At 45.4% G+C, this 142,601-nt stretch overlaps 8 protein-coding genes across 14 annotated transcripts in view; 2 read left to right on the top strand and 6 right to left on the bottom strand.

The window, feature by feature from the left end:
* Positions 1-23,446, bottom strand: part of LOC146172814 (neuropeptides capa receptor-like) — a 354,353-nt gene extending 330,907 nt beyond the window's left edge. Inside the window, exon 1 of the mRNA XM_084584401.1 lies at positions 23,339-23,446. The gene's annotated coding sequence lies outside the window, so the exon portion shown is untranslated. The remainder of the gene's footprint in view (positions 1-23,338) is intronic.
* LOC146172813 (uncharacterized) overlaps positions 1-25,962 on the top strand; it is a 30,644-nt gene extending 4,682 nt beyond the window's left edge. The window contains exons 2-5 of the mRNA XM_084584400.1: positions 8,881-9,019; positions 9,426-9,682; positions 16,010-16,365; positions 24,895-25,962. Of these exons, the coding sequence (XP_084440526.1) occupies positions 8,881-9,019; positions 9,426-9,682; positions 16,010-16,365; positions 24,895-25,962 (1,820 nt within the window). The remainder of the gene's footprint in view (positions 1-8,880; positions 9,020-9,425; positions 9,683-16,009; positions 16,366-24,894) is intronic.
* A 22,082-nt stretch (positions 25,963-48,044) lies between these two features.
* On the bottom strand, positions 48,045-61,548 carry LOC146172812 (CB1 cannabinoid receptor-interacting protein 1-like). Its single transcript, XM_084583612.1, has 4 exons — positions 61,243-61,548; positions 60,306-60,403; positions 57,583-57,727; positions 48,045-53,763 (listed from the first exon to the last, which is right to left on the bottom strand). The coding sequence occupies exons 1-4, from the start codon at positions 61,465-61,467 to the stop codon at positions 53,599-53,601; spliced, it is 633 nt and encodes a 210-aa protein (XP_084439738.1). The 5' UTR covers positions 61,468-61,548; the 3' UTR covers positions 48,045-53,598.
* A 1,982-nt stretch (positions 61,549-63,530) lies between these two features.
* On the bottom strand, positions 63,531-67,517 carry LOC146172811 (uncharacterized). Its single transcript, XM_084583611.1, has 5 exons — positions 67,129-67,517; positions 66,396-66,560; positions 65,599-65,884; positions 65,330-65,437; positions 63,531-65,134 (listed from the first exon to the last, which is right to left on the bottom strand). The coding sequence occupies exons 1-5, from the start codon at positions 67,308-67,310 to the stop codon at positions 65,111-65,113; spliced, it is 765 nt and encodes a 254-aa protein (XP_084439737.1). The 5' UTR covers positions 67,311-67,517; the 3' UTR covers positions 63,531-65,110.
* Positions 67,518-75,705: 8,188 nt separating this feature from the next.
* Positions 75,706-83,112, bottom strand: LOC146172810 (uncharacterized). The gene is made up of 5 exons (XM_084585040.1): positions 82,838-83,112; positions 80,901-81,053; positions 79,225-79,313; positions 76,135-76,354; positions 75,706-75,888 (listed from the first exon to the last, which is right to left on the bottom strand). The coding sequence occupies exons 2-4, from the start codon at positions 80,944-80,946 to the stop codon at positions 76,187-76,189; spliced, it is 303 nt and encodes a 100-aa protein (XP_084441166.1). The 5' UTR covers positions 80,947-81,053; positions 82,838-83,112; the 3' UTR covers positions 75,706-75,888; positions 76,135-76,186.
* A 2,979-nt stretch (positions 83,113-86,091) lies between these two features.
* On the bottom strand, positions 86,092-93,736 carry LOC146172809 (transmembrane protein 179B-like). The gene is made up of 4 exons (XM_084584399.1): positions 93,243-93,736; positions 90,256-90,396; positions 86,517-86,598; positions 86,092-86,458 (listed from the first exon to the last, which is right to left on the bottom strand). Exons 1-4 carry the CDS (start codon positions 93,734-93,736, stop codon positions 86,333-86,335), a joined length of 843 nt encoding a protein of 280 aa, XP_084440525.1. The 3' UTR covers positions 86,092-86,332.
* A 16,540-nt stretch (positions 93,737-110,276) lies between these two features.
* Positions 110,277-117,866, bottom strand: LOC146172808 (transmembrane protein 179). Of its 2 annotated transcripts, none has more exons than XM_084583465.1 (5): positions 117,524-117,866; positions 116,548-116,863; positions 115,440-115,568; positions 114,094-114,178; positions 110,277-112,139 (listed from the first exon to the last, which is right to left on the bottom strand). In XM_084583465.1, exons 2-5 carry the CDS (start codon positions 116,832-116,834, stop codon positions 111,957-111,959), a joined length of 684 nt encoding a protein of 227 aa, XP_084439591.1. In that variant the 5' UTR covers positions 116,835-116,863; positions 117,524-117,866; the 3' UTR covers positions 110,277-111,956. The 2 variants fall into 2 exon arrangements, with proteins under 2 accessions (XP_084439591.1, XP_084439590.1); XM_084583464.1 differs by lacking the exon at positions 117,524-117,866 and adding an exon at positions 117,160-117,481.
* A 62-nt stretch (positions 117,867-117,928) lies between these two features.
* Prp39 (pre-mRNA processing factor 39) lies at positions 117,929-142,030 on the top strand. Of its 6 annotated transcripts, XM_084583461.1 has the most exons (17): positions 117,996-118,067; positions 120,361-120,436; positions 120,522-120,640; positions 120,793-121,236; positions 124,367-124,492; positions 125,345-125,460; positions 126,491-126,658; positions 128,545-128,797; positions 129,341-129,451; positions 129,658-129,822; positions 130,194-130,320; positions 133,544-133,752; positions 134,328-134,387; positions 135,498-135,682; positions 139,134-139,208; positions 139,507-139,675; positions 141,513-142,030. In XM_084583461.1, the coding sequence occupies exons 5-17, from the start codon at positions 124,454-124,456 to the stop codon at positions 141,573-141,575; spliced, it is 1,740 nt and encodes a 579-aa protein (XP_084439587.1). In that variant the 5' UTR covers positions 117,996-118,067; positions 120,361-120,436; positions 120,522-120,640; positions 120,793-121,236; positions 124,367-124,453; the 3' UTR covers positions 141,576-142,030. The 6 variants fall into 6 exon arrangements, with proteins under 6 accessions (XP_084439589.1, XP_084439584.1, XP_084439586.1 ...); XM_084583458.1 differs by lacking the exon at positions 120,522-120,640 and having other exon boundaries at positions 117,931-118,067; positions 121,109-121,236; XM_084583460.1 differs by having other exon boundaries at positions 117,993-118,067; positions 120,361-120,640.
* Positions 142,031-142,601: the final 571 nt, after the last annotated feature.

Genomic DNA, 142,601 nt, shown 5'->3' with positions numbered 1-142,601 from the left:
AGCTTCTGCTTTGGTGCTTTCATACGAGCATTCAACAAGTACCATGGGCACAGCCATTCCAGAAACCGGGAAAAATCGGGATTTACCCGATATTTTAGGAACATGTTCGGGGTGCGAAAACGGGGTACAATGAGTTTTACCCGAAAACGAACAACCCTATATATTGGTTTTGTTTGTGAGGTTTAACGTCCCAGAGCAACTCAGGCTATGAGAGACGCCGTAGTGGAGGACTCCGGAAATTTCGACCACCTGGGGTTCTTTAACTTGCACTGGCATCGCACAGCACTCGGGCGCCTTGCTTTTCGCCTCCATCAAAAAGCGGCCGCCGAGGCTGCGATTCGATATATATATATATATATATATATATATATATATATATATATATATATATATATATATATATATATATATATATATATATATATATATATATATATATATATATATGGTACCTAAGAGCAGTACCACATTAGCAAAAACTTGTGAAGAGTTTTGCGCGAAAAGTTCCACAAAATTATGGGGTTTGCACTCTGAAACCGAACGTCTCAGTCAAACAAGAATACCATGTTGACAATGTGCAAAATGGGTACCTACTCGAACCATTCCAGAAGCGGCTGCTGAGTCAGTGGTTTGATGACTATGACCTCTTGTATATATATATATATATATATATATATATATATATATATATATATATATATATATATATATATATATATAGGAAGGGGGTTGAAGCTCCAATGGGTCCGGTAGGGCATAGACTTAAGGTAGGTGACACACGGTAGAAAAAACAACACTTTATTCCGACGTTTCGGCCGGGGTCCGGCCTTTGTCAAGGCCTTTGTCCTTGACAAAGGCCGGACCCCGGCCGAAACGTCGGAATAAAGTGTTGTTTTTTCTACCGTGTGTCACCTACCTTAAGTCTATATATATATATATATATATATATATATATATATATATATATATATATATATATATATATATATATATATATATATATATATATATATATATATATATATATATATATATATATATATATATATGAGGGGCTCATTATGAGATATGAAGCAAAAGAAGCCAACAGTCGGCGCTGCCGAGAAAAGCGTAGGGGATTTTTTACTTCTAATTTTTCATTTTGCTATTGACCTGAATTAGTGCTATAATCAATTTAGGAAGAAAGGTAATGAAATCAAAATAGAAGGAAAATATTCGCGTCGATGATGGAAACCGAACCCACAACCTCCGAATATCGAGTCCGGTGCTGAGCTACAACTGAGTAACTCGGTGTTTGACACCACTAGCCTGAACCCGCGGCAGTAGCGACTTCTCGCACCGCGGGCTGAGTGTCACTGCTCTGTATGTTAGCACAAGAATGCTGAATTGGGCGAGTTAGTGCATTTGCATTTTAGAAAACGTAGCGCAAAGAAGACAAGGACAAAATTAGGGATACACACACGAGTGTGTCCATCCCTCATTTTGTCCTTGTCTTCTTTGCGCTATGTTTCCTAAAATGCTGTATGTTAGGTCTGGCACGCCGGGGCTCGAAGGAAACTGTAGCGTCTAGCCTCCCCCTCGCAGTATTTCGAGAAAAACCCCTATAATATATGAATATATACAAAGATCTCTCAAATTTTTTGCCTCGCAAGACGCTTCAATATCAGCGCTCGAATTTCGCGTTAGGGAGTATCGCAACCATCCTCAGAATTTGTCAACTTCCTCACGCATGCTATAAATGTATAAAGCATCTGTTTCTTCCCTGATTAGGACGTATATACAAGGTGACGATGTGATGAAAAATACTACCGCTTCTGCTGTGCTGGCGAGGCCAGGCTAGTGAGGAGACAGGTAGGTTTCTTAAGTCTTGAGTGACTAGCAATATTAAATGAAATGCAACAAAAAATAATTAAGTGCAGCCTCTTATGCTGAGCATCATGGCACAAGGGCATTATTGTTTACCGGGGTATAAAATTTTTGTAGGTTTACTATTTGTGCATAACTGGGAGAAAATCAAAACATACACACTCCCTTCGAAAGGAGTGTGTGCATTTTCGCTTTCTCAGTCTACAGCTGCTGTGGCCTTTCTTAATTGTCGTTTTATTTTTTCAGTTGCCAACAGTTAGATATTTGGCACGAGCCAGAAGAAAAGCAACACAGTATTCTATTTGATTCAGGCGCTGCGCATTTGGTTCATTTCGAAATATAAATTCAAGCCTATACATTTTTATTTTAGAAACATCACAACCGTTCATAGAACCTTAGCTATCATAACAGTTAAAGCATGTGGCGTTTTAGAGAGTATAGACATTTTTTGCTAATTATAATGACTCGTAGGATGTCTTAAACTGGCGTTTTCGTGAATGGACTGCCGAATTCGACACCATCTACGACTATTCGCGTGCCTGTTGTGAGCTTTCCACTCGCTAGCGGTGAAATTCCTTCAGTTTAGGAGCCTTTGAGGTGGTCGAACAGCGCGTCGGGATTGCGCCGACGGCGAGTCCAAACAGCGTGACGCGTCGCAGTTATCCGACTCACTGTAGGGCAGGGCGACTTTTCTCCCCTCCTCTTTCCTCCCGTCTCCTCTCTCAATGCAAGCACGGCCTACCGCTCTATTGTGCCAACTCTTCCCTCCTCCACTGCCGCTCAATAGGGCTATTTGCGTACCGCATCAGGACCCTAGGGTAAACTGGCTCAGTTGCGAAAGAGGCCAGACAACGAGGAGCTTCATTCGAGGAGCTTATCTATCGATTCCTCCGAGAAGAGCACTCTCGTCCAGATGGGTTAAATGGTCGGTGAAAGCATAGACATCGGCGTATCTCTAGACCATGGTGTGCCAGTCTCATCACGTGTGCTTTAATTACCCGGCAACGTGAGAACTATTGTCTAGTCGCGAGAGCAATCAGTGCGGAGGGTAGACGCAATTAGGGTGACTTTTTTCTTTTTTTTTCTGGGATCACAGAAGCTCGGAATTCTCAAACTAATTTGAAATTTGACATGCGCACTGAATCATCAATGCAAAAAATTCGCCGTTGGTATTAGGGCGCTTCTTCGAACACGTCATTACTTTCCGCAAAACTGAGTATCTCACGTCAAGCATCCCACATTTACAAACTTATGTAGTTTGAATGCTTACCGTTTCCCTTACACTGCCTCAGCTGCTCCCCTGTATGGAAAGCCTAATATCCTTCCTTTACTTTGCTCCCCCTAAGATTAGCCACACTCATGCACATAAACAGTAATCCGACTAGATTTTCCCAAAACGGTAATTTGCTACTTCCCAGGGTTAACACTAATTATGACAAGTAAACCCTTTTGCATTGAGCTATATCCTTAAGGAGCTCACTACCCTATAGTTTTTGCCAGCACAACAAACTTGCGTGAATTGACTCATATAAGCGTCTGCATCGGTTGCAATCATGCACTAAAAACAGTTCAATCGTCCACGCATTCCAATAAAAACATCAAAGCATTTTTTATTGCCAAAGCTATAACTGCACTGTTAGGCTTTTCGTTTTTTGTTTTTTTTTTAACGAAGTATCACCTTTGTTGTCGTTCGTAGAATTTAATATATTTAATGTACTATTTGTGCCGTTTTGTGTATTTGTTTTAGGCATTTTCTTATAGGAGGTCCCACTGACAACTCCGCTTTGAGATCTCTATCTCCACCAAATAAACGACACTAACTTTAGCAAAGCATTTCTGTCAGTAAAAACCTAAAAATTTTTGAGAGAAACCTGAGACTACGTCCCACATAAAGAAAAAATAGAGCACTGCAGGACCTTCACTAGTAGTGTGAAAGTCTGAACGTTGCTGCTGCTGAACACTGTTACGTTTTTAACCTTTCCCTATTTTTTTTATTTATCCCTTTTTATTCTTCATTTTCATGTCGTTGTTCTCTATTTCCCTCCACGCCCTCTAGCGTCGTTACGCTATACAAGGAGAATTATGCACACGGTCACCGGAAGTGGAGAATGGTAGCGCTGTGGCGGGCTCGCATTACGCGCTTACGCAGCCAGGTGATGTGACGCATGAGCTATCCGTGTTCTCCTTTTTGAACGTTTTTCCACGCAATTCAGAAAAACAAAAGCCGGCGTAGAGCAGTGAGTGGTTAAAGCGCTGGGCTGGGAAATGGAAGAGTGAGAATTCGAATCCTGGCTTGAACTCGTTTTTTTTTCTTATTAATGACAGCTCACGTGATTTCACGAAACCTTGGAATCTCTTTCCTAACCCACTACCCCTAACCTCAATTTTCCCCAATAAAGTTTATCAATCAAAATCGCACACATCTCGAAGGGGCACGCTCTGTTCACAGGTCCTTACACCTCACGCATTAGGCATGAAAAGTGTTCGACTTAAAAATCATGGGGACATTTAAGTTCCAATTTAAGTGCATGACGCGACAGCCTTATTATAGATATTTAGCTTGCCGGATTAAGTACTAACATAGACGCCTACTGGTTTAACTGATGCTTCCCACGCACGCGTGTTGACAGGGGCAAGAACAATCGAGGCCACTACGGCTGCGTTGGAGGAGGCCAGTAATATAGTATACGTCGGCGCTGGCACAACTCCGATCTGCTAAAAGCCTCCAATAGAGCCTTTCAAACATGCTAAGCCTCGAGGCGCTGCAGATGAAGTTATGTGATGTTAGGAAGATAGTGAGAGACCGGAAAGCGTGGCATGATAAGGTCCATAGGGTCACGAAGAGTCGGACACGACTGAACGACTGAACTGAACTGAACTGAAAAGTAGTAATAAAGGTTTTTAGATGAGCTTACGTAGACATATATCGGTTTACCGGGCTCCACCTACGCAAGCGCAGTGGCCGCAATTGCCTTTGTTAATGCGCGTGCACAGGAGGCGCCCGGTTAAGCGGTATGCGCACACGTTAGTACTTCTATGGAAAATTGGGGCCATTAGAGAGATTTAGCAGAACATAGAAGTACTAACGCGTGCGTATACCGCTTAACCGAGCGCCTCCTGTGCACGCGCATTAACAAAGGCAATTGCGGCCACTGCGCTTCCGTAGGTGGAGCCCGGTAAACCGATATATGTCTACGTAAGCTCATCTAAAAACCTTTATTACTACTTTTCAGTTCAGTTCAGTTCAGTTCAGTTCAGTTCAGTTCAGTCGTTCAGTCGTGTCCGACTCTTCGTGACCCTATGGACCATGTCACGCCACGCTTTCCTGTCTCTCAATACGCACGCGTTAGTACTTCTGCTAAATCTCTCTAATGGCTCCCATTTTCCGGCTTTTTTTTTTTTTTTTTTTGAGGATCCTCGTTTTTGTCCATTCATCTTGCTACTCGTTCAGTGAATATTCTTTTATTCGGCACCTATTACCTCACATATACTTTTTATGATTGAGTCGATGCGTCATTATGTGAAAGATGCTATACCCGGGCCCGCGGAAGATGCCCACGGCGGACGTCAAATGGTGATAGGCCACGCTGCATGAGAGCGCTGCAACGAAAGTGCGCCAAGGACACGCAAACCACATCAACGCCCGGACTCGCCGCCTCGCATGTTGGCAGCTGTGTGAATGTGCACGAGCGGGCAGTTCCGGATAGCGCGTGCACGAGCCCTGCTCTCGACGTAGGGAGTCATAGAGGCCCGTTGGTATTGCCAGAAAAAACAATGCGCAGGCTGTTATGTAATGGCAAGTGACAAATCTGCTTTAACAGAAATCATTTGAACTGTAATTCTGATATACATTTCTACCTATGGGCGCTTCCTCCACCCATCGAAGGGTGGAGGTTAACACGCGCGCGTGCACGCACACTGCACGATGTTTTGAAAAAGTATCCTGCCATTAATTCACTTAAAACAATGCTCTACACAGTTGCTTACCACGCGGAAGAAATATATTTGCATTTTCGAACTTATATTTAGGGTTATGCGCCTGGTGAAAACAGAAAAATGTTTATAATTCGTTCACTTCTTGATTATTGAATTAATTATTCGATAAAAAGATTATCTCGACACATAAAGTACGATTAGCAAACAAGATACGACAAACTTTTTTTATCGGAGTTGAACTATTCATGCCGCTTCAATTGCATAAGATTTCTTATACAACGTAACGTAACGGCAAAGACACGGCACATAAAGATCCATGAAACGAGCAGCTCGCTTCTAAACGTTTATGGCGCCATAAAACGATCAAATGGACGCGTTGGAAGCACCGTTATGTGCCTTGAACGGATTCTCTCCGAAGAACGCTTGAAAGAAGTTAAAGAAAAAGAAGAACCTGACGAGCATCGCGAGATTCTTGCCAGACTATATCGCAGGCTACTACTGATCCAGCGGCATACACAACAAAAGTGCGTTTGTTGTTGTTGCAGAGGCCACTTTTCTAACGCCATTAGGCGACTACGGAACGTTCGTTCCTGAAACCATTCAAAACTTGTGGACGGTTTCTAAATAAATGAGCTTTATGTTCGCCGACGGCCCAGGAAAGGGCGCTTTCAGAATACTATCAACGGTGCATGTACCCTATGGCAGTCTCTGTATCCACTGGCAGTTACCATCGGAGCGAGGACTGCAAGCGGTTCGCCATTTTCTGATCTTCACTTGAAAGGGATTAAAATCCGGTCTGTCCAAAACGCGCACGCACCAGCCTGCATGCATGCATGCGTGCGTGCGTGCGTGTGTGTGTGTGTGTGTGTGTGTGCGTGCGTGTGCGCGTGTGTGTGTGTGTGTGTGTGTGTGTGTGTGTGTGTGTGTGTGTGTGTGTGTGTGTGTGTGTGTGTGTGTGTGTGTGTGTGTGTGTGTGTGTGTGTGTGTGTGTGTGTGTTGATTTCGTTCGTTCGATTGAAAGCGACCCAATCGTGCCGCGCGAATTTATTTTATCTCGCGGTTTTTCTTTGGAGCCCGGGAAAAGAAGACGATCGAGCCTTTCCTTAACGGAAATAATGTACTTGGAGGTGCTCTACAACTTTGCAAATAACGTTTGTTGCTTTATTGTCGAAAGTAGACATTCATTAATTTAGAAAAATTACTTAATTTATACCTGACCTGGGTTCTATGCAGGTAGCATCGGCTGGGAACTGGATAAAGGAAACCTTTTCGCTTTTATCCGGTGGAGCTTGAACGTAGTATGAACAATGCTCATGAGCTGAAGACATGGGCATTCGTTATTTTCACCTGAGACAGCGTACCACTTTTTTTATCTCGATGAGCTTTGCAGTGCTGAGGCAAAAGTTGTTGTTGCGACTGAAGGTAGAAGGAAAAGAAAATACACGGACCTGCTACTGGCTCTGTAGCTGAGCCACCTCCGCTGCCTCGTGCGGACAGAAGACAAAAAATAAAGAAAGAAAAAGAAAGAAGAGGAAGAGAAAGACGCACGTCGCAACAGCCGTCGTCCCCCACCGAATTGGTAGCGGGTGCAATGACGGCCTACGACAGATAAAAATGCGCTGGCAGGCTAGCCCCCGCCGCAAGCGGCAGCGACCTAACAGTCCCAGCCCCGTAGGGCTAGGAGCAGCCACCCTCCGCAAAAGTTGTGGCGGCGAAAATATGTGCAAGAGCTCAAGTGCATCTCTACAATACAAAAACAAACCAACGGAGCTTTTCGGAGAGGCTTCGAGACGGTGCCGTGCTTCATCACTGGGCCTGCACCGACATCTGACCGCGGTTGCCGAACACGCGAAGCCCCACGTCCCCCACGTCGCGAGGAGACGGGGATGAAAAAGGAGGGAAGAGGACAGACGCGTGCGTGTCTCGTAGGCCGGGGAGCTTACAAGCGATCGGGTCACGTCTTGCACGCACAACCCTCCCTCCGCCTCCCACGCTTTGCGCACCTTTCATTCTTGCCACTTGGCTGTGGAGCTCCGCTGGCCGTTACGCGCGCGCACACACGCACATAAATACACGCATGCGCGCACGAAAAAACTGACGTGTGGCGAGGGGTGGCAGAACGCTGAGACCAGCCTTTGCGGGTACCGTATGAGCAGACGTACAACGGACACGCCGAACACCGGCAAAGTTATTGCTACAACTGCTGGCCCCCTCAAAGACAACCCAAGTTTCTCGTAGAGCAGACAGTTAGGGTAGATGGTATGACGTCAGGATGTTTTCCCAGCGTACAAAGAACGAACTTAAGGCACTCTAAGCAATAAAAAAAGCGCTACAGAAACAGTGCTTTGTCGGATCACCCCCTCAATAAACAACAGAAGTACCGCGAAGACCTCTCTCAAAATTTATTTAAATGTCCTTCCACGAAGACAGGATGTAAACTTGATAGAATAGACAATCCCTTCTCTTTAAGCGCAAATCTGGGTGAACCTCATTTTCATATTGCTAACAAAGCACGAGTACGAGATGGGCTGCACACCAACAAGCACTGACTATCAACTTCGGTTTATTGAAGAAACAAAACAAATATATAAACATAGAAAAAGTAATTTCATGAAAGTTACACGTGCAAAGAAAGATACCACAAAAGGGGAATTGGGCTATCTTTCTTCCCACCTGTTGTTTTGATAACTTCCATGAAATGGTGGCTTGTGGAGTTTAACATATATGAAGATTTCGCTATCTATGCACATTGGAATACGTATTTCTAGGCGAAAATCGCCTCGAAATCGGTCGTATCTGCGATGGCCGGGTTGAAGATGCATTCATGTGCCGCCGCCTCTCCAGTCTGGCCGTGTTTCGGCGCTCAGGACGCATTCACGCCAAAAAAACACATTGTCCTGCATGCGAATTGATAAACGGATGAAATGTGCTCACTCAAGCTCTTCGCCTTAGGTAAATTCTGTACTTTGTATAGCGCAAGTGTTTTCAGGCAGCTAAAAGTAACGTATACATATAAGGCCAGCGTGAAGACGAACTCCTTGAGCGCGGCGCGCTCTCCCTGGCCCGGGCTCCATCTAGGTGTGCTTGTGTGCGGCACGCTGTGCCTTGTGCCCTGGACCTTTTGGCTCCGGACCACGCGCAACATCTTTGGTGGAGATGCGAGGTCGATCCTCGCACCACAGAGCTTCACAGTTGACGTCAAGCCGGAGCCACCAAGGTGACTCAACCCGTCAAGTCAGGGAGCAACAATACCGCTCCTTTTGTGGTAATGGCACTGCTTCGCGACCCTGGTACGTTTTCTGGCACTGGCGGCACCGATATCGAGGATTGGCTGAGTCATCAGACTCATCATGCACTTACAACAGGCCGTATCCTACCCTTATGCTGACCAACAAAATCTTTTGAATAAATGGCACGGCAGGATTTTAGTATGAAATCGATGAAGAATAACTAATAAGTTGGAACATCCGCAAAGAGAGGCTGCGAGCACTGTTTAAAAGGCCGAAAGTTTGGCAGCCCACACCGCAAAAAAAAAAAAATAAAAAAAAAGATCAGCTTGCGTGTCGCGCCTAGTATTCGACGAAAAGTTATTTGGCCTACATCCATAACGTCCTGGCACTTAGCCACAAGGTCGACGCCTGCATGACTGAGACCAACCAGGTGAGCCAAGTGCTCAAAGGAGTTGCCATCGACGCTTTTCATTTGCTGGTCTGCAAAGATTCCCCTACTATCCACACCATCCGCAAAGGGTGTCGTAGATTTTGGAAGATAAAAAGCTCCTGCATTTCCCAGCAGTTTTTGCGACTTCCGAACACGGCAGCGACATCTTCCTGGGAGGAACCGCGACCATCACCTCCCCTTCCACTCTTTCTACGTCACGGTAACTAGATAACCCGTCAGGGAATGGAGGCCCTGGAACCTGTGACGCCGCCACCGACCACGTACGACAAACACCATACTGTTATCATGTCACTGATTCAGGCCTTCGTGAGGCAGCAGCTTCTCACCAATTCGATCTCTCTTCCGCAGTATGCGCCGTCAGCAGCCAAGCCATCTGTCTGCCTCCTCTCTGTTTTTCGGACGACCTCCTAATACCCTACATGTCACCGCAATCCGGGGGAATGGCGCACCACAAAGACAACTTATCTGCTTCAACTGTTCCCGGAAAGACGCCGTAGTGGAATGCTCCGGAAATTTAGAACACATAGGGTTCTTTATACGTGCACTGATATCGCACTGCACACGAGAGACTTGCTTTTTAACCTCGTAGAAAAGCGGCCGCACGGCCGAGGTTCGATCTCTCATCCTTGTGCCCACCATTCTAGCGCCCTAACCACTCCCCCACCACGGCAGGGTAACAGCGTCTGAGTGTATGACTCCAGCCTCGAACGAGCTTAGCAAGCCTGCCACCGGCGACAAATGTATTTAAGCGGAGGAACGTCAACTGCTTCTGTTACGTCATTATGCCGAGTATTTCATCTGTTCCAAGGCTGAATGCAAAGTCATGATGAGGAATTTTATTTTATGAGAACGAAAATTTACGCGGTGTAGCCCCTTCAGTAACCACGACAAGTGTATGTGCATCAAGCCTCAGTAACATTACCGCAATTTGAATGTTAACATCGCGCGCTGCAACACTGTCGAGTACTACACGGCACCCAACTCTTGAAGTGACGTTAGCGTCTACGGCAACCGATACGTTTCGTCACGGTCTGGTCCACATTTCACGCGCATAGTTCACGGCAAACGTTTAGGGTACTTGTGAGTTGCTGGGAAGAAAATTCTGATTGTCGTGCTGCCTAGTGGTCCAGTAGCCCAGTGTGAACACTAGCGGGTAGAGAATTCATGCCCCACACACTCGCAGGCATTTCAGCTTGTGAGACGCTTCTATGAAGGCACCAAATAAAGCATTTTGCGCATACCCAGCCCGTAAACTTCCACTGCCAACCATACGTACGTTTATGGCTAACATTAATATTGTTAGGGCGAAAAATGCCAAACTATAGCCAAAATGTAACGGGGGAGTACATTGAGGAAGCCGCAACAGTCCGCCATCAGGAACACACCACCAATACAAACTCAGACTAACTTCAGTGTCGTCGTTGTTCACCACAAAACACCAGCATGTCTTTGTCGTCTCGATACAGCATACCATAACAATAGGTAACATACAGTGAATTCCGTGTCGTTATCTTAATGCTTCAGAAATTAAGATCAAAACACGGAAAACAAACTCAAAATTCATTTTCGTTGGGGCTCTAGTAAATAAAGCACAGCCGTTTCATTCCAAAATTTGCTAATAAAAGTTAACAAAATCGCAAAAATTGGCGACAAACCGACGCTGGATGGAGCAGTGAAAAATATTCTGTGTTTTAACGATGACGACAGAGGTTGTTGCTCCCGGTATCTTTTACCGAAAGCTTTTACGAAGGCTGTAAGAGTCAGATTTTATTTCCGTTACCGCTCGTTCTACCGATGTAAGTGAGGATCGATGGCAGCGCGGCTTCGCTTGGATGTCCGCTTTTCTCTTGTTTGCCAGCTTATGTGGCAAGGGTCAAAGCCAAACGTACCCTGAAATCTGAAGCCAAACGTACCCTGCCTTGTCTTGTTACATCACACTATACCAGCAGTCAGACACGCAGAGAAATGGGAGTGAAGTTTCGGAACCAAGGCACGAACTGTTTCAGGCAAGTTTCACTTACCGCCTGACTCATAAAAAAAAAAAAAAGAAACACTCGCCCACTGTTTCAGATGTGCCAGGTCACGTCGCATCCGAACTCGCCAGAATATCGTGTTACCGGTGAAGAAAAAATTCGAACAAAAAATTACCTGAGTCAAAAATTGATAATTAAAACAAACCACAGACCAAAAAAACAGAGAAGAACAAGTTCAAGCGCAATAAATTTTGTTAGGAGGAACATGTCCAAAGAACGCAGCCAAAATCAGTAAGCAAAAGTGAGGCTTCGGAGTCATAAGCAAGCAATCCACAGGAGACCCATTGGAGGCGCCTATGCCTAACCGGAAGAGATAGAGGTGAGATATGGCAAAAGTCAAGGACCAGGTCGCAGTGAAGGGGGAGCACAGACTCCCTTGACAGAATGGTGGCGCAATGCAGTCGAGGTTTAGAAGTGCGCACTCATGGAGAAAAGATCGCCATTCTGCGCAGACATCACGTACGGCCGAAACCGCTGATCCTGTCTCGTCGGAAGCGTGATCGAATAAGTCCTCGAGAGCTTTACCGAAGCCGTTTGTGAACAACGGCTCCGCTTTTACCGCATCATCGTGCGGGCGCTGGAGTGAGAGACTAGCTATAGGACACCCGATACCAACGTCTGGCGTTGCTTCATTATTGAAAGGTTTCCCAACCAACTCTGGAACTCGGGAATACTCGTACTTCCCTCGACTAACATTTGTTTTTGTTGTTGTTGTCGCTGTTGTTGTTGTTGTTTTGTTTTTTGTTTTTGTTTTTTGACGATTGGAAGCTATATTACTGCGCCCGGCCGAGTGGAATCCCACGCCACTTGAAATAAGGGAAGAGTTCAGCTAGAGTTAATATCGCAAATTTTTTTGCCTTTCACTTCACAACAAACAGCCAGAGTTATGAACACAGCCAGCCGGTGATGAACGTCTAGACTATATTTACTGTTTCAACTCATATGATGCACACGTTTCATTAAAATGCTGTATAGACACGAAGCAAAAGTTTTAATTTGAGGTCTTTTAAACAAGCGGCTAACCTTGTTCAACCATATTTCTTTTCTACCGTGACAATATTCGTCACTTATTGCGCATTTATAACGCAACTACAAACGTTTAATGATATAATGTTAATGATACAACAGTTTTCGTGATTACAACGAATATGATCGGTCACTTTAGCTTCAAAAAAAGTGGAAGCAGCGAGTGACGCATCACCAAAAGCATCGTCGTCAGGCAGAAATTAGTTGGAGCTAGGACGCAGGTACACCCTGAAGATTTCCTTTCGTTCCCACTAAGAGCTACCGCTGTGCTTATGAGTTATGGCTGCGTGCTAACCACTTCCCGCTATCTAAGAGAGCGCCAAGTCACAGGGGTCCAGCTGATTTTCTTGGAACACATGACAGCTGGCAAATTCTCTAGAGCGCCCGTTCACCGACTCATCTGCTTTATTCGAGACATAGTCATCCGTGTACTGTGCTGCATGCATCAGCGTCTGGCACTCTAAATTACACCAAATTCCAAATATTCAAAGCATAAATAGGATAAAGAACAAAAAGTTCCAGGGTGCCGCCAGGAGAAGGTCATTAAGGAGCCATAACTTTATAACCTCTTGAAATCATTGCGATCTCTTGCCGGAGTTAGTTTTATTTTATTTTTTTCGGTTATTGATTTGAGAACAGGAAACTGTGATTCTGTTGGCTGGTGTGATGGTGGCGAAAACATATCCTGATACGCCGAAAAAATTGCCGAAGACGGATGGGGCTTTTAATCTACATCTCCAGTGCCGAGTGCAGTTGTCTTAAATATGATCGATATATCTGATTGACTAGCATCTGCCTCTTCTGCACTGTAAAACAAAGCTTAAAGTGATTGCCATATTCCTCTAGAATGCTGTGCGCGAACCTTTACGGTACATCAGCGACCAGAGCTGTAGCCGCAGGGCCAGCGGTCACGTTTGCTCACGTCCCTGTGGACGAGAACGAGAAACGGGAAGCCGCTCGCAATGGGATGAGGAGGAGGGACTCGGGAGAGTGCCAGAAAACCCGGGCCAAATGAGTCGCTGAAACATAGGGGAATGAGAGTGGAGGCCAGGAATGGCTCGGGGAAAGGGAGGTACAAGAAAGCGGCGACAAACGAGAGTGCAGGGTGCTGGAAAAGAGGGAACGAGATGGGGAAAGGGGAAAGCGGTCTTCCCGTCTGATGACAGCGCGCCCGTCTGATGGAGACAGTTTATGCGCCGCAACGTTCCGGGCGCCTGCCTCCCTCAGCCGGTGCGCTTAAACATGCGCTGGCAACGAACGGCGGCAGGGCAAAAGGGGGTGGCACAGTGGGGCTATAGAGGCTAGTGGGGCCGGATCCATCTCAATCTGCGACACCAGGCGTGAAAACGCATGGGACGTCACATTATCGCGCGCTGAAAGCATCGCCGCTTGGTAAGAATGTCACCGAGGTGAGCGGCTTTCTCGCTGACCGAAGGTTTGATCACCGTCTGATGCGTCTTGCTTTAAATGCGCTGCGCATTTTTTTTTATATTTACTGAAGCAGTTTGTCAGAATGGAGGGTTCTAGACACATGGCCACTGGGGTGCCCAGATTAGTCATCCTGCTTTGGTTTATTAAGTGATTATAGTCCGTTTGGTCGTGTTCGAGCAGCGCGTTCTTTCACGGGCGCCATGAGAGATCTATTCTCAACACCATGCTTCGAACGTTCCAAGGTAGATTTTTTTTAGTAATAACAGGATGACGGAAGGTACCGTGGGCGCAGAGCGTCATAGCTGAGAATCATGGTTCCTGATGTTTGCATCCACCACTGCGATCGAACACTATGTCGGTGTGCTTTTTTAAAAAGTCTTGTAGTCAATACTGCTGACTCCTGATCTGTGCAGCTTAATCCGCGCTGTACTTCGTTGCTGCGTGCCACTAGGCTAGCACAGAGAAGCTGAAAAATTCAGAGCTGTGGTCGAAAAATCCAGGCGCTATATGAATTGGCAAGAGGGAAGTTGGAGAGTCGCAATTACAGATAACTGCGTATAGAACATTCAACATGACGCGTACTTTGGTGTCCGGCCATACACAACTGAGAAAGAGAACACATGTGTGGCATGCCATCGTGGTCCCGCCGCAAAAGAAGACAGTCTCAGCACGCCTGCCAAGCACGCGCAGTTCGTTCTTCGTGGCAGGAGTACTGAATGCCCGCGGTCCGCTGTCCCGTTCCCGCCTGGCTCAGCGGGTGCTGTCAAATATATTTGTGGATACCCGACAACGAGTGTGTCTGTGGATCATCTCCACCAATTTGGTGACCCGAACGTGATGAACACGCAACTTTCTGGTTGATCTCCACACCATTGTTTCCTGCGCCGCAATGTTGATGGAAAAAACTACAGCAGGGACAAAGCGGTCCCAGTTGGTCCGAGGACAGAGCTGCATAGAATGCAAGTATATCCGGTCTGCCAAGCGATGCTGCGAAGAGATGGCGGATACCAGAAAGAAATAACATTTGCCGCAGATTGAACAAGAGGGAAAAGTGCGAGCTGGAAACGGTCAATTACCTGGCGTTGACGGTGGTCTTTTCCTGGCTCTTTGGTGCTGGTTGGATGAGGTTTTCGATCCATTACCAATGTTTCTGTCCATGCTGCTGTAAGGTGGTCCAATATACCCATTCGTTTTGATGTGCCACCGCACATCCAACCTATTGTACTAAAGATGGCATTAGGGACGCAACTGGCATGATCAGCGGATTACTACACGCAATCTTAATCCAGCAAACTATTTTATTGCGTATGCATTTAAGTTTATGTGCTACATTGTATACTTAACAGAACATATGACTTTATTCAATTCCTTTTTGTTGTGTTTATATTTTAGTGACGCACCCGCTGCTGCAGTTTTCGGGGAATGTCAATACGCAGCGCTCGAAACTTCCATGCCTGCGACTTAACTCGCGAAGCGAGAAACTAGAATGCTGATTTCGTTCACTGCTTCGAGTGATTCTTAGAATAATGTGGCCCGCTTCGGGACATATGTTGTAGGCAACCGACGCCATGGGGTAGTTTTATTTATGTTTTATCCCGCTAAAGTAAATGCTGTGTTAAACGATTCCTTTAATAATCTGTAGGTGGCGCTTAATGGGCATTTATGGAGCATGATAGCAACTGCTACCACCCCGTTTCAAAGGGGATGCTCCTACATTCCACCCATCCATCCATCTATGGAAAGGGTAAGCAGTGTATGCGCCGAGCACCTAGAGCTAAGCAAGAGTTCCAGTCAAAGAGCGAGTGTATGGGGAAAACAGGAATGCTGTGCGCCTATACGTACAAGCATCTCACTCTCAAATTATTTGCCTTAGTTTATTTCGAGATGAAAATACCTCAACAACCGTCAGCAAATTTCGCGTTACACGTTGGTAATGGTCCTCCGAATTTGTTTTTTTTTTTTTTTTTTTCACTGAGTCGTACAGAAGGTACTCTTTAGACCAATCATTTCGCATTTTGTCTTTTTCTCGCTCGCAGAAAGTACCAAGATCCCGGAGCACCAGCCAGAGCCACAATGCCGCCTGCTTCCGTTCTCGGGCTACCGGTCCAGGGACGGCACCCTGTACGCCCTAGGCACAACTAAGATCTGGTCGCGGCCGCCATCGCCCAGCAAAGGAGACAAAGGTGGTGGCGGTGGATCAAGAGACGACGAAGGCGGCGCCGTCTGGCGGGACTCGGCTTTACCGCAGAAACTGAGTGGCGACGCGTGGCGTATCGTGTGTGCCAGCGACCGCCATGTGGCGCTGTACGACGGCCTGCACGCACTTCTGCACGCACACCGGTCCTCGGCTTGGAGAAACGTCACTCTGGGACAGACGCGCAGCACCACGCCGGTAACCATGTACATCATCTGCGTGTAAACTCCGCCACGTACTCTCGGCAGCAGGAGTTTAAATCGGCATGCGAGTGCGCATAAAGAAACAAGGTTATTAAGGCGCAGTCACATAATTTAGCCGTCTGAAGTGTGTCAAGGGCAAGGCCCTCGCTGGCGTTCCTTAATTTTCCTCGCACACCTGACAGTGCCCCAGCGAGGACCTTGCCTGTGTCAAGTATGAAAGTATCGATATGCTTAATCTATTGGCAAGAGTACCACGAAAATGGGTCACTGATAGACGTACTTGGTTGGTAGATGCATTTAAGTCGACGTTTCAGCAGGAGCCCTGCTGTGTGTGTGTGTGTGTGTGTGTGTGTGTGTGTGTGTGTGTGTGTGTGTGTGTGTGTGTGTGTGTGTGTGTGTGTGTGTGTGTGTGTGTGTGTGTGTGTGTGTGTGTGTGTGTGTGTGTGTGTGTGTGTGTGTGTGTGTGTGTGTGTGTGTGTGTGTGTGTGTGTGTGTGTGTGTGTGTGTGTGTGTGTGTGTGTGTGTGTGTGTGTGTGTGTGTGTGTGTGTGTGTGTGTGTGTGTGTGTGTGTGTGTGTGTGTGTGTGTGTGTGTGTGTGTGTGTGTGTGTGTGTGTGTGTGTGTGTGTGTGTGTGTGTGTGTGTGTGTGTGTGTGTGTGTGTGTGTGTGTGTGTGTGTGTGTGTGTGTGTGTGTGTGTGTGTGTGTGTGTGTGTGTGTGTGTGTGTGTGTGTGTGTGTGTGTGTGTGTGTGTGTGTGTGTGTGTGTGTGTGTGTGTGTGTGTGTGTGTGTGTGTGTGTGTGTGTGTGTGTGTGTGTGTGTGTGTGTGTGTGTGTGTGTGTGTGTGTGTGTGTGTGTGTGTGTGTGTGTGTGTGTGTGTGTGTGTGTGTGTGTGTGTGTGTGTGCTTCGTATGAGAAATGCAGGGCTGCTGCCGAAACGTCGACCTAAAAGTAAAACCTAGCAGTATGAAGCCTCTTTTACGTGTGCATACATCTAGCAACCAAGTACAGTCTTGGTCAAAAGTCCTTAATCCAAAGGTATTTCGCCGCAGCCGCAAAATTATGCCGCCACGCAACCATTAATTGCCAAAACCCATTCAAACTGCTGTTATAACGAACGGAAACTGTCTCATAGCATTTCACGGCCTTTTAATCTTTAATGGGGCCGTGACGGCTTCACTTTGTGGTTGAGACAAAGGTTCTTTAGCTTCAGGACTTTTGACCAAGACTGTACATATATATATATATATATATATATATATATATATATATATATATATATATATATATATATATATATATATATATATATATATATATTGTAGGGGTGTGTTTATTCGGTGAACCCAGATGATTCCAGCCGCTCAGGGGAGACTCGCAGCGAAGCGTCAGGCGTGGCGAAAGAGCAAGGCAGCGAACAACTTCTTCGTCCTTGAGAGCGGCAGCACGCGACGCATGTCAGTGGTTATATCGATGAAGATTACCACACTACAGTTTCCCCCCGGGCAGAGAAGGAGCCATCCTGGCGACTCATGGTGCCGAAAGGACAGACGGATCGTAGTAGGGCTTGATTCGGTCCACATGAACTATTTCGCGTCCACGGCGACGCAAGTCCGCAGATGGCGTAACGGGCTCAACTACGTAGTTCACAGGAGATGTTTTTTGAAGGACTCGGTATGGACCGTGATACCGAGCAAGAAGCTTCTTTGACAGGCCGGCGGTTGTGGCAGGAACCCAGAGCCACACCAGGGAGTTGGGCGCATATGAAGGCGCCTCACCAGTGTCACGATGGTGTTTTTGTTGCCATTGATTTTCCTTTGTGAGCGAACGAGCGAGCTGACGGCATTCTTCTGCATACTGGGCGGCGTCCGAGAGTGGCGTCGATTCAGAAACATCAGGGCGGTAGGGAAAAAGCGCGTCCATTGTGCAGGTTGGCTCGCGCCCGTAAAGAAGAAAAAAGGGAGAGAATCCAGTGGTGGTCTGTATCGCAGTGTTGTACGCGTAGGTTACGAAAAGAAGAACGTGGTCCCAGTTGGAATGAGCGTCGTTGACGTACATGGCCAGCATGTCACTCAGAGTACGGTTGAAGCGTTCTGTCAGGCCATTCGTCTGAGGGTGGTAAGAAGTAGCGGTGCGATGAATGATGCGACATTCTTTCAGTAGGGCCTCGAGAGCGTCGCACAAGAAAACGCGTCCGCGGTCACTGAGCAGTTCCTTCGGAGTCCCGTGGCGAAGAATCAAGTTGTTGAGAATGAACAAAGCAACGTCTTTTGCAGAGGCAGAGGGTAACGGTGATGTTTCAGTGTAGCGAGTCAGATGGTCTACTGCCACAATAATCCACCGGTTTCCAGCAGGAGTAGTCGGAAGAGGGCCATAGAGATCTATGCCAACGCGGTCAAACGGACGAGCAGGGCAGGGTAACGGCTGCAACGAAACAGAGGACTTCTGAGGAGTTTTTCGGCGTTGACAAGATTCGCAAGCGCGCACGAAATGTCTTACGAAGCGGTACATTCCACGCCAGTAAAATCGCAGACGTAGGCGTGTGTAGGTTTTCAATACGCCACCGTGAGCACATTGTGGGTCACCATGGTACGCAGCACAAATGTCGGCGCGGAGATGACGCGGGATGACTAGAAGCCACTTCGGTCCATCAAGCAAATAATTGCGGCGATAGAGAAGACCGTCACGAATGGAGAAGTGGTGTGCTTGGCGGACGAGCGCTTTGGAGGAATGACCGGGAGTAGGACTTGAGAGAAAATTCAAAAGTGCATTGATCCAGGGGTCATTCCGCTGCTCGGTAGCCATGTCGATAGTTGTAAGAGTCGACATATCGTAGGCACAGACGTGGTCAGACGAATTATCTCTAGGCAATGGCGAGCGGGAAAGAGCATCCGCGTCCGTATGCTTCAGCCCTGATCGATAAATGACATGAATGTCAAACTCCTGGAGACGAAGAGCCCAGCGAGCAAGGCGACCGGATGGGTCTTTCAGAGAGGCAAGCCAGCACAAAGCGTGGTGATCGGTCACAACGTAAAACGGTCGACCATACACATAAAGACGAAATTTTCCGATAGCCCAAATAATGGCCAAACATTCCCTTTCTGTGACTGAATAATTAGATTCTGCCTTTGTCAATGTTCGGCTGGCGTATGCCACAACATACTCGCTGTAACCAGGCTTACGTTGGGTAAGGACGGCACCAAGCCCAATACCGCTGGCATCAGTGTGGATCTCCGTAGGCGCAGCCGGATCAAAGTGGCGTAGAATGGGCGGCGAAACCAAAAGGCGGCGTAAAGTGTCAAAGGCTTTATCGCAGGCTGGAGTCCAGGCGGAAAGGTCGGAGCTGCCGGCAAGGAGCTGGGTCAGAGGAGCGATGATAGAGGCGAAGTTCAAGATGAAACGTCGAAAGTAGGAGCAGAGGCCGATAAAGCTCCGAAGCTGCTTCAGGGAGGTTGGCTTCGGGAACTCTGCAACTGCGCGAAGTTTGGTGGGGTCGGGAAGAATGCCGTCCTTAGAAACTACGTGGCCTAAAATTGTGAGTTTTCGAGCGGCAAAGTGGCACTTCTTCAAATTCAACTGAAGCCCAGCGCCGGCGAGACACGTGAGGACATCCTTTAGGCGGAGAAGGTGAGAAGAAAAGTCGGCAGAAAAAACTACGATGTCGTCCAGATAACAAAGACAGGTCTGCCACTTGAGTCCACGAAGAACAGTGTCCATCAGGCGCTCGAAAGTAGCCGGGGCATTGCAGAGGCCAAAGGGCATAACGTTGAACTCGTATAATCCATCCGGTGTTATAAAGGCAGTTTTCGAGCGGTCATTATCAGCCATCGGTACCTGCCAGTAGCCGGAGCGCAAATCCAAAGAGGAGAAATACTCGGCTCCCTGTAAACAGTCCAAGGCGTCGTCGATTCGCGGCAAAGGATAGACATCTTTGCGCGTGATTTTGTTAAGCCTACGGTAATCGACGCAAAACCGGATGGAACCATCTTTCTTGGTGACCAAAACAACCGGAGAAGCCCATGGACTGTTAGATGGCTGTATGACGCCCCGGCGAAGCATGTCGTCCACGTTGTCAGCAATGACTTGGCGCTCAGAGGCCGACACGCGATAAGGACGCTGTCGTAAAGGTGCGTTTGTACCAGTGTCGATTGCGTGCGTAACGACAGACGTGCGACCCAGAGCAGTGTGAGGAAGGTCGAAGGCAGAAGTGAAGTTCTGTAGAAGAGCAGCGAGTTGATCGCGTTGTGCGGGTGGGAGATCTGCGTCAATAGCTTGTTGAAGAACATCGGGTGGTGTCGAAGCGGTCGCTGTATCGCAAGAGCTGAGCACATTAACGTCTAATGAAGTAGGCGTTGCAGGAAGAGTATTTACAAGCGCGGGATCAAGTTCTTCAATACGACCGAGACACTCGCCGCGTAGCAGGACGGACGGGCACGAAAATGGATTTGAGACGTACATTGCACTAAGGCCATCTTCGAACTTGAGGACCGCAAATGGAAGCAGGAGGCAGGGATGGCGTGAAGCGGCGTCGGAAGGTGTGAAGAAGACAGTCGAACTAATAACGCTTTCACAGGAGAGTGGAACGAGGGCAGCAGAAAATGGAGGAATGTCTGTGTCACTGGCGACGAGGAGTTTTGCAGGCCGGGTAGGGACGTCACACAAGACGGTATCACAAAGAGGTAAAAAGGAAACTTCCGCGCGGGCGCAGTCAATAACGGCATGATGATTGGAAAGGAAATCGTAGCCCAGGATGATGTCGTGTGAGCAGCGAGACAGTACAATAAACTCGATGGTGTATAAGACGTCTTCGATGAGAACACGGGCCGTGCACGCCGCTGAGGGATGAATGCGCTGTGATGAGGCGGTGCGAAGCGAAAAGTCGGAAAGTGCGGTGGTCACCTTACGAAGACGACGGCAAAGAGCTTCACTGATGACTGATACGGCAGCGCCCGTGTCGACTAGAGCGAGTACTGCGACGCCGTCGACAAACACTTGAATTACGTTAGTGGGAGAACACCGAGGACTTGAAGAGTTCGAACCAAGCGCAGTTCTTGCCCCGGGAACTGCGACTGTTAGTTTCCCTCAACGGTGCCGGTAGAACGTCGGAGTGGGGACGGGGAACGGCGACGAGGGGAAGGTGATCGGCGAGCTGTGTACGTTTGATTGTCACGAGATACAAATTCGGAACTGGGCGGATTTCTCGGCGAGGGCTGGTCTGTATTGTAGGAGTAGTTCCATAGTTCAGGTCGAGAAGGTGGAAGGCGTTGGCGGCAAAGGCGTGCGACATGGCCCGGCAGCCCGCAAGAGTAGCAGATTGGTCGGTTGTCCGCGGTACGCCAAGGGTTCGTAGGGCGTTGGCGTACCCTTGGAATAGGGACATGGAATGCAGACCCAGGCAAAGGCGAAGGAAGGTTGGAAGGAGCGGCCTGGTAGGAAAGAGATGCTGATGGCATGAGCGGCCTGGCCGCAACTTGGGCGTAAGTCAGTGGTGCCGTTACTTGCGCTGGCACGGGGCTGGGCGGCAGCACAGGGCTGGGCGGGAGCATGGAGCTGGGAGGAAGAACGTCAGCGATGTGATCTTGAACGGCACGCCGTATGGTAGGGGCCAAAGACGGAGCCATGTCAGGAACAAGGCGGCCACTATCCTGTAACTGAGGGACCAGCGATAGCTGGCGGGCGACCTCTTCTCGAACGAAGGCTTTGATTTGCTGAAGTAAAGGGCTGTCCTCTGATGGGGTAGAACCGCCCAGCGCAAGTGTAGAGATGGCGTCGTCTCTAACACCGGACCGCCGGGTAGAAGCGCGCTTCTTACGAAGCACGTCGTAGCTCTGGCAAAGCTTGATCACGTCACTCACCGTGGCAGGATTTTTTACCCAGAGCATTTGGCACGCGTCGTCAGAGATGCCTTTCATGATGTTCTCGATCTTATCCGCTTCAGTCATTAGCGGATCGACACGCTTGCATAGGTCCACGATGTCCTCTATATAACTAGTGAACGACTCATCGACTTGCTGAGTGCGCTCACGCAAGCGTTGTTCTGCCCGGAGCTTGCGAACTGCAGGGCGGCCGAACACTTCTGCAAAATTCTTTTTAAATGCAGACCAAGATGGCAGGTCTGCCTCATGGTTGCGAAACCAGAGGTTCGCCACGTCAGTCAGATAAAAGATTACATTGCTTAGCTTGATAGCGTCGTCCCATCTGTTGTAGCTACTGACGCGCTCATATGCCGCCAACCAATCGTCGACGTCCTGGTCGGCTGTGCCACTGAAGAAGCACGGATCACGCTGCCGTAGAGCTCCAGAACACAGCACGGTGGTTGGGAGGGGCGACGATGTCGTGGCAGTGTCATCCGGCATGCTGGAAGCAGAGGGTAACGTGCGGCTTCTTAGTTCCAGGGTGGACGGGAACGTACCCAGCAGCACCTGCACCAATTGTAGGGGTGTGTTTATTCGGTGAACCCAGATGATTCCAGCCGCTCAGGGGAGACTCGCAGCGAAGCGTCAGGCGTGGCGAAAGAGCAAGGCAGCGAACAACTTCTTCGTCCTTGAGAGCGGCAGCACGCGACGCATGTCAGTGGTTATATCGATGAAGATTACCACACTACAATATATATATATATATATATATATATATATATATATATATATATATATATATATATATATATATATATATATATATATATATATATATAACGGGTTCGCGAGCCATGGTTTCGCCCGGCGATGGCAAATCCAGTCTCTTATAAACACCGGTTTCGGATAAACATAAAAGCACTTAATAAAAAGAAACATCAGGCGCTACTGCGCTGAGAACATGCTGTTCATGCGCGCGACAACAGAACACCGAAGCGGGAAAAATGTCAAGGCTTTACCGCGGTGGGACAAGCGCACTGCAGAGCAAACAGGGCGAGCAATAGGGACAAAGCGCCAACGGCGGCACAAGAAACATTGCTCCTCGCGTTACAGCACGCGAATACGCCTAGGCCGTTTCTGCAGGCACTTCCCTCCTCATGTCGCCGATCTTCTTTCCGTAGTCCGTGCACACCCCGCTGGCCCATGACGCTCGCTGGCTGCCTCACGCTGGCCTCTCCGCCGGGGCAAAAAGCGCCGCGCCTTGCTTCCGATGCGCTTATCTACCCTCGTCTTTCGCCGCTAACATCATGCCCCCAAGATTCTCTGCTCGCTCATGCGCACTCGCGCTGCCCGCGCAAGCACAATACAAATAGGAAAACGTGCGCGCGGTTTGAAACTACAGGGGCTGCGGAGCCCCACAATATATATATTTCAGCACATGCGTACCTCAAAATCTTGATGACGATGATGATGAGAAGCGCATTAAAGGACGAAATCGAAAGAGTGTCATAGCACACGATGTTCTTTACACTATGTACATGTGGTAGCCAAATACCCATCTTCCTACTCAGCATTCACTCTAAATTGCCTAGCGCCGGACGAGGTAGGCTTATACCCATTGCATCACCCATGGGTACGTGGCGGCACAGGTCTCGACGCCCATCCCTCCTGCATGTGAAAATGACCACAAACGTCTGCTGGTGATAGTGCATAAGTCCATAACAAGTTTAGCGATTTCGCCATTGCCACTTTTTTCCTAGGAAGCAAGCATTTTCAATGGGCTTGGTGTTTGAATATGAGTTCATGTTCTGACACTGCAAAAGGAGGGAAAACATCTCGACCGTGACCCTGATTGAAGTTTTAACTTTGCCTTGATTTTAACTAAAGTTGGCGATTTTTAACTTTTGCGGCGATGAGTCCTGAAACTCGCGGCTTTCTTAACGTCATAATGCTTTACGAGAACGGATCTTGCAAGTGCGGTTGGTTTCACGAATGGCGTCGACTGCACAGACAGCACAACCACTGGACACAGCTCTCGCAAGGTTTGCCTTGCATCACAATGCCTACATGATTCTTGCCAAACGATTACCATTTTTTTATTTCCAAATATGAAAGCATTACTGAAGAAACGATTTAATTAAGCTTGAGTTATATATATATATATATATATATATATATATATATATATATATATATATATATATATATATATATATATATATATATATATATATATATATATATATATATATATATATATATATATATATACTGCTGAAACATAATGTCACGTCTTTCTCCTCGTGATTGCGGCAAGTAGATGACTCAGGTGGCATTCGGAATTCGAACTCACGCATATTCTACTATGTTGACAGCGTATTGTATTATCGCAGAAATAATATTCAAGATTATTCGTGCTTATTATTACTATGCCAGTAGCCGCACTTCACCTATGTTGAATTTTAAGAAAAAAACGTTCACAGTTACGCTTACTTATGAGCCATGCGCTAAGGAACCGATTTGCAACTAAAAGTGGCGAGGCAAAAACAGAGGCATATCACCCTGATTTCAAAGTGCATGTTCCTCATGTTCGTAATAGTGTTCACGTATTGCATGCTAAGTGGCACATTAAACGTGTGTAACCTTACACAGTGGCTCAACGTTTGGTGCAGGTTCCAGCCGCCATATGGTGCACCCCAGACGAAGTTCAGATTCTCAACCTCAAGACTGGCACCCTCACCAGGTTCCTCGGTGACGGCCGCATTAACGTGACCGAGTCATCGAGGCTTCCAGTGCTGCCCACGAAGAAGTCTCACACCCATACCTGGTACCACAGGGACCAAGTGTACGTGATCTCCGACAGGTACCACAACGGCTCCGCGGTGCTTAACAACACCACCGTCCTCTGGAAAGCTTCGGGGCTGACCGCGTTAAAGAACTGGAAGGTGGCGTCGCAGTGGACTCAGGGAGTTGCCGGCTATCCGGCATCATTGGCCAAGTCTTACTCCTGGACAGGCGGCGAGGACCTTTGGCTCTGGAGAGAGCTCGGCACAGAGTGCGAACTATGGAGGTTCAATGTGACTGCGCAGTCCTGGCACAAGCTTAATAACGAACACGTCTCGGGACACGGTCAGCCGCTACTCGCTTGGTCTCGAAAGATCGATGACGTGCCCTGTTTGCTGTTTGCAGACGCTGCTTGCAACCACACGCCTTACACTTACTGTCTGACGCGCCGCGAAGTCGCAGGCCCAACGACTGGGAGCCCTCCAACAGTGACAATGAAGACGACTTCAGGTACTGTCTCGCAGGTGGCAGCGACAGACACTGGTAACTCTACCACGACTCCGCGTGACGTCACTCCTGCTGGAACGAGCACGACGCCGAACGCCACATCATCGACCACATCGTATGTCCTGACGACGCCCATAAGGACAACGGTCGTCTCGACAACCGGTACTTCCTCAAGCACGTCGCCCGTGACTGTGGCGACCATTCCTGCAAGCAAGGCGATCGGCGGGGACTCCACATACACGGTCGTAGACTCCGACCAGTCTAAGTGGCACCAACGCAACTCCGGAATATTTGGGTCAATAATTTTCTTTGGAACCTCGATCACGATATTCACCATCGTAGGAGTCGTCTGGTGCATACGGCACTGCGTGCACTTCCCCAAGGAAGCGCTTTTGCTCAGGGACCCGCCGTCGGTACGATACACCGCTATTCCCGACACGATCGCGTGAATGCGCTTTCTCGGAGTTGTATAACGTCTATAGGCGACTTGGAGAGTCTCGTGAAGCCTGTCGTCAAAGGTCTTTCCTGTACAAAAGTGACTGCCTTTACATTCTTCAATCTCAAGAGAAGGGAAATTTACGAGACGGATAGAAGAGCGCAGGCCAAACTATACTATACTTCCACTATATTGAACCAATCTGTACCCAACTTCAGGAAAGAAGCGACTCCGTGAATGCGCACAATCATTGCATCGTGACAATGGAATGTAAGCGAGAAAACGCTAAGCCTGATGTCGCCTTTCTACGTCCGCCCTCGTCTTCAAACCCATCGAAGTTTCTTTTTTTTATTATTTTTATTAGAGAAATTTATCTTGCCGGAGACGGAGCTAACGCAGACGTGGGCCGCTTTACCGAACGCTTCCTGCGCACGCGCACTGACAGGGGTGAGGGTTATCATGGCCACTGTGCTTGCGCAGGAGAGGTCCGGTAAACCACTATACGTCTAGGTGAGTAGTCTCCTGCAGGCTAAATCTATCTATTATAGACGAGATCTTGCGGTTCAGGTGTTGAGCCCTTAAGTGTCTTGTGCGCACACGTGAAAAATCACCAGCGAAAAAGTCGGCACCTGAAAGTGACACGAAGAACTTCGCGTCCCTTCTATATATCATTGTTTTTCTTTCTGTAGGCGAATCTATTTAGGCGTACGCCAATGGGCCAAGGGAAATCATTTGTTTCATCCTGCAAATGGTCTTGAGAAACCTAGGAATATGTCAAAAGACGTCCTGTGGCAAAAAATTAAGCATTCGATGTTTTCTTCTCTCTCGACCAAACGTGGTCGATCTGAAGGTCGAATGAGCGATCAACAAAAGCCGTCACCGTGCTTTGTATTTTCCTAATCTCTGGAGCCTGTTCTTCGCGCTAACCATTATTCGTTTTCTCTTCTTGTGGCATGCGTTCACTTCGCGCTCATTTTTTCCATATTATTTTGCCCTCTCAGTCGCAGTTATCGATCACAGTAACGTGACTTTAAAAAGTTGTTCGAAATCTATTGTACGGGAATCACTCAAGCCTATAAAGAAAGGTGACAGCTTGGGATATCTTTTTCTTTATTTTCACACACTCCGCAGCTCAGCAATATTTTCAAGTCAAACTGCTCTTAATGACGTTCACGCATCTTGGTCCGGAAAGCCATATTACAAAACCTGTTGAACCGGCCACACACACAAAGAAAAACTTGCGTGTTCCTGAGATGTGAGGTGGCTCTTGAATGATAGCTAATGGCAAAGCCAATATATGAAACCATCAAGTCACCAATATTCTACGAATTATTAGCTGAACCTGTTCTTATAGTCATGGTTCGTGTCTTCAGAAGAGCAGGCGCCAAGGTTGCGAGATACTTGACATATCTCTATACATATTTTTGATGTGCGATATAGGAAGCTCTACAGTACTTCAGCGCCTGCAGTGCTTTCATATCACTTCACGTCGAAGGGGTGATAGTCCACAGCTGAAAGCGCATTTGTTTGGAACTTGCGCCTCACTTCACAGCAGAGGCTTATACGTCACGGCCACTAAGGCACCACTAGGCGTGTGGATGAACTATTTCTTCATCTCTCACGTTCCAGGAGTTTTCAAAAAACAAGAGGTTACAGATAACTGCTTCGTATACTGATTGTTCAAGCCAAGTGCACCAATGTGATGGTTTTTCTGTGATCAGCTCCAAGTGAAACCTTTGCTCATGGCCGTATTTGCACATTTCAGCGGAATGTCTTCAGACGAATCTTAGGTTTTGTGCTTTAGCGTCGTTACATACCGTATGAGTCACAATAACCTCATACAGATTTCTCATACTAAACTCGTACAAATCTCATTATACTCATATATTTCTCATATGATGAATGAGATTTGTATGAGATTATATGAGATTTGTATAAGTTTTGTACGAGTTTAGTGTGAGAATTTGTATGATGTTATTGTGACTCAGAGGGTTTTTTCACTAGGGAAAGGGTCCTCTTTTTTCCCTGTTTTTTTTTTTTCTGTGAATTTAAAAGAAGCAACCATGGCACGCAGGTGCACAAATCTAAAGAGGAGTTTAAGAACAGAGATAGATCATTGTTAAAATATGTGTTCGCCCAGGTCTCGTAAATATCGTTCCAACAGTACGCGTGCCAGGTGCATAACATGCGCAACGCACAGATATAAGTGATACGACGGCGGTCAGATGATTGTGCAATCATGACGAAAGTTGTATAAGGTGCTATCGCCATAATTTACATATGTCTAAACCCCCCCGCCCCCCTCCCTTCTTCACACTCTCAAAGCATATTGCGCAATTTGTAGTCATATGAAAGGTCTATTTACCTATAAAGACGTTCAGGAAGCGCCTATACAAAAGGAAACGGTCAGTTCACACATGAGAACGGATAATCTTATTAATTCTACAAGAATGTTTAGGGTCTTTTTATGGTTAATGTACTTAGAGAGAAAACCTGTTGAGAAAATCAAGAAAATGATTGCTACTCAGTGTACTCATCGAGTGATGATTGGATTAACGCTTACCATGTGTTACCCTTTAACTTTGGAGCTACGTGTACGTACAGTCTTTGTCAAAAGTGTAGAGCCCAGGGGGTCTGCTTCTGAGCCACTTCGTGCGGCTTATAAAGCATTTCCAGTGTTCCAAATTTCTTGATATTAAGAATATTTTTTACCCTACCCTCTCCAATGGGAAGGACCTCCACTAACGCTAAATGAGCACCACTACATGGCTCAGAAGACGACCCCCTGGGCTCTACTTTTGACAAAGGCTGTAGATATTTACCACGTACATCGTGTTCAATATTAAATAGTGTGCCGTTACAAAAGTTTGAATTTTATTTATTTTTCTAATCACATAATTTAACACGCTGAAAGGATTCACAGCGGCCTATGCCACTGAAATGCAGAACGTGAAATCGCCAAAGGACCATCGCCAAATCACATTATCTGGTACCATATCCTCTTCCTGCTATATTTCTTGATGTTATAAACCCTTCCGGAACGATTTGTCCTTGCCCAAGTAGTATATTCTGTAGACAAGTACAGAAAATGTCCTGTACAAACTGAGCGTAAAACTGTACATATCAATGATGAACTTAGCCTTCAATGTATGTATGCGTCAAAGTGTTATGCTACGCTTCCCGACTTGCCGCTCGTAACTTAAGTGATGAGTTTGCTTGTAATTTACTACGCTGCAGCCGAGCTGCTCTCTCAGCCAAGTGTTTTGTGCATCAGTTGCTTTGCCTGTAGTCATTGCTGCTTGTTTGAATTCGGCCATGTAAGCTTCCATAAGAAATGTGCAGAGACATCGAAGAGATCGAACTAGAGGACAGACACATCACAAATATAATCGTCGATAAAACTGCAGACAAAGCTTATCATAGCGTAAGCTTTCAGCGTAAAGGAAGTATGTGCGTGTGCCAGTGCAGTGGCTGGCACATGTTTTCGTTAGGTGAAGGGCTACCATTACTACGGTCTTTCTTTTCCCTTTCGGTCATTGCTCTCTTTGAGCTCTACGCGATCAACGCGTAGCGTTCAGGAGTTTTGTGTAGCGCCTGTGACGCATGACTTGATGTGGTCTTCAAACAGTGCCAATTCTCAACTCAGTGTTCATGTCTCCATGCGTAGTCTGCTGTTGTGTGCCTAAGAGGTCGACACTATGTTTTTGTGTACGTAAAAATATGTACCTGTCCACGTGTCCAGCGTGTCGCAAGTTGCAGTTGTGCGTTGATATTTGACTTAAAATTTCCCGACGATACCAAGAGAGTTCATATGTCTATCCCTCTTCAGATATGAGTTATTATACATGTGTAATAAATGCCCAGATTTGTGCATTTGTTCCAGTGCATAAGCTTTGAAAGCTGTTTGTCCTTGGGAAAAATAGTGCGAAATCGGTCAAGAGAGACAAATGAGCCGTGCACTTCCGGTGATGAGCTGAAGTGAAGATCTGAAAACAAAGAACGGAAAAAGCCTTCCAACCACTTTCTGCCATCAAATCGTTAAAAGGCTAATTTCAGAACTGTTCCGAACAACATTAATCACGTATAAATATTAAAAGCGCGAGAGCTCGCATACCTTCGGCATATCAGAAATAAATATTATCGGTTACGCTTCACGTGAATGATATCATTTTGCAGCATCGGTTGGGACTTCCGGCGTCTTATATGTACTTTTTTTTTTTTTCAGGTTTAGTCATTATATCAAAATATATCTCAAAGTAAAAAGAGCTGACAGGAGGCAGTCAGTTTTGATCCTGTGTAAGCTTCTGTCGTAGTCCGAGATACCAATCAGGCAGCGGTGCAATTCCTCGAAAACTGAACATGACTGTTCGTTAATGAATGCATGAAACGTTGTCTGTTCCCGCCAACGAAAACAGAATATTCCAATGAAATGATGTTCAGACATAGAGTAAGAGGACGATTTTATTTCGGAATACGATTAAAGGGACAGAACACTGGCCAAAATATGTCATGAGATTATGATGGAGATGAAAAGATCTTCCCTCATATAGTACAGATCGAGCACTACAGTATCAAAGAGAAGATGCTTTACAATTTTCATTTACCATTGAAAATCGCATAAAAACAACAGAGGCGCTATGTAGCGGAGAAACCCTAGTACTTTGAGTGTAGCCTCCCACGTGACTACATGTCTGCAAAATATCGCTGATTTTCGTAACTGCACATTTTTCTTTTCTCTTCTGAGGGTGCTTGGCATAATTTAATATATTTTGCGCTCTCTCCAGTGCGTCCTTAAATAAAAACCACTCCTGCTTTCATTCATTCATTCATTCATTCATTCATTCATTCATTCATTCATTCATTCATTCATAAACCTTTACTCATGAGGAGCAACGTGAGAAGTATGCTTTCAGGTTTTGCCACTAGATGGCGCCACAGTGTTTGCAATTTAGTGAATGAAGCAATGACAGTTCCCACTAAAGTTTTCGTCGACGAGGGCGTACGTTATTGTGCCGTAACAGCATTGAGTGTGAAACTGAAAAGGACGTCACACTACGCAAAAAATGTCGATTACTGTCTGGCGAGTGAAAGTTACGATATATTTGTTTTCGGTACGTCTTTTTTGTCGACCACCAGTCATCACGGTCACTGCTCATGGTTTCCAGCATCGGACTACATAAAAACGGGCGCAAACATTGATCGAAAAATTACAGGTAAAAATTTTCTAGCGCGTTTCTAACAAAACCGTTATGGAATCGAACATTTTAGACATCAATCTTTCCACTGCGGCGAAAAAGAAAATCGAGACCTAAATTCCAGTGTTCTGTCCATTTAAGCTCTATATTAAAATAATTATGTCAGAAAACTTCCGCAAGTGTGCTATGCGTTGCGCCCGAGAGATTCCCTATTTAAGATTATGGTGCAAATTCAGTTTACTTCCCTTTATTCACTTTACAAATTCGCTTTACTTGGAAACATGAAAATCGGATTACGCTAAGTATAAGGTCCTTGTGGTGAAGTGTCCTGTTGCTTCATGAGAAAAAAAGAACGAGAAAATCCGCTAAGGAATTTACAACCGTGTCCCTTGAAAGGTTTCATCACTTTGCACCCATCCAAATGCCAAGTACACTTTGTCAAAGCAAACCACAGGAATGTATAAAGCTGGTTTTTAACGACCTCGACGTGCAACGCAGCAGTTAATGAGCGACTATTGACGTTCGCATAGAATCGGCCAACTATCTCCCGTCACACAAACTTCGATCACCAGCTTGGGAGTGCTAAATTTGATCCTTTTATACACATGCAACAATATTGCATGAAGCGTTCTTCACAGAAGCGGCATCCATCTTGGCCGCCTTCCATGTCAAATGCTCGCCTCCAAAAAGAGCGCGTTTGTAATCCTAAATAAAGATTAATTCCGAGTTTCCGTCATTGTGTTCCTGCTTTCTAAAAACGTAAACTCCAGAAAATACACCGGTAATGACCGGAATTATTTACTATCAGCGGTTTACTCCATGCCGATGTATTTCCGAGGCCCAGAATGCAAAAAGTGAAGCTGCGAACCATGATACTGCTTTTGGGGCAAGTCTGCGATCGCGTTAGGATGGATGCGTGCTCGAGAGATTTAACCGAAAGTTCCTAACAAGCTCAAAAGTGCTCGCGGTCCATCAGAGCATGATGTGTAAGATGATCTGCGGCCGGACTATAGTCCATCCTTAGTTTGAGGGGATTTATCTGCTATAGACGAACGTGGCATTCTGACCTCGATTAGATCCTAGAAGGTGTATTAAATTCCCGACGTTCATTGGAATTGACGTTCGCGTTACTGCAACCGTGCATAAGCGCAGCATAGCGCTGAGCAGCCTATGTCGCAGTCACGCTACCCTCGTACGATTTCCATGTGTTCTGTAACATGTGAAGGCATCATATGCGCCGCCCAAAACAAGCTCACGAACCAGAGTGCTCCAAGAGGCATATGCACAGTAGGCCCATTACGCGTGCAGTCTGAACCGATTCATATATACGCACACCGGACAGTGACCGCAAGTTGAACGTGGCGCAAGTACTGCGGGTATTATTATTATTATTATTATTATTATTATTATTATTATTATTATTATTATTATTATTATTATTATTATTATTATTATTATTATTATTATTATTATTATTATTATTATTATTATTATTATTATTATTATTATTAAATAAGAGAAACAGTTCAAGCAAAATGGCTACGCATTCATGTCATGAGCGCAAGTGTTTGCGAAGTGTTAACAATTTGTGCTGTGCACATAACAAGCACCGCATAGTGATAACATTGATTCGTTCAAATGTGCCGTATATAAGAGGAAGAAATTTTATTATCAAACTCCGGTCTTGTGTTGTTATGCGTTCTGTACGCTTGTGTAGCATCATCATACACCAGCACGCTTCGAAGGCATCAGGCGCAACTCTCATGTGTTTTTTTCTTAGGAGAACATTATATGAAAACCGGCAAGTGAATTTAACCTTTTCTTTTGTCCATAACACACATATATATTGCCTCGGTTTGTAGTTAGGTGCTAAAATTATTTCTCTGGTTATGTAATAAAACAACATTTGGGCGATTGTCGATGAAAGCGAATTCAGTAAATGTGGGACAGCATATGCTACGATCGCTCATTAACTACTTCTTACCCATTAGTAGTCTGTGGTCTACCTGCACAATTAAAAGTTTAGAAGTTTCTGACTACCTATTCCTTCCATGCGCCAATAGAACCTCGTGTGAGAACGGGCGCTGGCGTAGTAGTTTCAACCTTGAATATTCGCAAATGGGGGAACAAACCAAACTCCTTATTAGTGCGACAGCACTAATACGCTCACCACCACCGACCAAGAATCTTGTCCTATCTTGTTTGCGCCGTTGATCTGGTTGGCTGAGCTGTTTCGTGAGATCACAACCACGCGGCCTTGCGCAGATAATTCAAACGGAGTCCGATGTTGCGGCTCCAACGCGCGAGTCTTCCAGACGGATCTTTTAAGTTCGCCTGCCAACAGGGCGAGTGACGGAACCTATGACTAACCACTACATCCTGTAGTGCTTTAACGCCTTAAAAAAAAAAAAATCGCAGCCAAATCGAACCGATCGGGTTTAAAACCGGGTGCTTGAGTTCAGTTACCTACCGTGTTAACCGCGGCGGGTTCCTTGCCTCGTTAAAAATCTCCGTCATTTGACGCGGTGGTTCTCACATGGCGCCACAAGTAGGATTAAACCCACGGTCTCCGTGATCAAGCGCAGTGTTGCACCAGAGCTGATTGCGGTGCCGAAGGTTAAACCTTCGTCTTTTGACGCGGTGGCTCTCAGATGGCTTCGCATGTACGTACAGCCAAAACTGAAGCACGCCAGGCCCATATAGCCATAGAAAGTTTGTATCAGGTAAGTGTCGTGTAATAAAATTCCGATGACACCGAGTTAAAGCAAGAAAAAAATAAACATGCCTTCGCACTATAGTCGGTTTAACAAGACAACCCCAGTAATTTTTCTTCCACCCAGTACAAGAAAACATGCTCCACATCAGGAAAATTAAGCATATAAATAAGCGTAAAACAGATAACATCACGATTTAAATAATCTCCCGCCGCGTTGGCACGCAGCCTGCCTACAGTACTTTTCAGAAGCCGCCACTTTTTGTCTGTGCCTTCCTTCCTACCGCAAATTGTGCGAAAAAGCACCAGCATGCTAGAACCATCAAAACTATGGTAGCCTCTGTATAGGAGCTCCGTGCCTAATACAGGTTGATATATTCAAAGGTCGTGGGTTCTGATTCCATTAGCGGTACTTGGGTTTTTAGGTGCGAAAGAACTGATACAGACACCAGAGACGAGTAATGATCTTGTCTACGGTCGTCCTTCCTCCTCCTGATTGGCCCGCCAGATCATGACATCACAGTCCCCGTGGCCTGGCAAGGTTAATTCAAACAGTGCTTTCTCAAGGTACCATCGGTTTATTACCAGGTTAAGCCTGGTTAGATCGGTGATACTGTGATGAAAAAGGAAAGAAATTACTTTCCAACCAATCTCCGTGATTGTATAAGGAGTATATAGACACCAAATTTTGATGGCGTTTTTCTTCTTGTTAATGATGTGCAAGACACTCCTGAATATTGGTCCCCATGTGATTTTCGCCTACGACCACGAAATAATTTATAATCAATTTTTTTTTTTTTGTTAGCAGTTTAGGTTTCAGTTTCAGCAGCCGAGAGATGGATATAGGTCAGAATCAAGTCGTCACGTGTGGCATGAAAAAACAGCGATATAATCGCCGACTGTTCCCTTGTTGTCTGGTTGGTTTTAACGTGGTTAATTCAAATGACAAAGGAACGATCATATCGCTGCTTTTCTTTTCCTCAGCCCTCACGTGACCTAGACTTGACTTTGACGTCACAGCCGTCGCTCGGCTGTTGAAACTTAAACAGGCGAGAAAAGAAATTAGATTATAAATATTTCACCGTTTACAGACGAATACCACATGGCGAACCATGTACAGTAATGTCTTACGCATCACTACAAAGGATAAAACCAATTCCAAATACTCCTTTAATATTTCACATTGATGAACACCACAGCTCCGAACCATAGCATGCAATGATCGCCTTCGAAAGCTCGTGCCGTAACGGGGAAACTGCAAGGCGCACCCCTATCAGCCGACCAAGCAGGTGTTCTTCAGATGCCACAAACAGTCTTTAAACGGAAGTTTGGTTAGCTGGTCCAGATGTACTTCTCCCGCTGCTCTTGAACAAACGATACTAGCCAGAATAGAGGGCGCGGAGGTCGCTAACCGCAAGCTCAGGGAGGAAAACGACAGACTAAAGGGGCTAGCCTTATTAAAAAAAGGCAACATGCATAATAGGCAAACGGCGTGCACATGACCACGCACGAGTCACGGCCACGGACGCCGCCGCTGTATAGTGCAGAGCACTATAACCTGGCTTATTCTAAATATTAAGCGCTCTGTGCAGCAAACAACGTCAGAGGGTGCTCGCTATGTGTTTGCTGTCCACTTACTTTGTTTGCCTTGTATCTTTCATAAATGACGTTTGAGAATGCTTCGAGCACAGCAGCGTGTCCTAACTGAGAGAGTGGAGTATAAAGGAGGCTATGGGTAAACACGTAGCGAATAAAAAATTGTGGCGGTTTAACCATGGCTTGAACCTAGTGATAGAGCGAAAGCTGTGAGCGTTGCAGAAAATTTTTCTGCGGACACTTGGATTTAATGTGGCGCCGTCACAACGTTCGAACGAACCTTCTGTCCGAGCAACTCGCTGTAGTCGTTCACCTCTACCAACTACCTAGTTATTTGTCTTCTTTTTCTTCTTCTACTTCTTTTTTCTCATTTTTTTCTTTTATTTTACTTTCTCCTCTTCTTTTTTCCTTTTTTTTCTTTTCTCCTCCAACGCCTGACCCAGCTCTCGCGGTATACCACGTGACAGTTGCTAGGAAACGGGCAACGTGACACGGTGCCACGCCGACGGCTTGAAAACCTAGCGCAGTGTAGCTTTCGCTACAAAATGTTCAGTTCGCTTGGAGCCATTTTTTATTTCTGGAATGTTTTCGCTTACATGCAGTCCGTAGTTCACGCACAGCTATTGGTGTGGAAGCTGAAACCTATCATGAAATTTGCAAATGCGAGTGCAATGCGGCCCGTTTGCTCAAACGCGCGTGAGACGATATGCCAATCTTTTTGGAGCTTTCGACTTGCATACATGACAGTTCCGTGACGATGCATGGGAGCGCTAGTGGATCTTTGTTACTTACGGCTTATTTTAAATGATTTCATCTTGCAAATGCAAGCTGAAGCGGCGCTCGAAACTGAAATTTTAAACCGAAACTCAAATAGCGTCTGCTCGCGAACATCGTTCACAATCGTCGTTCATCGACTCCTTACGCCGCAAAACAGTGCCTGAAAAATTACTTGAAACTTGAAAAAACGCCTAAAGATTCAGTAAAACTACGATGATCTACCGCAGTTTTTAAAACTCCAGTTCTAACTCTCCTTCTTTTCGATTTGTCGAAAACAAACTATGCTGGCCACAGTGATGAGTTTGATGATGGCTGCGTTACTTGTATTAACTTCTTTTCGGCCTCAGCCAACCTAGTTTAAAACATCGAGAAAGTGGCTGCTTCTGTTATGCTTCTGTCTCTACGAGGCTGGGAATGGTAGGCCCCTGCCGTTTGCCCCGCGGGGAGGGCTCCACCGGCGGTTGCACCTGTTGTAGGCCGTCATTGCACCCGCCACCGCTTCGGTGGCGGACGACGACTGTTGCGAAGCGCGTCTTTCTCTCTTCCTCTTCTTGTGTAGCGAAAGCTACATTGGCCTGCCCCGCCGGGGTGGTGCAGTGGTAAGACGCCTGACTACTGTGCCGGAGTACCCGGGTTCGAACCCGACGTCGGCGGCTGCGTTTCTATGGAGGCGAAACGAAGAGGTGTCCGTGTGCTGTGCGATGTCAGCGCCCGTTAAAGATCCCCAAGTGGTCGAAATTACTCCGTAGCCCTCCACTACGGCTCCTCTTTCTCTCCACTTTCACTCCCACCTTCCTCCCTTCCCTTACGGCGCGGTAGCGGTGTCCACAGAAAACAAAGGAGACAGTTACCGCGCCTTTCCCTTCCTATAAATAAATCAGTTAAATCAGTTATTCCACAAAAAGCAAGTGAGACAGTTACCGCGCCTTTCCCGTCCTATAAAGTGATGTTTTTTTTTTTTGTTTTTTTACATTGACCACGGTGCAGCGATTTCGCCTTGGCACCAATTTCCACCGTGGTGTAACCGCTCTCATCGCCGCTGCCTAGCAACCAATTTCCCACCATCCAGCATGTATACGATTAAAGCATTTTCTTCCCTACTTTCTCCCTTCTGTCCGCACGAGGCAGCGGAGGTGGCTCAGCTACAGAACCAGTAGCAGGCCCGTGCATTTTCTTTTCCTTCTTCCTACTGACAACAGTTCTGCAAGTCAGATTTGATGACATCATTTTCTAGTACGGCATTGTATACCCTTTTTGAAAGTCACCTCGTTCACATTATTTTGATGACGTCATTAATTTCTAGTTACATTCCACACCGCTTTTACATATCACCGTAATCACTTTGATGATATCGTGAAAATGTTACGACACACTACTCGACTTTGTAAGTCATTTGGCCATGTTATTTGGTGACAATATCTAGTTATGACTACCCCACTTGCAAGTCATATATAATCATATGACCAAATGGCATCATCAATTCTTAGTTATGACACACATACACCGCTTTTACAGGTCACCTTGAGCAGATTATATCGATGACTTTATCAGTTTCTAGTTACGACATACACCACTTTTCAAGTCAACTTGGTCATGTTACTTTGCATCAATTTCTAGTTGCGATATGTCTTTACATGTCAGCTCAATCAAGTTAATTTGATCATGTCATCAGCTCAAGCAACGACATATACACCACTTTGTATATGATACTCGTGGCATACGGCGCTGTTCAGGTAATGTCAGGTAAGAACTGTGCGCCTTGTTTTTTTCCTATACACCAACTGCAATTTACGGAGTTTGCGAAGCGACCGTGCGCATTATGAAGAAGCTCAGGTGGTATCTCAGCCCGAGTCACTTTGGAAAGCGCAGTATCTGCCCCGCTCATCGGTGGATACCTACACGAAGCGGACGTACAAAAGTTAGACGATATTGCTAGGCACTGAAACTCCAGATTTGTGATTTCGCAGTAAAACCGCGTACCGCGCTGCGGCAATGCAGTGATTAAGATTTCCGACTACTGTGTAAGGAGGCGAAACGGAGAGGGGTCCGTGTGCTGCGCGATGTCAGTGCACGTTAAAAATCCCCAGGTGGCCTAAATTACTCAGCAGCCCTCTACTACGGCTTGTCTTTCTACTTTGTTGTTGTCGCGACTGTAAGAAGGAAAAGAAAAGGGGCGGGCCTGCTCTGTAGCTGCAGGAGGCAGTAACCTGGAGAAACATACAGGCTAGGACATTCCCAAACCTAGCAAAGTACCACAAAATCTGGCCCGAAAAATTCAAAAACAACACATGCACTGCATGCAGTGAAGTCTCGGACATCCTTCACATGATATGGAACTGCAAAGAGCCATTAGAGAAAGCTCGAACGCTCAGCCAAGCGGAGTGGGAGGCAGAGCTGGCCCACACGGGTCTCTCTGAGCAGCGCAGCCTGCTCACCAGGGCCCGGGAGACAGCCCAGACCAATGGTATCCTGGACTGAGGAAACCACCCACGCTATTCCGTTCAACAATTAAAGTTTACTCTCTCTCTCCGCTGCCTCGTGCGAACAGAGAAAAGAGAGAAGAAAAAAAAGGAGAAAAACGCGCGTCGCAACAGCCGTCGTCCGTCTAAGCGATGACGGGTGCAATGATGGCCTACAACAGGTACAACCGCCGGTGGCAGGCGAGCCCTCGCCGCCTCCCATTCTTACCATTCCCAGCCCCGTAAGAGCAACCACCCTTCTCGTCTCCACCTTCTACTTTCACTCCCGCCATCCTTAATTACGGCGCGGGTCAGGTGTCCACAGGAAAACAAGTGACCGCTGCTGCGCCTTTTCTGAGCTGTAAACAAATTTACCTCTGCGGCAGGTGGTAGCTGGCAGGTGACTCGGCCGGGCACCGAACACTATAGGTGGTTTGTGTGACTTAATTCACGAGGTTACACGACATGGCCGAGTTGACAGGAGTTGCCAACTTGGGATCCTCCTAAATGTTAGGGTGCGACGGAAACCGAACCTTCCTGGATCCTGAAACTGGTCAGTTTCTGCTCGATCCTAAGCCACGCAGGCACATTCGGACGGCTAGATCAAAGGGGGGTTCTTATGTCGGGGGTCTCGCATATAATGCGGTAGCACTAGCTAGGACTGTATGACGTGAAAGATAACGGAGGTACTCATTTAATTAAGGGTTTGTTACGGAGTAGCAAATGTACCTATACGGGATCGAGGACACATAATTAAGGGAAGACGACAGACGAGCCATTAGCAGTGTTTCACATCATACCCACATAGAGTTCATGTATGGACACGCAAGAGCTAAGTGTACGCCGCCTAAGCGCATGTCATTTGAAATTTCCCATTGAAGCTACGCGCATGCGACTCATGCCACGCGTTGTTCCTAGCGCCGACTGCGAAGTTTGTATCTGCGTATTGCTCTGAGCAATGAAGTGAAACGACAACTGACTTAACCGCGGAGGCTTCTTCTGACCCTGTCACCATGCATATTGGGTCCACGCCAGGTCTACCCAGTAAAAAAAAAATCAATGGGTCCAATTGGAAAGACCAGTCAGATTGAATTGGTTCTGCCAATCCCAAATGGTTTGTCCAATGGGTGCTGTCCAACCCAACTGGTTTCTTCACTCCGAATTTGGAAGCCCAGTTGGTTTCTTCACTCCCAATTGGGACGCCCAGTCGGTTTCGTGACTCCCAATTGGGAATGAAGAAAGCGATTTGGGGTCTCAATTGGGACTGAAGAAACAAACGGGGCATCCCAATTAGGATTGAATAAACCTATCAAGCTGATGGGAAGCCCAATGGGCTGCTTCAATCCCAATTGGGATTCCTTCGCTCCCAATTGGGACGCCCATTTGAAACGAATTGGGCTTCCAACTGGGCTTCCCATTGGTTCTAAATGGTCCTAAGCAAACATTCCCAATTGGGAAAGACAAGTTAGTGATATCCTTGACTGAGATGTGCACAAATATACATACCTCTATAAAGAGACAACAGTGAAAATTTTAAGTTTATAAAAAGTATATGCCGCTTAATCTTATTAATTTATTATATCGTGTTCACTGTAAGTGCAGGCATAATTAAATAAGTTAACTCTGAATAACAAAGATGTGTCACTGGTCCCAGCAGCATTGTTCAAAGAATGGAGTATATAAGTCTGCAACCTGTAGATATATACATTGAATCTGTGTAATGCTTGCTGTCTCTCATGATTTCTGTAAAAAATTGTAATTTCATTACACTTGTATAAAAGTCGGCTCCCCTATAACTTCTGGATAGAAAACATTGAAATTGCATCTCTATTCTTTTTTTTTTTTCAGCTATGCGAGTTCAAACCATTTGGGCTCAATGGGTATGCCATTTCAGTTCAATTGGGGAACCATTTGGTATTCATGGGTGACCAATGATTCCCAATTGGGAGCACCAATTCATATGAAATGGTCAGGCCCGATGGGTGGCGAAAACACAATTGATTTTTGACCAATTCATTTCAATTGGGAAGTTCCCAATTGGACCCATTGAATTTTTTTGACTTGGTGCACAGTGTGCGGTCGCGCAGAGTGCGGTGCCGCACACAGTTTTGATGGTAGACACATTTGTTTCCCTCGCCTCTGACAAATGTACCGCAATTTGTATTCACCGCATTGCACGTTGCATGTTGTCCTCAAAAAGCCCGGAGTGCCTCACATCCCTCAACCTGTGATCGTTCTTCGAGAAGCGAAGGCGCGCTGGTGTACCCCACGCATGTTGACATTTGTCATGCTGCCTCACTGCCTTGTTTTTCCCGCTCTCAGTTCCAGATTTCGCGAGGTCCCACAGTTCTGAGTTTCGCTGAGCTTCGTTCGCGTGGTCTCGCGAAATCATTACTATGACGTACAACCTTCATTTTGTTCTACAACGTTGATGACGACAAACGCTACTTCGACCGTTAGGCTTAGCAGCTGGAAAATCCCCCTTCTATCTGATCACCGCACTTTATACAAGGTTAAGAATTCACGCGTTGAAAACGAATACAACAGTTAATAGCACGATCAGTGCGTCGAAGGATTTTAGTGACGAAGCTGCTATCGCAATCACTGTGCAGCGGGCAGAACACGACTTACTCTATAATGTAGGTCATGGGGCAGGAGGGCGCCGCCATGTCAACGCACGTAGGCTACCAGCGTGAACAACTCAACCAGGCGCTTCCTCAGCGTGCAAATCCGAATTTCACGTACGTCAGAGAGACTCACGGTCACGCATACCTTACTTTTTGCACTTGTGCAAAGAACACTACGTACGTGAAACTAAATGCTAGGGCCTTTTTTTTCACCTACACATTACTGCTATAACAAAACACCACTGGAAGAATTGGAGTTCTGCTACACTGGTGTAGTTCGTGTAGATTAAAAAAAAAAAAAGCCCTGCTCTCGCGTCATGTGCACAATCATATGAGCTTTTGTGTCTGCTACCCTGTGATACCAGTAAATTCCCGCCCTTTAGTACAGCTGCGGAGTCGTTAGGTCTCTATCAATGAGCATATGCGAGCCTTTCAGTAAGTTTACTGACTGAAACCACTTGCTAGGCCTTCAAGATGCCGGCCCATCAGTGATAACCTATGACCTATATTAATGAGTCAATTCAAGTTGATTGCCCCATAAGGCAACAGTACAAGCACAAATTTCAATGTCTAATGAACATATCTGCCAAAGCGTATCGAGATTTCTTCAAGACCAGATTGGAGACAGCATACATTATTAGCTTAGTATGAGCTCGGCGTGAAGACATTTAGCGTACGACGGTTTATACAAGCTGGCTTGTAGGCGACCTGTCTGACATCTAGCTTAAAAAATGATTCTTGAAGATGGCAATGAGTTTCCTGCATAGGAGCTAGCTGCGCACGGCACAAGACACACGGCATACCAAGTTCCAAATATCTCCGTTAGCACAGGTGCAACTTTGTTCCACCTTTTCCACATTGACAGGAAAGGTTCCTCTGGAAAGCATGCACCCACAAGCCAGCTTCACCCTCCCACCACCATCCTCTGTGAATGTTGAGCAGAAGCAATCTTGTAGAGGCGCACTTTTTGTAGCGAGAGCTACATTGACCAGTCTCGCCATTTCACCGTACCTGTCCGGAGAGCGAAGAAGAAAGAAAAAAAAGGAAAAGGAGAAGAGGAAGAAAAAGAAGACAGATAACTCAGTAGTTGGTAGAGGCGAACAACAACAGCGAGTTGCTCGGACAGAAGGTGCATTCCAACGTTGTGACGGCAGTGCGCCCCGAAGTTCGACATAGAGACAATGTCATACAACTAGAAGTCTTCTACACCCAAATGAGAATGGTCAATGACTAGCAGCAAGGTGTGCTCATATGTGAAGTGGTTCCCCTATGGCATAAATAAAGCTGAAGCCATATAGTAAACTACTATAAGCAAAAGCCATGTCTTCACTTTCAAGCTAAGTCTAAGTGCAGCCATGCAGATGGCTCTCGTGTAACTCCAGGTTTAATCAGAAGCTAAACCAAGCTAACTTTTTGCCCATGAGGGTGGTACATTTTCACAGTGCACCACTGTTATAACTCGCGAGTAACACTGCGTGGGGTCACTGCAATTCGCGACCGCTGCACATATTCATCTTAACTGAAGAACAGGCAGAACAGCTCATACTAAGCGAATTTTATGTTGCATTGAGTCTTATGGGATCCTGACCAATTGTATAACATTGCTCATTTTATCTGAAAGTCCATCTTCATGGGAGTCTACTGCATTTACTACGATATAACCTATCACGTGGTTACTCCACAGTGTTTCCCACTTTGCTGTAACCCACCTTGAAGCCTGATCACCTAGAAATGACTGCAAATGTCACCAAAAGAGGAGCTCCAAGCTGGGCACAATATAATCGTGGAACTTAAGAGACTACACGTGGCAACAGACAGTAAGACACTGAAGACCTCTGGCACAGCATAGTTACACACAAACACAACACACACACGAGATTACAGTAACTTTCACACCGATGATGCGCTCACTACCAACTGGCTGTTATTTGCGACACGAAGAAGAAAGCATCATGAAAAGACGTGCCCACCTGTTGGAGAGGTGGGCAAGGAAGCATTAACCAAGGAAATTATGGGATGCAAGAAGTTGACCCCGACATCATTCTTTGCGGCTAACTCACAAGGAGGGAAACCCTTTCCGAGTCATCGTTGAGGACCGTTCCACATGGTAGCACTGTGCAGCTTCATTTCTTCAAAAATACATAAATTGTCTCCCAGTAGAAGATCCCCTGTTGGAGAGGAATTCAGATGAGCCAATTGAATTTCTTCAACAGGCTGCACCTACCAGGTGTTTCTCTGTTGACACGAAAGATGTTTTACCACATTCCACAGCGTATGGCCATCCTCACTGTCGAAGAAGCAATTAATGTCTACGGTGCAGTGAAGTTTCAAAATGAAAGTGGAATGAGCACTGAACGTTTTTTAGGTCTGTTGAAGCTATACCTCCGATCCATGTATGTTGAATTTGAAGGAATTGTTCTGGAGCAAAAAGATGGAACTTGCACAGGATCTTAATTGCTTCTATATTGAGTGACCTATTCCTTGCCAAGGGTGATAGGACACTTTTTATTCATATGAAGGAAGCTGGAGTTGAAAAGGCATTCCGATATGTAGATGATTTTTTGGTTTGCCTGCTGTATAGGGAATACATAGAGAGCAAAGTTGAGAGCATTGTGGCACTATTCCTTAATGCACATCCAGAGCTTGAGTTCACGTTTGAGCTACCAGAGAATGCACAGATCCAGTACTTGGATATACGACTTGTGCTTCATGAAGACCATACGTGTTGGTTTTATAGGATACGAGGGGCAAAAGGCCTTCTTACTTACTACTCCGGTCACACAAAGTCGATCAAGAGGGGGCTAGCTGTCTCATCTTTACGGCAGGCATTGATCAAATCCTGTCCGCACTTGATGGGCAAGTGTGTCAACCTACAGATTGAGAGGCTGAAAAGAAGTGGATATCCGAGGAGCATTTTGATATCTGCGGCTGAGAGCTGTTTGAAGAATATGCGACCTCGAACAAGAGAGCGTAAAGAGAGTGAAAAGAGGAGACAGGTTGTTGTCCCCTACGTACACGGCGTATCACATTGTCTTTAAAAGGACCGCGAGCCGATTTGAAATTAGGCTCATGCTGTCTGCACCGAACAAGTTAAAGAGTATGTGCAGGAAGGTGAACGGAACTAGTGAGACCAAGGAAGGATGCGGTGTGCTGCATAGGGAACGCTTTGTCAAATGCCGCAAAGGTGTTGTTTACAAGATTCCCCTGACATGTGGGAAGGCCTATGCGCGGCAGACAGGCCGATGCCTCAATGAGAGGCTAAGGGAACACAGAAATTCTTATGCCGCATTGTCAGCTCCAGAAAACCTGGCGACCCATTGCTCTTGTTGTCGAGCGGAAGGGTAACCATTGTGTAGCAAGGTTCACCGAAACTAAGATGCTGGCTCGCGTAAACGACTTTAAAAAGGCAGATTATTGAAGCATTTAAATGGTTTCGGGTAAAGAAAGGGAATGTGTGAGTGTTCCGTCTGTGGCGCTCAACAGGAAGGAAGTGATACTGCTTCGTTCGGACAATATGACAAGAAGATAGATGCAATTTGCCATTATTTTCGTTTTATTTTTCCTTCAGAATTTTTCTTCGCATTTTTTTATGAATCTTTTGTTTTCTTCTTCTTATTGTACCCTTACGTCATTTTGTGATGCTTTCTTCTTCGTATCACAAATAACAGCCAGTTGGTAGTGAGCGCATCGTTGGTGTGAACGTCTTGCTGTAATCTCTTGTGTGTGTGTGTTATATTTGTGTGCAACTATGCAGTGCCAGAGGTCTTCAAAGTCATCTAACCAACTAGCCCGCATGCAAGTACTACTGAGACAGTAAGACACCACTGTTATGCTACACCACAAGACTGAGGGAGCTAGCTTTGCACGTTTGTCAACATGTCAACATGGTGTGCCGGTAAATCTGTGTTCAACTAAGTCCAGAGTCAAACCCAAAACTGATATGTAGAAATGATGCTACAACTGTAGCCACGTGAAAGTCCGCCAGTGGTGAGTACCTCAGACCCACCGGTGTTCTTAGTCATGGTAACACTGTCGTTCGCGAACGGTAAGGATTATATAATAAAGAGAAAAGCAAAAACAGATATAAATAGAATCGTTACTGCAAATTAGTATAGAGATCCATAAGTACGTCTTTAGCAAGCCATGCAACCATCTTCACAGAAAAAAAGAAGAGAAAAGAATATAGCCTGCTATTAACAGGAAAAAGTACTCCTTATAAAATGTTGACAATGCTCTATCACCTTGTACAATTAGCTATAATTAGCAACAGTATCACTACAGTTCCAAGTAAAGAAGAAGAACATAGCTGAAGTTTAGAAGGCTCTCTCAGCACATGCTGAACACAAAAGACAGTAAGAACAGGCTCAGTGACCAATAAAGATTTAGCCTTCTTTATTATGCACAAGTCTAAAACTTCATACAAATATTCTGATATGGTATTGCATAGTCAACAGCAACATCACTTCTTTCCATATTTCTTTTTCTGCAGTTTCTGGACAGGGCCCTACAAGTTCAGCATTTATTTCTACACCTTCGGGACACTTAATTACTTCAAAACCTTTCATGTAAACAGAAATAATAGCATATTTAAATAACACACAACTGTTCTCCACTTCGTTATATTATGGGCAACAAATCCCTTTAAAAGAGTATAATTGCAATACAAAAACTGTGGACCGAAAGAACAAAACAAATGACCATTTTGCCAGACTAGCGAAATCATTTGGCACAAAATGAATAATAATAAAGTTCATAGGAACACATAATAGCCATCTTTACTACCACATGTATAGGTGCAGCCAAAAGTAAATGAAAGGCACAACAGCGTGGCAAACTGTGTCGCCGCGCATTCTAACACTCATTCTAACACTGGCTCTGGCAACTGATTAGCTCAGTTGTCAGGAAGCGGAGCACATTATCAGCAGATGCTTCCTGGCAACCAAGCTAATCAGTTACCAGAGCTGGCATAAGAAAGCACTGCGATACGTTTTACCATTATGTCGCGCCCTCCATTTACTTTTGACTGTGCCTGTACGACTATAATAGTAATGACAGACAGGAAATTAAAACTGTACCCAATAAACGAGTAACTTGGGCACAGGAAGAGCTTGCCTTACCAGAAGGAAGACTGTGATTGAACTCAAGGATAAAGCATTCTCTTCAAAATGAAACCTTGGAAAAGGTACATACATGATTGCTCTCTCATGCAAAGAAAATTTCATTTAGAACGTAAAAATTATTTTGACCTGCTTAATAATTCTGAGCCAAATAGCCAGGATATTGGCAGCTTGATGGCACTCCAAGAGTGCAAAGCACCATTTTATACAGAAAGCTGTTGAACTCATACCAGACAGTATTCACGTCAATAAGACTATGGCTAACCACACAAGACACAAACAATGAACACCAAATCTAATGTAAAAGCATAAACGCACTGCAACAACATCAAACATATCCACAATAATGTACGGAACACTGACCATTATGTGACACACAAGACACGCCCGACTGATAGGCATCACATATTAGAGCACCACAAATACAACAATGCATGTGCAATGCAATAAAACATCTAGATATATGAACATGTTGCACTCTTGGCGATTATAATGACGTATATGTCGAAACTAGAAGGACCTAATTTTCTGAAACTAAAATGCAATCTTTCAAAAATAGCATAAAATAATTTCTTTACAGACACAGTTTAATGCTGTTGAAAAACTACAGCAGGTACTGGAACAAAAGAGGAATGTGTAATTTTTTTCATGCAGTCTCGCACATCTCAAATTCTCTGTCTTATAATTACACACCACACACAGAGTAAACTGTGCATATGTGGCAAACTACCTTCAGTTCTCACCACTCTATATGGGGACCTTAACGACTGATGCTAGAAATTGGAGCTTATGAGTGCATATGGGATTTTCAGATTTGCAGTGAAAGACAGACTGTTTGATGGACCACATCATCTGCAACTCTGACCTTGATAAAGTATTAAGCTCACATGCCAGAAAATAATGGCTGTCTTGCTTAATGTTGTGAAATGTTGGAATGTTAACATATAGCTTGACCTTGATGTTGGTACCCAAAAACTTAAATGCAAATTAGATATTTTACATCTCTTTTTTTCAGTACCTTTTCAGTACCTTCAGTACTATACAGCCACTAGGAAACAAAGGGATGATTTCACGCAAGAAATTTAAGGAGCTCAATTATGGTATGTCATAAAACAGACTTCAACCTGCAATAGAACAGGAGAAATCTTGTTAAAATATCTGAAATGTATTTAGCAGATATGCATGCCACTGACCTCAAAGCTTATGCCAGCAAAGTTTATGTAAAAAACACTTTACGTCCCTGCACGAAGCCACGATGCTTCGGCTAGCTTGGAGCCAGAGAGAGTCATGATGAGAACATCTGGTAGCTGAGACATAAATAATCTGTTTCATGCCGTCAGTTATTAGTAAAAAACGGCCACTGTTTTGCCCCTAGATTGCACTTCCCCAAGTAAGTCCTTGCTTACAAATTATTACCTCCTTGCCAGCTCATGCCAATCAGCACTCTTGCCTCCCAAGTGCTTCCACTCTATATATGAGCAAATGTGTTCAATGCACCTGGAAGTAAATGACTACTGGACACACTTTAAAGGACTAGGGATGCCAAGTTTTCAGGTACAACTGTTTTTCTTTTGCTTGTAATAGGGTTCGCATGGCATAAGGCATGAGAGAAAAAAAAAGAAGACATGTTTCGGTATGCTTTAGAAAATGCTTCACTTCCTTTTTCCAACAATTTCCTACTTCCATAAGCAGCGTTGTCGGAAGAAAGTGCCACTAATCATAGACGCCCACTGGGTTAGCTGCAGGGAGTTGTTTGCTTGCATCTGCACTGTTTGCCACTGCACTACCAAATCAGCCATTATTATTGTGTGCTCAATGGAGACATTGTAGCAGTGAATGCTGCACTGCTACATGTGCAAACAATACCTGTGCTGCTTTAGTGCATCCTTTTTTTAACGTCACAGTCCAGAGGAATCAAAATCGAAGCCCTTGATGAAAAACAATAATAAAAAACACTATGTAAATTCAACTGAGCTATATATTCTCTGGTTTGGCCACCCATGAAAATCTGTATGCCTTAAAAACCATAGAACAGTAGCTGAGAACTTGATGTCCCTGTTTCACGAAAGAAAGGCCTCTGATACAACCGCTAACGTACAAAACCTGTGCTTCACAAGTTGCTTGTTACACAACCAATGGGTAAACACGTAAACAAAGACAAGGCCGACTCACGACACTGGATTGAGCACCACAAGCACATTATGCATGTCTATTCATGTGTGTCTATATTTGCACACTACAACAATGGTCAATCATAGCTGCGTGCAAAAAGTGTATAAGTGAAAATCTGGTAGCAACACTACTCCTGAAAATGACAGCTGCCTTTGACAGCACTTGTATACAATAGGAAATGGACAATTAATGCTACACGTCAAAATGGCTGACCCACGGACGACAGCAATATGATTTCTCATTATCTCTATCACAGATAACACCACCACTTCTCCACGTAAACAGAATGAGCTAAGCTCACTCAAATAAAGCCTGCTATGAGCACGTAACTGTGGCTGTAGGACTAATCAGGAATACAAAGTGCCCTCACTACCTGTCAGGGCAATAAAACATTATCAAACACTATCAATACATTGCTATGTCCCATGCCAGAAATTTCAGTTCAAGAAGCATGTAAATTTTTTAACCCAGACAATTCCAGGTTTACTTATAATGTGTTTAAGGAAGATGTGAAAAGAGAGAGACATGATATGAACATATTTAGAAATCTCGGCGCTGATCTGAGATTAATGTTTAAAATATTCAAACCACTAATGGTGAGCTATTGTATGCCTAAAAGATGGAAAAAAAACTTGAAAACTAATAATCATCAATGTTTGGCAGAGCCCCACGGGTAATAAACTGGTGATAATTAGGTCATCTACCCCAGAACTGTCAAAAACTCCTTAGGGAGTGTACCTTCGACTACAATAGCACCATGCAGTTCGCTGCGAAGATTTCTGCTAAAGGTGCCCACATGATGAAAGAACTTACTCTCACTGTCAGTTAGTCTCATACAGAGCAAGCAAAATAAACATGGCTCTTTGCATTGCACACTGTATCACTGACATCGAAGCATTATTGCTTTTTCATGCAAGCAACCTACAGGGCTACGGTTTTCATTCACCACCAATCATTCAACAAGGCGCCTTTCAAGTTTAGACGCCAGCGGCTGCAAAGTGCACCCTTTTTTTGTTAAAAAGCTACTCATGGGAGTGTGGCCACACACTGATATGGCATATCATAGCTGCAACACTATTTGTGTACACTAGCTGATAATCCCATCACAGCCAAGCTGCACAGTCAATGAGGACAATATCTCCACAAGTTGGCGTGAATTTCCACTCACGCTGAGAAATTATACATTAAATTACTCACACGAGCATACAGTAACCCCTGTTACGGAGTGATTAACACCACACTGTCATGAAAGGGCACGAAGAGGAGTCGGTTAATTTCTCCATATAACAAAATACACCTCACATAAAACTGACAGCTTTACATGGCAATCAAATCTAAGCCACAAAATATGTAAATGGCACCATTCCCGTATTCACTAGCTTTGTGCCAAAGATACAGTAAAAGCAAAAACTGTCATCACAAACATGAAGCACGCCGAAAATATATGCAGGCACAACATTGAGGGCAAGGATGCTTCTTAACACTAGACAGTGAGAAACAATAGTGTGGCATTCATGATCAATGCAATTAATAGCTCTGCAGGATGAACGAGTTGTACTCAGAAGTCACTAGAACCCAATAAAAACTCATCTTCAGGAGAAACCACAAACAGAAACTAAACGTAGTTATGAATGAAGCAGCTGTAGTATTTACTGCTACAAGAATTATACATTACAAGAAACAAAAACAGTAAGATGGAAGGGTGTCGAAATTGCAAGATCAAGCCCTACATATGAATATCTAAGCTCGAGCAGTCTAGATCAAGCTGTCCAGCATTTCAAAATGAGGCTGAGCATGAACAAAGATAAGCTCATGCACCTTGGTAACCCTTTCAGACACCGCTCACCGTTTCTAAATCAATCAAAGTAATTTGCTTTGTTGCCTGAATAATTCATGCAGGCTTTCAGAAAGCCAATTAGTGCATTTTGAAACCTGAAATACCTGTTGTTAACTTTCTACAAATATACAATTAACTGAGTAAAAGACACAGAGATTGATGCAAAGGTGTAGCCTTCTCCTGATGAACGAAGAAGATAGAAGCCTTAGAGACCACGCAGTCCGCATGAAAACTTTACGTTTCAATCACTTATTTTTTTCTTTTCCATAGCAGCAGAAAACACAAGTAAGCTTAAAACAAAAGATAGTCACAGTTAAGATAAGAGTGCAGAATTCAACCGAAAGTACTTGCTAGGCATAGTACATCCACAGCAAAAGCTATGATTCTGCTATGTGCACTACTGTCGTCAAAGTGTCTAAAGCGATTAAAGGAAAGGCTGTCCTTTGTATCAACAAGTCGTACAAGAATGAAGTGAAAAGTGAGGCAAAAGAAAGGAAAAAAGAAAAGTGTCTCATAGATATGCTAGCAAAATATAGGCAGGTCTAGGACACCATTTTTAACCCTCATAAAAGAGCAATATATGCTACAGTGTAAACCTTATATGAACTGCAGCTGGGAGTATTTAAGGACGACAAGAAAAGCTCCGGGTTCCATTTCAAACGAGTCAACAGGGAGACAATACAGCATATGGACTGCTCCAAATCCAACTTGTTATCTGTTCCATCAAGACCATTCAAAATAAATAAGAAAACAGTGAGAGAACCAAAACTGCGAGAATCATGCTAAAGTTGCAGCAGGTCGTAACTCAATAAGGTGGGAAAATGAAAGAGTGTGGCAACTGTGGCACGGATTAATTGGCAGCAGCACCAATATCCACAGAGAACACTTCTGACCATATCTGACTAAGCCACACACCAAAACTAACAACCTGGCTTAGCCAGCTTTCGGCAAGTTAAGGGCTGATGAGAAAATTGAGTTCGAAGTCTAAGACACGCTCCTCCGCTCAGAATGACAAGGCAGTGCAGACATGAGTAGTACAGCTGGATGAGGGTAATACAATTCCGCACCAACTGTGCGTATTTATCCCGCTTTTTTGGATGAGAAGGAATTGGTTTCAGATCCGTGACAATATTATATATCAGCCCTGATGTCAGTCAAGGCACTCACTGATCAGCTACTGTGACCTTTCATCTCAAAGGCTAAAAAAGGTATGCTCCCCCAACCGATCGAGCATATTATTGAAGCATTACTGGTATTGTAACAGTAATGCTAGTAATGGTTAATAAACTGGACGCTAGTGAAACCGATCGATGGTGGACCTAACACCCAGTGCTAACTGTACCGCCTACCTCACACAGCCCAACATCAATGGAGTGGTTTAGAAATCTGTGCAGTTGGATCACCTTGGGCAACTTTGGGCACTTTGAATTGATCACATTATATTTCTTCGACCTACCTCACTTAGCTGCGACAAACTGTTTTTCAAAACATTGAGAAAAAGGCAGTATTAAAACTGCTAGGAACAGGAAACCAAAACTGAGGCCAAATGACACCACAAATTCACATAAAAAAAAAGTACTGCCAAAGGTGATGCATGCACATTGAATAGCTTAACTGGTAACATAAAAAATAACCCCGCTCATAAAATATTTGAAATTATTGAAAACAAGCTCTACATATTTTTTGCTCAGCAACCATACAGTGAGTATCAAGGGTAGACAGCCTACAATTTCACAAACACAGGGCTGCCCAGAGAAATCAGCATGAGGTTATAAAACAGAGAAACTTAAAATCCGTTTGCATTGAAACAAAAGATTATGTGACTACGAAACCATAGAGTTTACGGAGTCAAACACGCAGGGAGAGGAAGCAGAAACGGCATGGACTGATACCCACTTCCGGCCACTGTGTGTATTTGGTGTCATGTAGTGAATGCAGCCACTGACAAACTAGTCTGAACCAGACTTCTTATCTGGCAATGAAGCTAGAAAATCATAATAAAAGATCACGAGACTGAGAGGGGCCTAGGGTAAATATTTGAATTGGAAAAATGTGTGGACCACAAAGAGCCCCTTGAGTCGTCCTTTAAAGACAAGGATACAAGAACAGAAAAACAGCACGTTACCAACTAAAGCGGTGTCAATGGATGCAGTGTTGGAAAGGCAGTGATAAATGAGTCAAGAATGTAATGAAAAATATAGCTGGCACTTAAATGATCACTCAGCAGATCTAGGGAAAGAAAAACACAAATATTGGAATCGAGATTATTAGACTTCTTCAGAAGCTACTGTCATATAAAATTGGAACTGCTAGCACCAGAAATTCGGTTTTGGCAACATTGAAGAAAAGCTGCTAGCAGTAAGACCGCTTAGAGAAGTCTTGTCTGCAGACAAGTGAAAAATCTCAAGGCATAACGCACAATTGAAAACGTATTATGATAGATACATCACCTAGGAAATAAAGACACTTTTGCTTGTCAAGCTGACCTTTATGCTATTCAGAAAGCAGATGAAACTCAAGGGATATGCGTAGGATCAACCACATAATGCACACCTATAGAATAAGTGACCAAGTTTACCAAGACAGTGCCATGGTGAATGAACAGGATGTCATGACTGTAAGTTATAAGAAGAAAAGATTTAGCACAAAGGAGGTGCGAGAGTAGCTGCCTACACGTGTAAATCAAATTAAAAGTTCACCTCAGAGGCAGAGCACTTCCAATGCATTCCAACTGTGTTGGAGAACTAAAATGGCTTATACATACTTTTGACTACAGCTACTTCTCTTTCACTTGGAGTGGCACTACTGACACCTTTAGAAAGACCGGGAGCTCCAGACATTTCTATGTAGGTTGTAGACCCAGATGGAAACCAACAAGGCCTGCAAAATGCACTGAGACTGTTTAGGTTATGCTGCAATACCGGGCAATGAGTAATCAGTGAAGGCATACATCAGAGGCACATATCCATGATATGCAAATACATGATGTGCAACAGGGAAAGGTGTCCACATTACGTGCCCGTGGTATACAACCGTTCAGCCAACACCGATCTAGGTCAGCATCAGTGCTGACGTTGGCTGCAACGAGGTCTGTCAGCCAAAACAATGGTGCGTTTCCAAGCTCATCTGCACAAAATCTGGCCCTTTTGTAGATCCCTACCGAAAGCTTTCTTTGCTGACCACAAGGCTTCCTGACGAGCGACTCACTTCACAGTCAAGGTCGATCTGGTGCAGTGCGTTGCCCCAGGTGGCATGTTCTTTGTCCTTCTCCTTGTAAAATTTGACTTGCAAGTTGAATATGAGCTCGCCAAGGTCAAGCATCTAGAAATGAAGCAAGCAGTTAGGCACAGAGAGGAAGTGATCAGCTTCGATTGACACAATAAAAGTGGAGCAGCCTTTTTCCATACAGCTATTTGCCATAAAAGAAAGCCAAGTAGCTTTCTCGAAAATACAGCGCCCCGTGATGTGGAGCCTACAACTACAGCAATTGCGATCAAGGTTTCCATTGCACGGTGAATGTGCTGCCACAAGCTGGCTGGTCTGCAGTGCAATGGTGAACTGCTCAGGAAGTGTAAACATAGAACACAAGGCAAGCAACTTCACAGCAAAGCAAACCACCTAGATATCATTAAAATCAACATATGGTAATTAGCATCAACAGATCTACCCAGCAAGGTACCAGTCCCATAGCTATAAGAAGCAATACATAGAGTGTAAAAAAATATTTTGTTGCAGCGTACCCTTAGAAATATCACTTCATGCCACATTTATGATATCATGAAAGCAGAACAAAATAGGAAGAATTAAAGATTTTCCCATTCAGTGAAAAACATGTAAGAGGAAAATAAATGCAAGCCACATTCATGCTTACATAATGCTAAGCACTCAGCCACGGCCACGGCGGCCGCTTTTCGATGGAGGTGAAAAGCAAGGAGCCCATGTGCTGTGCGATGTAAGTGCACGTTAAAGAACCCCAGGTGGTCAAAATTTCCGGAGTCCTCCACGACGGCATCTCTCATAGCCTGAGTCGCTTTGGGACGCTGAACCCCACGAACCAAACAAACCAACATACACAGCTCCTAGGGTTCAAGTGATTCCTGCACTATGTACAGTACTCATGGATTGAAATAGGACACTCGGACCGCATGGACGTCGCTGCATGCAGCGCTGCCCGTGGATGCTCATGGAACCAAGGTGCTGCATTGTGGTATAGCGCGAGGAGGAGAACATCTAAAAAGCAGAACTGCTCCTTCCGGTCACCAATAAGCCGGCCTGTTGTTTACCACACTGCCTTGCATGCAGCAACGGCCACGCGCTCCGAGTGTCCTATTTCAATCCGTGTGTACTGTACAAGAAATTCTATTATTTTAGTAATATTATTATTGTTGTTGTTGTTATTATTTACAGGGAATGTAAACCAGCAAAAAGCCTTATATGATTGAACCTACCAAACACATGTATGGAACTGATCTCCCAACAACAGAAAGATATCATACAGGCAATAACTGCATACACCTTCTGTAGTAGTTTTCCTGGACATAACACACTCATATTCTACTAAATATGCAATCATTTTTTGAAATTTTTGAAAAAAAGATGTAAAGCAAGCACCCTAAATGAAAGCATAAAAATGGGTTCATTTTATACCCGTTTACAAAAGTAAGTATTCCCTGCCTTTCCCCAAAGCTGGCCCTCACCAGATGATGTTTCACCAACGTAAAAAAAAACAAAAACAATGATGCTGGTCTCCAATGTCACAAGTACTTCATTTCACAGCATTTGAAATTTAAAACAAAGTGCCATTTGTTTCATGAACATCACAATCACAAAACTTGTGCTAACGGTCAACTAAATCCTTGCTTTCATACTTCTTTGCATTTTAAGTAATGAATTTCTCACAAGGCCTATTTTCTATAAGTCACTATTACTACTAGGTTACACAGGCAGACTATGTTAGTCTTATTATCACATACAACAAGTGTCTTCCCAAACACAGTTATAACATGCACGTAGTGCCCATCTATTCTAGCAATACCAGTGTAAACATTTTGCATTTTCCCAACTAGAACAATTGCTTTAAAGAGAAGCCTTCTACACCAGCTGCTGTAAACAGCTGGTACACAAAACGGCAGCACACTTCTAACATCACCAAAATTCACCTCACCGAGCATTCGAGCAGCGTTTGCAAAACAAAATGCCAAAGTGATTTAATCCTTAGCTGGCTAAGCTCTATCCACCAATCTCCTCCAAAACTTCTTCACCATGTACAGTTTTTGGAACATTGTGGACATAACTATGTCAGCGTACATTGCACATTCCTTGGCACCTTGCTGTGAGTATTATAGTTCTCAGTATTAAATGTGTGCACAAATATAATAGGTACTGCAGTCTTTTATATGTGATTTCCTTTTACTGTTTGCGCAGATAATTTTTAAGCTACGCCACAATCAATATTTTCCAGACAGCATCTCCTTGTAGTGCTCTTAATATACTGGTATACAACCGGCAGTCATAAGGCTGATATTATTACCATGAAAGGACGGAGAGTAAGCTTAGACCAGGGTGAGAGTTTAATATCTTGCTATATGTGTATTCCCTGAATGCCATGCACTTTTGTCGCCACCAGACAAGTAGCCACATACCGTCGCTGTAGAGCTCTACATTTTGAGAGCTAAGAAAGATCTCGACTTGATCCATCCTTCCTCATCAATCCCAAAAATGCTTCCCATACAGTGGGCTCATCATGGAAGGAGAATAACAAGTGACAGATTGCAAGGTTTGGTGAGCATGAGAGATCGAGCAAAACTGTGCAACCGACGAAGCCCAAACATGTCACCGTTACCTGTCCCAAGTCAGCCGGTGCATTGCAGAAAAGCAGAGAAGGGACTTTTTTGAGCTTTTCTCTGCTCTCTGTCTTGATATCGCCTTGATACTTAATTAAGAACTCACAATAATCCATCCCTGAGATAGTCTAGCCTCTATGGGTATATTCTGTGAGAAAAGCTCCACGACAGTACCAGAAGAGGCTCAGTGCAACCTTTCCTAATGACAGCACAGCCTTACACCTCTTTATGGCACTGATGAGTTCATGTGCTGCCCCTGTCTTCATTTTTATTTCTTTCCAGGGGGGTCATATGATGTCCCCATCACACGTCCAGGGTGATGAGGTGAAAAAAGTCATCAGAATCACTCTCGCAAATGTTCTACATTTTCGTCGCTACTTGTGCCCGCAAACATTTTTGCATTGTAATTGGCAAATGTGCAACTCAGCATGCGACAACCCCGCAGCACTATCTTTTCAGCAGTTATTTACTGTTCAGTGAGCACAGCAATCTGCGTTTCACCATCAGGTGACAAATGGTCACTTTGTCGTTCATCGCCCACACTTGCTCAACAGCACTGATACTATCTGTGCGATTTTAGAGCGTCATAAGAAGGGGGACTGCTGTCATCGTACACCATCCCCAGCTCGGCATAAATCTCCTAGGCGTAATGTCTCACCAAATGCATAAAGCGGGCACTGCCGATGTGTCAACTTGGCCGACAGATGCTTCCATTTCGTTTTGATGCTCTAGTAGTGTTGCACTGTACTATGTTATTTAGAACACTGGCTTTATACCGTACCGAAAATAGAGTCGCATGCGCTCATTTTGACTCCTGCTGTACCCACCAGCCTTAACCTTAAGATTGTGGCACCGACAATAAAAACATTATGACTGTCTCTCGTAATACAATGCAGATTCATTTTTCACTGCTTACACTACCATTAATTATTTGGCTACTTTTTATAGTAGCTGGCTTTATTTTGTAAAAATAATAATGGGTCCTTTTCATTCCTTGACTCTGAGACCCCTGCCTATATGTATACACTGCCAACATTTCCTTTCATTTCTGATGATTCTAATCAGACGAAAATGAACAGAGTCAAATGCAATGAAATGATTACAAAAATAACTGAATCCATGGTAACCTATGCTGCAAGGCTAGTTGCTTCCCCTACCTCACAAAAAAAAGCAAGGCGGAAAGGTGCAATAGACACATGTAATATATTACAATAAACCCTAACAGCTGCTAACAGCTGCATGATGCATTCAATAGCAAGCACAAGCTCAAGGCAATCTAGGCAAAAATGCCACACACCTGTAGTACAAGCGGGATTTTGTCCCGCTTACCATTCTTTGTGACGCCTACCCCAAGGCTCGACCATGTGACACAGTATGTTGAAGAAGAGTGGTCCCGCGATTTCTCCTTGGGAGAGTAGCGCGATCCCATGAGCGATACATTCCTGGGCAAAAATTTTGATATTGACAGAAAAAGATCAATAACAATAATCCAAAGTGCATGGTAAAATACAGAACAATAAGAATGGTAGATTATAATTGCATCAGCATGCAATCATTGAAATGTTCCAATTTTTTAAAAATCAGCATTCTTATTTGTCAGTAAACAACATTTATAAATGCAATGTATAAACGCAATGTGAAAAATAAAGAAAACTTCTCACAGCACCTTAAGTAGCCAGAAGAAAGGAAAACAGACACTGCCATAATTAAGTGGGCAAACCTGCCCACTGCTCCACACTCTGCAAGTTTGAAAAGGATAAAGCAGAGAACTAGTTCACACCACGTGTAGAAGAAAGAATTGCTGACAAGCTGCAGACCAAAGGCATGAGACATAAATGGCAAATTCGGCAGCAAAACACTGTACGCTATTCAAGTATCAACAAAACAGTCACACACACAGAGCTTGCTAGTACAGTGGTTACCAAAAGGAAAGGAACTGAAGCTTGCTTGGCCAAGAATTTAGTGTTACAGAGCTTGGTAGTATGGTGGTTACCAAAAGTCAAGGAATTGAAGCTTGCTTGGCCAAGAATTTAGAGTTACATAAGTAAAGCAAATTTTGGGGACACTAAGGCTTGTCCTTTCGAGGATATGGCTTTACAGTGTCAATCGCTGCTGCCGTCTTGCCTTCTAAGGCTCCCCTGTGGATTCTCATGCGGGTATGAGCCCTCTGTTACTCATTTAACTACAAAATCCTTCATTTGTGCCCCTATGGTGTCCTAAATATCTATTAGCATAGTTGTAAGCAGCCACATTATATGCAAAACCACCCAACATACACATAAGGCCCCGCTTTAACCAAACCCTAAAAATATGCCTATGTGGCACAGGCGTAGCGTACCTGACTTGGGATACGAAAGCCCTGGCAAGTTTGGTTCGCATCTCACCCTCCCACCTCAAAGGAGAAGAACGAGTCGGCCGCTCTTGCTACCTAGTCCATGTCATGTAGTCTCATGATGTCACACAACCGGTCAAGCTCTCAATGCCCAGCCATGCCACTTGCCAGAGACACGCTCGTGACTTTTCACACACAACACCGGGTTTTCTGGAGACTGAAGCCCATAATGCTACTGGATTGAAATACAGGGCATGGTAAATTTTACACAAAGGTAATGTCATTGTGATGACCAAAAAGAGTTTTTAGCACTTATAGCAAGTTGTGGATATAGTCCAGTGACTTCGAGTTGTCCATCCGGAAGCAGCATTTACTCAGGTGTCATTCCAACTGCAAAGATTCTCAGGAGTGCAGAACCCTCTAATACTGACTAGTGATGGTCTTGTGCAGCAAGTGTGAAGCCGTCTAAGCCACAAGGCAGCCTAAAAACGCAAGCCAAAATAAAATGCCCTCACTCCTTTTCATCCAGCTCTGGTGTGTCTTTTTGAGCACTTCTAGTCATACTGCTTTTATCAGATGCATAGCTTGAAGGCTTTTAAAATTCTGTGCTTTTAAGCAACACAGACAGTCAAGAAGCAAACACTTGTTTGGGTTCAGTTCATGAGGTTTAACTCTTTCAGGACCACCCCACTGGCCATTATTCATATAAGAACAATGGTTTTCAACGTGCTGGCAAACAAATGTCTGTGCGATGGAACACGTAGCCCCATCTAGGCAGGTGATATGATAACTGCAGTATCGGTTTCCAAGCAGTTTACTTGCTTCTCGGTAAGTGATGAGGTAGAAGAAATAATTATTCAGAGTACCAGTGTCAAATGTCAACAATAATGGCATCAACCTCAACTCAGGACACAAAATAAATTTAGCACCATACACGATTCCTCTGTTTCTACTGAGAAATTTTTTGATGACAGCAGTAGCAAAGAGTCCGAAGACAACATCGCTAGCTCTGACATCACAGCCTCGAACTAACTGATGGACCAAAGGAAGCATACTTTCAGCTTAAACTCACTTTTGAGAAGTTGCACGCGCTTGAACTGTTCCCGCTATTTTATTTATATTCACTAGGATTTCAGCAACCTATTCTAGGACCTGGGAAATGCTCTTCGCCCTCCGTATTGGTAAGAAGTGCACCTCTTCGAACTGCAGCAGTGAGTTGGCAGGCTTCCCCATTCGTTATAACCGAGTGGCGCAGCCAAAGTTTCTTGCCTTATATGAGACGTAGTGCCATATACCTAATACATATTTTGACTGTAGCTCCATCCTTGTTCGTTATAAGCAAGTGTTCATTACAACTGTGGCTGTTATAAATGGACTCTACTGTAGTTGATTACAACCATTATTTCAGTTGAAGACAGTTTCAAGTAGTTGTTTATAACATTCTGTTTGGCAAAAAAACATCTATAAAGCTAGGTCACAGGTAAGATTCCAGAGATTCACCCTGATGGAGAAAACAGTTGCATGAGACTGGTGCAGCCAAGGAGTAATCAAAAAGTTGGTTGCAAATATGATCAACTATCAAAATTCCCTGCAACACAAAAATTTAGCTCAAAACTCAAATTAGTACACCTGTGTCGATCAGCACCCGAAATAGTAAAGATGCAGATGAAACCATACTCCACACTCACTCCAAAGTTTGTGCTGGTCTAAAGCACAGTGTCAAAACGTAGGCTGTTTCAACGTTCAGTTTGATAGTGCTCTCCGATCCAAACCGAGTTCCATCCACCTGTTGGAGAAAAAGTGCAACGTGTGAGATGTTTTTCTCCTGTTCTGAAACGAAAGCCAAATTCTGACAGAAGCTCTGCGTGAGGACGAAGAAATATCCTAGGCTTTACAAATTTCCGCTCGTAAATGATCGCCCAGGCGCGAGTCGTGTGAAAGTGGCTCAGCTGCAGATGAGTTCAAAAGCTAGCGCGTGCAATGCAGCACGTACGCCTGCATGAGACACGCGCGAGCTAAGCAGAAATGCGACAGCCTCGGTGTCGAATAACTTCAGCGCGTGCAGTTACGCACGTTCCAGACCGCCTAAAAACGGCTAAATACAAAAAAAAATAAAGAGTATGGGAAAAACCTCAGATCTAGCAGTGCTAACGAGTTCTCTATCAAATTTAGTCATACATCCAAACAATCGTTTTCTTTTACCTCAGCCTTGTGGCGCGCACCCACCACAACAACGCCTGCAATGAATCACTCGCACCTGAGCGCGCAACTGACAGGCAAGTAGTCAACAATACGCCACACAGGAATCGATAAAGCAGCAGCTCGAACGCGTGCCCGCGCTATCTTCAGTTCGATCACCGCCTCCTCGACATCTTGACGGTTGAAGCTCACCAAGTACCCGAAAGGCGCCGATTCCAAAACCAGCGCTTCTGCATGCAAGCACGAATAGGATCTACATGATTTAGCTTGCAAAACCCCGCGATGCTTGCATGCTCCCGACCAATCCGCCCTGCGCAAACGACGAGTACTAGTGCTTTCGGTTTGCGGGTAGTTCCGACTACCACTCCGTGAACTTGCTCGCGCTACGCGATCGCAGTTCCCGCTAAATTTCTTCAGTGGACTCACCTTGTAATGGACGTCGCTGTGGTTATTCCCTTCACGCTGGAGGGTCAAAACGACTTTAAAATTGCGACTCGGCTCGTCGCCCATGACGTGCGACGAAACTCGTGCGAGCACTACACGCAACAGAAAGCCGCGCACTGCCGCGCACGCCCGCAGCGGCAGGATGCGGCACGGTACGACCCCACTCCACTTGCTGCAGCCACTGCAGCCATGGAGCCCTGCAGCCATCTGCAGCTGGGAACATGGCTGGGAACATGGAGCTGGGAATCGTGCCGCCACCTTCTGCGAACAATACTAACTGCTTTGACGTTTTAGCTAGTGGGAAATATTAGCTAGACATAACATCATCATGACGTCAAAGGATGCCCTTGTGGGATGGCGCTGCGAGCGTAAGGCGGGAAAAGCAGACGCTTTTCTGCCATCGTCGTGGCTGTACAGAGGGTACGGAACCATACGATCGTCACTCGAGAGCCGCCGACTGCTAACAACACTATCAATTAGGACTGAAACATACAGCCCGCCTCAAGGCGCGTCTTTGGTTCGATTATAATCGCTGTGTACGCGCCATGATTGCAGAATCGTTATCCACGTGCAAAAATTCTCATTGCATATTTTTTACAGTAATATCATTTTATTTGTTAATTTTTTTAACACGGCCAACCAACCAGATACTTCATACATTACAACGTGACATATTCACGGAAGGGCTGCACTGATTGTGTGCGAAATTCATGGCTGCAGTGTTGTAGCAAAGTTAAATGCTGTTCAAATATTTGTGGGCAAGTCAAGTATGCAAACAGATGTGACATATGCAATACCATGTCAAAATCCTATAAGACTGTTGCAATAGTGTTTGCAGCACAAAGCATTGTCATTTTTCTGCTCTCATATAACCATATGCCCATTCATGTCATGCTTCTCAAGGTTGCTTCTCAAGCTGCGACTTTAGTATGGTTGTATCAACTATGCTTGTGTAAGCAAGCATTTAGCTCTTGTTAAGCTCTCAATAACCAAGTATCCATGATGCCTTTTGTCATATCCTTCCAGAGATAGCCTGAATTAAGTAACCGCTTTAACTCACCATGAAGCGGTGCACTACTGCATCGCTTATTCGCTGTAAAATGTACTGGAGCTTCTGTACCTTCCTGTGCTTATTTCACTGCTCTACAATTAGTTATTGGGTCATATCACAGAGAAGCTTTGAATGCTGTTCTGCAAGCAACAACGATGAGGCTGACTTACTGTTGTTCTGATATTGACAATACATGCAAGATCTTTTAATCTAAACTGAGCGCTCACAACTAAAAAAAAAAAAGAACAGAAAAAGTATGAGACACTCGAGGCAATGCTTCAGGCCTGGCTGGCCAAGCAAACTGCCTATGGCACATGGAAGCACTTAGAAAATAGAGTATGTACCCTTTGTGACTGTCACAGCAAAAATTTGATTATCAAGGTGGCATAACAATTAAGCTTGAGTTTGTGGTTCTCGTTCTGCACTCCAAAAGGCTGCAGGAGAACCATATATCAATGCCCTATGCAAGCTCTGTAATCTGGTCTTTAACAGAACAAAAACCTAACTATAAATAAAATCATGCCATTTATGTAGTCATCGAATAACAGCGGCTTTTTTCCCTTTCAGTTTTGCTGACATACAAAGTCAACTGTACTGACATGCACATGATATCATTACTTGTTTACAAGCATCAAAATAGAAAATCTTGGAACAGAAAGTTACAGCTGCTAATATTGTCCATAATTTTTTAACATTGCAAAGCAGGCATTGTGCATTCTCAGTAAGCAGTTTCATGCAGCCCTATGGACTGATCATCTTTTCATTAATAAGAAAGAATTTACAGCCTTTCTTATCTTGCATTCAAGATGTCAGTACTTGAACACAATTGAAGTGTTCAATACTTGAAGTGGCAAAGGCCACTATTCCATACCCGCCATAGATAAACACGTGTTACCTGCAGCCTTTGCTAAGCAGAGGCTGACATTTATGCATGGCATGCTACGACTAGGCATTGCTATATCTGCAAGCATACTGTTCAAATGTCTACTTGTGTATAAAGTTGGGAGTGACATTCATGTAATCACAACTTATGACATGATCATCAAACAGCCTTGTTCAGGCACATGCCATGTTTTCAGCTCTTCTCCACATGATAACACGTGGCCACTGTGCCCAGATGTATGGTATGTCATGCTTTCTAGCGACACTAAAGACCAAAACAAACTTACACCGATATCTTGCATTTTTCTGCATACTACAACTTAAACAAAGCCACCAAAAACCTCATGCAGATTTTAATATGCAAATCACAAGCACATAAATAAATACAATATGCGGAATGCAGCCATTCAAAGTTTTAGGCTTTTGCATGCTAACAAGACCAGCACATATAAAAACATATCCTTTTTATGTATCCTTTTTGGACAGCCAAACGTAATGAGGGCACAAGCATGGGTGCACCATTTCCCTATTCCTTCTCACTTAGTACACAATCACTTCTGTTGATGGGCTCCAGAAACCTAGTCTTGTGTAAACAAAGAGCAAGATTTCGTTTAATACTCTCTTTGTATGCCTTAAACACTAGAGTTAACTTCCTATTATAGATTAGACCCCACTTTTATTACAACTTTAAAGGATCTGCTCTACTGAGATACCGGCGTCGGCGCTGAGAATGTCGCAAGAAAAAAATTATGGCCGTGACTCTGCCCCCAGATGGTAACTGGCAGGTGGCATGGAGGGGCAGTAATTAGTCACAGGGCTATGTGACTGCACAGTATGGCTGATTTGACAGGAGCTACAGACTCAGGCTTTTCCTTTCAGATGACAGAGTGAGATCAGAATGCAGCCTTCCAGGATCCTCAGACATCCTGCCCCTAGGCAAAACAGGCACATTCGTATGGCTTGGTTAACTGAGACATTATTATTTATGTCGGGTGGCCTTGCACATAATGTGGTATCAAGATTATGAATACGCATTAAAGCCTCGCCACGGTGGCGCAGTGCTAAGGGCACTTTAGTACTGCAACCAAGTGTGCGGGATAGAATGCTGGCAGCAGCGGCTGCTTTTCAACGGGGGCGAAAAACAAGGCGGCTGTGTGCTAAGTGATGTCAGTGCATTGAAAGAACCCCAAGTGGTTGAAATCTCCAGAACCCTCCACTACAGCGTTTCTCATAGCCTGCATTGCTTTGGGACGTTTAGGCCCCATAAGCCCAAGCAAACTGAATATACGCTAAAGAGTATGTGTGAAATAATAAGGAAGAAATTATGAGGTTATTGATCAAGGGAGTTGCAAAAATGGTTTTAACAAATGAGGATCCACAGTGGGAGCCGGCAGACAGGAGATAATGCTGTTGTATCATACCCTTAAGGAGCTTGTGTGTCCCTACTATTTTATTTTATTTATTGTGTTTATTTATTATACACCTCAAATGCCCAGAGTAGGCATGAAAGGGAAGTTGGAAAACCAGCACTGGCAGATTGGGCTTGGTATCATTAGCTCTTAGCAGCCTGTTATAACCATAGAGGAGAGAAAATTCACTTTAATTATGGGTAGCATGGACAGCCGATGTTTCCTCTTGGTGGCACAGAAATCCATGCCTGCAGCACTAATTATTACCAAGTCTTCTTAAATATGCTTAATGCTGTCATCACACCAACCCTAAATATGGCTACCGGGGCAGGGAATTTTGTACTGAGGCAGAGTTGTGACTAGGTATAACTGATCCTCCCACATCACATGAGCGCTTTACTATTTTGAAGCAAGAAGCAGGTAACAATGGCAGTGTCCATCCACGCAGGTCTCCTAGTTCTGCATTTTCCTTAACCAAAGGAAGGCCTTCAAAGCCTCAGCTTCATCTTCAACTTCCATTCGTCACAGTGACCTTCAGGAAATTGGAATGAATATCAGCATTACACAATGAACACAGAAAAGCAATACTGACAATGAAAGTTGCTAGAAAGTAGCGGTTTTGTAGGAACAAGAATGCCTGTTTCTATAGCACTACAAACACTGCATAACAGTGAATATCAAAAATAAATAACACACCCCAGCAAAATGGAGAAGATTAACTACTCACCTGATCAGTCTGCTGCACATGTATGACTTGAGTACATGCTTCAGCTCCATTTGTCATCGACAAAATCAGGTCGAGTTTTCCAACAGTCACGCCCTTTGTCTGGCATGCCTTGTAAAAAGTGAGGACAGAAATACAGTGAATTGTACTTTCATTTAATACTTTTCAGCATGTTGCAAAGTAGTATGAAACTAAGGCTACATAGAGGGCATCACACTAACAATATACAGAGTTGCATAACAAAATTCCTATATGTTTACATGTTATATCACCTTTGAAGAATAGATGGTTCTGCTTTTCCCAGCCTTTTTTGTGGAAGACAGATGCACTGCAGAGTGGGCCTGCACATGGAAAATGCACTTTGCTGCCGTTGCCTCTCCAACAGAGTTGTCACCGCAGTCTATTTGTTGATCTTGCTCATCCCTCTTCAAGTCCACATCATTTGAAATTTCTGGTTGAGGTGCTGCCACAGTCGTTTCTGCAGCACTCTGAGGCAATGGTTGCTCTCCTGCCCTATCCGGTCTTGACAAAGCTTCTTGAATTATGTCACTCTGTACCCTGCATTAGACGTTATTATCAATGCTAGCCTTGTTACTTCCCTGGAAGCATGCCTGCCTTAGCAACTGATCTTTCCATCAGCCTCATATGACAACAGCTGCAGCAAACCTACTTTATTAGATTTTCATGTGATGATCATGTCCTGACTAAAGTGTCCAACATGCCCATGCAGTTTTCCTTCTCTTGGAATTCATTCAGCTACTCTGGCAAATTATATGTTATCGATCTCCCACATTGTCATGGCCACATTTTTTTTTACATTCCAACTTGGTTATTATCAGCTGTCAATTACGCCCTAACACCTGCTGATCCTTTTTTGTTTCCTGTCCCTGCTTCTATTTTCCCATCTGTGATTATGAGCACCAATCTGCCATGCATTAGTTTCTATGGCTTTGCAATGTATAAACGCGCTGACTACAATTTCTGCAATTATATTGTAATTTTCTAATGATATCACATTTATTCAATGTGCTGTAAACCTAGACTGATTACTACACTTGCAGTCATATACCTCTGCACATTTTCTTCTGGATCAGGTGCCTCTTTCTTGCAGATAGATGGAAAAATCGTTGGAATGTAGGCCGGGTGGTCCTTCTTGTGCCTCCTGCTGTTGCCTACAAAATGAATGCTGCAAATTCGTGACCTTGGAGTAGGATTCCATGCAGTGCCCTCAGGACTGTGTCAAATTAAAAAGAAAAAAAAATGCACTGTCAGAATTAAACACAGCCATTCAGAACAGAAAGTCATATATTATGCTAACTTCTCTTATTAGCCTGAAGCTTGCAAGACTTCGAAATGGTGTTTTCATTCCTGTGGCCCTGCGACCACCAATTCTAATTAGAAAAATCTGTAGAACTGAATCCGTGGCATTGTTGCAGAAGATAACAGTCCCGGATACGAACTAGATAAAATGATGGAATATGCTGGGTTAGAGAAAAAATACAAATACTGTGCTGGTTTCATCAGCGCAAGAGCCAGCTTATGTTCTATGCTGGGCCCGTACTACGCGATGATCACATCACAAACCAAAAGTTCAGGAGAGTTTTTTTTTTTTTTTTTTTTTTTTTTTAATTTATCATTACGTGATTGTTGCATAATTCGACCGCTGCACTAGTTTACGGCAAAAAGTCGCCGTTCATGTAGGGCTCACGCAAGGCTCACGTGAAGGTATCTAAACCCCTCCCCCTTTTAAAACACTCTCCCCTGATAAAGAAACTCGTGGCAGCCAGTGGACCAAAACTCACTTGGCTCCGCGGACGGCGGCGACCCACGCTCGCCGCCGCTCTGTCTCGACCCACTTTCCGGGGAATGAGTAGAACCTAACGGGCGGCTCTCGGCCTTCAGTGTTCACACTGCTGTTAGGGCAGTCCGCGACACAACAGTGTATTTCCTCGCCCTTCGTCAAGTGTAGCGTAGCTTCAGCCATCGCCTAAAATTCGCTCCGACAAGCAAAACGTAAGCAGCCTGCAGCTCTGCCCTAGCTCTGCTGCTGTAGTTGCAGTGGTAGTTGTCTCGTCTGGCTTATCGGGACAAAGAATCGTCTGGAGTGGATTATGCGATGAGAGCCAACAAAGCTTTCGATCACATCAGAGAAACTCCACTCAAATTTAAAAAAAAAAAAAAAAAAAGGCTGGATTTTTTTTTGGTTATGTACTTTTCGAATGCTTGTGGATTGTGGCGCTGGCGCTGCCTTGAAACGGCCAGTAAAAGCTATCTACTTTTGTCGTCATTGGCTTCTATATGCTATATAAATGCTTCTAAAAGTCCTACTCCATCTTTTAATCCGAGGGAGTTTCCAGCTAGGTCTGCATATCTGCATTTACCATTTAGATTTACCAACAATCTCAGGCACGATGGATCTCAAGCTTTGCCATTTGTACACAGCGATGGGTACTGCTTACTTTAATGACCGCAGTAAACATTCAATTTTTCTGGCCATCTATTTTGATTGCTTTTTTTTTTTTTTTTTAACTTAGTAACATGGCTGAGGTAGTGTAGTCGTGTAGTGTGTTTTGGCGTTTTGACGCAGCGGTGGCGCCGACACGTCGCCCTGGTGGTTGTTCTAAAGACTAATGCAAATAACAAATTAAAACGCGTATATTTGGCGCGGATTTCGATTTTTGTGTGTGTCTGGGCTCCAAGATACAAGGCCATCGACGACGAAGACAATGGTTCTCGGTCAAGTTGCCAAAACATTTGCACCGTAGCTGTTACGGCAACTAGACCACGTTGAGAAGACGATTGTTGGAAAAGCCATTTCAACAGCTTGGTCTCAGTTTAAAGCCCGATTTTATTATCGTTTGGCGCGACTAGCGCGACCCTCCTTGGGGGGGCCATAGCTTAGAAAAAAAGAAAAAAAAAAAAGGAAAAAAAAAAAGAAGCTGGAACCAGTACGTTGGAATCTTAGTGGGTAATAGGACTCAATAGGTTCCAGTTGGAATGAACACATTGGAGACTCCAATTGGAAGTTGCATTCCAAATGGACAGTACAGTGGGAATTTTCTTTTCAAATAGGTAGTCAGGTTGGTTCCACTTTGAATTCTCGTTCCAGTTGGTTCCAGTTTTGTAATATCTAATCATGTTTCGAAGAAATGTGCCCTAGCACATTTCCTTGACATTTTGTTTAACAAGTCGCTGCGTGACGATGAACTACCATTAAAATGGAAGTAGTACTCGGACCTCAAAAAAAAATATGAAGAAGAAGCTGGAACCAGTTGGAATCTTAGTTGGTAATGGGACTAAATAGGTTCCAGTTGAAATGAACCCATTGGAGACTCCAGTTTGAAGTTGCATTCCAAATGGACAGTACAGTGGGAATTTTCCTTACAAAAAGGTAGCTTCGGTTGGTTCCATTTTGAATTCTCATTCCAGTTGGTTCCAATTTTGTAATATCTAATCATGTTTCGAAGAAATGTGCCCTAGCACTGACGCCTTTCCTTGACATTTTGTTTAACAAGTCGCTGCGTGACGATGAACTACCATTAAAATGGAAGTAGTACTCGGACCTCAAAAAAAAAAATATGAAGAAGAAGCTGGAACCAGTTGGAATCTTAGTTGGTAATGGGACTAAATAGGTTCCAGTTGAAATGAACCCATTGGAGACTCCAGTTTGAAGTTGCATTCCAAATGGACAGTACAGTGGGAATTTTCCTTACAAAAAGGTAGCTTCGGTTGGTTCCATTTTGAATTCTCATTCCAGTTGGTTCCAATTTTGTAATATCTAATCATATTTCGAAGAAATATGCCCTAGCACTGACGCCTTTCCTTGTCATTTTGTTTAACAAGTCGCTGCGTGACGATGAACTACCATTAAAATGGAAGTCCGAGAATGTAGTACTCGTTCATAAGTCATCCTGTAAACAATTAGCTATCAACTGTCGTCCCATCTCTCTAACAATTGTGTATGTTGCAAATTGCAAATTCTTTGAACATATAATGTATAGCGCGATAATGAAGCACCTGGAAAATAATAAATTTTTCTCGCAATACCAACACGGTTTTTGGTCCAAATTGTCATGCGTCACCCAATTGTGAGAATTTTCAAATGACATCTTTGTCTGTTACGATAAAAGCCTTCAATTTGATTCTATGTTTGTGGATTTCGAAAAGGCATTTGACACCATTCCACATGTTGCACAAAATGTCTGTTCTTAGTTTACACGCCTCTGTTATCCAGGCTACAAGATTACTTATCGAAAAGAACGCAGTGTGTTGTATTTAACGGGACATCCTCCTCGCCTGTTGATGTGACGTCAGGAGTGCCACAAGGATCGGAAATTTTAGAGCCACTCCTATTTTTAGTTTATATTAATCATCTTACTGAGGGAATCTCGTTTCATTGTACGTCTGTACGCTGATGACTGTGTAATTTACAGATCCATCCGCAGTTCAGGTGATGCAGGTGATGTTGGCATCTGCAAGGTGATTTGAAAACGTGAAAAATGTGCCTCAATATCAAGAAATGTTATGTGCAGTTCACGCAAAAACGGCAGCCTTTCCCCTCCCAAAAACTAATTAATGGCAACTCCCTTGACCGGGTTGATAATTTCAAGTATTATACTTCACGTCCGACTGTTCATGGAACAGAATACTTGGCTAACAAAGCACATTGAATTTCTTTAGGCGACACTTCAAAACGTCACCTCTTACCCTCAAAGGAGCATTACAACTCACTAATACACGCCCTATTCTAGAATACGCATTCCCAATCTGGGACCCACATACGCACAACCTGATTAACAAACCAGAACATATTCAGGAACGCGCTGCTTGTTTCGTTACTAACAATTATAACTTTGGCTCCAGCATAACAAACATTAAAACCTGGGTAGCAGCCCCTGTACCAAAGGAGAAAATTGTTTCGATTATAACTTTTCCACAGTGTATTTAATGGTGAAACTGAAAAAATGATGACACTGAAATAGACAAAAGTATTTACCTGGAGGCCACACCCTTATGTTTCCGCTAGAAGTGATCATCCGAAAAAAGTTTGAGATTGCTTGCCGCATGAATGTTCTTGCCCATTATTTTTTTCCTTTTACAGTAAACGAATGGAATCAACTCATCGAAAGAGTAGTCAGTGTCCGATCCACCATCTTTTCCCTTGAAGTGTGTTTTCTGTGAGTTTCGTTACATTTTTTATTGTGTTTATTATGAATTTCATTGTATATTAGATGCATTATTTTTGTTCTTGTTGTGTTTGGTATTTTCTTTTTTGTCCCTGACGTTTTTCTTATGACATACAATGTTTGTAATCCCCAACAATAATGCCCCACGGAAGATGTATACGTATATGTATAAATAAGTAAATAAATAAATAAGTTATATAGGCCGTTTTTGCGGCGAGGAGGAAAATAACCTCGAACCGAAGCGCGCAGGGTCACCCCTCCTCGCTGGTATGTGGGAACGCGCGGTGATAACAGCAGGGGCGCCGGGCCTTATATGCTGAAAGCGCACGCGCTACGCAAGTCGTTTACACACAAAGCGTCTGGAATACCCAAAAGCGTCTAAGCTGCTTATCTGATATGAGCGGTGCGCTATCTTCACATTTCTTTTGCGCGCTTTTTACATACTCTATCCCCATCCTTTCTTCTTTTCGCCCTCTCCTTTCCTTTAATTCGCTGTTCGTTTTATTTCGGCCGGCCACAGCTCAGCTGTTAACAAGTCATGCGGCTATCAAAATCTTTTTCTTTACTTTCTTGTTCGAATTAACAAAGAATAATCGAAGACAGATGATTAGCAGAAAATAAAAAGATTACCAGCAATAGTATGCGTGTGCTTCTCTATATACACTGTTCCAGTTGTATATATCCTTCAATCGTAATAGACGAGCAGCCTCTGAATTTCAAGCGCCACCCAGAAGTGTTTCGCCTTAGCCGCCTTCCGTGCGAGTTCCAAACGCTGTGTTTGTGTAAGGAATAGGAAAAACTGAGTACCAATGCAACAATTAAGCAGCAGCATATCTCTGGGAAAAGGCTCCATACTTTCGCCGATGCTTTTTAACGTTGCACTGATAGGCCTGCCCAAGCTACTGGCCGGCATCCCCCACCTGCATCACAGCATTTATGCAGCCGACCTCACACTGGATCACGTGCGGCAGTAACGGCCAGATTGAAGAGACTTATACAGACCGCCATCGAACGGATCGGAGATTATCTCAGTACACTTTGCTTCACCTGCTCTGCGACAAAGTCAGAGTATATCATTATCCCGTCCCCGGGACGACGGCATTCAAAGATACTTCCTGACATCAACCTCCAGGTACAAAGAAACCCGATTCCTTGCACAGATCACATCAGGATATTGGGCTTACACCTACAGGCCAACGGCAGTAACAACATCAGGCTCCAACGCATCGACCAGTCAGTGGTACATATCGGACACCTCCTTAAGCGAGTCTCCAACAAGCATCATGGTATGCGAGAGTCCAACCTCCTGCGCCTCGTTCAATTGCTTTCATCTGCTCCCGCATCACCTACTCTGTACCCTATCTACGTCTCACTCGTGCCGAAAGCGAACAGCTAGAGGCGTCACTTCGAAAAGTGTACAAGACGGCCCTGGATCTTCCCATGTCTACAGCTACCCATAAGCTCATGGCTCTCAGAATCTCCAATACCGTGAGCGAACTGATCGAAGCAGCCCTCACCGCCCAATATAAGCGGTTCTCACTCACACATGCTTGCCGAGTGGTATACTGCAGCAAGTTGGGATCTCCCCGCCGAGAGCGGCCCCAAGTTATGCTGAACTTACCCCGGAATATCGCCTAAATCTCCGCATCTCTCCCATTCCCAAACGGATGCACCCGGAATACCACGCTGAGAGACGGGCCGACCGGGCACGTCAATTCGAGAAACGCTTCAGCGGACGTCCGGACACGGACGCCTCGGACGAAGCCAGCGATGGTGGCGGTAGCTCTCGCCCCTCACCGCAGCTGGTACACAGCCTGCAGCATTCGTAATGCAGCTGAGGATGTTGTCATTGCGCTAGCGCTAGCCGACCCTAATACCAAAATCGTCATCAGTGATTCTCAACACGCTATCTGCAACTACGATGCTGGCCATATCTCTTGCCAGGCGTTACACATTCGACTTCCTACTGCACCCTCTTCCACATCTCGCTTACTTCTTTGGGCTCCAGCCAACGAGTCGCTTAACGGGAACACCCAGGCGCACACTCTCGCTCGAGATCTCAGCTGCCGAGCTGAGAGTATGATCAGCCACCCTGCTTCCCCATGTCTCAGCGCTTCTCTACTCACCACTTACACGGACATACTCCAGCAGTACCAACTCGAAAGATGCTCATATCATCCCGCACACCGCGGCCAACAAGACGCGAGGCCGTCCAATGGCGCAAACTGCAAAATGGTATGCTTCCCACACCCCCTCTTATACAGCAGGATCTTTCCGCAACAGATAGCCCCCATATACAAACACTGCTCAACTCCGGTCACTCTCATACACATAGCGTGGACTTATACACTCTACAACACAGACAACTCAAACACCCCAGAGACGTGGGAGTCACTCCTGCGTACTTCCGGGCCAGCAGACCAACGCCGGCAGCGCGCGGTGCCAGGCCGCAACATCCCAAGGGATTCCCGCCGACCTCCTCTAAGCCAGCGCTACCGGTCAGTTGACTAGTTCCATGTTTTTGGGCGTAAGTTCACCACCACCACCACCGTTGGGCAACTAGCGCATGATTATCTTTTCGGCAAAACTTTACGAGATGGCGTCTGGCGAAGAAAAACTATTTCGATGCAGTCACCTGAAATTTATGAAGGTGACTGCACCTTCATATGTTTCACAACTAGCATATAAGCATTAACGCGAGAGCGTTAAAAACCTCAGGTTAAAACAGCGCTAGAAACACGGACAGCTAGAAAGACAAACACACATTGTGTTTGTCTTTCTATCTGTACGTGGTTTTAGCGCTGCTTTAACGCAATGTCCAACCAACTCGCCCAACAAGCCACTTTGGTTAAAAACCCATTCTCCAGGAAATCCAACCTCGGCGTCGTGAGCGAAAAATCACGGGCATAACTCTAGCAAGTGAGAGTCGTCTGACACCATGTGACCAGATGACATATGGGGCCATATGGCAGGTGCTACCAACTCGGGTCACTCTTTTCAGGTGTGAGGGTGAGATCAGAAGCCAGCCTTCCGAGACCCTCTAACAACCAGAGCTTTATGTCCAGCCCAGCTGCAGGAGGCATTTCTTATACGAATGTATAGTAAGTGGTATGTGTGAGATATTAGAGGCATAAATTAAGGGACTGCTAATTCGGCGAGTGGCAAAATCCATGTAAATGAACAATGATCAGCAAGGAAAGTCGGCAAACGCTGAAGTCAATAAAACTGTGTCGTTCAGGTTGTTCATTTAAGTGTTTCACATCATTTTTAATTTGCGTCACATTACTATACGCATATATGGTCAAAACCACCAATTATGGCTTACACTGTCGCTTGAGCGTAAAATCGTTTATTGCATCTAGGAAAGCACAATTCCTTTCGCATCACTCCAGCCTAGCCATACGGCGGGCCTGTGAACGACTTCATTGAGAACGACGCACATACCATGAGGGCGGACGTATTTATAGCGGTGCTTCAAGAAGGTCCACCGTTCAGAGCCCGCAGCTGAATAAAGAACGGGGCTATCGAGACCAAGCGTGTATAAACAAGGTTCTACAGCTCCTTTTATTTACGCGAAGACATCTAACGGAATTCGAGACCCGATCAAAACATGTTTTCGGGGCGATGTCTTTTAGGGACGACCTTGCTTTCGCAGCATGTATACAGAGTGGGCAAGAATCGGAGTTCGCCGACTGTGTTTTCTTTTTTTCTTATTGCGCATAAGTGCCCCAAGTGACTTGATGTAAAGGGTTAGATTTTCGCCGACTATAAACGTAAATAAGACCCGGTAGTGAGGCCTATTTGTTCCGATTCTCGTATCTTGTGGGGTATTCCTGGCTGTCACGGTGTAGCTTGCGTGGCGGCCGAAGTTCGAGCCAATTAAGTTGCTAAGAAATGGTCAGCCGTCGCACTTTTTGCGAAAATGAACCAAGAGGAACATTTCAGGCGAGGATTCTGCGATGTCCATGAAGGCTTGACTGCAAGTCAGCGTAGCACCCACGTTCTCCTCAACGCGACCTCCTCAAGGTTCTGTTAGACCGCCGGGAAGAGGCGAAGAAATAAGTAGATATCTCCTGCAAATTGCTTCAGCATATATGGTGGATATGCCACCCTCTGCAGATGGAATACATCGTCACACTTTCTAGACTGTGCGCATAGTGCGTTAAGCGCACCCATCGTGGACAGTGCTCAGAGGTTTATGTGTACCAGGTGTGTGACAGATTTTGAAAAATACTGTGAACCCGAGCCTAGTGAAACCAATTCAGAGCTGTTCAGTTGCCTATGTAGTTTTTTTTTTGTTCTCAAAAGTTAATTATTTGCTATTTGTAATCATTGGCGTAAGAGAAAAAGTGTCAGTGCAAAATATGTAGATCTCGAAAAAACGTCTAGCTACGTTATTTCCATCAGTACGAATTACGCCGCGCTGTCTATAGGCCTCCAAAATTGCTGTCAAGTGACCAGCTGTTGTGTGTGTGTGTGTGTGTGTGTGTGTGTGTGTGTGTGTGTGTGTGTGTGTGTGTGTGTGTGTGTGTGTGTGTGTGTGTGTGTGTGTGTGTGTGTGTGTGTGTGTGTGTGTGTGTGTGTGTGTGTGTGTGTGTGAGAGAGAGAGAGAGAGAGAGAGAGAGAGAGAGAGAGAGAGAGAGAGAGAGAGAGAGATGTCTAGGGAACGGGCTGGCGCCGTATAGCCTGCTAAAAGTGGACAAACCATCACGAGTGGCCACCAGCTCGGATATGAAAGAGGAAATATGTTGCGCGCCTCTGTGATTATGAGCATGCCTTGCATACGCCAGGGTGCACGAGCTGGACAAATGAGGCATGGTATGCAGGTATAAACCTTGTCCTTCGTGCTTGCTTCCGCGCAAGCTTGAAGCGTCCCAATCGACAATGCCTAGAGAACCCTTATAAAAATGGGAACATCCTTTGAGTTCAATGTGAACTCAAAAAAGTCAGAAGGAGGCAACTTCCTCTGAACTGAGAATTGGCTACTGATTTTGAATTCACAGTGAATTAAATTTCTCTGACCATCCTGTGAATTTCCTGTGAATTTCCTTTGAGCTCCCGGTGAACAGACCGTTGTCAGTTTGAGTTGAGTTCACAGGCAGTGGCCAATTATGGGTTCAAAGGAAGTTCGAAGGAATGATGACTATGGGATATTTGGTGGATGTTCGAAGGAAGTATGTTCAGACTGAAACATTTGTTTGTATGAGCTTATATTTATTTGAATAGATGTACTTCCTCTGTTTAGGCCTTGCAATTAGGCCTGCTTTCGAAGACCCTGCGACAAAAAATCGAATCACTGCCCACAATCCCAGTGCAAACATGCGCAGCTGCCGGTGACCACCTTGGCCAGTACTCCATTGAGAAAGCAGGTGTAGGCTGCAAAAAGAAAAAAAAACATTAGAAGCATGATTGCAATGAACAAGCTAGAGTACATCCAGCCTTCCTTAGCTTTTGTAAATTAAATATACAGAGCACAGACAGTGTGAGCACCATGCAGGCACCACAGCATTATGCATTAAGGCAAGCATTATGGCCCTGACCATCACTGAAAAGTAATCTGTTTGGACAATATTTCAGAATGCTCTTGCATCACATGCACAGGCTATGAGCTCGAGGACTTACAGATAACAGCATCCAATTTTGGGCAGTCCAGTGCCTTCTTTGGAGCTTCTTCCTAGCGGGCATTGCAGACACGGCCATAGAGTGAGCTTTCTTCCAGTTCTTCGGGTGAGAACACAACCCGCACCAAGTTACACACAAACTTTGTTGCTTGATTGCCCGCACTGAGTTTCATGCGGTCAATCAACTGCTGATTTACCATAATATCGCTGCCAATGTGCACCTGCAAGAACAAAAAGCAAATATTAGTACTATGACCAGTATTCCTTGATATGCAATAAGAAAATGAAGGGGCTTTACAAACAACAAAAAACTTAGACCAGCTTCAGAACATTCAAAGAAACCCCAAAATGCATAATTAAGGTCATTTGTTTGCAAGTAAAAATACACATTCAAGAAGCCATACTTTAACATGTACAACAATGAAGGCATACGAAAACTATTGGATGTTTTTGACACCTTCCCGAGCGGTGTTTTGATCTAATTTTGAATGATGCCAAACATCTTTTAACATTTTTATTAGCGTAACCTGACAATTCTGTACTATGTATTTAAGGTAACTAGCCAAAAAGAGGGCACATAATGCCCCGCAAAGGATTGAGCACTAATAGTGCATTGCTATAGCAGAAGAAAAAACAAGAAATAAGAGATTCTTTAATGACCTAATTTATGCTTGCATTTCAACAATAAAAAAAAAAAAAAACAGATTTTAAGTCAGAAAATAAAGGGATTTACTCATCATTAACATTGCAAAGGCCATTAAAAGCCAGTTTAGACAGAGCACAGTGCCCACATTGTCACCTCCTGTTTAAAAATACTAACATCCTTTTCGTACATCAGAAGCTCAACCAATTAAAAAAACTGCCAATGAAGGTTTAGTAAAAGCATGCCCTCCCTGCTCTGTATGTGCTACTTTGAGACAACATTTAGTTTCCAGCTTGCACAGCTAGCTTTTTAACCCCTCAAGAGCTTTGGACAAGCAGCTCGTCCTTGTAAAGCTGCCCTCAAGCCATTTTGGACGAGTGTAGCTTGTCCTTGCAGGATAGATCCTCACCCTGAGAGTTTTAGGTGAGTACAGCGCTCCTCTGTGGCTTAGGTCATGCGCCATTTGACAGATGGCACCACTGACCCGTTAACTGCTTTTTGTTCTACCGCTTGAAAGCCTTTTAAGCAGCCTTAATGAGAAAAATGGTGCCTGGCAGAGGCAACGCATGCACTGTTGGCCCGTCATCGCAGGAAGGAAGCTTTTCTAAGCTTTTCTTTGTTGCATTCCTCGCCATCCGAAGATGGCTCAGACACCAATTTTTGCCTTGTTATGGGAAGCGAAGACAACAGTGATGACATGAGTAGTTCTTCCGACAAAGATGATGACAGTTCAGACGATACTATTGCAAGTTCTGTGTCAGTGGATGAAAATTGACAACATTCCGATGAAACCCCCGGGGCTTCCATTCTTGGTCGTCCCTTGTAAAACATTTCCAGTTACCTCGCTATATGTTACTCGACTAGATTGCTGCTTATTGGCGGGCAGTTGATTTTTCACGTAATGAGCAATAAACTTCACTGCGCTCATTTGACTTAGTTTCTGGTTCAAATATTTTTGTCTCTGATACCTCCTTTTTTATTACACTACCAATAGAAACCAGCAGTAAAAATAAAAACCAAAGGGACACTTAAGCTCCGCCTTCAAGGGTATGATGCAACCAGTGTAGGCTACCACCCAACATATAAAGCCCTGCTTTAACCAAGCTGTATCAACATGTCTGCGTAGCCTAGGTGCAGCAAGCCTGACTCAGCATTGAAGAGCACTGGAATGTTGATTCGTATTTCACCTTCCCACCTCAAATGAACGACCGGAGTTAGCAGCTCCTCCTAACTTTTGGATATCATGTGGTCTCGTTAAGCCACACAAATCATCGAAGAATGTGTGTTCGGCCATGCCACTTGCCAGCGCCATGCTCTTAATGTTTCACTCACAACACAGACAACAAATTTTCATGTAATGGGGCCTTTAACGATATCGTAATTTTAAGCAATTTTAGTTATAAATCTCGAAATAATAGTGCTCAAGGGGTTAAAGTGAAATTGAACTATTGTTGGATCAGCTTAAGAAGCCACAACTCCTCAAAGGAGACCCTCCTGGCAATACCATGGTGGTTAATTGCCTTTGACTTGCCAGAGTGACATTGCAGGTGGCTGTCAGGTGCAAGTGGATTATCTGCACATTAGCTTGAATACCATGATGACTGGCCCAAGTCGCTAAAATGACTGATTAGAGGAGCGCCAGCTGCGTCATTCGAGTTGTAGTGCAAAAAGATGGCCTTCCGAGATCGATAACCTAAGAAATTGCTGAATATTAAACAAGCTAATGGAAATCTCTTTTCTGATGAAAAGGGCTTTGCTATAGCCCAAGCGAAGTATGCTCAACAGGAACCGTAAACAAAAGTAACCTTGCACTTCCGATCACTACAGCTTTCACAAAAACTCTTCCAAATCAAAGTACACACGAATGAAGTAACAGTCACTAAAATGAAAGGAAGCAGTTGGGATATTTTTTCATGGTTGTTTTGACGAATTTAAGAAAATAGCACTGTCTGTCTTTTGTCGTTTCTATTAAATTGACATTCATTTAAAATATCATTATACTACTAATTATGCAGTCTGTGAGCCCAGCCTCATAAAGAGCATCCCGGCCACGGCAGCCGCTTTTCAGTGGAGGCGAAACGCAAGGTGCCCGTGTGCTCTGTGTTGTCGGTGCACGTTAAAGAACCCCAGGTGGTCGAAATTTCCAGAGCCTTGCACTACAGTATCTCTCATAGCCTGAGTCGCTTTGGACATTAAACCCTAAGAGCCAACCAATCATAAAGAGCATTGCTTCTTGCCTATCTCTGAATTCAGTGACTGCTGACTTCATTCACATGGATAATGAGCTCCTCGTTTCCCTATCCCTGCACACTTCTCAATGGAAGTGCATGACTTGTGGCAGTGCTATCATAAAGCTAGAACCAAGTTCTTGTGTGGCCCTTAAAAAAGTTTCATCAAGAAAGGCAGTAATGAGGACAACCATGCAGACACTAAACTAAAGCAACTAACCTGAGCCTCGGTTGGCGGCACAACTGCTTGTGTTGTACACGCAGCATTATTAATGGATTCCGTCAGCTGATTGACCAGCTCAGCAACATCTGAAAAAAAAAAAAAACATACTATTTCATCACTAGCAGCAGCAGCAGCCCATGTAACATTCACCACAGGAGAAAAGCCTTTTCTTTGCCCTTGACTGCATGACCAACCCCTTTCTGTCACCAAATGTGCCATTCAATATTTAGCTGCTAGACACTGGCATCACTCACGCACTCACGGCGCCCTATCAGCGGTACATAATCTAGGGGATGCTGATAGCAATTGATGAAGCCAATGCTGACATCCCACTTCTGATCTCTTTGTTCGCTGTGGAAATGCCTGGATTGAATTAACTGCGGAGGACGTTGTAACTACAGTGCAACTGACGGGAGCTGCTATTGCTTATAATGAATTCATGGGTGCGGATGATGATGCCGAGATAGCTGTGAGCGCTTTAACAGAAGTTAGTCAGATCACATCCCTGAAACAATTTGTCGGTAGCAAGGGCCTTGAAGAGGTCAGCATGCAATATACATGTATGGCAGCAGCAATATGCCATACATTTGAACAAAGGCTGACACTCGGGTGTGTAGCTGATACTCGATAGCCCATGCTTCACCTATCTCGTGTCTGTCTTTCGTGTCGACATTTGCTAACATGGTGTAGTGACCGAGTTAAGTTAGGCAGATTGCTGAGCCAGCACAAGCATAAATTTCCTGTTGTGAAAAAAAAAAAAAAAACACCACCTAAGTGACCAAAATGGCACAGGAAAATGAAGCGCATGCCATAAGGACTCCAAGGTCCAAGACAGGACGAGGCCACATATGATAATTTCATACAAATTTAGATTTTTTGGTGTCCCTCCTGCGCTCAATCTAGATGCACCTCATCATTTGCAGGAGACTCTGACGTTAAAATCTGAGGGAATCAAGGGTTCCATTCAGATACGCCGTCCACAGTAATGCAAGAGCACCACAGACCTGCCGCAGCCATCTGGCTACAACTTATACCCTGTGAATGTGTTTGAACCTAATGCAGCTCTCCGGGTTCACTGGAGTGTTGTTGTCACCGACCACTCCAGAACAGAAAGGAACCCGATCCCGTGCCTGTTTTTCGGCCTCGGCTTGAGCAGCACAAACTAGCACAGGTGCTCACCTCGAGTGGCATTTGTTTACCATGCATTTTCATGCAGCTATCACATACGACAACAGGCTCAATTTCAGATGCATGCCGATCCCAAGCAATGACATGTGACACGCAAGTCACTGTAACACAAACAAAGCATGCTTGCAGAGCAGGAGTGGCAGCAGTTCATCTGCTATGTGCACTGCAAGCGTGGTGGTTGGTGCATCATGCAGCAGCGTCAAGGTGTAGCTGAGCACTACTGTACACCTACAATGTGTTACAAAGACAACTACAGGAAGAACACCGATCCTAATCCTCAGTGTAGGGGGAACCTTATTGCAGCAACATAATCTTACTGGTGCTTTTACTAGGACGTGCTACAGACCAAGAGGTCTTATTCATTTAAGAGTTAGCACTTGAATTTGTTATGCTTTACGTAGCATCTGGTGACACAGCAAATAATTTCAGTCTCATAGCAATGGAGATCAGCATTCCAATGGCTTCAGAAAAAAGTGATCACATACCAAGCATCTGACGTGCTTCATCTCTTGCGGCCTTATATTTCTTCATTCTTTTTTTTTTTTTTTTTTTTTTGCAGACTCCACTTCATCCTCAAGCTCCAGGACTCTCTTTTTTGCATCTGTTGGCTTAGACATTTTGTCACAGCTGCAGTTTTCCTGCAAAACGTCATGTGGCAAGGTCTATTCACTAAATTGTATTTGCACTCAAATGCATCATAAAAAAATTAATCAGTATAACGCATTGTGCAGATATCTGGTTCCACACATGAGATTAGCAAAATAGTGACCAAATGAAGACCACTGACAAGAGAAACGTAGCATGGACACTGTTTAGGGTTCAAAGCAACACTTCTTAAGGAGGAACATTAGCCCTTGAGCAAACCTTGGCACATAAAAGGACACGGTAATGTTCAACTGCGAGCTGACACCATCCAGCATCACTACTGCTCAAGTGGGCAGAATGCCCACTTGAGCAGTAGTGGACAAAACAAAGGATGCATTTCCAGAAAAACAGTTTGAGCTCCCACGCATACCGTAAAACATAGCCACTCTGCTTTATGGTAGGTTCATGGTGTTTTATGTCCCAAAGCGACTTAAGCTATAGCTATGAGGGATGCCGTAGTGGTGGGCTCACCTGGGGTTTTTTAATGTGCAAATGACATCATACAGTACACAGTCAACTTGCATTTCACCTCCACTGAAATGCGGCCATGATTGCTGGGATTGTAACCATGTACAGTCGTGAGCTTAATGAAAGGGAGCACGCGATCCCGTGGCAGACAACCTCGTCCTGAACTAGCGGCAAAGCGCAACGGCAGCATTGAAAATGAAGTGGAGAGAGCGGTGCTCTTCCACCTGTTGGCCGTACCCCATGCATTGGGAGCAACTTTTAGATCGGCAGCTAAAAATCATTGCAGCATTATGCTTTGAAGTAGGATGGACAGTTGGGCGAGTTGGTACAATTGCATAGTCGGTGGAACAGCGCGAAAAGACGAAACACACTCTCTTCTTGTGTGCTTCGTCTTTTCGTGCTGTTCCACCCACTAAGCATTATGCTGTTGGTAACTGATATCACTGCTTGATTTGCTACGTTCTGACCTAGCGACCCAGCGTAGTCTGGTAACTTAGGCAAAAGCAGCAGCCCAGGCCACTGCGGTCTTGGAATGGCGACTCCATGCACTGCACCCCCCCCCCCCCCCCCACACACACACACACACACTCTTTTGTTTTCCTTTTTTTTTTTTTTGAAATAAAGTTTTCTCTCTCTGCGCGAAATCTGGAGAATGGCTGGTAGCGAAGAAAGGAAGCATGTTTGATGCTTCAATAAAAAGAAACAAAGAAATGAACATGAAAATAAATGAATGCGACAAAACGTTGGGCGCTTTTATCTGCTTAAATTTCAGTCGCCTGCAGCTGTGAAAGCGTCCGTTTTGCTGCTACACTACCAGTTGTCTCGGAACGAGCACCCTGGGCATCTTTAAAACTTGTTCTAAATCAGCTTCAATAATCAAGGAGCTGCCATTCTCTATGCCGCACCGTACCGAGACAACGGTGAGAACAGAATCCTTTTTTTTTACGGAGCCCAAATTGGAAGCCTACTCCTGTTATCACGAAACACCGAGAAATGCCATTTGCTGTGTAAACAGGGAGAATCAGGTCCACGTAACGACAGCAGGCGCGTTTATTCTACTCCTTATTTCCGCAAATTCTATTCATTAGGCTTTTTTTTTTTTTATTTCACGTAATTCCCGGAATCAACTGTCTGTCTACCCCGTGCACCATGTGCACTACTGTCACCTGCCGGTTAACACAATGCGGTCGTAATGCGGGCATGTAAACGACTTTGCGACACGACTCACTGCGAGTAGCAAAGGAAGGTGTTTTCACCGGTGAACATTATTACGAAAACGAAAAGAGACAAGAGACGTTTGACTACTTACCCACTCCGAGGCTGAACGCAGGAGAGTACGACCCCTCCTTCCATCGGACATGTAGTACTCCTTGGTTCAGAATAATCTTCCAGTATTTTGGCGTATCGACCAGTTTCGCCTGTAGTTCTTTTGGTTGTAGGTTATTTACGTACCACTTCTGAGCGGTCGCCCATTTAACCAAGACGTGATCGGCCATTTGCACTACTCACGCTGTGAAAACACGACGAACACAACGAACGCGAACAATCAACTTCCTACAGTCATGAAATACATAGTGAAGTATGCCGCCGGCTGTTTTCACGAAAACGATAGCGCTAGAGTCTCAAGCGCCAATTCGAACGAATCAAAATTTAAATTCACTTTTGCAAATTTACAAACTTTCAAAATAAAAAAATATGATTAAAAACAACCTTAAGAGTTTGTTTTTTACTAATGATATGTGATGCGTAACAAACGCAAATAATTTAAGCAAATTATTGTCACTAGCAACAGCAGCGCTCTTTTTTTTGCAGCGGAATTCTTGTGGTGCGTGTCAATCTTCATTGGTTTTACTCAACGTGAGAATGTTGGTTTTACTGGCAGTACTTGGCAACCTCGGCTGCGTGGGCTTCTTGTGCACGATGGCACCGACGGCGCCGACATATTAATTGCTGGTCTTTAAACTGCGATAGGAGGTAAACGAGCTTGACTTTCGTGAATAGTGTGTCATCCGGCACTAGGCACATCGTGAAGTGCATTTAACCGCAGGCTTTTGAAGCCGTTATCGATGGTGCTGCGATAGCCGCCTACCCGTCGCACGCACTGGAAATGCCACCACGGCGCGACGTCAACGTCGCGCCGTACCGATGTGCACTAAATCACGACGGAAGCAGGCCTCGCTTGCTAACAGCGTCGCTACGAGCCAAGCGTTGCCAGGCTGCAGTGCCGACCCAAATACTGAAGAACCCTGCCAGCCCTACGCCGAGCTTCGTTGCGTACCGTGTCAGAGTGCTGAAGCAGCGGTCACAGATGTAGACGCCGTCTCGCGCATGCATCGCCATCGAAGCAGCGGGCTGCGAAAGCGATGAATTTGAACCACTTGGCATTCTTTAACATGTATGAAAATTCTTGAATGTGCTATATTTTATGTAAAAAAAAATTTAGAGGGGCAAGACATAGACCAAGTAATGCCACACACACAAAAATAAGCACAAGAAATGCATGAAATGAAGTTATCTTTACACTTAAGGACAAAGGGAGGAAGGGGTGAATATTCTTGGTCCTTGTGTGGTGACTAAGAAGAAACTCGCGCTAAAAATAAGATCTAGCGCATGAAAAAAAAAAAAAATAGCATGGATTCAAAATAAAATGAAAAAAAAAAATGAAAATGATGTTTACTTGCACAGCAAAGAAACGAATGCGATTGTGTATATTTTGATAAATGTATGATTGGTTTATTCTAAAAAGTTCAGAAGTTAAAAAAGTGCAAGGGATACTCATGAAAGAAAAAAACGAGAAGTAGAGCTGAAAAGAATGAGCTTCGTATGTTTTCACTTAAGAACAAAAAAAGAAGCATAAAAAGTAAAGGGAACTTACTTCCTCTTTACTTGAGGACAAACGAAGGAAGGTCATTTTTGGTATTGCCAAAGAGAGCCAGTTTAAAAATGAGCTTCCTTCTGTCAAAAGAAAGGAAAGTCTCAACAAGGTGAGTTCAAAGGAAACTTCCTTTAGTCAAAAGAAAGGAAAAGTCTATAGGAAGGCAGTTCAGGAAGCAAAAAGGAAAAACAAAGGAAGTAAAAAGGCAAATTCCATTTTCATAAGGGAAGGGGCACTTTTGAACGCGGAACGTGGCGCATATGACACGTCGAAGTCGGGTCAAAGCACTGTGCCAGTGCAGACGCGCTGATTGAAGTTTCATGAAGCGAGCAATATACGACCCTACTCCACCACTTCATCTGAAGTCTATTTGGAGCGCTTAGTATAAGCGAAAAATAAGACGGGCGTGAAAGATTTGTTTCACGTACTTGTTCTTGTTTTTGTTTGTTTGTTTGTTTTTTGCGCTTCAGGCTTCGTCAAAAATGAGCAAACTTTGCAAACAGCCCAAGTAATAGCCTTCCTGGTGAGAAGCTTGCGTTGCTCAGAGAAACCCGTGTGGGCCGGCTCCGCCTCCCACTTAGTTTGACAGAGTGCTGGAGTGTTGTATTTCTATAACTGTTCTTTGCAGTTCCATATCATCCGAAAGTCAGGTATACTTGCTCACGTGCGATACGTGTGTTGAATTTTTCGGGTAGAAACAGCGTAGGGGCATACAGGTGAGGATGACGACAAGACGGGACAAGCGCTAAATTTCAACACGGCATTTATTGCGTATCAGGGAAATACACATCTAAGTCTGAAAGGAAAATGAGGACATCCAAAATCGCAGAGAAACTGCCACAGCGAAATGTTGTAGACAATACCTCATCATGCAGTGCACGTAAGCATATCTGCGTTTGACTGTACAGTAATGTTCCCGTGTTCACTAAGGGCAGTTCTTATTGCGCAAACTTCAATAAACTTTTCTTTTTGGCACTGTTACTCTCGAACCTTCCTTGGTTGTGGGATATTTTATGCAAATATAGGTGACCATGGCTATCTATTCTTTATTTTTTTTTTCCGCTCTTTGATGCGTGATGCAACTTTCCTTCTGTGATGAAGGCTTTCAGCGACTGAAACAACATGTTTAGTGTAACCCGCCGCCTCTAAACACTCCATCTGCTTTTCTGCCGTTTCTTCCATGGCAAGTTCACATGACTTGCTGAGAGCTCTCGACAAGGATAAAATGACAATGCTTCTCTTTACCAGCTTTGAGTGTACCGAGCTGTATGAGAAATGAGGCTTGTTCTCATAAGCTCATACGCTCAGCACGCCTGATCGTTGTTAAAATGTATCTGCAGAGCTAAAAACCTAATGTTTCACGCGGGCAATCCATGCATGGATAAACGTCAGAGGGAGAAAGCATGGAATAAAGAGCCGTAATTCGAAATAAACAAGAACAGATATATCGAAAACAATTAAAATGTCATCAATGCATCGAAATTGCTTGTAAATCCTATGGTCATCCAACCGCTCAAAAAGACCCTTGTCACATCGAGCTAAAAATAAGTTGTTTAAGATGGGTGCAATGCACTGTATACCCTACGCAAACACATTTACCTGCTTATGCAGATAAAAAAGTTATTGCCGAAAGCAACAAAGGTAGACGTAAAATACGGCGATGAATACTCTGGAAAACCCGCCGCATTCATACCACAGGCATTCTGGAAGTCGACGGTTAATTTACAGCCCCGAGAACGGACAGCATGCCTTCATGCGACGTTGACTACAACAAATCTTTGATGTCAACAAAGAAGGCTGTAATATTTTTGTGGTCACTTGCACCGATGAAGTCTAAACAGCAGGAGAACCATTAGTATATAGAACGGATCATTCTTGACTAAGTAAGATCCTTCTACGCTGGTGTCAGCGTCCACGCTGTTCCCGTCGTCACGCGGTCGACGTTCTCCGTGGGACCACACTTCCCGTCGTTGCCACGTCGGGGTGCAGGATGCAGCGGCAGCAAAGAAGCCCGGAGTTGACGAACCAGCAGGCCGCGGCGAGCCAAATAGCCAGCTGCGGACAGACGGGAACGTCATCACATCGACTTTAGACAAACAAGTTCCGCATTTACCTCGGCTCTAGTGAAGAGCGTGTGGAAATCGGTCATTTTGATGACGCCTGGCTTCCAGGGCAAGTCCTGCGCGTCGCTGCAGCTGCAGTAGTATTGAGAGGGAGCTTATGGGAAAGTTGGCCGGACGGACAAAGTATATAGTTCTACTCCACACTGGGGAAAAAGGGAAAGGAAAATATTGGGATTATATGACAAGAGCTGATGATGGCAGAATGCGTGCAGTGAGCTGCACATGCAAATCCGAACTAAATTCACACATTCTTCATACACACAGCTAGACTGGAATAGAAATGTGGAGTCTTAAACATATCATGTGCCTCCTAACAGAAGAAATCTTTTTGATTCCCCTGTGCCCCTTCCACACGGTCGAATCGCCACTTTCGGGTGAGTGAATCATATTCCTTCACCAAAATCGGCAGGCGTCCTATCAGCGACGAGTGTGCATGTTGCTATCGCAATGCATAACTGCAGTACCGTCTTTGCCCCGCACTTATAACTAGCCCAGTTTTCTTGAGTGTTTAGGCAGCGACAGTCCAGATGATAAACAGTTGTTCGAATTAGTACTGAGCTCATGAGCGCTATAATACACGAATTACAAAAGTTCTCTACGGGCTTCGTGCCAACAGTATCCCAAGAATTGGTTTTGACGTGGAAGAGAAGAGCGACATTGTTATTAAAAATAGTTGGGCTCTCTTTAAGCATTTCTTTAATGAAGCAATGAGATAGGAGCACCAGTAACCTATTTCTCAAAATTGCTGGTACTCTATCCCGACTCCTTAATTGAGGTGAATTAGTCCACCTCAGTCCACGCAGAAATTCGTCTTAATTACCCAATGTTCGGGTAAATTAACAGGTTATGCTAAATCGACCCATTAATACACTCATTAATCGATTTTATCCCTAAAATTTTGTGTGGTCCAACCCCTTTTGTCCATCAGGCACCAACTGCCACATTGTGGCGTGCACCCACTGTTTGGAAGGTTTGCCTAATCTTCAAATCTGCTACCATCACTTGCTGGTCAATGACACGTGGCCTTTACGTCAAAACTTTCGACCAACCACGAAGTTTCTTGACAGAGCTAGTGGTTCCTCACTGGACGAGAATTTAAATGTTATCGAATTAAAATGTATCTGTTTTCAATAATTGACGGATTGGTGACACTAAGTACTGCTGCAATCTATACTGCTGCCTACTTTGCGGTATGAAATCGTCGGATATGGCCTCTACACTATCTCCCTGGACGAACGTTGATAAGTCGTGTATAGGTATGCGCCGTATGCCTACACTCTCCGACTGACGATTGAAAAGCAGAGGTTCGGTTAACCGCTGGATCACCCCTTTTCTCAGGGGGTAAAGCCGAGACCGAAGAGAAGTTGGGTGAATGGGCAGCTTTCCCTCTAGAGTCTGTAAATTAACTGTATGCCTTTTTTTTTCTTTACAGGCACTACGATGGCGGCAGAGGGACGTCACTATACTCGTACACTAATGAGAAATTACGTGCTTACGTTTACTGTGCGATAGACGCGGGAGTTTTAATTATCCAAGCAAGGTCATGTGGTTGCGTCGTCCCGACCCTTTCGATCAATCAAGGAACGTTGTCACAACGCGGGATTCCACCCTCGACGACATGCAGCTTAAATGCTATCACACTTCAAAAACGCAGTTCCGATGTCCCAACGCTTCCCATCACTACATCTGATTCGACGGTTATCAACCTCGAATAAAAACAGTAGACAAACCGTTACGAACAATGATAGTAGCTGCCCGAGGATAGATATAAGTTGGCCTGCTTAGATGTTCTACAGCGCCCTAATCAGGGACCACTCTCACTGTAAATAACGGTTTTGTAAGGCAGAAATGAGAGAAGAACGAAATACAGGTGTCGACCGGAAGGCACGGTTTAGTAAATTTGTATGGGGTATTTGTGGTTTCTCACTCGAGTACAGGCATCGCGCTGCTCGCTTAATCACTTCATTTGTGCCCCATTTCCCTCACATATGCATGCGTGCATACACTCCTAACCTTCATCATTACTTGAAAGACCGCCCGACACGCACACGCAGGTACGCACGCACATATACAGGTATAAATATAGAAAGGCTGATTTTGATAACCGTTTACATACTTGTATCTTAAAAACTAAGAGAGATACATCTATGTGATACGTGGAGGTTGGTTTTACAGCAAGGAAGATAGGTACATCAGATGAAGTTATGATTAGAAAATTAGTTGACTGAAATCAAGATGCGCGAGTCGACGCGTGCCTTTGGGTGCGGATCCGAGAGGAACCCCCATTCACTCCAGAACAGTCGCAATCTGTTCATTTTTGCAAGGACGTCTTAGCTTTCGATCGGCTAGCGGGAATATTCCGACATCCAACTCCCTCGAATATAAATGCATGTTTTGTCACAGGACAGACGTCAATATAAACAGAGAGAAAGAATTTATTATAACTGAGGACAGCAATTAGCAGGAGCCGCCATCAGTGCCATTTTAAGCAATTATTAAGGCGAAAGCCTAAGTTGTGCGCGAGATCTGTCATATTCCGCGAGATTCTGCGAGACGTGTTCTTGTCTAGCGTTCCTGCCATCTGCAATCCCGCACTTAAACGCGCGCAAGGAATGCCACCCGACAGGAGCGATGGTGTCCGTCCAAACTCACTCTTGCCGGGGAGTGCGTGACAGATACTGCGCCCTTCCTTTCCTGTAAACCAATTATAATTATATATAACACTGCAACGAACGCCAGTAGAGGCAAACGTCGAGAAGCAAATGATAGGAGAGGAAGGGTAGGTTTTCGCTATTTTCACTTCTTAAGAGACATCTAAGAGGCCCTCTAATTTTTTTGCCACTATACTCCCCTCGCAATTGTTCGGCGAAAACGATAAAAGCACTTTGCGTTTCCTTTTTCCCGCCACTTTTGCACTTATCAGTTTGGGGTACCGAATGAAACGTAGTCTCACTGTTTCACATTTGTCTTGCCGTAATCGCGCCGCTATTTTCAGCTGCACCTATACCGGGTAACATTGTGCGCTCATTTCTTCGCTGCCCCCATTCGTCAGATCACGTGCTCAGATAGAGGATAAATGAAAGACAAGAGATGGCCAGCATCAGACTCGACCGTTTGCAATAGAGATATTAGATGATTATTAATTACACCTGAATTTTTTTGCCACTTTCGGCGTCCGTTGTGATCAAGTTCACCGTCACGTCAAGGAGTCCCAAGCGCAACTTGGCGACTATATTAAAGCATAGATATATACGTTACTGTAGCTCTGGAGCGCGCGAAAAACCGTGCCAGGCCAGAAGCTGGGCTAGTGTATGAAGTCGACGTACCTCGCTTAACATAACACAAGGTTCCTGACGTTCTGCGAAAACAACTTCGCCAAGTTTATGCCCATGTCCTAAGGTGCATCGCATGGCGAGTTTTTGTTGAGATTATTGAATGACCTGCCGATACGTCATAAATCCAAACACGGTGAAGAGGCTATGCACTGATTAGACGGAGAAGGTACGCCCTTCATGAAATATATAGAGCACAATCGAGCTTCGCTTCTTATTCACTCCATATGGGACTCTGTGTGAATCTCTAGCGTTCCAAATCTCTCGAAGATGGATATTAACACACCTTCACTCTTCTGTAGACACTATACAAAAGTGCATCCTGATATAGGACAAAACTATATGCTTATAGGAGAAAACCTCCCGAATTGCTTTTGACAAATGCGTGCTAGCTCACCTGACCAGAGTCTCTCGTTCCAGCGAGTTGCATAGGCTGGCCTGTCCCACTGTCAGCAGGACGGCAGACGTGAGCACGAGCAGCGAAAAGATGCAAGTGATGAACAGAGCAGGTGGCACCATCTTCCACGGGCTGCTCCTTCTGCTGAAAGGGCACCAGTCATAGATCACCATGTCAGAGAACTTCATCCGCATTGATTGAGCGGCTGTATACACTTGTGTGTTGTACCACTTGATTGCATAAACTTGAAGAGTTCACGCGAATCTGAACATGTTTCATGTACGTTCTGCCATTATCACCCCGCCTATGCACGTCATCTGGAGGACAAACAAAGGTATCTCCGAACAGTCTGTGATTAGCACTAGCTACTCCTACCTTGAAACTTTTTGCAGTCATATACGTTGCCGCCCTTTTCTGTTTATTTTCTGCTGTATAACGCTTAGTCGCTCTGAGTGACGTAGGTCGCTCCGTTGCCCTCAATTTTATCCCAAGCACTCTTGTTAGACTACAAGTTCTTGTCCCATATTGCAGGAAGCACGCTATAGGTATGCAGCAATATTCCCTTTCTTAAGAATATAGTAACGCGTTCTTTATACAGTCAGTCGAAGTTAGCACGTGGATGACCAACGCGACTATAATACAACGTTATACCATAATTATAGCACACGGAGTGATTATTGCATGCTATTCCATCATTTTGCGCTTCATTGCGTCACCCTAACCTTGGCTGTTAACTTCGAGTGGATAATTAAAGACAGTGGTCTTGCATGTTTTGAACTGCGTACAAATTAACGAATGTGAGATTAGCAGCCTTGGCGTGACACTGTTCTCGTCTTCCAAATATACCGCGCCTGTCAGCAACTCGCATTCATCAGTTACGGATGGATATACAGGGCCGTCCGATTCTAGCTATAACGCAGTCGCTGCTTTCAAAGCAACATTGCATCCGATCTGGCCAAGCAATAAAGCTAGGCGGCAGGCTATGCGAAGCACCCCCACCTCCGGTGCCTGTGAGCATATATTGTTTTCGATGTGCGCCTGCGTCGGATGCAACATTGCTTTAAAAGCAGCGACCGTGTTATAGCTATAAAAGTTGATCACCCTGTGCATTGATGTTCCATACCATTTATCTTTTTAGTAGACTCTAAAATAAACACTTGCGGTGCATATTCGCTGAAGCGCATTTAAATCTGCGCCTGTCTAAAAGAGATGAACTGTTTCGGTCCTTAATGTTTCCCGAAACTCCCTGAAATTTCCCTTTTCGCAAACTTGGCTTATATATTCCTTGAAGAACAAAAAGGTCCCGCACACAAAGCTACTGGACAGCTAGGTACCGCATAATCTTGATCATTGAAATTCATCTGATTCTAACAGGCGCTTCGGTGAGGTATAGACACCGCGGCGGTCCTTTATTTCCAACTCCACTTAATCCCAACATGTTTTCGATATTCCATAGAGATCCATTGTTGATTTCGCATTCCGAATTCGATTGGTCTTCTGGCATTGTTCAGTGCTGTTGAGTGACAATGCTGCAGCTTTCAAGCGTATGTGAAAAGCAACCGCAGCACTCGCTCATTGGTGACCAGACCTCAGCATCGGTCGCATGACGCAGCCAGTGGACATACAGCTCATACAGTACATGTGGCAATGGCTATACCGTCGACAGCGTGACCTGTTGCCTTGTGCTTTACGATTTGTCCACTGGCTGCTTTAGGCTAAAGCTACCGTCATGTGTCGCCAAATGAAAAGAAAAAATACATCCTTGTAGAATACAGCCCCTGTTCTCTGTTTCCGCTCCGAAAATGACCTCGATGAAGCCATGTTTTGGGCAGCCTATATAATGGAACACCCAGATCTACCTGACCAAGACGGACTGCGACTACATATTCCATCGAGTTTAACGATAGAGGCGGTGTCTAGGGACGGAGCAAGTCGCATTCCTTCCTTCAGTGTGAGTGACAAAATCTTAATGGCAAACCCGTATGATCATAATTTACATGCGACCATAAATAATTTTCTCACAAATCCACGCCCTGGTTTTTGAGCTGTGCAGATTGTGCTATGCCTGATACGGCGTTGTTGGAACGGAAACTCTCATACTCGTCTCGTAACGAGTATGCATGTCGTAATTTACTGTTACAAAGAACTGCGGCACCATTGTTGCAATACAGTATTTGAACGTAAGTGCTGTATGGTGTTTACACTTTAGAAGTAATACCAATTGCAAACACATGCCATTACATACAAGGCTTCTTTGTGCTTAACGAAGTAGTTGTAATGGTTGAATTTCTTATTATAGTAATGAACTAACTGCAATGGAGTGCATAGCGTGATCTGCTGCAACGATTTCCAGAGGTCATTATAACTTTCGTGGCGATCCACGCCCTTTTAACACCATTCGGCCTTTATTTGTATCACTCGATTGTTTAAGTGTTGACTTTCGCACCAGTGCAGTGTAAGGTCAGAATAACTATGGCGACTAATGGACATTGACAAGGCAGCGGCTACGGACGTGTCCCAAAAACCTGGACAAGCGCAGTTTTTCAGGGGAAAGTCGGGACATATCTCATTGGTATATATACGTTGAAACATATTTTACAATATTTCATAGTTGCGGCACTAAGTGATCTCCAAAAAAATTTGACTTCAGAGATAGAAGAGACTAATGCAGCAAATCCAAATAAAAGTGCATTGAGAATGACAAGCAATTAACGCAGCATATTTCGTCGCCAAAACAGCATAATGCCGACCCTGTGGGATATACGGTTTCTTATATGTATATGAGGGATAAAAGTCACATTTACTCCTCCATCGTCCGCTGTGCGGTATCTATAGACTGATGCGCTTTCATTCGAGAAACAGCTGAGTTTACTGTATGCAAGATTTAAAACGAATTATCCACGCCAAGTGTTAACGTTTTCACTCAGCCTCTACAACCTCACTTTGTTCAATACAATCAAAGTAATAAGAACAATACTTATGCTTACACGACATCCATGTCTTCTACCTTTCGCGAAAAGGAGCAGAAGATCCACAGCCACAGGAACGCATATATGAAGGACGACACATTCGTAAAGAGGCAGAAGTCGCACGTTTTCTTGCTGCCCCACGAGCTGTCCGCGTGGTCGACGACGAAGTATAACGGGCGTGATGGGTCCTGCAGTGCTGCAATTGTAGCGTTGGTGACGTCACTTTGGTGTTTCAGCTCCACACTGACGTTGGCGAAGAGCGGGCAATACACTTCGAAATTCTTGAGCACCATTCCGAAGGCCAGGATGCCGGCTAGCGAGCACAGGAAAGCGCCCATAAAGAGGGCGATGTGAATTCTCTGCCACTGGTGCACGCGCTTCTGGTGCCGCATCAAGTCATTCTTGTCGTGCTCCGGGTCGCCTCCGGTGAACACTGGCGTACTCCTGGTCTGTGGCACAAGCTTGCTGGAGTCGCAGCTTTCGCGCGGACGCCTCTTATGTTTCCTACCCATGACTCCCGGGCCAGTTGAAAGAGGATCGAATTAACGGGTGTTTCTGGCGCTGACCTTATCCGTGCAAGTCTCTGTTTCACAAGATCATGTCGTACGTTGACGGGCCGATCGGTGTAGCTTGTACAGTGCAGTATTCGGCACGGGGCAAATCGGTGCAGCTGATGGACCGACTTGAGCCTGACACCTGCAGTGCTTACAAATATACGCATAAGTAGCAAGCCGCCTTTAAGAAGTCACGCCGAGTTGTGAGCTCGCGAGGTGAAGTGCATGCCTCTGACTGCCCCCTTCTTTACTGAGTGTTCCCCCTTTCTTTCTCATACGAGCCTAACTCCGCGTCGTCACGTGGTCGACTGAGCTCCAATAGAGGGCAAGGTCGGGGCGCCGACGTCATGATTGCGCCCATGGAAGAACCCGGTCGGCTGAGAGACCGTTACGGTGCTCTCGCGCACCCTGCCATGCAATTAAATGCTTGTGCACGGCCACGCGTGATTGTTCGGCCATTATTGAAAAGCGCGCCTGCGGGACGTCGGATTGCTCTGATATTGAACAGAAGTGCATCGTTATGTGTCTGGAGGATACGTACAAAAACAAAGCAAGCATATCATGCATCCGAGAGCCCATTGCAAGTCCTGTTGACCGGCCTTCGGCGCCGTGTTTATATTGGAGCCTGTACAGCAGTCTGCTATACAGTTGTAGCAATACCTAGACACCGGCTTGCGAAGCGTTAGAATGCTGCGCTGGCTTCGTCTCACTTCTTTACATTTCGCAACTAACAAGCTTTTTTGAAAGCGTGCCCCTATGCGTGTCCTTGTGCACTCCTGCAATGCCTACTGCGCTTCCCCTCTCACTTGCATGTCTGTTCTTAGGTTTAAAAATGGCGCCCCCCTCTCACCTACACCGCATCGTCGCACCTTCTTCTTCGCTCCTCCGTGGGGAAGGAGCTAATTTTACGAGCCAAAAAAGTAAATTGTATAATGCCCGAGGCGTCAATCGGCGGTCCCCATCTGGAAGTGTCGGTAAGCTTGTTTTAACTGCTCGCGATCCGCCATGCAAGCCAAGCCGAGACGTCAACAAACACGAAGGTGGAACGAAGGTAGAGCAAGAACGAAAAATGGTGGAGGGGAACCCAAGCAAGAATAGAGTATTTGTGCGGGCGCACCGACTGCAAGAATGGAGTTCATGGAGGACAAAAACGTGTGCGTGAGAGAGAAAGAGACGTTACTCCTTGCCACAAGCTGACAGATGTTCCCGCTTCGTGGGTGATTCACGGATAGCTTCGCGGCACAATTTCTCGCACGCAATCCGGGCACTATTTGTGGAGGGAAGGTTTTGATAGCGCGCATTTTTGCTCTTAAATAGGAACTGGGCCGCGATCAAGGCTTTAAAACCAGAGGCGCTACACGAGCTCTGCTCACATAATTATGTAATCTTTTTAAGCAGCAGCCCTTTCCTCCCGTTCGCAGAAACAATCACACAAGATGACATATGTTTTCTGCGTATATATTCGCGTAGCAATCTAATAAATCGTATTACCGCGGTAGTGTTAAAGGCCCCTTTTTCTAGAAGATCCCGTATCAGCGTTGTGAGCGAAAAATCACGAGCATATGCCTCATCTCATGAGCAGGTGAGATAAGAATCGAACCCATCGGTGCCTCGGGATTAAGACGCGCTGCCCTTAAGGCCACGCAGGTATGGTCATAAGCGAGGCTTTTATATATCTATGTTGGGTGGTCTTGCACATATGGTAACCTGATTGTTCGATTCTGTGTTGGATGTGGTCGGCCACCCTGAGCTTGAAAGTGTGTGTTGGCAACCTGGAGCACGAGGGTGCGCGCCTCTTGGAAAAGGGCTCAAGATGTGATTGATGGCACCCCGCGAGCATTGTCCTAAATAAATCCTAAACTGCACTGCAATCGGCCAGGGACGCAATAAAGCAACCGCCATGGCGAATTCAAAGCGGCCGCTGATTGCGACGCTAGTCCAGTTCAACGCCGTACCGGATCGTTGGTAAAGTGTCGAGGCGTTCTTCAACGCGGACATCGTGACGGACGACGTGCAGAATATATGTAAGTTCTGATTTCACCATCACACTCCGAAAAGTACGCCCGCCAGCGAAGCCTAATGGCGCCATGAAATCCGGAAGATGAAACGTATATCTGAATCCAGAACCACAATTTATTTGAATCAGCGGTCGACTATTTGCGACACTGCACTGTCAGGGAAGGTCTTCGCCCTTGTTAACGGAAGATGAAGGCCACCGCGAAGGCTCCTGAGCCAAAGAACATTCAAGAACTCCGTCCATTCTGGGGCCTCATCACCTACTATCGAAGTTTCTTACCGAAGGCATCCAAAGCGCTGTCTCCACTGAACCACTTGCTAAAGAGGGATGCTCGATGGAGGAGGGGAAGAGAGGAGGCCAAGACATTCAATCTTATCAAGGAGACACTACCAAACTACAATCTTCTTGTTCACTATACGACCCATAGAAGGAACTCACTTTGAAGTATGATTATTTATTTATTTTCATAATCATCAGAAGCAGCAGCCAGACTATACCCACTGCAGGGCGAAGGCCTCTCCTATATTTCTCCATTTAACCCGGTTTTGTGCTAGCTGCATCCACTTGACCTCTGCGAACTTCTTAACCTCATCCGCCCACCTAATTTTCTGCCGCCCACTGCTACGCTTTCCTTCCCAAAGCGACCATCGGTTATCCTCTCTTCGCACTACATGTCCTGCCCATGCCCATTTCTTCTTAATTTGCACTAGAATGTCGGTAACTTGAGTTATTTCTCTGGCCCACTCTGCATGCTTCCTATCTCTTAATGTTACCCCTACCATTTTTTGTTCCATAGCCCTCTGGGTTGTCCTCAACTTAAGTAGAACCCTCTTGATTAGCCTCCACGTTTCAGCCCCATAGGTGAGTACAGGTAAGATGCAACTGTTGTATACTTTCCTGTTGAGCGATACCGGTAAGCTGCTAGTTATAATCTGCGAGTGCTTGCCAAATGCGCCCCATCCCAATCTTATTCTTCTTGTTATTTCCTTTCATGGTCCGGATCTGTGGTTACTACCTGTCCTAAGTAGACATATTCGCCTACTACTTCCAGTACTTCGCTACCTAATGTAAACTGCTGTTCCTTCCCGAGGCTGTTGAACATTACCTTAGTCTTCTGCATATTGATTTTCAAGCCTACCTTTCTACTTTTCCTGTCTAGGTCATCAATCATTATCAGTCAAGCTGCTTAGGGACAGGGGAGGCCTTGGTATCTCCGACCTGGGCATCGTAGCCTCCGCCTTGCACATCAGGTGGACTCAAGTGGCACTGAACTCGGACATGCCTCCAACTCGAAGCCTGACTTCGTTTTTTCTGAGTACTCGACTCCGCCTCTTCGCCCAGAGCACATATTCTCATTGCATGCCACGGTCTGGCTCTCCATCCTCCTTTTATGCTCAGGTAGCTACTTGCCTTGAGAGTCTCCGTAAGGCGGAGGCGGACATTGATGTAGTTTAGGTTCCCCTCAAGAAATTGGTTAGACTTCTGACTCCAAGTCTCCCTCCTCAGCTCCGCCAGTATAATCTTGTCAATGTTAGGCCCAGCTGGCGGTACATCACAGCGGACTTTTTGGAAGCAAGCAGAGCGTCCTTTATGTACCACTTCGGGTCAGCTTGCGACCAACTTGTCCTGTTTGTAGTGTTAGAGAGGACACTGCACATATTCTCGCAGTGCCTTTTTCCTGAAGCGTTTCTCCGTCGTGTAGCTGACCTCTTCCAGCTTCCTGGTATACCGTACCAGACTGTGTGATACCTGAATCCGCTGCCAGGCGCAGCCGTTAACCAATTCGTCCTCCTGCTCGTGGAGTGCGCGTACCAAGTATGGCTGGCACACTGCGCGGCCGCATACATCAGCAGGGCTCCGGGCCTCTATGAAGTGCAAAAGTACGGAAGAAGGTCTCGTTCTACTTGCTGCGGGAAAGTCGCATTCTTGGCGAGCGGAGGTTCTCGAAGATTTAGTGTCGGTCGTCTGTGATTTTCTCGTTTAAGGGTGAAGCACTCTCAGTGTCGCTATGACTTCATTGCAGGGAATGGTTGTCCTTGATGACACCTGCTGCGTAGTCATGAAGGTCCACCTCATTGGTTCAATGCCACGATGGTGCTGCAGACCATTGACAAGACAGTGGTTCAGTCACACTGCCTAAGGCACGAGCGGGACGCGAGATTCGGCAGACCGATAACTTTGAGCGAACTCTCTCCACTTTTCGAATTTTTAAAATCAACTTGATGATTTCCTGAGTGCATATGTGTTTAGTGGAGAGAGGGTTTATCGTCTGTCAAAGTTGGAGGGTGAGTTGTGCGCAGCCACGAACCAATCACGCTAACGTTCGTGCCGATTGGACATTATCGCAATTAGGGCTGCACCTCGAAGGCTTAAAACGAAGCCCGGGAGATGCATTCTGTCGTTCTGGACTAGGTTAGATTAAGGCCCCTTGATACTTTGAAAGTTACGCCAACGATTGAACTTTGCCGCCGCCGCGCTACCTCCTCGCCTCCTCCTCGCCCCTTGCGCGCCCCTTCGCTGAAGGCCGGCTCTCCGCCCGATTTCCTGAGCGACGATTGGTCTCCCTGCCGTTGCCATTGGAAACCGACGCGCGTCCGGCGTTTTCCTTGTGTTTTCTTTTTCCTTCGCGCCATTTTTCTCCTAGTCTCGGCGAGCGAATATTGCGCGCTGTGCTTTTATTGCAGCGTGCAAGCTCTATGCCGTGCTGTTGCGCGTATAACTGCAGCAAGCGACCTGAAGATGGTTATGCGGTATTCATGATATCTCAAGGCAAGCGTGACGGCTTGCGCACGAGTCAATGGATTCACAAGATTAGTCGAAAGACGTTTATTCCTAGAAACAACAGAGTTGTTTGCGACGTCGAGTGCCTTTCTCACTCCCCGTAATAACGCGTCACCTGACGCTGCGTTTTTTATTCCTGCTTGCTGCTCAATATTTTTGCGGCGGCAGCATGTTCATTGTATAAAAATAAGGTTGTCCTCTGCAGCATGCTGAATATTCTGCGAGGCTCCAAGGCTCCATCATTTAACACGCTTCGACTTCTGTACAGTCAGAAATAGGGCGCTATAATCTGCTTTTTGCTGTCAGAAATAACTGGAGAATTACAGTCTCTCGATTGCATTTGTCGCGATTATGCTAGGATCCCTGGCCTCCTTCACTAAAAATCAAAATTCGGGCTTGTAGAGGAGCTAGCCTTTCCAGCTTTTACTTGTAGTGTGCGTCGGTTACTCAGGAGCAATGAATGCTGGCCCTGAAAAACTCTGGCAAGTAAACCCGAGGTATTGCGGGTAATCTGCACTAGATAGGTTGTATGGCATTTTTTTTTTTCAATTCTTGAATGTGTCTTGCCATGCTTCGACGCACGCGTGGGTTAAAAAATATGCGTTCGTTTTATCAGGGATACGGCCAATGTGCAGGAGGTGTTCATATGATCACACACGCTTCACTTTGACCATGACTACAAGGCGTTGGCATGTTACCTTCGCTTTGAAAGCTGGAGCTCTAAAAGCGCGATTCCGCGTATTGATTTATTGCGAGAAAAGTTATCCCATCGATGTCAAATCAGCCGAAATCATTGCATCAATTTTCTGTATTTACGAAACTTAAACAATCAATAATGATTATAGTTATTATGTAAAAATAGGGGAACATTTTGCGAGCAACAATTCTTAACACTGTAACATATTACTCATTTCAATTGTATGCAAAATTTTTTTTTTCACCTAGCCTGAGTAATTATCTCATCGCTCTATGTTCTAGCTACATTTCACTGAAGACCAGTTTGAGCCGCAAATATTACACGAACTCGAAAAAAAAAAAACAGACCAAACGCAGTTCCATCAATTTCCTCTCACCGACCTCTCCTGTGAAGTAAAGGAAGCCTCCTTGACAGAGACATGAACCTCGCGCTGATAGTAGTCAGTTATTTCTGTGGCTTGCTCTTTTCCCACCTCTATTTATGAGAAAACAAGAAAGTATAAGAATTAAAAGTCAATGTATAGTTGTCTCGTCAGATATTATGAGATAATAGAGATATGACTGACAACGTAAGTCAATGAAAATTGAAGTATATCAATGGGTCATGGGACTGCATCAGATTAAATAGTGATGGTTATGAATAGTGATAGGTAACGATGGTGACTGTTACGGATAATAATAGTAAATTATAGTAATAGGCCCGGATAGTGAGGTGATAGTGTTCGTTGCGGATAGTGACAGTTACGATAGGTCTCTGGCATTAGTAGATATAGTGATAGATAGGATAGCGACAGTTAATGAATTGGCAGTTATATGCTTTCTCATTTCCGCACGTTCAAGACCTATGTGCACCTTGTAATTTTTTTATTTGATTGTTGCGTTCAATGAAATCAAGCTCTTTTACACAGCGCATGAGACCACAGCATGCTTGCCCCAGAACTTCAGTGTATCGGCAATAGGGCCCACCACTCCTCCCAGTGTACCCTGCTGTCTTTTAACCACACGCGAAGTCAGTGAGGGGCCACGTACTCATAAAATTATTTAATTCCTCCATCAGCATCATATCAAGACTGCTGTGGCAAACCTGTTCCTTGCCTCGAAGCAGCAAGGAACAGCTCAAAATTTGATTTTATACAAAATTAACTAATGAACGCAGATTATCGCGGATCGCTAACTAGCACAGTGCCATTACACTTGGCCTAAGCTTTCCAACGGTATACGGTTCGGTGTTGCAGCTAAAATTTAGATTTTAATTACAATTTACTAAATATCAATTAATTTGGCCCAGTAATTGATTGAAATACATGTACAATTAACCAATAATCCAATCTCATGGTTGATCACGTGACATATACTATGCTTAGAGAGATAGCTTGACAGTAGCGAAATAGACTAAGTCCTGCTTTAACCTTCTCTAATCTTGAAGTTCAAAGCACCAGCCTGGATCGTTTTCTGAAGTTTTACCACGGTGACAGATTTCACGCTCTAAAAAAAACAAACAAAGTCAGAGGCAGTACTAGATTAAGTGCACAAAGTAAAACCTTATCATGAGACTTAAAAAGTGTCTGTAGCACAGAACTCGCCTGAAAGCTTTGTTTATCAGTATTCCCCATTCAAACAGTTCTAAGAAGAAACCAATCAATTCATGAACTTTACTATCGGGATTCTCAATGCTTTTCTCGCAATTTTTCAAAAATTTTGTGCACTCCTGGAGCGCAGACCTGGCCCAAAAGCTCGCGCTTCACTCACTGCTGCGGCCGGCCGGCGGGCGTCAGGGGGAAAAAGCGTGTCGTGCGCAGCGCTCGCCGCCGCCGCGCGAGGAGAATCGAGGAGGAAAGCGCGGCGCGGAGGAGAGTGTCGCTACTTTCAAATTATCAAGGGATTTTAGGTTAGATGCTCTGCACCTTCGGCTATGCCGAGGAGGGAATATTTCCCTGCTAGTCAGTTCCACTCGTATCTGATGTAAATTTGGATTGTTAATATCCTTTGCATGAAGTTTCAGTTCTTCCTTCTCACGTTTTCGCTATGCCTTCTCAGACGAGGTGCCTCTGGCGCAAGGAGCCTCCGCAACATCATATACCGCCTCTAACGGCGCACACAGTGTGCAAGTTTAAAAGAACCTACGTCGGATCCCCGCTCCCTTGATCCTTTCATATGACTTGAAGCGAGTAGTTTTATAAATCAAAATTTAGTTTTTTGCTTGCATCGGAGACCTATATGGAGACCAGGCAACTGCTTAACGTTAAGGATCCCAACGCTCTTCGCGGCAGCGTTTCCACTGCTGTTTGAGTAAGCTCTTCATCTGTTGACTGTACGGTGAGCGCACATTCAGCAGAGGGAGCCATGGTTGGCCTTAATTCATCTTCGAGTATACCGGCTGTCCCACTTAAATGTAACACAACTTAAAATGCGATGTCCCAAGCTAGTCATAGTGAAACCAACTGATCGAGAGCTGCGGAGAGTAGCCTATCTTGCATATTCCGAAGTACTTTGTTCATCCGTCAAAACGGGCAATTATTATTACATTACCTTAATTTTTTATTTATTCGCTTGAGGAAGCTAGTATACCGGCAACACTTATAGATCATACGTTAAAAAACGACTATGTTAATTGTTTCCATCAAGCTGCGATTTACGATATTTATCGGTCTTTAAAAACGGTGGGGGTGACAATTCGCAATGACACGCAGCGTGACAGCTTCACGTGCTGGGCTGAGGGCCGCCAAAGCATTCGCTGCTGACACTCATTCGTCGTGTCGATCCGGTTCCGGGTATGTAAAAGATTTCGTCCGTCATCCGGACGTATCTCGCGAGGGCACCAATCGCAGCAGGCTTTATGTGTACCTAACTTCCGCGCTGACTTTTTTTCGGGTGATTTGCATGTTTTCCTTGTGCGATTTAAGCGAATAACGTGCAGACGCTCGCTCCTCTGCATGGCATACTCAGCACTTCCAAGACATGACGAATCCTAAAGGCCATCATGGACCCCACTAAGACCAAATGAGAGGGGCAGAAGTCGCTGCAGCGTTTGCTACAGACATTCCCAGGCACGAAGGAAGGTGTGACCAAGGCCGTCCAGAGCCAGAGGATTCATCTCCATACACAGAAGAGTACAAAAGGGTCCAAAATCTGAAAATGGACAAGCCAATCATGGAGGAAGAACTCCGCGGGCGGTCAGCGCCACTCAAAACACGGCGGCTGGCGACGACAAGATCACTAATGCCATAATGGAGCATGAGCAACAACAATATCAAGGCACTGGCAGAATTCATGAACAAGCGTTCGGAAGCAGGAACGGTGCTAGCGCAGTACGTGGCAACACTCGATGGTCATCATGATCCCGAAACCGGGGAAGAAATTGGCAATAGAGAATTTGAGGCCCATTTTTTTAAATTCGTGCCTGGGCAAGATTTTCGAGAGGAAATTGTCAACAATAGGCTGCAAAACTACTAGGAGGAGATCGCTCAGATGCCGCACACCATATTTGGCTTCAGGGAAAAGCTATATCAGCCCAGGACTTTCTCCTGCAGATCAAAAATGTCCTGACGGGTATCGCGCGCTCTGCAAAACACGTGGTTTTGGCAGTGGACATTAATGGTGCATTTGAATTAGAAGGGGATCTTGAACGGTCTGGCAGACACGAATTGTGGAACCAGAGTCTATGAGTACGTCGGAGCTTTCTGAGTAACCAGACAGCCGAAATCAAAATTGGTAACATAGAAACAGAGACCTTTTCCCCGCCCAACAAAGGGACGCCTAGGAGCAGTCATTTTGCCTACGCTCTTCAACGTGACAATGATTGGCCTGGCGAGGCGCTTTGAGAAGGTAGAGGGCACACAGTGCGCTATGTACGCGATGACGTCACCATCTGGACGACTACAGGATCACTCGGGGAGAAAGAAGCAAAATTGCAAGAAACAGCATCTGTCATAGAAGAATATCTAATGAGTGCTTACCAGGGAAATCGGAACTGATCAGATTCTGGCGAGGGAAGGGCAACCGCTCTGTTCCTATAGACCAAGGCCACAAGCTCGAGATCCGACTACAAGGAGACACCATACCCGAAAAGACAACCGTACGGAGCCTGGGGATCAGGTGCCATCATACTCTTAATTTGCTTAAGACCTCGACCCAGCATGTCGTCCGAATGATAGCGCGGGTGACCAGCAAAAAGATGGGGATGAAGGGGCCGGACACTCCCAAACTGGTCCGGAACCTCGTGATTAATAGAGTAGCATACGCTCTACCCTACTTCAATATGACCGAAGGAGAAGACAGAGAGGACGCCATCATCAAAATGGCGATCAAGACTGCTCTCAAGCTCCCCAAGAACACGCCAAACCGGCAGCTCTGGGTCTATACAATACAATACAAGAATTGGCAGAAGTCCAGATCAAGTCGCAGCTGAACAGACTTCTGCAAACGAGGACAGGAAGACGGGTGCTGGAAAGGGCGGGGTACAGCACACACCTACAAGTTTATAGGTACCTCGGGAAGTCTGAAATCGGTACCGCGAGCTCAGCCCATAACAAGAAACATGGACCCTCGCCTACACCCGGGGAGAAGGCAGGCGAGGGCAGAGTATTACGAAAAAACATTCGGCCAACAAGTCACGTCAAGGTTCACTGATGTAACTTTATACGAAACCAACGCAAAGAGGGCGGCATAGCCACGCGGTCACGGACTGCAAGGGCCGCGCGGTAGTTAGCGCCTCGATCCAAAATGGTCACCGAAGCAGAAGTGGCTGTCGCACTGGCCATTAGGCAGAAAAGAGAAACGGGATAGAGCCTGACGATATTGTCAGATTCTCAATCTGCATGCAGGAAGTTTCAGCGGGGCAAGATATCTAAGACAGCACACCAAATCCTGACTTCCACAAGCGAGCCAACGAAATCATACTCAAACACTAGTGTGGATTCCGGGGCGCGCACGGATCACGGGGAATTTGTACGCGGACAAGGTAGCCCGAGGACATAAAACCTACTGTGTGCCCAACAGTCTCGCTGCAGTGGATCTGATTCCGCTTGACCCCGACTACACCATAATACTACAGCACTACAGAGGCTTGCGGAAAGTATATCCGGAGCCACATAAGAGGCTCAGCAAGGAGGAGGCCATAGATCTGAGGCGGATATACAGACGGGCACCGTAATTAATTTACACATATTAGACGTGATGCATCCAACGGCATTCAGAGACGAACGCCCATTGTGCGGGAGGACCCCTACCCTGTACCACATAACGTGGGAATGCAGCGCACATAAAATACAAACAATTCCAAATCTAAATGAATGGCTGTGGGAGGCTTTGCTGGCCAGCTCTCTGGCCCGGAGGCTCAGGTCTACCTGATCACAAGAGCTCGCAAGCTGGCGAAAGCCAGTGGTGCCCTCGACTGGCAGGGGCGCCAACTGCTGGTGCAGCATCGGCTGAAGAGGCGAAGATAAAAGATCCCAATGTATACTTAATAAAGTTTTCCTCACTCACTCTGTGCAGTGCACATGATTGCATCGACATAGCTCAGCGAAAGCTTAATAGGATATATAAAGGACAAGAAAAAGAATTATGATTAACTATTGCTATTATCAAACGTAGCCAGAAAAGTCACTTATCTACATTGCGGTGTGTAGTTTGGCGCAATTCTGCTACCACGGCGCTATAGAAACGCGATGGATTACCATAAGAACTTTAAGCGAAAGCTTCACTAGCCTCGTCGAGTCAAGGTCATAGGCGCGTTAAATTTGACCTTCGCATGTGCGGCGCGCGGAGCCAGCGACGCTCGCTTCTTCTACAGTGGTACGCCCGTTGTTTCTGCTTCTTCACACGACTGGCCAACTTTATTCGTACCGACATATATCTCCACCAAATGCCACACAGCCTTCCAGTCCCCTGCCTAATTTCCCTCTACTGCCACCGCTGTCCATCTGACTCGTCTCCTGGGACCTCCCCCTTCAAATTCCCTCGACACCTTTGTGTCGGCCAGACCCAACTGTAGTGCCCTTGAGGTGCGCAGATCTATATCCGCGGACGAGCCGCGCAGTGGAATCAGTGCTTCGGCTGCGTTTCCTCGACGTTCGCAGACAGCCATTTAAACCGCAACAATGCCTGCTCTGTAAACTATAGGTTTATGCTTATATGCATCGAACCTGGTTTAGAAATACGCACTGCAAATCAAAGCTTTCGCTTCCATGACTGTGCTTAGACGAGTTATGTCGCAACCATTTTTTTTTTCATCGAAGCTTTTGTCGTCCTTCATGCTGTTTAGTCAAACGACTTCCCTTCATCGAACGAAGATGGCGGCGCGGTAACAGAGCACGCGCCGCTCTGCCGCCGAAAGCCGTCGCTTCGTGCGGGGTGCATTTCACGGACAACGATCTCTACCCCTACAGCATGGCCGGCTTCCATCCCCGTTTGTCTGCGCGGAATGTCACGCGCTGTAGCTCACCACCGATATTTTTGACCCGGCCATTCGGGCCACACAGAAGCGGCTTTGGATTTGATCACGACGGCCCTTCCGGTCTTGATCTAGGCGCACGTGCGTACACCTATGTCGGGACGGCTGATGTCTACTGACCCACACGCATCACCTAGCTCCTTCCCTCAGAGAAGCCGGAACTTCCCAGGATTCCATCTTCTCCCCTTTTCTTTTTAATACAATGATCTCATTCGCCCACAAACTCACAATTCCACACCTCCGGCACACCCTTACGTCGTGGCGCACCTGTGACAGTGATGGCGACATAGACAAGCACTACAAAAAGCCGCCACATTAACACAACCCTCTGCTAGAGCTAACATAGAAAGGTAAACACACCGCGACGTTATCACTGCGCAGCATCTTGGCGCACTGCCAAGAAATGCATTGAGGACCATGACGGCGCGAAACTGAGGGACATGCCAATATTCTAGTTCACTGTAGACATGCTAATGACTGACGCCCTTTTTATCGCAGGTTTCTGCCCGTCGCGTCGTCCCGGGAAGGGCCACGTTTCACCTTGAACAGCCGCGAAGATGAACAACGCTCGGTCACCGGCAGCTAATGCTTTCGCTCCACACTCGGTTCAGCAGCATTGAAACCTTGTCATTTTTATGTGGGCTGGAAGCTTACGCTCCCGCGTCACTCTTAAAGGATGAACTTGTGTCCCCAGTAATGTAGGACCTTACACTGATAGGGTGTGATAGGGTAATAATGGAGCAGGCAAAAGAAGCTTCCGCCGTCGCTATCGCAATTCAGCTAGGGTTAACCAGGGTTAAACCACAACTATTTTTTTTTTCAAGTTCTTAGGAAAAAGTTGGGGATGGATGGGTTCATCATGCGAGTCGGTTCGTTACGCGAGCAAATACGGGGCAGTTACCGCAATGGAAATGGTTCTTGTTAGTTTTTTAGAGGCCATCCGATAATTCGAACATTAGATAATTTGAACTTCACGGGACCGGGGAAAATGTTCGAGTTATCCAATGTTCGGATTATTCGAACTTTTTCCCCGGTCCCGGGAAGTTCGAATTTACGAGATTTTACTATAATATCGCAATATGTTAGACTGCTTTCATCCCTAAACTAATTCCTGCTCACCTCTTGGGATAGAATGTACAATTCGGTAAAATACCCTAAATACTGCCTGCTCCCTAAAAGTAAGGTTAGGTTTGACATTTTCGAAAGCCCGGAAAGCTCCCTCCATTAAGATGTCCAATGACCGCAGTCGACCCGCCACCGAACACCACCAATGACTGATTACAGACGAAGCGAGTGATACGCCGCTTATAACAATTTGTTTAACTTCAGTGGTAAGGTATAGGGGTGGAAAGGGGGCGAGGGGTACTATTGGTTTTCTTAGGAGGAAGAAAGCTTGCTCGTACTATAACTGTCCCAGTCATTGATGACAGGCGAGAAGTCAGATAAGGAGAGAAAAGTATTAGGTGAAAAGAACAGAACAGCAGAGAGGTAAGGGGACTGTTAGACTTCCTCCTTGTAGGAGGGGTTATCACTGCTAAGGGTAACCTTAAGAAGCCTCCGTACCAAGATGTTATAGGTTCTGTGCTCGAGGCTTGGGCAACTCTTTCAGAAGGTATTGTACAGACATTCTTTGAGAAGTGCAGTACATGTCTCGATGGCTTTAATGATGGAATCAGCCATTGCCTGGCCTTCGTAAGTAGCGAACAGGCAGTCGGACCTGAAGCTTGGGAAAAGATGGTTGGAAAACATGTCTTTTGATAAATTCAGTGATGATGAACAAAAAAATTATTTCGAATGCACATCTCATGTGGTCATCTCAACACTTTTCTGTTTCTGGCATTTGACCCAAAAGTTCACAGTGTGTATTTTCTTGATATTTCTGTACTGTGGATGGGTCGAAATATACTTCATGCAAGCTCCTGTTTTTTTTTCTTATTGAGCAGACTAAGATAATCGCATGGCTTAAAAGGACCCCAAACGCATGACTTAAAGGAGTATAGACACCAATTTTTGAAGCGTCAGAAGGAATACGGTCGCTTTCTTGATTATACAGAGATGCTCCCCAAGTAATCCCAACCTCTCATTTTGCCGCGAACATATTTTAATTTGATTTTAAATACAAGCCAGGCAAAGACTCCATTTTTCAAAACTCATCGACAGTGACATATTTGTGACGAAAACGTGTACATAGGTAAACAACATGACGTCATCAAACAACTGTGACGTGGAGCCAAAAGAGCAAAGACCAATGACGACATAGGATACCTCACCGTCTTTGCCCTGTCTGTATCGACTCGGCACCCCAGGGAAAGCTCTCCGCTTCTGCTCGCTTGACTCGATGGCTTTTCATACCGTCTTCGTTGCTGCATGTTACAATCACTTCACTTGGCGTCGATTTCGCGGTTGGCGTGCTTTTCAAGCGCAATGCTTGGGTATACTTTGTGAGCATGCACGGACACACAGATCGGACCCCGAAAAGGGGAGGCACAATTTACTTACTCGTTTCATTGACGCCGCACTCGTGCAACTTGAACCTGGTGTACATTAAGGCTGCCTGCTGTACTCGGGTCCCAAGAGCATTCCTGCACAAGCGCACAGCTTTCGGCAACGGCGCCGCCTGCTGGCGCTCCGGGAGATGTGAATTGTGCCGCCACTTCCCGCCTGCCCTAGACGCCACTGAGCCTAGCTGGTTTCACATCGAAGCGGCAGCGAACGGCGCTTCGGAATGGGTTAACGCTGTAATAAACGTTGTACTTTCGGGCCGCTTTACTGGGAAGCCTATCGCATAAAAGATACATCCTTGATTCGCAGACGCCAGGCGAGTCACACCGGACAGCAGCAGCAAAGTGGATGTAGAAAAAGCTCGCTTGTATTGCTGCAATCACTCCACCAGCACCTCAGTATTGGTCAAACAATCCTCCCAATTTATTCATTATTCATCGTTCTTTGTACGGAGTTGTTATGCACGCGAATAAACAGTGATCCGCGAGAGATTACCGATAGCGGCGGCGGCGGAGACCGCCTTGACAGTGCCACATGCTTGGCCGGCGCCACTCAGGCTTGCCGCGTCGGGACCAATCAGCGCGTGAGCATGGGCAGGATGGGAGTCATGCTGGTCATGATCGCTGAAGTCTTATCGGGCCATGCTTTTTCTTTTTTTACTGCTAAAACTACTTTTCTTTTTTTTTTTTTTTCCGACGCCAGCTTGGAGCTCACAGCGCCGGAAAACCGGGCTGAGAGAGCAGCATCTTCATAGCGTAATCAGTATATTTTTTCAACATGTCTAACCAGCGAACATATCCTGCACGCCAACTGCCAAGCTTTCATGGCTGCCGTTGGTTCCTGCTTTTTCACTTGAGTCACAGGCGAGCGGGTCGAAATCAAAGTGCTCGGCATTGTCAATAACATCCGCGCCTTCGGGTGAAACAATGTCGGAGAATTAATTATGCTACGCTGAAACACTGCTCGACGACATTTTCTTGCACAGGAGATCGTAAACAGACGAAAAATACTGCCTGTATGTGCCATTAGATTGTGTGTGTACGTGCCGCCAGTTTTGCCAGCAGGAGGCGCTCGTGTGGCGCGCGCTCGCATCTGTGACGTCATCGCGCGCTCGTGCTCGGAGAGCTCGAAACCGAAACTGGTTCTGATAACAGCCCTGATAATTAACTGAGACGTGTTGGGGCTTTTTGGGTCGCAGTACCTCTGTTTTGGACCATCTTGAATTGTTTAAAGCAAAAATCCTGAAACAGAAAATATACGTGTCTATACTCCTTTAGGCATGCATCAGGGGTGACTCAAAAATTTATCCTTGGTTTTTTAAAAAGGATTCATCATAAAATTTTATTCAAGGTGTCATGCACTGCAAGAGTATTACGCATAAATAAAGCTAAACACAGGGATTCAAAAATATACAACAGCACGACAAACAAGACTCGAAGTGCACAATATGTGCAAAGAAATATGCTTGCAACACAACATGCCTCCCTTGTAAAAAGAGTAACTTCTATCATGTAAACAACCCTCAATACAGAACGCAACTACTCGCACTCCAACTTTCTCTCCATACTGCATGATCATAACAATTGAAGACCTTCCTTGCATTCGTTGTATAAAAACCAAGACAAGTATACAGGCGAATACAAAGATAGAAGACAGTAGTTAAAAGCAACTTCAGAAATTGAATATGAGATGTAACTGACACTCAGGTGTTTAGATAACAAATTAAGGAGTCAATGCCATAATGATAGTGTGCTAAACCTAAACCGGTAGCATTTGAAGTGCTAATCACAGTGAAGGTCTTGTGTGCAGGCCTTCGATACAAAACTACACGCAACAACAACCACTAGAGACCACCTTGAATCAAACAAACTCTACCTACATATCAGCAGAGCAAGAGTAATTATTTGCTCGAGAGATGAATGAAAAGAGATACATGTGAAATTGTGCACAACAATTAAGGGAATAATTACTCATTGGCCTATGCACGACTGCAGCCCCGTGGGTAATAATAAGAGACACAGTATTTTGAAATAAATAAATAAATAATGGAGAAAAAAAAAAAAAAAACTCCTGCTTGGGCCATAAGGCCTGCAGTATTTTGAAATAAATAAATAATATCAACTCCACCTGCAAGGCCTCTAAAGCCCTGTATATGCAAACTCGACAGTCAGTTCGAGTAAGCCTGTCGAGTAAAATAGGCGGCGGAGCGGGTTGAGTTAACTCACTTGCAGGGGGTAGGGTAACTCGCTTGACCCGCTTGTCTAAAAGCATGTAGATGCTGTCGAGTCAGGGAGTCGAGTTAAGGGGAACTCCGGAGCGACGAGGACCGCCAGTGAAGTTCGTCTTTTAGCCGTCATCGATAGCAAAAAATAATATTCTAAGCTTTCGTTAGTAAAACGTAACGGAATCAAATACGAGCAAGGAAATTACACAATAACTTCGAATCTCGATGCTATGTGCCGCTGCGATACTTACTCGCTAGTAAGAGAGTTCATGTAGACACCGACTGGGTCGAGTTATGGTGACCTCGCTTACTCGACGCTGACTCGACCTGATGCTGTCGAGTCCATGTATACAGGGCTTAATATACATCGGATTAGAATCATGCATATTTAGTACGAAAGAAATACACTGTGTGCATAAAGTAACTAAAAGAGGTGCATAGATGCCAAGAAACGTTGATTGGACATAATAAAAACAACACAAGCTTTGAAAATACATAGACATGCACGAAAAGCGTGCAAACAGCCAGAGTTTTAAGTGCACCACATATATACTGGCTAAAATGTGTACAAAAGCAGAAGTAAACACAGGTAACATGCTTATTCATGCACCTAACTGTGGAACAAGTTTCTAAAAATTCTTAAAATCTCATCATTTCCCACACTGATATGTACACCACATGGCAGAATAATCAGCTAAACTCACTGGTCCAGTTGTCTCTAGGAATTTGTTCAAAAAAAAAAAAAAGCGATATTCCACTGCTGTGCTCATGCTTCCTACACTGAAGTGAAAAAGCACAAATCTGCCAAACAACCATGCACTCATTGTAGATAAATTACAACACACAAAGTCGATTACACTTGCTTGGTGATAGTCTTGTGTGAAGGCTTACCAAGTCCTGTTTCGGGAGAAGTCCCTTATTCTGCAGGCAGTGGGTACAAATCATGCACAGCTCCTCGTGGTCAGCGCCATTATGAAACAGTGCGAACTAAAATGCTCAGAAGCGCTTTGTTCTTCCTTTCCAAATTGTACAGATTTTTATGCGTCACTGACAGAGCCCGATGCCTCCAAAAGCTCGAACAGCCTACCAGATAGCATCTATGTCCAGGAATTCTAGCTTCTCTTTTGGTTAGGCTTAAACATGAACACATTCCCAGTTATGACGAGAACCAGCCTAGTGCGTTGTACAAGCTGTTCCATACTCTGTGCATTTTCATGAGGTGTGAGTGCTAGAATATGCCGCCCACAGCCATATATTTTGAGTAAACTAGCCGTTCCAGCCATGACAAAGACAAACCAACAATCCAGCATTTACAAACCTGAGCACAGGTGGCATGGCTGAAGTCAACTCAATGTCCCACAGTTCAAAGTCGAACGGCCTTGCCACAAGGACTAGCCTGCCAGATCTCAACAAGCTGAGCTTGTAAGCACCACAGCGCTGCAGAAACGTGCAGAGCAAAGGTCAACGGCCCAAGAGGAGTGATTGTGCGGCCCTTGTACGTGCCTCCTCAGTCAAGAATGGGAACGGTGTCGTCAACGGTCTGTGACTGCGACTCGTGCGAAGCGTTGAGCAGGCGGCGTTCCCGAGCCATGCTGATCATGAGGTTCTCGCGCTCATGGTACAGGCAGAGTTTGCGAGTGCACAGCACTGCCTGGAGTACCCAGCACACCCAAGAGCTCCACGCACCAAACTGGGAGGAAGAGCATGACTGCATTAAATAATTTCCTGAAAGAACTTCACAAAGCAGTGAATCGAGAATATGGCAAAACAAAAGTGAGTTGCTTTGATAGTCAAATCTTACAACGCTCAATTATTACTCCATTGAAAAAATTAGAAATTGACAACAAAGCATATGTGGAGACACAGCAACATGCGTACCTTCAACCCTTGGTTCAATACACATAAGCTGTCCTCAGCCTCACGGCATGCTAACAAATTTCTGCAGTCTAAATACTGTAGCTTACTGCATGTGAAGAACCAAGCACCCACGAAGGGTAATGACAGAAACATAAACAAAAACATTAACATTTTGGCACCACTATGAGTGCCTTGCCTTGTTCACAGTGAAACAAGAACAGATAGGGCATTGCTTATAAAACTACACGATGAATGCAGCGTATGTATACCTCGGGTAGAGTGCCCTGCATCCTGTTTTATCTTTTTGCTTGCGACCTGTATATGAAAGGACTCTTTGAGCATGAATGTAGATACTAATGATTTTTCTTTTCAAGGTATGCATGCAGAATCTTTGTCAAACAAATGGCCCATGTTTTAACAGCATTCTGTCAGACTATTAGAAGCCACTTTTGCAGGGCAATCTGCTATATGCACTGGATGCATCGAAAAATTGGATGCAAAGCAATCTACCTAAGGGTGTTATACGCTGTTACAAGACTGTTTGGCCTTTGCCGAGAAGCGTACCGGCTCGGCAGACGCCAGCAAAGGCTAAACTCCATAGAAGACAGATACAGGTACACCCCATTCAACTGCACACACGCAATAATTGTACTGCTCGTGCTCTGCCGCATTTTTATTCTCTCACGCTCTATGGAACTGTCTCAGGAAAGCACCAGGTGAGACAACAGTGTGGAAACGAAACTGCAAATGGCAGCGTCAAGATCAGAATCTGTGAAAGAGTGAAGCTTCTAGCGAGGTGGCTGTGAGTCATATGGGGACCTGAATAATGAGCGAAGGGACAAAATCATTTCCAGAGACATTATGTGTTGATACGGAGACTTTGCAGCAAGCTGTCTACATCCCAACGCTTGCGTACGCTAAATGCAAAGGTATTGCGGGAATTTACAATGCAACATCTGCACATTTAGTTCAGTGTATTCAAGCAGATGCAATGATAGCTTGAGCTCGCTCGACAGGAACCATTTTTATAATTTTCGTTTAAAATGTTAGTATATCGATGTGGTCTGTAAATAGCATGGACAGAAAAGAAAGGTCAAAAGGGTGGAGGGGGGTAGAGGGAATGCTTCAGCTACGCCCCTACTTAGTAAATTCTTGTTTCTTTACATGCAGAACGAATTTTCCTTGATAGACAGGTTCCATAAAACCTTAAACTATATAGTTAAATATTGTTCAAGTTTTATGAAAGACTTAATTTTAGCAGTAAATAAATTATAGACGGTTTTGCTTGTCCCAAATAAATTGAATCAAAGGAAATGAAGTGTTGTCCATGAATATATAGTAAACACAATAAAGTTAGAGAAGAACAGCAGATGACAAAGGGAAGACAGACTCAGCAACAGACAAATACAAGCAAGAGTAATGAAATAGTAATGAAGCATATCTTAAAGGGGCTTCCAGGAGCTGAAGCAGGCTTTAACAAGTAAAATTATTCCTCCAAGAACATTCCTCTGCCTTGGAACATTCTTCCTCAGAAATCTGATGGGTCGATATCTTGGTATTTATGTTAATCACAAATATTTGTAATGAAAAATGCAAACAACATGGGTGTCACACAACTACACAATACTTACGTGGGCTCATGACCTGAAAAGAGCAGGGTATTTTTTTTAAATAGTCAGTATTTGCAATTTGTAATGCAGGCAAAGCAAATAAATGATGGAAATAAAGTATTATTACTACTACTACTATTATTATCAAAGGTGATGTCCAACAGTGACAAGGCATACCTGAGCTGTGCCAACATGCATGTAAAATCCAACGGTGTCTACGTGGTCAGGCTTGCTAATCTGGGTAACTGAAGCATCTTCACATCTGTAAAAGGCAAAAAATTGTTTCTGCTATGACAACTGAAATGAACAGTCTCGCAGCCAGTGTCTGCGCAAACACACAAAATCCTCAAACCTTACGCCAGTCAAAATACAAAGTGGTCTTCAGCTTATTTCCTCATTAATATTGATATGTTGTGCTCAGAAGCACTGGGATGAAGAGCCGAGGCATGCAGGCCGGGAAGCTGACCGTTCCGCAACACCCCATACCCTGTAAATAAATTAGTTTCACTAACTGCTACTTCGTAACAATATTATTACTGCTGTCAGTTTATTGGGACGCATAACATTTAAAAGCAACCCTTTCAGGTATACAGCAGAATTTTGGTGATGTGAATCTGGCTGATACGAATTCGTAAAATTACCCGGCTAGACTGCATTAAGTACAATGTTCAGAAATTTGGATGTTCCAAACACTCTCTTTCACCACTACAGATGATGTAAACGCACAAGCCGTGACTGCAGCCTTAAGCATTATGCATTGTCCGCACAAAGTTGATTTGGCGATCGCTAGTCACGCAACGCATAGAGGGCCATTTCCAGTGCTGTGCGGCCTTCATGTCGCCGACTTCGCAACCGCCAGTTGCGCTGAATGCAACACGAGCAGTTTGTGGTGGCATGCACCACGGATGTCGCTGCTGCGGTGACTGCCTGTCGTGCTGTATGCGTCATGAGAAGTTTGTGGCGGCACGCTGCCTGCAAATTGCGGCCTCGATTGTCAGTTGCGCCATGCACTGTGAGCAGTTTGTGGAGAAGAGTGACTCGCATGTCGTTGACTTCATTAGTCACACTGTACATGCAGGGAACAGTTCGTGGCAGAAGGCGGTTTATACATTAGCGATGTTGCATGGCCTCAAATAAATCCTTTCAGCTATAAACTGGCCTGCAGGCCTGCGGCCTGCATTTTCATTGTTTGCATTTTTCATTACAAATATTTGTGATTAACATAAATACCAAGATATCGACCCATCAGATTTCTGAGGAAGAATGTTCCAAGGCAGAGGAATGTTCTTGGAGGAATAATTTTACTTGTTAAAGCCTGCTTCAGCTCCTGGAAGCCCCTTTAAGATATGCTTCATTACTATTTCATTACTCTTGCTTGTATTTGGGGATATGTTGGCAACAACTACAGTACACCGCAGGAGCACAAATTTCCAGTCCTGCAGAGGACATAATCATTTCAGGTACAACATACAACAGCTAGTCCAACACATTCCACTTCTAACCACGTGAGGATTGGCGCTTACGCTGGAAAGCGCTGTGTAATAGCTCGGCACCATGCCCGGAAGCCGTCTGACACCAGGACCGAAGTGGTGAAGACCAGAAGCATCACAATGACGCTGACCACTGAGTCCAGGAACGCAGACAGAAATGAACTGCAACCAAGGTCAACATCATTACTGTCACTGTAAATGCAACCAAGCACATTTTTAAATAAGGTGCTAGTAATTAGCCACAAGGAGTGCCAAAGTAAAAAAAAAAAATGAGTAAGCAAGGCCTCCTTGAATCAAAATATGCACCACACTACAATTACTTCCAATGCACTTGTTCAGATGCCAACCCTCTTCCTGAACAGAGTAAACAAGGAATAAGGCTCAAAGATGGCAGTGGGACAACAGTTTCACAGCCAACTTGAAAACAGGACTGATGATACGATAATGTGTTTCAGTGGATTTCATTACAGCTATAAAGTTTGTTTTAGCTTTAACACACAAGATAATCACTCAAAGGGAAGTTACTGAGCCTTGGTGTATTGCCTTGAATGCTATGAGCTGGAATTTAAGGCATGACTGTTTGGTTCACACAGATGCGGACTTTGAATGCTAATAAAAAGAAGCACCCAAACTGAATGAATACTGGTAATCACATCCACAGTCCAAGCATCAATGAAGTTGTTAGAATCCTTTGAGCTGTAATCCCTTCTTTTGCTGAACTACATTCTTTTTTGACATGGCCTGCAGGTTGATTATTAATTACCTTTGCATGTATTAGTGAACTGGTAGGTTACACTGTTCTAAACAACAAGAGGAAGTGCCTTAAGATTGATGACAAATATCCCACGCGGCAGCTGAGATAACAAAATCTGCGGCTAAAGCTGGTAGGTTAAAATAAAGGTCAGTGCAGGTGCCGTTCACTGCCTTTGCCGTTCACTGAAAGAAGAAAGGCCGATAACTGAATAGATTCACGCCTTTTGCTCTTCATCAGTTCTAAATGTGCTGAATGCAAACACAGGCATTGGTTTTAACACTGTCTTTTATATGAGTCCTAGCTGTCTTAAGTGAACTGAATAAATTTGCTGATGAGAGATACTACAGATCCTAGAAGCAATGACCTGCGAAAAAAACATAGCCGAACCTGTCAATGCCCATGTAGAGGAATATCGACATCCGAACCAGCTGGACAAATGAGACTGCAACCATAAGGCCACCAACGGCAAGAGTGAAGAAGCAGTAGAAAGGAGACGCCCATCGTGCAATGAAGTGGCCGTCGTCGCTGTCAAAGCTGCCCGTGGTGTAGAGCAGGCAGTGGCCATCAAACTTGGACACGTGCACTGCCATTGGTACGACAGTGCACACAGACAGGATTAGTGTTATGGTGTAGCAGGTGGCCTGCGTCAGCAGGAGTATGTTTCCGAGCCCCATAGTGGTGTTGGTTCCAAATGGCCTCGAATCTGGAAAGAAACAGAGCCAGACCAGGAAATGTGAAATGCATGGAACACATTCTCATTCATTTGCTACTGCAAACTATTTCCTATGCATGATTTCCTTTATTCTTTTGTGTGTGCTTATTATACTGGATGCCAATTATCACTTCTTTAGTGCTCACATGCGCGCAAGCGCGGAAAGAAGCAACCTCACATTAAGCTGTTCCGCCATATGAAAGTGCCGGTGCGGAGGGCTTTTGGTGGTAGTTTTTCCAGCGACTGTTCAACAATCAAGAAGCAAACGGAGGATAACTGCCACTTACGTCTTCTGAAAAGAACATTTAGGATCTCGCGACAGCTCGACGAGCTGGCAGAGAAAAAGAACTTAAGTAGCAAATAAAGATTACATGAGATTACATGAGAAGGCGTGGCTCGGCCCATTAGAACAAAGATAAACATCGCATCTTAATCACATCACACCCGAACGCAGCTTTGTGGCGAGTTACATATTTGCAACTTTTTTAGCAGCTCCCATCAAAGCAAGACTTTTTTATTTTAATAATCAACAAACAACTTTCAGGCGGCCAAGATTCTACCACCCAACTACATTACAAATGCGCCCACAAAAACTGCCTTTTAAACGCAGCTAGCACGAGCCCAAGCTTCGAGTTCACAGCCAGCATTTACCTTGGCTAAAAACAACCGTTCAGCACATGACAGCTGCTAGTAGCGGTCGTGGTAGTCGGTGGTGCTTATCTTTTGGTGATCGCAACTTCCTAGACGACAGCAAATGGCACAAGCTAAAACAAACCAGCTGGTAACCAACGAAACCACTGTTGACACACCGCCGCTAGACAGCGGCGAACTGGCGAAGCGAAACGCGTCCACGCGTCCGCGTACCGCCTCAAAAAAAAAGATATTGCTCGTCGCCTCACTAAAGAAGACGGACGAAGGTGGCTCGGTGGATTGTTTTACGAACGCAGGCTCCAGCAAATTTTACCACGCGGTGGCTGAACAGGTTTGATCAGATGCGAGAATAATTAGGTTTTCAATGACTCGTTTCGGTTTGTGCTGTTTCGCGTTTTCAGGTTGGCACTGCTAGCGACTTTAGCGACATCTATGATGTTTTGCCCGTTGAATTAAGGACGGCGTTACCGTTTGCAAAGTCGTCTGTGCTGGTATTTTGTGCAAATATCGCCAGTATATTTGGATCTGAATCAGATTGAACTGGGTAAGCTACAAATATTGTAGTATAGAAGAGCTTGCTTCGCAAAGAAGCCCAAATGGGGTCGTTTCAGGGAGGCATACACCGTTCCAACATTCATGCATAGCTTCGCTTCCGCATCACCTGAAAAGCGATGGGCTTTGCAGTGCTGATTAGTGCAATCCGATTTAATCACCTATCGCTGGCTGCATATTTAGCGTTTTCTTTGATGTTCAACCGTTCTTTAGAACTTGATTATCCCTCGAGCTGAGTTTTTATCTCGCTGCCGCACCTGGGGCGTGTGAATCCGTGCGATTGTGGTTGCTTCCGATGCCTTGTGTATGTATCATGGAAGACACTGGCCAGTTGTACGCACGCATTTACTTGGCGATGGTTAAACATCTGAACAAAACTGAACTGTTGCGCAGGCTTTGATCGGCGGTGCAACAGTGGCCAGCCAAATGATTGAAGCCTTTGTTTTCGCGAACATTGGCATGGAACCGTAAGCGAAAACCGCTCAATTCACCTATGTGTTTTGCTTCGTGTGTTCGCGCATTCACTCCGATATGTTTACGTGGCGTGAGTGAGCTTCTTTATTGCATTGCTTCCGCTCTCTGGTTTCCCGGGGAAGCCAGCTGATCAGAAAAATAAAAGTATAATTGTACAGTACAGCCACTGCGCTGCGATCCAAGAAACGTCTACTGTACGTTACTGCGTTTTAAAGGATGGAAACGTGGAGAGTAAAGCATCTCAACCGAAGATTTGATCAATCAATCAACCGAAGACTGTAGGCAGCATATGCTATATGATTTGTCGTTCAACCATGTGCTGCTGTACATTTTTTATGAAAAGCACACAAATTGACGCAGGCGTGAGAGATGAAATACTGCGCTTCACTTGTGCACTTTGCCCCGCCGCGGTGGCTCAGTGCATAAGGCGCTTTACTGCTAAGACCGAGGGTTCGATCCCGGGCGCGGCGCCAGAGTTTCGATGGAGGTGGAGCGCATGGCTCCCGGGTATCGGTCGGCAAGTTGAGCCCCAGGTGGTTGAAATTGCTGGATCTCCCGCTACGCGTCATCGTGGCCGGTGTCGCTTTAAAACAAGCCCCATAACAGCTTTGTATGCTAAAATTTTCATCAGTGTGAGGAACAAATTAGAACAAGAATCAATTTTGTCTTGGATTGCAACATATATTGTCCCACGCTCTGCTGCCAAGTTACAGTAGCCTCTGAATTAAGTTAAACCATTTTACAGTACCAGTCCCTATCTATCAATAATTAACTCCTGGAGATTTGTGTGCTATCTCAAAGCCGGGACGAAATGCTTATTTACATTCAGCAAAGACTATATTGTGAGTAACCTTTCTGAAAGAAGTCAGTCGCAGTTTATGTAGACCAGTTGCATTGGAGTGAAGTTAGGGATTGCAGATGTGTTTCCATAATGGCCAAATTCTAGTGTGCTGCCCTAGTGTGGCCACAAACAGTTATGAGTGCGATAATCTTGGCAAGAGGCAAAACCTGTAATTTCTACCATTGGTCTAATACCGTGACCTATATTTGGATACAACTCATGCCTGCAGTAACTGCCACGCACGTCTTCTTTCCTCCGTGACGGAAAACAGTTTGAAGTTTTTCTTAGTTTGTATTCAGAGTTTGCGTTGCTATCGAAAGTGTTTCTATCTCTTTGACCTCGAGTCATCTAATTGGTGGAAACGCTGGAACTGAATGTTAGTTTGGTTGCCACCGTTGCCGGTTCTGGCGTTTTCACCAATTAGGTGACTCCAAGTCGGGGAGATAGCGACACTTCCGACAATGACGCAGACTCAGAATACGGACCCTGGTTGGCTGATAAAAAGCGACCCACCGGACCAAATTATAAACTCAAGGACTTGCTGCCTGGATTGTTCGGTATAGTGAAATATTAGATTCTGTTTACTCTTAGCAGAGTAATACACGTGCTGCATGCCGCTGCTTATAGTTAACAACTGCTGTTTTTATAGCCTTTGCATTTGCAAATATCCTGCTTCATTATATTTGAGTATGCAAGATGTGAAAGTACTGCTAGTTTTAAGGGTTGTCCTCAGAAGCCTAACTTAACCTTGTGGGGAATCTCAGAACTACTGTATTCCACAGGGCATTGAGATAGAGAGTGGCAGAGAATCTTTGCAGTTGTCGTATTTGAACCAGTCGCCCCCCGACTTTATATTCTTTTCTAGACAGCTAAGCCTTACATCACTTACATTACTTTAATGTTATGTGCTTCCTACTGGCAGATGGTTATGAGAGAGACTGACCTCATGACTGTTGTGTTCATCTTTCAGGGTACCACAGGTAACACGATGCATCCGAGCAAAAATGGAAGCGACGCCAGCTCCTCCGCTTTGGCTGACGTCAAAGGTAAGCAGGATGGGCGAGTTTCCACAAGCTGGTCCATCCCTTTGTGGCCCCCGACACCCACGCAGTCACTCCAATCGCTTTTCAGTGACACAGCTGGGCGAGCAATGGCCACCCGCCTCTGTTGAGGTCGATTGCGTTTGCGTTTCTGCCAAAACATACTCATGCCTTGGTCTGCCCGGGTCCAAGGCAGCGACAGCCGCAAAGGTGCGCCTTCTGAACTCCCGAAAAAAGAAAGAAAAAAAAAAAAGCGCCAGCGCCAGCTGCTTTTTTTTGTTCCCAGCGGGCGGAGGAGGCCGCTCTTGTGTGTGGCAATTTTTATCTGACCTGTTTGCGTGTGTTCCGCGGGCCTTCTGTAGAGACGCACATATGCTCTTGGTTGCAACGTGTAGACTTCTCAAGACGGGAGAGAGACAGTGCCACTGTGGGATGATGATGGTGACGCCCCGCCCTCCTCCTTGGGGAGGCCACTCTTTCTTGTAAGCTAAAGAGTTGCCCAAGGTAATAACCTTCTTCAAAGCCGATGCCTCTCACTTTTTCACTCTCGTTTATTTTCGCTCTGTGTCCAGCAGGAGTCCTGGCGCACTCTTGCTGACTTGTTTGTTGCCATTTGGTCCCCTCTTTTTTTCCCCCTTTTTCCGTTGTCTGCCGGGGCGCTGTGACGTGGCTGCACAGGTGGTGCTGGCGATGCAAAGAAAGAAGGTAAGGACTCTGTGGAGCTGGAGAAGTACTGGCAGGTGGTGCGGAACAACCCGGCGGACTTCACAGGATGGACCTACCTGTTGCAGTACGTGGAACAGGAGGTGAGACATGTTTGGGGCTTGCTGCCACAATTTGCATATGCAATGTGTGCACTAGGATTGGTCTTAATTGGGGCGCGCTTTGTACTTGTGTTCTTGTTGCTTTCTTATAGTGTCTCAGTAGTATCAAACTAATCAATCACGATGTGCACCCATTTAGTCCCTATCGCTGCTCTGCTAGCTTTGAAGGAGAGTGTGTGAAATTTGGTTCCTTCTGCGCTGTTGAAAACGGGTTAATGTGTAACCTTTGGGAAGTGTGTACGGGTAATGTGTACAAATGAGAAAGGTGTAGCGGGGTTGTGCATAGTCTTGGATCAAATGGATAACTTGTTGTTATTGCATTAATGATTAATAATTATATGTAGTCTTTGTCAAAAATATATGGCCCAAGGATTTTGCTTCTAAGTCCCGTACGACCACTTCCCTATATCTCCTGATAAGTTCTCTGCCCATGCCAAGAACGGTTTTTGTGAAGCTGTCACCACAGAATCTGGAGCTGCGTCGTAATTGTTGGAATCACCATGAATCGCCGCACTAGCTCCATCAGCATCATCGGCAAAGCAGCTGATAAATGTTCAATCAAGCAAAAGTAGTTGTGGCTGGTTGCATTTCATGTTTGCTGTTGCAGTTGCTTGTGTGTACGTTTGAGGTTAGCTATGGATATGGCTAGTCTTGGCATTAATGGTGCCTCATTGTTGCCAGTCAAGGTGGCCCACAAAAGCACTTAAGAGCCCTGTAATCCTAATCCACTTAGAAATGAACTGAACCGATGATGGAACAGGGGCTGCAACCACCACGGTTCAGACTGCACAACCCGTGTCGAAAGAGGCCAGTAGAGATAGAAAAATTGTGCAGTTCCTCTCAGTGAGCCAAAGGTGCCATCCTCGGCCGTGATGAAAACCATGCGCGTCATCTGACTGGCTCCTTGGTTGCCACTTCCTCCTCGCTTTTCCCGTGCCCCCGGTTCTCGGGGGTCTCGGGGGTCATGGTGGGAGATCTGGTTCGGGGAGCTCAAGATGCTGGCTTTTTCTGAGCTTGTGTTGGTGGCACTTTGTGCTGCAGTGCTTTAAGAGTGTGTGCTGCAGCACCCTCAACAGTCCATACCAACTGTGGATTGTGAAAGGTCGAGGCTAATTGAGGTAAACCAAGAATTATTTGAGCTCCTCTTTTTTTTAATAACCAAATCATCTAGACAGGCGAAGCAGAATGGTGGGCCTCAAAATGAATGTGCAGAAACCTAAGTAATGTTCGACTGCCTCTGAAAGAAACAGCAGTTCACAGTAGGTAGCCAGGTGCCGGAAAACTGCATCCTCAATGCCAGTGCACAGATATACATTGTCCAGTGGTGGCAAGCGGTGACAGTCCGCACTATGCTAAAACTCTATTCTTGTTGGTTTTTGTCGGCGCTTACAGCAATACTGCCTGCAGGTAGAAGAGGTAATAGCTGCAGACCCAGGCCACGAAACAGAAATCAGATTTGGGTGGAGTGCATTTGTGAAGTACTATCAGATTATGAAGAGCAGCATACTAGCATCCCTGAAGAAGAAAGTATATAACAGCTGCCAGTGCAGCAGCAGTAACGGCAGCCAGCAGGCACCTGTGCAGAACCATAGAGGCTAACGAAAGGGGCTCTACATAAATTGAAGATAATGCAAAGAGCGAGCTGTGAAACGAAGAATGGTTGGTTGGTTGGTTTGTGGGGTTTAACGTCCCAAAGCAACTCAGGCTATGAGAGACGCCGTAGTGGAGGACTCCGGAAATTTCGACCACCTGGGGTTCTTTAACGTGCACTGACATCGCACAGCACACGGGCGCTTTTGCTTTTCGCCTCCATCGAAAAGCGGCCGCCGAGGCCGGGATTCGATCCCGCATCCTTGGGAACAGTAGTCGAGCGCCGTAACCACTGCGCCACCCCGGCGGGGTGAAACGAAGAATGGTGGGTGTAACGTTGACAAACAGGAAACGTGTGATGGATCAGGGAACAAGCGCGAGTTAAAGACATTATAGTCGAAATCAAGGAGAAGAAATGGGCATGGCAGGGCGGGTAATGCGAAGGCAGTATAACCGGTGGTCGTTACATTCCAAGGGAAGGCAAGTGTAACGAGGTGGCAGGCAGTTAGGTGGGCAGATGAGATCAAGAAGTTCTTTGGGAGGTTTATGTGGAGAGCAGATCTCACAGGACTTGGTCAATTGGTGGGGAGGCCTTTGCCCTGCAGTGGATGTAGTTTGGCTGATGATGATGTCTGCACTGATTTTTGAAGCACTCTTGGGGAGTCTGTATATGTAGTGTGTGTTATTTAGGCATGAAGTCAGAAGCACTGAGAGGACATTTGAGTGATGCATACTAACATGCGATAGTGTTGCCGACACCAGGTGCATTAACTGCAGCGTACAGTCAGCTTTCAGTAATCCAGACTATAAGTAGGGGAGTGATTTGAAATGATGCAGAGTCCATATTGTTTCATGCTTGTTTGTTATACGAATTGTGGGGGACCGCCTAAAATTCTACCTTTTTGCGGTGCACAGTGTAAAGTTGGGATTCTCGTGTGCTTGAATTCGTAGCACTGTCAAAGTTCAACAAGATATATATGTGTAGAATTATACTTCTAAAATTTGGTGCTTTGTATGCAACTGGTGTGCAACTGAAATTATAGCAGGTCGAATTGGCCCGGGCTTGGGTCTTACGTACGGGCTTAGACTTTCATTGTCGGGCTCGACCTCCTGTTGATAGCAACGGACCCAGTCATCATCATCAGCCGAATTATACTCACTGCAGGGCGCAGGCCTCTCCCATATTACTCCCGGTCCTGTGCTAGGTGCATCCACTTTACCCCTGCAAACTTCTTAACCTCATCCGCCCACCTAACTTTGTCTCCCCCTGCTATGCTTTCCTTCCCTTGGTATCCAATGTGTTACCCTAAGTGACCATCAGTTATCCTTTCTTTGCACTATATGCCCTGCCCATGCCCGTTAGGATGCCATTTCCACTTGAGTTATTTCTCTGACCATGTACATTGCATGCTTCTAAAGTGTTGTATTTTGGCTGGTAAGGGGTCTTGAAATGAAGAGAATTTATTTTTGCTTTGTGATAAGAGGAACCCTTCCTTACCATGATTGCATTGTGCCTTTGCAGAACAACCTGACAGCAGCACGAGAGGCCTTTGACAAGTTCTTCTCATACTACCCATACTGCTATGGCTACTGGAAGAAGTATGCTGACATGGAGAAGAAGCTCTGCTCTATTGAGAAAGCGGAAGAGGTGCGGAAATATGTGCATCGCTGTTGCTATTGTGTACTGCACTTGGGTGCTGGGTGTATTATCCACCGTTTGGATAGAAGACTTGTTGACGGGCGCCATACTTTCTGGCAGCCTCCGTTAGAATTGCACAGTACTATTTGAATTGAAGTGTAACATAGCGTTTGTTTTGCTTTATAGCAAAGAGTTTATTCCTTTTGTTAGATGAGCAAAAATCTGGGCCAGTTGGCACGTTATGAAGAGAGGAATCAGTCGAAAAGGACATGAGAAGGGACGTGCACTACATTGACTGGACTAAAACACTGCACACATGCTTGTCATGAAGGAATTCCCGAAGTGACCTGTCAGATTTAGCTAAAGAGATCTGGTACAATACTGGAGCAACACTAGAACAAATACAAATTCCTTTTCTTTGTAGGTACATGGAACACTTACAATCAACCACAGTGGAAGAAGAATAAAAGGATAGCGTTTCTAAAGAAAGCATCCACCGATGGGTCGCATGTTTTCTGAAACCCGTCTGCACCGCAATGTTCTAAATGTTCGAGCACAGCAACGAAAAGTTCGTTGTGAGGGTGCTGTAAAAAAGGGTCCCCAATATCCACAGTCAGTCTCTTCTCCTGTTCTTTTCCTTTTGACTGGTTCCCCTCTTCCTTTTATTACTTTTAGGCATATTTGAATTAAGCAAAATTACCAGGGTCGACTCTGCAGCATTTGGCTCCATAAAGTCTTTGTGCAATTTGTAATCTACAAATGATTCTACCTGAGTAGTTGACATGTCCAGTGCTGCGGTTTTCTTCAGCTTGTGAGATGGAACTGTGAGAAGCAAACATTTGAGTCTTCTGTTGGTTCCAGACGTTCGAGCGAGGCGTCTCCGCCATTCCCCTCAGCGTTGACCTGTGGATCCACTACATCAACTTTGTCAAAATGCATTTCAAAGATGAGGATCACTACTACACCAAGGTCAAAAGGTAAGCTAGGGCCGTTATTATTTTTCTACAGCGAGAAAAATGTGGAGTGAGGTAGCACGCTCTTAACATCTGTACGGGCTTTCACAAGCTGTGTGTGCTCGTTGACTTGGTTCCAATAAAATTGTATGTTGAGGAAAGGGGAGAATTAGCCTTCGTCAAAGTGTGGTACATTGTTTTATGATGACAGCAAGAGAATTGAGTGTGTGGTACATCACCTGGATGCGGAGGGGATGTTGTTCTTACTAAATTTTCAGTAGAGCGTTACAGTGCGCAACATTAGCCTGTCCTCAGAAAGAAAACTAAAAGCAAAAAAGAGGGAGGTGGCAAGCTTCGTGACTTCCTGACGTGCATTCAAGTTATGGTTAGACAAATTTGATGCCGGTTGTGCTGTGCTCTGCAGCAAAGCATGGGAGTTAATTCATGCGAAACATCTTGCTGATAACTTTTAAACCCCACTAAACCACCACATCTTGCTGATAAATAATCTAGCTTAATAGTAAAAACTTTTTGTAATGGGAGGTGGGCCTCATGGATATCCAAATGATTTTTGTTCTGCCCCGCCGGTGTGGTGCAGTGGTAAGATGCCAGACTACTGTGCCGGAGTTCCCGGGTACGAACCCTACCACGCCGGCTGCGTTTCGATGGAGGCGAAAGAAGTGGCGTCCGTGTGCTGTGCGATGTCAGTGCACGTTAAAAGATCCCCAGGTGGTCGAAATTACTCCGTAGCCCTCCACTATGGCTCTCCTTTCTCTCTTTCCACTTTCACTCCCACCTTCCTCTCTTCCCTTCCACAGGTGTCCACAGAGCAAGTGTGGCAGATACTGTGCCTTTCCCTTCCTGTGAACCAATAATTATTATTATTATTGTTTTTGTTTGATCAACTGATGGAATGCAAGAGTACCCCGTATGTTGGCCTTTCACATTTGACACCAGATAGAATTCTGTTTGGTGTAAGGTCAGGAGTTTATGGGCCCGGTTGCAATGAGCTCGTACATGAGATTATTTTTTTTTGCCTTCCTGTCTGCCGCAGCCTGTTTGAGCGAGCCATTGAGTCGTCGGGCCAGGATTTCCGGTCGGACCGACTGTGGGACATGTTTGTCACCTGGGAACAGGAGAACAAGAACCTCAAGGAGGTCACTGCCATCTACGAGCGAGTGCTGCAGGTTCCCACTCAGCTGTACGGCCACCACTTCGAGAAGTGAGTTGTGGCCACTGACTTCTTGCCCTTAATGTGATAAATGTTAGACGCACAACACAATTATATCTGAGAATATTTTGATGCAGCTCTCAACGATCGCTTAAAAGCACGCTGAGGATGAATTGAACTTGCCTTAGATTAATGGAGTGCCAATGTGTATTTAAAAAAAAAAAAAAATGACAATATAATACAGTAAAACCTCGTTACAAGAGACTCAAGGAACCCAAAAAAGATGTCTCTTGTAACCAAGGTCTCTTGTAAACAAAAATTCTTACCAACTCGTATGTGCTGCAGTTTAGATTTTCTCAATTAAATTCTGTTTCATATCAATGTTCTTTTTTGTTGCGATATGTCAGGAACCAAGAAGGAGTGCCTCCTCTTGACTGGGCAGTCAAAATGTCCCTGTTTCAGCCACTGCCATCACATTCCTGTGTGGCTGAAACAACAAGAACATTGATTTCGCAGTCAAGAGGAGGCACTCCTTCTTGGTTCCTGACATATCGCAACAAAAAAGAACACTGATATGGAACAGAATTATGGAACTGCCGCACATACGAGTTGGTACGAGTTAGCTGCATTGCATGAGCGTATCAGGGTTAATTGTGTCTCTTATAAATCGTGAATAAGTTACTTTGGGGACCTGCAAAAGTTGTCCTTATTAACAGAGTGTCTCTTATAACCATGTCTCTTGTATGCAATGTTGTTAACATGGCAAGCATAGGAAAACCAACCAAACCATTTTCAAGTGTCTCTTATAACCAAGTGTCTCTTGTAGCCATGTCTCTTGTAATGAGATTTTACTGGTTTTAAAACGAGGGTTCTTATAAGCATGAAAGGCAGCAGGCTCCTAGCATTATGACCGCATTCTATATGCATTGCTCAAGTTCCCAGGCTAGAGTACATTGTGTGCCGGGCGCAGAATTTCGAAAAGCTCTCATCTGCTCCACTGCGGACAATATGAACAGGCGTGCTGCTGCTGCACATATCTTCTGTGACCTCCGCGAGAATCATCTCACCGATATATACCTACCAACTCTCCGAATTGCCCGAGAGTCTCCTGAATTTGATTACATCTCCCGATTGTAAGGTCGCTACCTCAAATCTCCTGAAAAGTGGCCGACACAACGCAGCTTTTTTTGCATGCTATAGCTATAATCCCATAACATCTATAATGTAACCATGCCGGAAAGCAGAGCAGGAGCGGTTAGTCACCAGCATGCACCTTGAATCTAGGTAGCGGCCGCCAGCACACCTATGAATGTGAGTGACTGACGGGAGCTGGATTTTCCGGACTGGCTGGTCTCTGGCTGGCTCGTGCACTTAGCAATCCAGTAGTTATATGATCTCGGGTGCTACAGTGACTGGAACACTGTGGCGCCAGCAATGTGCTAGGCTTCAGTTGGCTTTCTCAGGTCGTTGAGTGAAGTGAGGAACGCCGAACTACTCTTTGCGTTTCCCTGAGTTGGAATGATTGATGGTGCTATCAAAACCAAGAAGTTTGTTACAAAAAAAATAGTACTTGCAAGTATATTTAGAAGAGTTTCTGACAATGCAACAACACAGAGATCAGTTCAAAATAAGCTAGTAGGCTGCCACTCTCACCTTTTTCAGATATCAGCCTCAATAATTTTCGAATTGCTGAATTAAAGGATACTGCGCAGTTAGAGAAACTCTGCAGTCAGCTGTTGAATTTAATTTAGAACAGTCAGTGCTCCTTTACCTGACAAGGTGCAGAAGTAGAAATTCATGACTGTTGCAGTTGTTTTACTTCCAACTTGGGAGGGAAGTTTTATAATGGTAGAACCGGGGTGCTAAAATGAAGCCCCCCTTAGGTTGTGAACGTGATTTTTTGAAGGATGAAGAAGAGCGCTGCCTTTGTTGCGCAGGTTCCAGGAGCATGTGAAAACGCACCTGCCCAAGGACATCCTGTCGACGGACGAGTTCCTGCAGCTGAGGCAGCAGTACATGGAGTCCATGCGCAAGGCAGCCCCTTTGGGTCCTCCAGGCCAGTCGGGGGATGAGTCCGGATCCGCCCAGATGGAGATTGATGAGGACGACGGCGACGCCCCGCCACCAGGTGTAGACGATGCTCCACCCCCGGGTGTTGAAGATGCCACCAAGGAAGACACCAAGGCACTGGTCAGTGTTTGCTTCTGCTGATAGGAACCACAGGGGATGGAGTAGGCGCCCTTCGAATAGCTATTCTTTGCACTTAGCTGCTGGCACACTAACGTTGCACTCATGGTTGTGATGCATGAGGGTGCGCCAAGCAAACTTACAGCACCATGACATGGTGCCGTAAGTTGTGACCACTCCACGGCTTGTAATAAACGTTGCCTTGACTGACAGCACACCTTTGCTGGGTGTAGGCAACAAGGCAGAGATTTGGTTGATGAGTGCAGAGCTGGTAGTGCCGTTTTGCATTATGTGGAACAGTGCATAACTTTGTCCCGAATGAGTGAATTGACTAAGGCTTCAGGCTATTTTTTTTGTACTGTTCCATGTTTTTTTCCCCCTTAATTCGGAGGTGATGCTCGTTTTAGAAAGCATAGTTGGCACGTTTAGTGGTGCTTTAAAATTAATTTGCTATATAAATGTTGCTTGTAAGACAAGATATTAACATGCTTGGGCAAAGGTGTTTGGCAGGGGACGTAACAGGCGATTGGGTTGTGGTTACTGCAGAAGAACGACAACGAGGCGAAGTACATCCGGGACAAGGTTGTTGAGAAGCGGCGAGAGCTGTTCAAGGCCAACGAGGCAGAAGTGGGTCGGCGGTGGGCCTTCGAAGAAGGGGTGAGTGGCTTTGCCTTTTTTCCAGTTGAATTGGTATGCAGGGACATTGTGGCATCGCAGCACACCACCTTCCTAATCTAAACTGGTTCAGGAACTGCTTTCGAGGTGTCTGCGGAATGCAAGTATTGTTTTGCCATGCATTTCGGAAGCACGAGGGGGATGTTCTTGAATCCGGTCTTTCTCTCTCTTCTCCTTGGTCTGTTCAGATCAAGCGGCCTTACTTCCATGTGAAGCCCCTCGAGCGGCTGCAGCTGAAGAACTGGCGGGAGTACCTCGAATTTGAGACCCAGAATGGCAACCATGCACGGACTGTGATTCTCTACGAGCGCTGCCTCATTGCGTGCGCCCTTTACGAAGACATGTGGCTCAAGGTGAGGTGTCCCTCCCTGCACAGTGTTCTTGCAGCACCCTGTGCGCCTTGATTCTCTTTTCCTTGACAGTTTTTCTTCCGTCTCAGTCAGTTCATGAAGGGATAGTTGGCATGCACACATGCATGTTTTGTGTGTCGGGGCCTTCTCTGAGGGTGTGAAAAGGTTGCCGGGGGCTTTCTTCTAATGTGGAAGTACATTTAGGGTATGCCTGGGGGATATGCAAGGATGGCAGTGGCAAAGGATGTGGAGCTCAATTTATGGTTTCCACAGCCCCTAAAAATGGGTTGTCTTACATGGCACAATTGGATCATGGCTGTTTCATGTGAGCAGCAAGAGATTTGTGAGCATGCTTCTTTCCCTATGTTTTTCAGTACATCAGGTACCTGGACACGGCTGAGCCTGAGAAGGTGAACGAGGTGTTTCGGCGTGCCTGCACCACCCACCTGGTGCGCAAGCCTAGCATCAGCCTTGCATGGGCTGCCTACGAGGAGAAGCATGGTGAGCAAGGGCTAGTTGCACTGTCTCAATCACTACTTGCATACTTTTTCTGAGCTGCTGGGCTAGCAGGTGGTGTCTGTGCCCTCAGCTTGATGCTGCGATGCAACCTGGACGAGGCTGCACGAAATAGGCAAGACATGGAATGACTAGCTGTGTTTTGTTCTGTGTGGGTTCTGGGTCGTACGGCTTAGTTAAAAGGTGGGCTTTATATCTGTATTGGGTCGTCTTTCACGTAATATGTGCACGCTGACGAGTATGTGTGAGATAATAGAGGTGCTAACGATGGGATAAGCAAGTGACGAACGTACACAAAAAGGATTCGCAAGGTGGCCCAGACTGGTACTGACAACGCTATCATGTCATACCATTAAAGGCAGAGCTTAATGACCCCTTACCCTCGCATCATACCGATCATTAGAAACAGAAGATATACAGTTAAACCTCTATGTAACGAACCTCCACGTAGCAAATTCCTCGATATTACAAAGTTCTTCAATTCCCCAACGCCGCCTCCTTTGAAGTGCATGCATTTGAAAACTCCATGTAACGAACATGTTGCGGCGGTTGACCTTGATATAACAAAGTCGCGGCGCCGGCTGTCTTTTGGAAATTTTGCACAACCCCGCAAGTTTCAGGACGATAAAACATGAACTGAAGTGAGGGGAGCGCCTACTATAGCAACGAACGACCGCAGTTGATATAGCGCGCTTCGCGTTTCGGCACCGACACCACATCTCCTTGGCGGACGCAGCAGTCTCCGCTGCTTTTGCTGTTGGAACATGGAATTACAATAGTAGTTCGTGGTTAAAAGCTGCCAAAATTAGCAGAAAACTGACATGGGGCAAGCAGTGTGCGTCCGTCGCTGCCACATGATTGCTCACGGGCTCCCACGCTTCGGTAGCTGGAACAGCGGAGTGCGCTGGTGACGCCAGGCAGAGTCTGTTTTCTGTGGCAACGGTGGTAGGCGAGCGCGCACGCGGCGGCGGCGCCAGCGCGCGCACTCTCACCAACACTGATTCCTCCTCCACCTCCTTTTCCAGCTCCCTCGTAGACTCGTTGCGCAAGCCGCAGTAGAGGTGGAGGCTGCCGCCGCAGTCACGCGCGTGATTTCACCTCTTCTATGACTTCGAATAATTCTGATTTACTGTAAACACTTTCAAGGTGGTTTCCCTCACATCAATTCTAAATCTAGTTTTCATTCTACATTGTCCTTTTGGGTCTTCACGCGAAAACTGCATGTAACGAAAACCTGGATGTAACGAAAAATCGCGGACATTTTACAATTTTGTTATAACCAGGGGGACCCAGGTCTTCGCAGCCGAAAATCGGTCAGATAATCGGATTTTCAATCTTCTCGTTTTCATGATTCTAAGATCTTTCCGCAGCTATCTCCGAAGTTTTGTTGAAAAATATCGCCTAATTTGCACTTTACAGCGTTCCAAAGACGAGAATCTGCGTGTGTGGCCCTTTAAACTGAGGTCAAATCGCGCCGAATTTCGGTCTCCCGCAGTTTGAGAAATACGCGATCTGCGGACATAATCTTGGTGTCGTTCGAAAGATCGCGATTCAAGTCATTCCTATATCTCGGTTGGTGACCATGAGCGAGCCCACCGAAGCAGAAAACAGAGGATCAAAATCGCATGAACCATGCCCTGCAATTGGACTTCCACCGTACGTGAACAAAATGGCGAGCTTTGGTTGGCTGGCGGCGTCGACTGCTCGCGGTCCGGTGCCATTTTGAAAAGGTCTCTCCTTTAGGCCTAGCCGTTCCCTCATCGTAACCACAAAGAGAAATGCGCAATATTGAGATTCACGCTTCGTTATTAGCTTAAAAAAAAAAAAAGTATCGAGAGGAGATAAACGCGCCGGGGACGCTGCATCGTTGCATCTGGTTATCTGCAATCAATGACAAAGCGCCGAGGCTCCGTGTCGAGTCTGCAATGGCCTGATAAGGGCGTAGCATAGCCGGTCGTGCTCAGTGCGACAGCGAGGAGCGGTACGATCTGCTGCGCACGGAATTGTGATGGTGCAGATTAGCAAGTGCAGCTTTCAATGCTGGGATAGATCGCCCTGTGAGGCAGTGCTGCGACCAGCCGCAGCGGCAGTCGCGAAGCAGCGTCCCGCGACACGCGGAACATAGAGAAGATTGCGCGGGATCCCAAATCTTGTCGAAATAAACATTCTTCTGAATGCTAAGCGGTGCAAGATGACCAACGGTCGCTTATCGCTAGTTGCAGGCCGACTGCGTTTACAGCATGAACGTGAGAATGGCGATTGTGCGCCAGAACTTGGCACCAACTTCGTCTTGGTGGCGGCCTCCAGACCATGCATTCCGTTCGCCGGAAATTTCGTTCTTTGAGGGCGAATTATATTGATGGTAAATGATGCATTGACATCAGAAGCTAGTCAGAACCCACTTTAATGAGTTACTGTTAGCTTTGGTGCTTCAAAAATTTATCAACCCGTTTTTCATCAATTTCTCAAAATCAAAAAAATTGAGGGCGGTGCATGTTTGGAGGTTCGATATCTCTGGTTCTACTTATGATATTGCTATAATTCCTTTTGCATCAGAAAGGTAAACTCATGTACAGTGCAAAGTATAAATGAATTTGTGGCATTTAATGAGGAAAGTTCTTAAAAATTGCATGTTTTCTGGAGTGTCAAGGTGGTATTTTGATCTCTGAACTTTGACAAGCTGTAACTTTGGTTAAAATGGAACCAGGACATTCAATCTTGATTTTTGCATTCTCTGTGTGTTGTAAATTGATTTGATATGTCAGTTTTCATTATAACTCCTGTAGTTTTACTGACAGCTCACCTCCAAACGAAGAACATAAAGTGCTCAATATCTTTGGAACTAAATGGCTTACATAAAAGTATTGTGCATATTTGAAAGCAGCACAAAAAGCTGCATACATGGTGCAACTTTCATCAAAATCTACCAGTAAATAAAACATATTGTCTTAAGACCAGGGTCCCCCCCTTAAAGGGAACTCTTGATGGCCTCGTAGCCTTGATTTGGCTTCTGCTGCTTCATGAGGTTGCAGTTTGGTTTGCTGCCTTGTCAGCTTTGCCGCATCTCTTTGGCTGGGAAGGCTTTCAACCCTCGAGACTTGTTCCTCCCAGGGCCCAGGTCTCATAGGCAGTGTGGCCACGCGGGAATTTCTAAGCCGTGTCACTGTTCAAAGTTTTTCATGCTGAAGGCTGTGCATTTTCTCCTCAGGCCGGTTCGAAGAAGCGTCCGTTATCCTGGCAGAGCTGGAAGCACGCATCCCCGACCTCCTGGAGCCAACGCTGCGCCGCATCAACGTCGAGCGGCGGCGCGGCTCCCCCGAAAAGGTGGAGGAGCTGTACCGCAAGTGTATCACGCAGGCGGAAAGTGTGTCACTGAAGAACCTTTTCGCCAGCAAGCTGGCCCGTTTCCTCAGCAAGGTGAGAAGCCGTGCAGAGGTGCCTTGCACCACTGCTGCTTTAGTCACTTCTGTGGACTGCATGCTTGTGAGCTTGGGTCGTTGAGTTTTGCTGATGTGGGGATGTCAATGGTGTGTGAAGGGGCCCGTGCTGTGTCAGGAAGCGGGAGAAACACTTGGTGCCATCCCCGTCTAGTCGGGCATTCAGGTAACCAACACATGCGAGAGCTGGGATCAGCTTGCTGGCTGCTAGGATGTCCTAGACAGTTCATTGCCCGCAGTTGTGACCCTCTGTTGCTGACTTCTTGCCTGCCTGTAAACCTTCCCTTGCACGCCGAGAAGCTCTATTTACAGGCTGTACTAAGAATCTTGTTCCTGGGTCTGCTGCTTGAAAATTGAGCAAAATCTCGTTCCTCGGCTTTTGAGCTTCAGGATGAGAGTGGCTTAGAATTATTTTGTGTGCACTGCATCTGTAGAGATCATCCAGCAGCGAACAGGCTGAAACCAATGGGTACGAGGAATTTCGGGGGAGCGCAAATGTTTGACTGTGTCAAGCATTAATCGCATCTCGTGTTTTCCTGCATTGTCTCCCACCAGGTTCAGAACAAGCTTGAAACCGCCAAGGAAGTGCTGAAGGAGGCGTTGGACCGTGATCCGGTGAGTCAACTGGGGAAATGTTTTCTCCATTGGGAAGCAACTGACAGCTGTCTTGTTTTGCTTTTTTTTTTCCTTTTCTTCCTTGTTTTTCTTTTCTCTATTTGCAACTGCAGCAGTTTCAGTCATCGAAGACACACAGCCCCCCAAGGTCTCATCTGCAACTCGTGTTTATATATAAAGCTCTGTGTAGCTGGTCTGTTGAATGAAAGCTTGAGAAATCCCGGCTTTCTTTTTGCTTGGTGAACATGTTGAAATTTTGTTAGTGCTCTTTGAGATGTAACTTGGCTAGAAGAGAGGCTGATAGCAGCTGGGCCCTTGCTGACTTCTCACAGAGCTGAAAGTAGAGTGAGTGCTGTATTTTGTGGGCAGTTTTCGAAACTCCTAGGCTTGAATGATGCCAGGGTTTGCCCTCAGCCCACCTTTGTGGGTAGGGCAGTGACTTCTTTTGCCCCTCTGCCCCACACAAACACACACACACACAGTCTTCAACACCAGCTCGGAGGAAGCGGATGCAATTGCACAGCTGGGGGCAGAGGAGTGAGTAAATAATGCCACTTGGCTCTTGTGCTGCGGTGCCGTTTTGCGCCTGTCTAACTGCTCATGTTTTTTGCTTTTTTTTCCTCCCTCCTTCCCCATTTTCCTGTTTTCCCACCCCCTATGACATTCCCCATATCCCCACTTCATACTTCACAAATCCCACTTTCCCTGTTCCTCCCTATGCTGCCATTTATGCTTTGTTGTGGACCATTTTCCTACCCTTTCTGTTTAAATGGTGCTCTCACCAAACTTATTTATTCCTTGACTGATCCCCATTCTTGCGTGCATCATGGGCTCAATATGGCCCTCCTTTTTGCTACTGTTCCCACTCTTTTTGGATTATATTCATTTCCTCTTTTCCTGCCTGAACCATCCATTGCTTGCTCTCACCATATCCTTGTTTCCTATCCTCTCCCTGTCTCCTCCACCCTATACCTCTGCCATGCCTTCCCCTTTGGCGGCGGTTGCCTCGTCCCTCTTTGCATTTGGTTTGGCCAAATGTTCACTTCCAACACCTGCCGTGCTTCCCGGAATCATCCCCATTTGGGATGTTGGGACAACTGCTGACAACAGACCAATGGCCGGCTGTACATGCAACTGGCCGACCTGGGCTACGAGCAGTGTCCGCCCAACGAGCCCCTCGTGCTGGAGGCCTTCGACGTTGCTATTGCCAGCACCCAGCTGCCTCCGGCCGACAAGCTGGTCTTCCTGCAGCGCAAGCTCGAGTTCCTCGAGGACTTCGGCACTGATGTGGCCAAGTGAGAGCTCCCTCCTCCATCTGTTCGTTCGTGCTTTCTTCATTAACAACATCAGCTGTACACACACCCTTTGGCACTCATCACCAGTCAGTGAGCGGTGCAAATGAAAATGGTTAGTGTAAGATGGGGAGCAGCGGAGTGGATGGGAAGAGGTGGAAAAATGATAAGGGGGGGAGTTTGCAGGAATTTATGATTTAGAATCTGCCCTGAAAATTTTTAGCCGTGGAAATTTGAGGAAGGGGAGTTAGGGAGCAACAGCATAAACTGGAAATGAGTGCACAGGTAACCTCGAGGGGTCTTTTGTCGGCTTTGTCAATTTGCCGCCAATGCCTTGCCAGCAGTAGAGTACATGAGGTCTACACGGGCCTTGCTTGAATGTGGGGTGTTAAGTGCCACCACATCGTGATGAAAAACGTTCAATCTTGAAAGCATAAATGCGCCAGATAAGTAGGTGCTACACTAGCGATAATATCACATGAAAATGAAAATGCAGCTTTTCAGAAACATAAACAATAAGGAAATCAAGTAAAAGAAGAAATGGCCATATTGTAAATGGAGTAAAATCTAGGGGTGTGCAAGTATTGAAATTTTCGAATAGTAATCAAATATGAATATGAGGGAAAAAATGCCTTCTAGTATCGAATCGAAATCAAATATCTGGTCAGTGAAAAGAGAATGGAAAATTAGAAATAGCAAGCATTGTTCATTTTGTGCATTTTAAAACTTCACAGGATTTTCAAAAAATAAAATTAAACTGATATTGCACAGAAACATACACTTTTTTTGAAAAATTCAGTGTACATTTTAGAGATTCTCTATATAGATTTTTTGTATAAGATAGACATGTATAAAACTGGGTAGAGCTGTCATATTGCTGTCGAATACGCTGAACACTCATTAATTCGGCCTTCAAGGGACCAGAAAAAAAATGTCACAATTCACTGAAAGTGTGAATTGTCGATTGGGCCTGGCAAAACTGCAGAAAGCCGTTTGCGTCACAGTAATTTTACCTGATGAACACTTGCACGATGATTGTCTGCACTTGAGGTAAAGCCCAAGTGAAGACGATGTTTCAGTATTTTTTTGCAGTTTTGTCAAGTGATTTGGGTTGTGCGCAATGTCTGGAAGCCCTCTTCACACAACAGCCCATCGTTTTTTGAGGATGTTTCCCTGCACAGCCCACTTGGGCATTACAGTTCAACTTGCAGTGCGATGAAACTGTGGCGAACTAGAAAATTTTCAGTGTATTCGGAAATTTGCGAATATATTTAACGACCTATTTTTCGGGCTTCAATGGACCGCAAAAATGTCCGAAAAATTGGGCAGTCCGGAAAAACAAATGTGCACCATAAAAGCTCAATTTATTGCTTGTTATTGACTTTGAGGCCGGAAAAAGTCATGAATGCTTTTCTGTACCACGCTCCGCTTCCGTGCTCGTTAATTCGAACATGTAAAGGTCGAATTAACGAGCCGAGCTTTTACTGTATTTGAAATGTGTTTTACTCTGCTTTGCACACACAGTCTGGAGTGTCGAAGAATAACCTGTAAAATTGAAAATGCTACACCATGGCCCTTTTCACAGTGCAATTCAGTAGCAGTGGTGCCTCGTTACAAACAGCGTCGTTGCACTTTGAGGATGCTTCACTGCCTGTGCTGTGACTTGTGCGATCAAGCATCCTCAACCGCAATGGTTCAGCACATACTGAAGAGTAAAGCAAGCGCATGGGTTTAGACATTAGAATGGCCTAATGCCATCCCGAAATTGAGCTAAAAGGCTAGTGACAAGTGCTGCAGTGTCTGAAACAGGGCCTGACTCCATGCCCGACGTGCACGGCCATCGCTGCTTCATAAAATTCAGATTTGGGGAGGTCTATTTGCATGATAGCTGTCCTGGATCCTACCTCGTCGTGATCCCCTGTCCGAATTAACCGATGCAGGTCTGCCCATGGATGAATGAACGAGCATCCAATCCCATCGACTTTCACGAGCAATAGCTGAGACTGTGCTCTTAGTTCGAATTATCCGAATTTCAGAATTGATGGGGGGTCAAATTAGCCAGCTTGTACTGTGCTGGAGGGTCAAATTCTAAAGATAAAGCTCAGCTACTTTGGTCATCTGATGAGAAGAGAGGAGTCGCTGGAGAAAGATTTGATGTTGGGAAAGGTTGAGGGTCGCCGGAGAAGGGGTAAGCAGTGAACGCGATGGTTAGATGGCATCCTCGAGGCACTGCAGATGAAGTTATGTGATGTTAAGAAGATAGAGACTGGAAAGCGTGGCGTGACATGGTCCATAGGGTCACGAAGAGTCGGACACGACTGAACGCCTGAACTGAACTGAACTGTGCTGAATGAAGACTGGAGAAGAGCTCATGCCATAAGCTCAAGCAACATGACCGGTATCGGTGTGTTGTGCACACCGCTGTCATCTGCAATTATTGCCAGCTATCTGGGTTTGCGTCATTATTGAAGTGTCGCCATCTCACATGACTTCGAGTCATCTGATTGGTCGAAACGCCGGAACCGGGTGTTGCCACTACGAAACCTGGAAAGGTGGCAACATCATGTTTCGGCCTGTCCACCAATCATATGACTCGAGATCACGTGAGATAGCGACACTTCGATAACGACGCAGACTCGAAATACAGGCCCTGGTCGGCGTTTCTCTGTCTCCCGAGCGCAGGCAAACAGCTCGCTTCCGGAAGCTGGAGCCTCGCGCTCGTATTTTTAGTGCATAGTCACAGGAAGTTCTCCCCACGTATAGCAAACTTGAAGCTCGATAGCTGGGCGGTTGTGGACGACCGGTTAGAGAACTGACCGGTTGGTCTGAAAGATGGTGACAAAACCACTGTCGCCCACCGTGGGGAGAACTTTGGGGGCAGCCGTAGCTGGTGCAACAGAACTACAAGTTAAAAGGGAGATCAGTGGGGCAGAGTACTCCCTCAATGTTAGAGTTGTGAGCTTTAGTGCCACTGTGGCAATTATTTCGAGTGCTGGAGTGCTTCTTTAGCTTAGAATACTAGAGTATGAGCTGCATGCTATGTTAAATAATACACAAACCACTTTCCACTCCGCCGCACCTGTCGCGTTATTTTGCAGTGTTTAATAAGTGACACGGTGTGCAAATTTCTTTGGTGGTTGTACAGAAAACCACCTCTTATGATAAGTGTGTCAGGCAGCATTTATTTGCATTGGCATATCATGATTGAGCTTTCCACTGTCCAGACTGGGTTCAACTGGCAAGAAGTGCATGTGCACTTATGGGGGTGGGGGCGGGGGAGAGTCTTTTACGCTGTACCACTTTGTCTAAAGAGTACCACCTTACGCTGTGGTACTCTTTAGGCAAAGCTGGAAGTTTCACCATGATAATAAGTGTAGGAGGGAGTCAGATTGCAGTTGCAAACTGCATCTCTGCCCGTGTTCACCCCTGCCTTGTTCTGTCTGCACGCTGACAGGGTGCAGGAAGCCTTTGACGAATACTCCAAGATGGCCAAGGCACAAGAACTGGCATCGAAGAAGAGGCCAGCAGAGTGAGTCGGCACATTTTTATTCCACCCTCGTAGCTGGCACAGTATAAGCTAACATTATTTGGCTTCTTTCATTGCGTCGATTCCTACTGACTGAGATAGAGCAATGGGCAGAACAGTTATTTCCCTGACCTCAAGTCAACACCGGAACCAGATATCGGTTTGGTTGCCACCATTTCTGGTTGCGCCGTTTCCATGACTCGAGGTCAGGGAGATAGCAATACTTTCGATAACACTGAATATAGATTCAGTAACCCATTGGGCGTGGTAGCAGCATGCCGATTCCCTGCTTTTGCCACAGAGAGCCCCAGGAGACGCCAGAAAAGAAGGCGAAACCGGCCGAGCTTAATGGAGCCGACGCGGCAGCGGCATCTGCAGCGCAAGCCATAGCTGCAGCCACATCAAGCACAGCAGCAGCGGATGCGACAGCCCAGTACAACTATGCCCAGCAATGGGCCGGCTACCCGCAGGTAAAATTGGCACGACTCTCCTGTTTATTCTTGTTGCATTTTTGTCACTTGTAGTGGCCACCCAGCTTTGTTACTATTCCTGTGTTATTGAAGCCAAGTAGGGGTCCTATATGTGGTGCAAATTGTAGCACTGTATGCTTGAGGAACCAGCTCACTTAGTGTGTAGGTTAGTGATTGCCCGATTTCTCTGTTTAATAGCTCCGTGACTAATTTCCAAGGCAGTCAGATGCCTGCAAGGCACACACCTCTCTAGCTACCTTGTAGGTACACTGCATATTGGGAGATAATTTGGTGTTTTTTTACGAGCTGAATTTAGTAGCTACCATGTTAGCTGCTAAAGTACCTTAGCTGGCAGATTTCTTGAACATAAATTGTTCTAGCTTTATTGTGCAGGTACTGCATGAGAATGTGTGCATATTTAACTATGAGTTTAAATTACAGTATCTCTAATACCGGTTTTCATTGGGTGAACCGGAGCACTTTTAGCTGCACTCAAAGTGCTCTCGCAAGTTTCGACACCTACCAGTGGTCGACCAGAAGCAGTAGCGTTCCGTTCTATTGGCAGAGGAGGCGCGCTTTTGGGGTCCCGAGAGCAGCCTTGAGCAGTCCTCGGTGCTCTGTCGCCAGCTGCGCAGTACTGGGAGAACGGAGGAAGTAACGTGACCTTTTTGACGTCACTTATGGTCATTCGCCGGGAGCCCGGGCAGGACGGTCGAGAAAAATGGCGGAAGACGGCAGCGGCGGCGTTCGGCTGACAGATACGGGCAACGCGAGCGCGGGAAAAGTTTGATCACATGACGCCTGACGTCACTCGCTACGCTGCTCTCCGAGCAGCGTGAATGTTCCGTTGGAGAGACGAGAACGCGCGTCCCCGGTGCTCTCGTGGGCTGCTCTGGCTGCTCGTTGCTCTTGCTCCTGTTCGCCCAATGGAAACCGGTATAAGTTTGACTTTTGCATGTAGCACAAACACAAATGAACGTAGATGCGCAACTGGCCACTTCTTTGTTGCCATGGAAGGCTGCCATCTTGGGTATGAGTTTGAGTGGATGAATAAGCCTGGCTATGGCTAGTCTCGGCATTATTGGTGCCTCATTGTTGCCAGCCAAGGTGGCCCACAAAGAGCACGTAAGAGCCCTGTAATCCACTTAGAAATGGACTGAGCCATAATTGATCATGAAACAGTGGCTGCATCCACCACGGTTCAGACTGCACAACCTGTGCTGGGAGAGGCCAGCAGGATTAAAAATGTGCGGTGACTTTCCTCTCGTGAGCCAAAGGTGCCACCCTCAGCCGTGATGAAAACCATGCGCGTCATCTGACTGGCTCCTTGGCTGCCACTTCCTCCTCGCTTTTCCTGTGCCCCCGGTTCTCGGGGGTCACGGGAGTCATGGCGGGAGGTCTGGTTTGGGGAGCTCAAGATGCTGGCTTTTTCTGAGCTTGTGTTGGTTGGTGCCACTGCATGCTGCAGCGTCTTAGGACTGTGTGCTGCAGCACTCAACAATTTAGACCAACCATGGATTGTGAAAGGTCAAGAGTAATTGGGGTAAACAGATACACGCGACTGTTGCCGACACCAGGTGCATTAACTGCAGCATACAGTCAACTTGCAGTAATCCAAGCAAGAAGTAGGGGAGTAATTTGAAATGATGCAAAGTCCATATTGTTTCATGCTTGTTTACTTGTTATAGTTGCGTTGCTGGTTTTGATGGGATGGAAGTCAGAGTTTGAGTAAATGATTAGCTAGCGCACTGATTTCCTTGTATTTGAGTTCGACATATTACGTGTTTAGACCGCAACAGCCTTAATATATGCTCATTCTTCTTCCCTCCTGACATAGGCCTACAATTACCAGCAAGCTTGGAACGCCTATCCGACCAGTTCCTACTACCCGACACATTGATTGCACCTTCTCTGCGGTATATGTAAATGGCCATTATACTTGTACATATGTATTTGCACTCTTCCTCCTCCTCCTCATCTTCCCATCTCCCACCTCAAAACATGCTCTCTCCATATGGCCGGTTTGCTGCCACACTGTGATTGAAGGAGAGGAGAGAGAAGCCAGTCTTGTGATGAATTCATTCCCTTCAAGTTGATTGGGGAAGCATTAGAACTGCCATTGTGTGGGGTCCCCTCCCGTTTCTTGCTGCATGCATCCTCCATTTCACTTTGGCACTAAGAGCCACACCTTCAGGCCATCCACCTACCCCACACACCCCGCCTTATTTTTTGTTTGTTTTTTGTCACGTCACAAAGCTTCCCCTGGTGTCACTAGCTGTATACACTTTTAAAAAAGGAACACAAAGGGGGAGGAAAATGCCGTGTCTCACAATAAAAGTGTACTATCTTGTGTAAGCTTGGTGTGTCTGTACTTTCATTTGTTTACTAAGAAAAAAATATACAACAGATAACATGGTTTTAAAGTGGCACTTGAAATCTGCCTTTTTTGCAAGCTCAAAAGAACATTCATTGGGTCAGGGGTTCACTTTCAGCTTGAGGAACACAATCTGTGAAAATGCATTGGAGAACCTCGATTGTCTCGGCTTTCCTTTCCTGCTTGACGTGTATACAATAATAGGTGTGCAGAGACATGGCTCCTCGAACTCCCGAATTGAATTGGTCTTTTCCCCTGTCCCTTCGCTGTCTCCTTATTTCTGCCACCCCAGTTCAGGTTCTTGAGTTGGTGAGGTAGCAGGTACCAGGTCTGGCAAGTATCTTTTCACTTCCTTTTATTATTAAAATATAATAAACACGTACTGCTACTTAATGGCTACGCCTGTTGCAAGCATGCAGTAATAGTTGCACAGTATAAAGAAATTAAGGGGACGCACGGATTGAGGTGCTTGATACCTTGCCTTTGCCATTAGTACATCAGGTAGCAGTTTTGGGAGAAGTGTTCTCCAGTGTTTATCACAGCACTTGGTGC

This window comes from Amblyomma maculatum, chromosome 11 (genome assembly GCF_055883805.1).
Source record: "Amblyomma maculatum isolate TAMU_Amacu chromosome 11, ASM5588380v1, whole genome shotgun sequence".
NCBI lineage: Eukaryota > Metazoa > Arthropoda > Arachnida > Ixodida > Ixodidae > Amblyomma > Amblyomma maculatum.
The sequence above is the reverse complement of the archived record's forward strand: the minus strand, read 5'-3'. Positions and strand labels throughout refer to the sequence as shown.

What these genes read in the sequence shown, in the direction of transcription:
- LOC146172812 (XM_084583612.1), bottom strand. Translation starts at nt 61,467, where the DNA reads ATGGCTGCAGGGCTCCATGGCTGCAGTGGCTGCAGCAAGTGGAGTGGG. An exon ending in ACAGCGACGTCCATTACAAG is followed by an intron (nt 60,404 to 61,242) that starts GTGAGTCCACTG and finishes TTTCTCCAACAG; the next exon opens with GTGGATGGAACTCGGTTTGG. An exon ending in AAATCCCGCTTGTACTACAG is followed by an intron (nt 53,764 to 57,582) that starts GTGTGTGGCATT and finishes CTTCATTTCTAG; the next exon opens with ATGCTTGACCTTGGCGAGCT.
- LOC146172811 (XM_084583611.1), bottom strand. Translation starts at nt 67,310, where the DNA reads ATGGCTGAAGCTACGCTACACTTGACGAAGGGCGAGGAAATACACTGT. An exon ending in GCCGCCGTCCGCGGAGCCAA is followed by an intron (nt 66,561 to 67,128) that starts GTGAGTTTTGGT and finishes AATTTGACACAG; the next exon opens with TCCTGAGGGCACTGCATGGA. An exon ending in CCAGAAGAAAATGTGCAGAG is followed by an intron (nt 65,885 to 66,395) that starts GTATATGACTGC and finishes CGTCTAATGCAG; the next exon opens with GGTACAGAGTGACATAATTC.
- LOC146172810 (XM_084585040.1), bottom strand. Translation starts at nt 80,946, where the DNA reads ATGAAGAAATATAAGGCCGCAAGAGATGAAGCACGTCAGATGCTTG. An exon ending in TGAAGCACGTCAGATGCTTG is followed by an intron (nt 79,314 to 80,900) that starts GTATGTGATCAC and finishes TTTTTTTTTCAG; the next exon opens with ATGTTGCTGAGCTGGTCAAT. An exon ending in TGCCGCCAACCGAGGCTCAG is followed by an intron (nt 76,355 to 79,224) that starts GTTAGTTGCTTT and finishes TTGTTCTTGCAG; the next exon opens with GTGCACATTGGCAGCGATAT.
- LOC146172809 (XM_084584399.1), bottom strand. Translation starts at nt 93,736, where the DNA reads ATGGGTAGGAAACATAAGAGGCGTCCGCGCGAAAGCTGCGACTCCAGC. An exon ending in GTAGAAGACATGGATGTCGT is followed by an intron (nt 90,397 to 93,242) that starts GTAAGCATAAGT and finishes CCCTTTCAGCAG; the next exon opens with AAGGAGCAGCCCGTGGAAGA. An exon ending in CGCTCTTCACTAGAGCCGAG is followed by an intron (nt 86,459 to 86,516) that starts GTAAATGCGGAA and finishes GTCTGTCCGCAG; the next exon opens with CTGGCTATTTGGCTCGCCGC.
- LOC146172808 (XM_084583464.1), bottom strand. Translation starts at nt 117,295, where the DNA reads ATGTTTATCTTTGTTCTAATGGGCCGAGCCACGCCTTCTCATGTAATC. An exon ending in ATTACACAGCGCTTTCCAGC is followed by an intron (nt 114,179 to 115,439) that starts GTAAGCGCCAAT and finishes TGCCTTTTACAG; the next exon opens with ATGTGAAGATGCTTCAGTTA. An exon ending in TGCATGTTGGCACAGCTCAG is followed by an intron (nt 112,140 to 114,093) that starts GTATGCCTTGTC and finishes TCTTCCTCCCAG; the next exon opens with TTTGGTGCGTGGAGCTCTTG.
- Prp39 (XM_084583458.1), top strand. Translation starts at nt 120,379, where the DNA reads ATGCATCCGAGCAAAAATGGAAGCGACGCCAGCTCCTCCGCTTTGGCT. An exon ending in CTATTGAGAAAGCGGAAGAG is followed by an intron (nt 124,493 to 125,344) that starts GTGCGGAAATAT and finishes TGTTGGTTCCAG; the next exon opens with ACGTTCGAGCGAGGCGTCTC. An exon ending in TGGCCCGTTTCCTCAGCAAG is followed by an intron (nt 133,753 to 134,327) that starts GTGAGAAGCCGT and finishes GTCTCCCACCAG; the next exon opens with GTTCAGAACAAGCTTGAAAC.